Raw genomic sequence first — 144179 nt, forward strand, 5'->3', positions numbered from 1 at the left:
TGGGACTCGGAGTGGACTCGATGGGCCGAATTGCCTTACTTTCGCTCCTATGTCTTATGGTCTTATGGTCTTAACTCAGGGAAATAAAATGGGGAATTACCGGAAATTCGAGCAAATTTAATGAAAGGTAGGTGGTGAAATTAGCCAGGTTGTCAGTGCAGAGAGCCCTCACAAATACAATGTGTGTATTAGTTTGTTCAATACTATAACAGCTGTAGCATTCTATGATTCTGAATTATGATGGATTGTTCCAAATCTCCACTTCCCCTTCAACTTCTGTAACGGGCTGTAATTTCTCTGTTCCTGCAGACACAGTTGGAACTGAAGGAATCTGGGCAATTTCAAAAGGCCACATCATGACAATGTCTCCACCAGGGTGAGGTGTTTCTGGCCAGATTGATAACAATGTTAGCTGCAATTACACAGATGTAGGGTTCTATTGAGCATTTTGGCACAAAGTCAGAGTGAGGTCATGGTGTTCCCAGTGACTCGCTGATGGGAACAGATCAAATAGCACATTGTGGTGCACTGTGTATGGCAGTTTGAGAGGAACCACTCCAGCAGAATGACACATTCCCCGGTGACAGTGTCTCGACCTTGAAAGCCCACAATTATGTGTGAACCCGAGCCAGTGCAAAGGCTGTCCCTTACATTCCAATTGACCTGCCAGTTAATTTCTGTCACTGTTGTACAGGGCACTAAGTGTGTCTCCATCCTGTCCCATTCCCAATGTGGTTCAATGCTATCCGCTTCTCCCTGGGCCGGGGCAGATTCTCTTTGGTTTCTCGGCTTCTGGTTTGGGACATGGAGGTTCCATCTGTGGTCCCAATATGACCTGACCTGCCAAGTATTTCTGAGCCAAGACTGATGTCAGCAACTGCTTATGAATTGGGGCCCTGAAGTACTTGGGGATATGCTGCACTTATTGTGTCGCATACAGACCTGAGCACCGAACTTTCCAAGGGATGTGTGAACGCTGCACATCTTTAAAATAATTGTCCCAGGAATGTGGATATCAGCTATGTTGATAGCTTGGAGAAGCTGGGCACTTCTGTTTCGTTTGGAAGTGATTTTATTTAATAGGTGTCCTCAAAATTGTGGGTCATCTGACCCAATAAAATGGAGTTACGCTAACTCCCTCCCAGAGAGGAGGAAGGCAAACGGACACTCAGATTATTGTCAAAACAGCAAATGGCAGAATGAGATGATTCCAAAACAAAAACATAGAATACTTTGTGTGGAGCTAAAATGATCCGTCTGAGCCTGGTTTGGAACTAGATTATACCAGAACGGTATTGAGTCAGCAACTGGGAAAAGCAAATCCATGCCACGGCACGAGGGTGACAATGAGGGGACCTGAATTTCTCCAACACAGAGATGGGACGGACATGGTACAATGACAGGTCAACTACATTCCTACAAGTAATCTAGGATATGGGAATTATCTGAGACATGGAGAATGACAGCCAATGGTAGAGCTACGGTAGAGGGCTCGCTAATGTCAGGGATTCATACAATAAATGGTCATGACTGACATCACGGAGACAATGTGAGGTACATTCCCTCAACAACAAGCTGCTGGACAAAAATCCAACACAAATTAGAAAGCAAATTTCGATGTTAGCGGGGCCTGAAGGAAGAGGAAAATAGGGTTGATGCAGCAAACAAAATGACATCCATCCACTAGAAAGCAATGTAATCTCTTTATGTGATGGCAGCATTATTACAACAGCAGACTGCCTCTCTGCTCATAGGCGAGAATTACGAGTTTTTCTAATTAACACAGTTTCCAATGATGATTCTTCCCTTGATGAGGTCATCCCTTCCCTGTCACAATCCAATTTCAGTGAGAAACATCTTCTACCAACTGGGAATGATAAAGTTGTCATCATCAGAGCTGCAACACCAATCTCCCAGTGGAGATCACACAGAATATAATGGAAACACGCAGAGAATGTAACACCGCAGAGTTTAATGCTTGCATTTTTATGTGCAGAAATAAAGGATTGCCACTCTCAAGGTATGGTAGGAAGATCGTATGAGGAAAGGCTGAGGCACTTGGGGCTGTTTTCATTGGAGGAAAGAAGGTTTCGGGGTGACTTGATAGAGGAGTACAAGATGATTAGGGGTTTAGATCGGGTTGACCATGAGAACCTTTTTCCACGGATGGAGGCAGCAATTACGAGGGGGCAAAGCTTTAACTTAAGGGGTGGTAGGTATAGGACAGATGTTAGGGGTTGATTCTTTACTCAGCGAGTCGTGAGTTCATGGAATGCCCTGCCAGTAGCAGTGGTGGACTCTCCCTCTTTATGGGCATTTAAGCGGGCATTGGATAGGCATATGGAGGATAGTGGGCTAGTGAAGGTTAGGTGGGCTTGGATCAGCGCAACATCGAGGGCCAAAGGGCCTGTACTGCGCTGTATTTTTCTATGTTTCTATGATCCAAGCCCACCTATATATACTCAATTGTTTTCCCCAGAGTAATAGAGGAAATATAATACATTCCATAGTGATGTAATTGCTCCTTTTTGGTTTGTTTTTATTTACTTTTAATTGAATAACTTCACTTGAGGAAATTCCTCATGTTTTATCATTCTGTCCTCGTGGACATTTATCACTGATTAATATTATGACTTGCTCTCCAATTTTTACTTCTTCTCTGTATCGCTTGAAGCCTGTACATTCTGGAAAATTGACGTACCTATCCCTCTGCTTGCCTTCAGTGACATTAATGACTTCAATCCCTGTCTCTTAACTTGTGATATCAAATCCTTCGTCCTTGTTCTTCAGACCCGTTGCTTGAAAATCTTAACAATTTCAATTCCGCTTCACCGTTACTGGCTTTCTACATATTAGAACCACCTAATGTCTTTCCGGACTGTCTTTTCTCGATCTTACTCTGTATCTCCCCCTGATGACTCACCCCTCGGGATATCTCCCCCCCCCCCTTCAATCTTAGTTTAATCCTGCTCCAACAGAATGAGCAATCATTGCCGGAGGGATTCAGTTCTCATTCTACTTAAGGTGCAACTAGTATGGCTTTGCTATTACCTGACCAACAATTGTCATAATATCCCAGAAAGCAAATGCACCAAGATAAATTTCATGCATGCTTAAAACAAAAGTGTGGTTTGTTCTTATCGAGGTTTGCAAAACAATTTAAGACAAATATAAATAAAATCCATGAGTGGTACAAAGACATCCAAAGGACTTGAGAGATAAGAGGTGCGTCAATGAGAATGATCGGGCAATATTCATCCTCGTAGAGAAGAAACCAACTGTAGAATCCTTAGAAAAAGGATTCTTGAATGAGCATCAGAAAAACCATGACATTCAAGTCAATGGATCACATGCTCAAAAGTGGGAAGAGTTGATAGACCGTAGTTTAGGCAGAGTAGCCTCGATGGTCCAAAGGCCTTATTATTTAGTGGGTGATTCGATGATTATGTGCCTTATGACACGAGGTAAGCCTCCCCCCACCCCTCCGCCCCGCTAACTTAAACGAGCAAGACAGATAAGATTTAATCCATGCGGTAATAAGAAAATTTGAGATGCAAAGAACTATCCCAAAATTCACTATTTAAAGTAAATATTAGCATCTTTGTTTAAAGTCGATCAGGGAATATTAACAAACATCTAATTACAACTCATTTATCTAACCCTATCGATTGCCTTCCCCTCTACAATACTGGATGATAAAACACCTGATTAAAGTTTGCTGAAAAATTCAAATTTCAAAAAACAGCCACTGTTGAATCTTCTCTTGGCATCTTCCTCTGTAGGTTTGCTCTCCGGATCGGTGTCGATCTTCTTTTACTGTGCAACCTCCTTCTCCAGACAGGTAACTCTCAGAGAGTTCTGATGAGCAGCCTACATTTATTATTATTTTGGCAATTCTCTCTCAACTGATCAAGTTTTTTTTCTCCTGGTTTTATACCCCAAAACATTGCATCGCTTCATGGATTTGATATTGTCAAAATACCAAATTCAAATTTGATCAGAATGTGATGTGTTGGGGCCCAATGTAAACTGACTGGTTGAATTTGAATTTGCTTTGTCTCACAGCAACTCAGCCAGTGCTACCTGTTCTGACCAAGCGTTACATTGTAATCTTGTTCTGGGCTCTGTGCCTCTCTATTTTTTGCTAGCTTTCAACTATCTTAAAGTTACAGCACCCCTTACGTCATTAATGATTGCAAAAGAATAAAAATCGTTACAAGTCAATTATTTTTTCAGAAATGTGGAAAACCACAATATTACTCGCTGAAATCACAGAAACCCAAGCTCACACGGACGTTATGTATCATACATCATATTTAATATAGCACATAATTTATTCAACATGTAATACATGTCACACAGTTTACATTACAACATCTTGCAACATCCAGCACACTGGCCAGCATCTTGAAACAGCACACTACGTTTCAGTGATGTTGTGAATAAAATATATCAATTTGCATTTCAGCTTGATGAATCCCCATTAGAACTGGAAAATGATTGAGATGTCTCTTTTTTAATGTGGAAATGGAGGCACGAAGAAACTAGTAGAACAAAGGCAAGAAAAGGGCACAAGGCTCTGGTAGGAAGAATGTTGCTGGTGATTATGTGTGGTGAGGGATGAAAACACAACAGAAATATCTGGACAAAGTAATATTTTCTGGAATAGATAAAATTTGTAGGATTCTTTCCTGGAACTACTAAAGGGTGAAGTGAAGTTTGATACGTCCAGTGATCATCTGTGTCACAGGGGAACTTGTCTCATAAGATTCTTCTTATCGAGAAAATGGCATTGTATACATCATTACATCTGTATCATTAATGCACATCAGAATTGAAGTATGCAGACAGTGTGCCTTATGAGACTTGACAATCCAAAAATCCAGTTTCAAAAACACATTTTTCATAACCTTTGGTTTTTTACAAATACCATGTAGTCACTTGGCAATAATTCCTCTTTGGTCAACATAGAGCTCCGTTTCATCAAAGTTTTCGTCATTTCTTTCCCCCCAAAAATTTGTAAGTTCTGAAACAAAACAACAGATTCATGGCCTTTTTCCACAGGAGAATATAAAGCTTAGAACTTGGGCTGGCATGATGGGTCAGGGGTTAGCATTGCTACGTCACAGTGCCAGGCAGCTGGGTTCAATTCCCGTCTCGGGAGACTATTGGTGTAGAGTTTACACATTCTTCCTGAGCCTGCAAGGGTGTCCTCCCGAAATCCAAAAGATGGGCAGACCAGTTGAATTGTCCATGCTAAATTACCCGTAGTATGAGGTGCATTAGTCAGGATTAAATGAAGGGATATGGGTCTGGGTGGGTTTCTCTTTGGAGGATTGGTGTGGGTTGTTGGGATAAATTGCCTATTTCCACACTAATGTACAAAAATACATGAAGGCCCTTCAGTCCACTGTGTGCGTGCTGTCCATGTCGTCGTAATAAACATACACCATTTGTCTGCACATGGTCCATTTGTCAATTCGTTGGCTTTTCATGCATCTATCTGAATGCTTCTAAGGTGCCTCTATCGTATCCATTTACCCTGGCAGCATACTCCAGGCCCTGTTCACGTGCTGTTTAAAAAGATTTTTGTGTTGCAAATCCCCCTTAAACTCTTTTCTCCCCCCCCCTCCCCCCCAACTTACATCAAGCTCTGCAGCCCATTATGTGACATTTCCACCCCGGGATAAAGGCTCTGACTATCGAACCTATTAATTCATCCCACCATTTTCCAATTCTATCAGGTTTTCCTTTGGCCTCTGAACCCTCTTGAAGTCATTAATCCAAGTACATCCCTCTTCTCCTGATAACTAATGGATTCTGATCCATGAAATATCCAGGTAAACCGCTTTTGCACGCTTTACAATGACTTCATATCCTTTCCTATATTTGCAAACAGAACTGCACGCAATACTCCAATGTGACTCAAATTTAACATGCTTACAATATTACTGGCCAACTATCGCAGTGAAGGATCACACCGATGTCAAAAAAACATAGCATTTTCCTTCTTTACTACCTTATGCACTTGTGTTGTCACTTTCGGGTACAAATGGTATTTATCCCACCTCATACTTCATCCACAATGAAAAAGAAATCTGAAGTAAGTTTGGAAAGCGTCAAATTGAATTCGATAAAATCTACAATTAAGTTTAGATTTAATTTAAATTAAACTAGTTTGATGGATATCATGTAACTATTTAAACCGCTGGAAATAACATCGAGTTTACGATCATGCTTCTTCGAAGGAAATTTGCCTGTCTTACCGGGCGTAGACGACATGTTATTAAAGAGATATGAACAATCCGGTTAATTCTGAAATGGTCTTTGAAGCAGATTCGGAAGCCAGTCATGTGTGTAGATAATTGTGAAGTAAAATAGGTTTTGAATTATCATTGAGAATTAAATTATTCATTTCTCTTGTGTGGTCATGTATACATATCACCTACGCATATAAACATAAAAATCAATGTACTTCTCGGTCACAGTTAACTGTCAGAATCAACATAGTGGGATGATTAACCATCATAGCCCCAACTTATTTTGAATAGTATTACGAGCATTATTGGCTTCGTCGGAATTAATTATTTTCTGACACTTTTGTCGTGTGAAATTCATTTGAAAATGATCACCTCTAATCTGGAGGTTGTGCAGCTCATTAAGCACGCGGACATGGTTGATTAGGGTTCTGAGATGTCACTAATATCGTACAACCTTTGAACATCATTGGTCGAGGTGGACAAATGTGATAATTCCACATTTATTAAGATGTAATGCATCACTTGTTATGGTTGGTCTGAGCACACTGGGCTGAGGAACACCTGAATTGGCAAGGTGTGATAAGTGTACATCCCTATCAAGCATAACAAACTTGTATGATTCCTGCTTTGACAGTCCTGAGACTTCCCGCTGGCTGCAATTGATTTCAGATGCATTTGGATTCTTCGATGTTGTGATTATTCAATAACTTACTCCAGGTCATGGGGAGTTAGCCATAGTATGTGCATTTCCTGATCTCGCTCATCCTTATGAGCCAAATGGAACAGAATTTGTTCCTTTCAGCAAGTTCTGCAGAAATTGAGCATCGTTGAGAGGATGGAACGTAGATCAATTTTGCTGAGACCTCCTATAAATGTTACTAATAGGAAACAATTGGACAAACTGATCTTGTCATGTTCTTTGTCAAGTAATTGTCATCTTTCCCCAACAATGCACTGGTGCAGACTTGGGCAGTAAGCAAGTCACCCTAAACAATACTTTAGACAATGGGATTGATTCAAGTTTCTGCTGTCAGGTCTAAAGCAATTGGAAGATTGACCTCTGTATTAGATGACATGCCTGCACTATTTATAACGTCTGGATTTGCACAAGTTGTTCGGAGGACTGGGTTCGTTAACGGCCATATGTCTGTTGAACATTATCCCATTGTTGGAATTTATACATCACAGATTCATGTCAGGTGGATGTGAAGGTGGTTCAATTTCAGTTTCTTTGCTGAATAGTTTGTATCATTGAAGAACCTCTATTGTTTGGTGAATCATTACAGATTGGGGGATACTCTGGAGTTGAACCTCAAGCACTGGTTGGAGAATGTCTGTTTTTTGGATGATATTACTCAATATATATTAGATTGAGGGACTGGGCATTCAACTTACAATCTGATGTGTTGGGGTCATTTGTGTTAATTATACTCATTTCAAAAGTCGAATCGACTGTATTGTTTGCAACATGTGCTTCTTGGAACTGAAGTTCATTTGAAATGTTTTATTGCCTCGAACCTCCGTCGAATCCCTACACTGTGGAAACGGGTCATTTGGCCCAACACATCTATAACGACCGTCTGGTGGGTATTCCACTCAAACCCATTTCCCGACCCCATTTATCTACATTTCCCCTAAAGCACCTCACCTACACATCCTGAACATTATGGGAAATTAATCTGATCTGCACATCTTTGTATTGTGGTAGGAGATTGGAGCACATAGAGGATATCTATACAAACACAGGGAGAATGTGCAAACTCCACACAGACAGTCTCCCGAGGCTGGAATCGAGTCTGGTCCCTTGAGCTGTGAGGCAGCAGTGCTCACCACTGAGGCTCCATGCTGCACGAGGTAGAGATACTGAATGAGTTGATGTCATAGAAGTAGATTCAGATTTTCATTGAGTGTCTGTTTCAGTGTGTGCATATGGAGAGTGTTTGTTTTGTGTGGTTGCAATTGTCTTGCACAGTTGTGAAAATTGCAGCCTCAGAGGACAAATTGCTGGAATGAACAGAAGTTGACAGGCCTGGAGACAGTGTTTAAATATAGGTTTGTGAAATTGTGAAATAATTCCACCCGTCCACACAAATTGTGAACGCAGGCTGATTGTAAATATATTCATATCAAAGAGGAGATTTAATGTACTTTATAAATCTGAGATATGAAGCAGGCATCAGTAATATTGATGACAATGGTATTATGGAATAAACATCGATTTACAAAACTGCGGATGTTGTGAATCAGAAACAAGAAGCACAGATATTGCTGGAAAGGCTCAGCAGATCTGGCAGCATTTGTGGAGAGAAATCAGGTTTAACATTTCGTGTCGACTGACGCTTCCTCAGAACTGTTGACTCCTCGGTCAGCTTAGATGCAGAAGATAGTCTGAGGGAGGGGGTAAGAGTAAGGGAATATAATCCGAAGGAAGAGAAGGAATGTTCAACAAATTGATATGGCCCAGGAATGTGACTTGCAAATTTACAAACCTGCCTCGCCAGGTCAATCAAGCAATTCTGATAGATGTTGAAAATGTTCTTTGCTTGTGTGATTAATGATCATCAGGTCGTCCATATACACCAGACAACCGAGTAATCCAGAAACAACTTCCTTGGCAAGTCTTTAAATTGTGGCTGATGCAATTTTCATGTCAGATGGTATGTCTTTAGATTGGTATAGTCCGTTATATGCCACAAATGCCAAATTGTCTTCTCTCTTTAAGTTGAAGGTACCTGACAGTACCCACTGGGTATGTCCAGATTGTGTTGCCGATAGAATGAAGAGAGGAAGTATTGCGAATTAAATGTCTTTAGTCATCCAGGATTAAGGAAGATTCAGGCCAAGAAATAGAAGCATTTTATTGTTTTGGATTGTGCTAAGACGCCGTTGAATTTTTCTGTACCTTCATTATGTACCAAGAAAGGCATAGGTAGAAATAAATTCATAGCCTTTGATGTCAATTCCCACATTTCAATAACCTTTAGACGGGTTATAATATATTGTGTACGTCGCCGAACTAAAAACAAAAGTGGGAACCAATATTTTCTAATTGTAATGGGTGTGTCCACCAGGCTTCCAGAGACAATTCCACGATGGAATGTCAGGGCATAAAGATTGTGGCGGAGCTGCTTGCTTTACATAGGAAGATTCAGTCAGACTAAAGGTTCAATTTTACTGCCGAATTATTCAAGGAGGTGATGGACAGTTCAGGCATCAGTCACTTTACGTCCAGTGTGCACCATCCTGAATCTCAGGGAGTATTGTAAAGATGGCAGCAGGCCCTAAAGCTCACTTGAGCACTTACTGCCAGGATTACCAAATGATCCTATTTATATTATTTACTATTAGGGATGCTTCACATGAAGGGACTCCGTTTACACCACTCGAATTGGCATTCAGACAGAAGCAAGAGGGCATTTAAAATTAATTATGGAAAAGTTGGCAGTCCGAGGTCAGATAGCTTGAGGTTGGATTAAATTTCTGAGGTGAGAGAAAGATTCAAAACAGTCGATGAATTAGCTAGACAACATTGGACGGTGGCACAGCACCGAATGAAGCACGAAGCAGATAACAAATCTAAAATCCGAATGTTTGACGTTGAAGATAAATAATTTGTGCTGTTAGCAGTGGTAGGAGATTCTTTCAGAGCAAGATTTAATTATCCCTATCAGATTGAGAAGAATTTAACTCAGATCAATTATCTGGTAAAGATACCAAATAGAAAAATAGACTTTCAAGGATATTGTTTGAGCATGGTGGAATTGCACTATGGTATCAAGGAAGCAGGTATTGTTTCCTGCACTCAATGTGAGTAATCCATTAGTGATGATTTGGATTTTGATGTGCCACCGAAAAAGATTGAAGGATGAAGAAGTCCTGAGGGAATTTGATAGGGTAGAGCTCTATCTGTCCCAGGAGAAGAGAACTATATTGAATGATTTTTGTTACCGTGCTATGGGCACCTATGCAGAAATGGAAGAGGGAGGACTATGGCCATAGTCGATGAGGCTGACAAAGGGAAAAAACAACAACCGTACAGGTTCAATCTTTTGAAATAAACGCAGCTTCAGAAGGAAGTGGAAATTCATTGAGATGAATTAAAGCAAATGTAGTTTGCCAAACCTGTTTACGAAATTTGAAGTTATTGAACTATTCTGCTAAGACTATCTGTAGATCAACGCTATGACTAAATCTGACTCACAATCAATTCCCAAACTGAAGATTTGTGTGGAGAAATCTGGACATGACATCACAAAGTTAGACTTCTTTTGTGATTAGGGTCAAAGTCAGAGAGAACAAAAGATGTTTCTGCTTTTGTGATCCCAAACGGGCTATGTTAATTTAAAGTTTTGAAATTAAAACTGCAACAGCTACTTTTCAAAGTCTTGTGAACAGACCTGTTGTAGAGTTGACCAATTGTGCTGACTTAGTGATATTTAGCCATTCGTTGAAATATCACATTGAAAATTTGGTAGAGTTCTTTGAAAGACTATGGCAGGGACGTTGATCATAAACTTGCAAAACGAGGAATTGTGAAGGTGGAAATGGCATTCTTCGGCACAGCAACGGAAGTGGGTGATAACACTGAGGAACATGAAGGTGAAGGCCATCGAGGAATTCCCAAAACCATCCTCAAAGAAGGAAGTACTACGAGTTTTACAATTGAGCGGATTCTACAGGAAAATTGTTCCAAACATTACTAAACTTTTAGTTCGTAGTTAGGGGGACAACCTCCACTTCATAATAACGTGGATTTCACTCCTGCATACATTACATCATCCGTGACATAGCTACCGTTGAATACAGCTGCAGCATCACTTTCGCGCTCTTATTAACAAAGGCAAGTATACCATTTGCCTTCTTAACGAGGTCACCCACCTGTTCTGATCACAGACTTCTTATGCAGCACCATTCAAAGCAACGACGTTGACAATCTGGTAGCATAAGGGCTGTCTCACGTTGAAACACTACTCTCTACAATTTCCCCACCACGCCATTATCTAAAACTTCCGTTGTTCTCTTGAATTGTTTCCTGTATTCTGATTTGGTCTATCTTTGCTTGCAGTTGGGTTGCTAGTTCATCATCATGCTTTGGTATACATGGTGAACTGTAAACTTATGCTGGACCAGATAGCCTTATATTTATCTGTACAGTAACTGCAGAAGACAAGTTGGATTGATTAATGTGCTAATCCATGTTTGTACTGGTCCAGGTTCTAATTAGCAAAATAGAAGGACTATACGAAATCCTCAGAGAAAGTTGACAATACTTGTTTAATTGACTGCCAAGACTTTATACGTAATATTAAGTAGTTATTTATTTTGCATTTGAAGAAGATAATCTCATTTCAGACACCAAGAATGCAAGCCCTCTTAGAACCACTGTCTCACACACACACGGTGCACATGCACACATGTTTTCACACGTACTCTCACACAAACTTTTTCAAACATTCTCATTATATCAAATGCACTAACTCAAAGTCACACACGCAGTCTCTCTCGTTCTGTCTCACTGTCACACACAAATGTCGTCACATGCGTGCACGATCAGATATGCAGAAACCCGCTCACTCTCTCCCACATACAGTCACTGACGCACATGAGCAATTCCTGCCTCGCATACATGCGCTGGTCTTTATCCAGGAGTTCGTGTTTTCATTTTAATACTTATATTTTGACGGTTCATGAAGACGTCGGTGCAGCTATAGGTCTTTAAATAATTCTTTGCGGTTACAGGCATCTGGTCTGCTCTCTGTGTCGAACGAAATCTATTTGATCAGTGAATTGAGACAATTTGTGCACTCAATGTGCAATTCAATGACAATTTTCTGGAATGCCGGGACTTTCATTTTCAAAGTTTCTCCCTCTGAGGGGTAACGCTACAATACTTTGCTGAGGATTGTGGACTATCGTGGCTGTTCGGGCCATGTGTCCTGTCAGCAGAGTCTTCAAATCTCTACCCTCAATCCTTCACTTCTGGGCTTATTAGTTGAATGGACTTCCGCACAAATTGACAAAATATTTAATTTGTATGTTGATTGCCAGAATTGTGAGGGCCTTGTGGGAAATCATTGCAATTTGAGAAAAAAATGGTATGTCTACGTCATTTGAAATCCAATGAATGCAAATATAACCTGATGCAAAGTAGGTTAACAGGTGAAGCACATAAAGTATATCCTTCACTCTCAGAAGAGTTTTTCGGTGCTGAAAACAGTGCACAATATAATTACTTGTCAGTGAGTGCCTCAATGCATAGAGGAAAATGAGAGAACCAGGGCAAACCTATATCAATTTTAGACAGGTTAAGTAAACGAATTATGACAGGTGAATATTCGAAGCCAATGCAACACCAGAAGCTCTTCGACCTCTGAGAGAGGTTTACACCCTTGATGAAAGTCAAATCTCACCACCTGGAAAAGTATTCAAAGCTGATGCATTTGTAACTGCTTAGCCGGAGAGTAACCCCCTGCTGGTTATGAGTTATTCTCTGAAACTAAATGCTTTAGTTTTATGTCCAGCTCATAAATTGGAAACGAAGCTGGGTACATACAGTGAATGATTGGCAGTTGGCTGAACTGCAATACGAACAAAGGAATATTGTAGTTGGAAACCGGAGTAGGGAATTCATTCCTCTGCCACTCCTCTGCTCGCTCTGCCATTTAATATTTTCAAGGCTGATCTTATCCTGACCTCACCTCCACTATCCTACCAAATGCCTATAGCCCTTTATGATACATTTAATCAGAAACACATCTATTTCTTTCTTGAATCTGTTGATTGATTCTGTCTCCACTTAACTCTGGGGCAGTAAGTTCCATATTAACAAACCCCTGAAAAATTAGTTTCTCCACATCTCAGTGTTGAAGGTGCCTCCTCTAAATCTATCACTATGACCTCATTTTCGAGACTCTATCACAATGGGGAAAATCTGATCAACATATCCAGCTTATAAATGCCCTTTAGTATTTTAAATACCCCAATCAAATCGGCTCAATTTATTCTGAACTGGATGGAGTACAAGCCCGAGCTATTTAAACCCTCATCGTTTCACAGCCCTTCCATCCCTGGGAAATAACCGGATGAACCTCCTCTGAACGGCATCCAATACCACCACATCCTTCCTCAAGCGAGGAAACTCATTTCTGAGTTGATCATTAGTAATGATATCCGAAGGTCCAATATTTGCTTCCACTATTCACTTCCTGTTTATACGCTTATAGAGGCTTTTGGTATCAGTGCTTATGTTTTCTGCTAACTTAGCTTCTCTTAGCTCGATTGATTCTGCTCTGAGTGAATCTTTGCTGACGTTTAGAATACTCCCACTGCTCCAGAGCTTCACTAACCTTCACCAATGAAATGTTTAGTGTTTATGCTCTCATTGACTTCCTGGATGATTTTGAACTATTTTACAATTCATATACTTCAATTGAGATATATTTAGCACCTCCCTCAGCATTTGCCACTGTTCTTCAGCTCTTCCAGAGCTCCATTTTTTCCCCAAGCTACTCCGACCAACTCCTGCCTTAGCCCTGCATAACTGCTTTTTCCCAACACTAAAAGTCTCATATAGGACTCTGTCTTCACTCGAGTATGACGAGGTCACTCCCTCCAAGTGGATTGTAAACGACAAGTTCATTTACCAATGTTTCATCGTTTCACAATATCAAATCAAAAAGTGCCAATTTTCTCGTTGGCTCCGTGACATGTTGCTTTAAGAAATAGCACCTTACACTCTGAACAGGCCGTCGAGGCTCCCCTAACCACGTTAATTAATCCTATCAATACCTATGTTTAAGTCGCTCATAACGGCCATTGCGCCTTTCTCAAAAGCCCTCCTTTTTTTCCTGGTTTATGTCATGCCTTACTTCATACGTACTCTTCAGGATTATGTAAATTATTCCTATCAAGGTGTAGGAGTACCTTGCTTTTTTATTTCCATACAGACAGATCAACCATTTTTGTCCCTCATGTCAATATCAAATCTCAATACAAACTTGATCATATCCTTCATCAATATAGCAACTCCCCCTTGTTTCTTCTTGTCTATCCTTTCAGAATGTTGAATATCCTTGGATATTTAACTGCCAGTCCTGATCATCCTGTCACCATTTTTCAATAATCCCAACGAGGTCGTACCTAGTTGTCTCTATTCGTCTCGTCAGCACAAATGTCTCCTTCTGTGCTGCATAAACAAAGCCCTGGGTAGTTGCCGCTTGGAGTACTGTGATTAGATGTGGTCAGTCCACCTTGGGAAGGACATATCGAACTTGCAGGGAGTACAATATACACGTATCAGTCAAAACTAGCCATCTAACTGTTTAAATCCCGTGTGCTCATCCATTGGCCCACAGTCTTGGCATTGTAAGTGCACATCTGAATACTTCCTCAATGCTGTGTCGTTCAGGCATCTAAGAAGGAGTATAGCATAGACTTATGACGATGTTTCTTAAACTTCATGGATCAAGCTATTTCAGGAAAGCATATCGAAATTTTATCCTTTCCCTGCGAATTTGAAAAGTTATGTTGTGATAGATGTGCTGTAAAGTTTCAAGATATAATACGGAAAAGACTGGGAATTTAGAGATAGAACATCTCCATATGTTGGTGATTCTCGAACTCGGGAGCATGGTCTGAGATTTCGCACCAGACAATTCTGGGGAGACATTAGAAAATGCATTTACAAACAAAAGGTGTTCACAACTCAATTCCACAAATGGAAGGGAATAGAATATAGAACATAGAAAAATACAGTCTAGAACAGGAATTTTGGCCCTTTATGTTGCGTCAACCTGTGAGCAAATCTAAGCCAATCCCCCTACACTATCCCATTATCATCAACATTCGTATCCAAGGACTGTTCAAATGCACCTAATGTCACTGAGTTAGCTGCATTGGTAGGCCGGGAATTCCATGCCCTTATCACATTCTGAGTCAATACCTGCCTCTGCGTCTGTCTTAAATATATCCCCCTTCAATTTGCAGCTATGGCCCCTCGAACAAGCTGACACCATCATCCGAAGAAAAAGACTGTCACTGTCCATCCTATCTCATCCTCTGAGCATCTTGTATGTCTCTTTTAAATCCAATCTAAGCCTTCTTCTCTCCAAAGAGAACAGAACCAATTTCCTCAGCCTTCTCTCATAAAACCTTCCCTCCAGCCCAAGCAACATCCTGGCAAATCTCCTCTGCACCTTTTTCAATGCCTCCACGTCCTTTCTGGAATGGGACGACCAGAACTGTACACAATGTTACAAGTGAGGCCACAATAGCATTTTGTACAGTTGCAGCATTACATCATGGCTCTGGAAGTCAATCCCTCTAACAATCTAACACACCGTATGCCTCTTAACAGCGCTATCAACCTGGGTGGCAATTTTCAGAGATCTATGTATTTGGGCACCAAGATCCTTCTGCACAGCCACACTACCACGAATATTTCCATTGACCCAGTATTCTGCCTTCCTGTTATTCTTCCCAAAGTGAATTCCCAAAGTGAGTCATTTATCTGCATTGAATTTCATATCTACATTGAAATCCATGGCGTTGGAGATTACGGAACTTGATTTTGATTCCTGAAGACGTGAGTCTCCAAGAGGAGTGCTTTGCAGATGTACCAGCACTATGGACTATAGAATTTTGGATAAGTTGTTAATATTAAATCTGAGAGAAGGATTCAAATGTTGTTCAAAGTTTAAAGGGGTCTCAGCCAAAGACACTTGCCATTGGCATATGGAGTTAGAACAAAATGCTGAAGAAACACTTTAGGTATGTCAACACCTCTAGAGAGACAACAGAGTTAACTTTTTGAGTGCAGTGATGCTTCTTCAGAACTGGAAGCAGCTTGGAAAATGAGGAATTTCTGCTGCTGATGCGTCGTTGGCTGCGGGTCTGGTGGGTGGGAAAAGGAGCAATAAGATAAGTAGTGAGGGAGCCGAGAGAGAGAGAGCGAAATCAAACGACAGGTCGGCCAAGGCAATTTTGATGGTAAGCCAGGCAAGAAGACAAGCTGTACTGGTTACAAGAAGCTCTCTGAGTTGGTAACAATGAGTTGGTACCAATGAATGTAACCCATTTCATGATAGTGTGCGTAGTGTTGTTCTAACAAGGAATGGAGAATTAACACTTTGATATTATTGAACTCGATTTTGAATCCTGAAGTCTTTAGGGTCTCCAAGTGGACGGTTGTTTGCAGCTGTACCAGCACTATGGACGATTAAGAAAATTAGCTTTGACAGAAATAGGTTTTATAGAGCGGTTCTCTGATTGTTTCCTGGTTGGTTGACATCTTGTTGGTGTGAAAACTTTGAGGAGAAAGTGAGGTCTGCAGTTGCTGGAGATCAGAGATGGAAATGTGTTGCTGGAAATCTGCTCCCAGGAGGACCAGTTCCAAAAACGCACGTCCCAGATGGCCTCCTTCTTCAAGGACCGCAATTTCCCCCCCGACGTGGTCGACGATGCCCTCCACAGCATCTCTTCCATTTCCCGATCCTCCGCCCTTGAACCCCGCCCCTCCAACCGCCACCAGGACAGAACCCCACTGGTCCTCACCTACCACCCCACCAACCTCCATGGACAGCGCATCATCCGCCGCCATTTCCGCCACCTCCAAACGGACCCCACCACCAAGGATATATTTCCCTCCCCTCCCCTATCAGCATTCCGCAAAGACCACTCCCTCCGTGACTCCCTCGTCAGATCCACACCCCTCACCAACCCAACCTCCACTCCCGGCACCTTCCCCTGCAACCGCAGGAGGTGCAAGACTTGCGCCCACACCTCGCCCCTCACCTCCCTCCAAGGCCACAAAGGAAACTTCCATATCCGCCACAGATTCACCTGTACCTCCACACATATCATCTATTGCATCCTTTGCACCCGATGTGGCCTCCTCTATATTGGGGAGACGGGCCGCCTACTTGCGGAGCGTTTCAGGGAACACCTCTGGGACACCCGGACCAACCAACCCAACCACCCTGTAGCTCAACATTTCAATTCCCCCTCCCACTCCACCAAGGATATGCAGGTCTTTGGACTCCTCCATCGTCAGACCACAGCGAAACGACGGTTGGAGGAAGAACGCCTCATCTTCCGGCTAGGAACCCTCCAACCACAAGGGATGAACTCGGATTTCACCAGTTTCCTCATTTCCCCTCCCCCCAGCCTGTCTCAGTCAAATCCATCAAATTCAGCACCGCCTTCCTAACCTGCAATCTTCTTCCCGACCTCTCCGCCCCCACCCCAGTCTGACCTATCACCCTCACCTTGACCTCTTTCCACCTATCACATTTCCGACGTCCCTCCCCCATGTCCCTCCTCCCTATCTTTTATCTTAGCCTGCTGGACCAACTTTCCTCATTCCTGAAGAAGGGCTAATGCCTGAAACGTCGATTCTCCTGTTCCCTCGATGCTGCCTGACCTGCTGCGTTTTTCCAGCAACACATTTCCATCTTGTTGGTGTGCACGGTGTAGGAAAAGCCTCTTGAAGCAATGAGGTTGCACTAGTCGAGAGCAAATACTGAAGTATTCCCATCCCATATTACACCAATTTTATCCCTGTCCATTGCCGCCATTACTTCAGCTGAAAACTCAATTAAGTTGTCAGATACGACCTGCTCTGAACGAAGCCGTCTCTACTATCTGGTATTAACTTACCATTTTTCCAAGTGGATATTGTTTACCTTGGTATCTCAAGTCACATCTAAATGCTTCTTAAATGTTTAAAGGGTTTCTGCCTCAATTACCCTCACAATCACTGTCATGGTATTACAGAAGTAAGTAGGTCAGACGAGGTCCTTCGACCCAAATCTACTAAACTGACAAGAAATACTTACTACAAATGTAGCCTTTGGGCTACACAAAACTTCATTCTCAAAACAAAATGTGTAAGTCGACACTTGCCCCACTTTCATGCACTAGGCCGATAATTGTGAACTGTGTGACATTTCAAGTCTTCATCTGAAATACTTTTTAAAACGTTTTGTGATTTGCATTCTCAACTACCCTGCCGGACAGTGCATTTCTGACCGCCAAATAACCCTATATATTTTGTAACATCTACTGTCATTCAAGTTCACCTGATGCTCCCTGGTGCAATTTATCTCCACCACTTTCCCAGGTAGTGCATTCCAAATTCTGATAACTCATTGTGTAAAAGCGTTTTGCTATTACGAGGGGGCATAGCTTTAAATTAAGGGGTGGTAGATATCGGATAGATGTTAGGGGTCGGTTCTTTACTCAGCGAGTCCTGAGTTCATGGAATGCCCTGCCAGGAGCAGTGGTGGACTCTCCCTCTTTATGGGCATTTAAGCGGGCATTGGATAGGCATATGGAGGATAGTGGGCGAGTGTAGGCGAGCTGGGCTTGGATCGGCGCAACATCGAGGGCCAAAGGGCCTGTCCTGCGCTGTATTCTTCTATGTTCTATGTTCTATGTTTCTCATCAACTGGCTCTTGCTGACAGACTTCATATTGTTATCAATAAGTTACTAATTATAATTGGAAAACGATATCATTCTTTACACTGTCAAAATTGATCATAGGTTTAAGCATTCCAAACAGGTCACTTATTAATGTTCTCTGCCTCAAGGAGAAAATGACTATTCACTCTATCCTTTCATTGGATCCAGAATTCCTCCATAATTCTTCTAAAACTCCATTTCACTCTCACCTGGGCATTAAGATGTTCCATACTGAAGCTGCCCACAGCTGAATATAAAACTCCAAATGCGTCTTCCAGATAGTTTTTCTAGGTCTGTCACCGCCTCATTGCTTTTATCTTCCACGCCTCGATGTAAAAACCGTAGTATTCTATTCCTTTCTCAATAACTGTTTCACAGTGCCTCACAGCACCAGGTACCCAGGTTCGATTCCAGCCTTGGGCGACTGTCTGTGTGGAGTTGGCACATTCCCCTCCTGTCAACGTGGGTTTCCTCCATGTACCCCGGTTTCCTCTCACAATCTAAAGATTATGTGAATTAGCCATGCTAAAGGGTTCAGGGATGTTTAGATTAGGTGCATTACTCAGGAGTAAATCTAAGATAATGGAGTAATGGGAATGGGTATGAGGGGATTTGTGTTTCGAGGGTCAGTGCAGACTTGTGGGGCTGAAAACCCTGTTTCCAAATTGTAGCGATTTCATGATATTCTATGATGTTTCAACTTCCCTGGCAACCATCTGAAATGCAAGCACATTAACCCTGAAGTCTCTCTGCTCCTCTACGTCCAGCGAAGTTGTACCATTCAGTCTGTATTGCCTCTCTGTTCTGTCTATCAAAAAGCATCGTCACCTGTACCTATTTATTGCAATTTATCTGCCAGGTGTCTGCCGATTCTGCCAACATACGAATATTCATTCGAAGATGATCAGTGTCATCCTCATTACTCACAAACCACCTTATCATTTGCGAATCCATATTCGAGTATTATCCTCTCTGTTGCGTTTGAGATTCTCTTCCTATTTCTGACAGCTATTATTATCGTGGCATGCATCACATGTCATTCATTTCCTTCCTTATTTTCTCATCAGTATCCTTAGTCATCCAGATTCCTACCATTTTGGATGCCTCAAATTTATTTCTGATGGGCATGCAGTAAGCATGCACACTATCCAACTATATTTCAACTATATTTTCCCATTTTTCATGCATTGTTTCTTATCAACGTGCTCCAATTTAGATTTTAGACCCATAACATCGTTCATTTTCCAGATGCAATATTAATCATTGAGTGGTGTTTATATACTTTGAACTGAATATCGAAAATGATTAAGTTGTTATCGCTATTGCCTAACTGCTTCTCCACTCTGATGCTCCGCACTTGGCCTGTCTCAGTTTTGTAGAATCAGATACAGTACTGCCCCGTTCTTTGTAGGACTAGAAATGCTCAGTTCTCGGAAGTTCTCCCGCGCACTTTACAGGATTTCACCCCTTCTGACAGCGCACACTCCTGTAATCTATCAGCCACAAAAACAGCCATCCAATCAGATGGAATGCCGGCTGGCGCCAGTGCATGAACTCGTTGCTCCTCACCCCCGCAGCAAGTTGGTCCACAGCAGAAGACAGTTTATTGATCCTTCACGTCCTCAACATTACGAGCCAAAACACCACCTGCACCAAAACCTAGAGAGACTTCCAGACCGACCACTTGAGAATCCATAATGGTATCTACACTATTTTTGGCCACAAAGCCTACCCATCATTATCCTGACCCAGGAGCTGTTATGTTGTATATGCGGTTCAGTGCCATTTGCATATCATTTCCAGTCTGTCCCTTTACGACGCCACCATATCACAGGAAGCGAAGCCTCACCAATCTTGACCTGGTTCTCTCCATCCTTTCACCCAAATATGCAACCACTCGTTCTAAATAAAAGCTGATCAGCTGGCCTCCACCTTGGAGTAGGTAACCAACGACAAGCTGAATGCCAAAACTGTTGGCATCCCCAATGTGACCCTGCAAAACTGGATGATCCAGGATTATCTGCTGTTCGAGAAAGTGGGCGCATGCACCCTCATCGTTTCCGATTGCTGCACTTTCATACCCAACCCCAGTGAGGACATCAGTAACCCAGCCTGGCATATCCAATGCACTACCGCAGTACTGCTCAGCCAAAAACCAAAATGGGACCTATGGAACTGGGCAAGAACTGTGGCAGTTTTCCTGATGCACAGCCTTGCTACACGGATTCATATTGCTCATTACTATCAGCGTCGAGATCGCACTTCTTGCATGGCTATTAAAATGTGTTTAAATCGCCAGCGCTTGTGCTTCAAGGTGCTACCCACGTCCCCTTACCATGCATCAATGAAGGCCCACTCGAACAATAACTTTGCAACCGACATGGAATAGGCAGTTTTGGACTCGGACTCCAAATATTACCCAACTGATGCTGGCCCGACCGCGTCAGATAACCCCCTGGTTCTTGCGACACACACCCTTCACCTCAAACCCAGTTAGCAGACAAAAACAAAAAAAGGAGGAATTGTCAGAGAAAAAAAACTACTCTGCCTGCCCACTACTTGTTTGCAGAAGCCATGTCAGTTATTAACTAACCACAACATACGCAAAATGCCTCAACTTGACCACAATCAGCTAAGTAACAAAACAGCTAAACAAGCCATTTTCTAAACAGCTTCCAGATTAAATGAATACACTCCTTAGATGATCTGACAAAAGTATTCCTAGCTCACAATAGCATCATCTCTATCGAAGTAATGCAAGGACATCTCCAGTCTCCTCAAGTACTGAACCACACAAAGCCAACCTCGACTGAGTGACACCTGATTCGACGGAAGATTGCACACCACCCTGCATAAGCATTGAAACGAGGATACTGGAGATGGGCACCTGCACCAGACGAGGAACGGACACCCCTGTTACAATTACATTCTTTTTCCATTCAATATAATTTAATTCATATTGTCTTGGCATTAACAATGCACGACTGGAACACGGATGTAACAGTATGCAAACTATTTATATCTACAACACGGGATAGAGAAACCTGGAATTATCTGTGCAGTGTGTCCATGCTGTACCATTCCTAGCAATTTATCCTGCCCATGATATCGTCAGAAATAAACTAGTATTCGTCTATTTCTCAGATCTGTGTGTGACCTCTTTTAGTCATTGACGATTCTCCACCAGTATTGCTTTGCAATACTTAAAATACTCCGTTTACCAGTTTTTCTGTTCAGTGCCAATCAATAGATGAAATTACATATTCGCATTTGTCTGAACTGAATCTCGTCGGGACACTCCCAGTCTACAGTCAGGCAAGCTTAACCTGTTTCCAGGATGTTTTCTGGTTAGACTCTGTTCAATTAAGCCTTATTGTCCTCAACAACCCCACTGCATTTATTCAGTCACTGTGCTGGTGTCAAAGAACACAGACTCATCAAATTTTCTCTGCATTTGTTTTCAACGTGGTTTGACAATAGATTTCATAGCAGACAAGACAATTAATTCCGCACAAAGACAAATACGTTCCTTTGGAACAAACAAGCTCTGAAAATGATTGCTGACAGCCTTTATTATATTGTTGGACATCAGCAGTACATGCAGATTATTGTCTTCTACAAGCTGGAGAATGTATTCACTCTATCATTTACAGTGGCTATATGTATCAATCAGACAATGCCATTGGTTTTATATGAAGCGATAGAAATGTGCAAAAATCGTTATTATTTCACTTTTTAAATTTGCAGCAGACAATTAAAGCAATGTCCTTGAATGAGTCAGCATTAACAGAAGTGATCCGGTTTATTATTCAGCTGGGATTGATGAAGCTCTGTCTTATCAGTTGGCTCGTTACACGACAGGGTACCGCACAAAACTGGCAATTTCACAGTGATTCCCTCTATCCTTGGCAATTTTGATGTACCCGTCTTCACCCCAGTCTGTTCCCCAGCTGGAAAATAAGAAAATCCGTTGGTGTTGGAATCAAAACGCTAATAAACGAGACATGTTTGGAGAAGCATCTGTTTTAACTCTGGTATACAATTGGAATTATTTTAGGGACTGAATTCTGGAATTACTGAGCTAGATAATTAGATGTAAAGAATAAGTTGCATCAGGCTGGAAAGAGTCAATTGTTTTATTTTACATCAATTGCTGACCTGTACAGTCCGTATGGACTCACTACACAATTTAAAATGGCATGAGGTGAGATCCTTATCAGGGATAGGTCTGCAGCTGGAGTAGATATGAAGGGGAAAGTGAATAGGGACGAGTGAGAGCAGTATATATGGCCTCCTGGAGATTTCCTTCTTGCCGTATGGAGGAGGAGATTTTCTCAGAGTTTTTTTTTGCCATCATCGTTCTGAGAGTGCCTGCTACAGGATATAGTCTGTGCAGAGCATGAGTTGATTTGGGCACAGGTTACCCAGTGTCTCCTGAACTGCAACGATACCTCGGCCTTAAAATTTGTTCCATATCCGGTTAACCTGCCCAAATCACATTTCCAGCTTTACCAAACGATTCCAGCACCCATTACACTGTAATACTATCTACCTTATTAAACAACAATGTCTATGCTTTTATAAGCCACCCACATACTTTTTCCTCTGGGAAATCATGCAGAAATGTGTGTATGTGTCAGTGTGTGTGTGTCTGTGTCTGTGTGTGTGTGTCACTGTGTGTGTATATTCACCCGAACCATAGGACTTATTTAATCAAACATTTTGTATCCAATCTCGCCCTGAAGATGTGACTGCTTCTTCCAAGCCTGACTGCCGTGATTGTAATAACGACAGCCAGCGACGCCTCATGGAATAAATCACTGAAAGGAGTCAGACGGTAGTAGTTGATGGAAAATATTCATTCTCGAGTTCAGTTACTAATGAAGTCCTACAAGGATCAGTTTTGGATCCACTGTTTTTAGTCGATGTTTATATAAATGAACTGAATGAGAGCACAGAAGGATGGTGGATTAATATGCGGATGACATGAAGTACATTAGAGTTGTGGATAGTTACTAAGGATGTATGGATTGCAGAGATAAGTAGATAAGCTGAAGAGCTATGACGAAAGGTGGCGAATGCAGTTTAACGCGGAAAAGTGTGAGGTGATTCGGTTTGGAAGGAATCCAATGTAATGGGCGAATAGTCAGATTCGTGCTTGTGCAGATGAGCACAGAGATCTCGGTGTCGAGGTACATCGATGTTTGAATGTTGCCTCCCAGGTTGATAGGGTTATTGAGATGGCATATAGTGTGTTAGCTTTGATTGACAGGGGGATTCAGTTTCGGAAGTAGGAGATCATGCTTCAAGCCGGACTAAACTCTGTTGCAACCACACTCTGGGTAATGTGCACAGTTCTGGTCACCATATTACAGGAAGAATGTGCATGCTTTGGAACGGGTTCAGATGAGATTTACTGGGAAATCGCCAGGTTTGGAGGGAGATATTAAAAGGAAAAGCTGAGGGAGTTAAGGCTGTTTTCGTTGGAAAAAGTTTGAGAGGTGAATTAATTGAGACACAAAAATTAATTAAAATATTTGATAGGTTGGATAGTGAGTGGCTTTTTTCCTTGAATGGCGATAGCTGGCAGGAGGGCTTTAAAATCAACAGTGATAGATATTGGACAAATGTCAGTGGTAGTTTCTTTCCTCAGATTGTTGTAGGAGCTTGGAACTCTGCCTGCAACAGTAGAGGTATTGCCACATTTCAGAGTATTTAACTGGTCATTGGTCAGGCATATGGACGATAATGGAATAGTGTTTGTTACATGGGCTTCAGATTGGTTCCACAGGTCGGCACAACATCGAGTGTTAAAAGGCATGTACTGGGCTGTAAAGTTCTATGTTCTACGTTCCATAATTGGGGCTGTTAATCTGATCCCATCAGTGCTCTAGTGACAAGTGATTCGAGCTTTGTCATTGTTTCCCTGTGAACAGGTTGTACAGTTGGGTTTGGGATCTGACTTTTCCGCCCATTTCCCCAGTAAATTGTCTTTTGTTGTGTATAGCTGTTAATTTTAACCGTATGTTTGTAATTTGTACTGGTAAGTTTAAAAAATGGTTGTGATTCAGGGATAATGACACTCTGATGCCTGCCTCTGTATGAAGCAATCCTTCAGTCAAGAACCGTACACTTGTAAGTGCAGCGTTACTTGGTGATGGGATACCTGCCTCAGACGTGTTTTTAGATATCATCTCAGACAGCACAACCATTAAGCATTCACTTCCAGATAAACACAGTGTTACGTGCTCGCTGAACAGATACACAGTTTGCAGCACAGAGACAGGAAGTTCATTCCGTGTCACTGTCCCTTCTCCATCTATGATCAGGTGTTTATTATTTCATACAGTACGGACCTGTTTTTAACCAGCCAATAGTTCATTCCATCCTCAATTCCAAAACCAACCACCAGCACTTCATTGGTTACATATCCATTGCAATTTTCATCATAGTAAACTCCTGTAAGGAGACACATATTAAATGGTTTATCTGTGAAATATTCAATTCGTGTTAATTTAGCTTTGATTAATGAACACTGACATGTCTGTTTTTACTAACTGTCTTCAAATTGATCGTCCTCACTCCGCACCATTACATCTGTTGACTTTAATCAATGTTTCCCAATGACATTGCCTCTGCCATTCTCACTTCCTCTCGGCACATCCTTCAGAGTCATAGAGTTTTATAGCGTAGAAATGCTGCGATCCTTCGATCGAAATCGTCCATGCTGAGCACATAACCTCAACCAATCTAGTCCTATTTTCCAGCACTTGGCCAATATCCATGTAAACCATTCCTGTTCATGTACCCATCCAGATGCCTTTTCTAATGTTGTATTTGTATCACTCTCCACCACTTCCTCTGGTATTTCATTCCAGACACGTACCATGCTCTGTGTGCAAACATTGCTCCTCAGATAACTTTTAAATCTTTCCTTTCTCACCTTAAACATATGGTCTCTCGTTTTGGACTCTCCTTCTCTTTATTCGTCCCATACCCATTATTGTTTATGAACCTCCACAAGCTCACCCTTCAGTCTCTGTCTTACCAGCGAACAAGGCTGCAGCCTTCTCAGCCTCGGGCAAAAGTGAGGACTGCAGATGCTGGAGGTCAGAGTCCAGATTAGACTTATGCTGGAAATGCCAATGTCCTGTGCAGCTGGAACATGACATCCCAAAGCATATACGCAATGCACTGACGAATGTTGCTTTCACTACCCTGTCTCCGTGTGACTCCAAAATCATGTAACTATGCACGCGGGACCCGAGGTCTTTTTTTAAAAATAACACTCCCTCAGGCCCTGAAACTTACTGCATACATTTCTTTACTTTCTTTAATTGTCTCCATTCCTTTCCTGCTGGCACTGGACCACCATCCCTTTTCTTAATTAATTTCCTTGTTCCACCCAATCACAGACTCTCAGTTTTTCAATTGAAGGTCCGACCTTGATTACAATCTTCCATTTTTTAAATAATTTTTGCTGTTGTTTTTATATCGATGATTGATATAGTATCTTGCTGAGATTACTTTCGATGTAGAAATAATTTACCAGACATTTGCAGAACACACTGACCATGGTATCTGACCGTGTGAAACATCGGTTTGCTGCCATGTGTGTTAACACATTCTGTTAACTTACAAAATCCTACACCTGGAGTAATGAAGGAGCTCCACTCTGCAATCAGTATTTTCCAGTTTGTCTCCAATTGTGGGTTGTACAGTAGAAGTGCTTTGTGATTTGAAATGTTGATGAAGTCAATAGGGAATAGTCCTGCACATGGAGACGACCTGTGTCATAATCACAAGGAAGCTATGCAGGCGTCCACCTCCCTGTTCAGACCACCGTCTTTGCAAGTCATCTCGCGTTGCCACACGAGAGGACATCAAAAACAGAATAGAAACAGCTGCTGAGAGAGGAGGTGGAGCAGAGAGTGAAGGACTCTCAGCAGGACGCGAAGAGATTTCAAGTCGAAGGTCTCGCCCTTCCTCTTAATCCAGATACAGTGAGTGTAGCGTCTTCAGTTTACAATTAATAAAACGCTGACTTGTGCAGACAGTCAGCAACACATCAGGACAGTTACACCTCACTATCAGTTCTCTTAGCTATAGCACAACGTTTTGAGCTATTTGCATCACTCCGAATGGGAGCAGGTCCATTTCTCATTACCATTCATGAGCACAACTTGTAGCATGGTCTAGCTTTAACTCGATGATATCTGACAGAACTGGACGGCATGTAACAGGGGGGAGTGTAGGCAGGAACAAGGCTAAGGTTCATGGTCCATGGTGAACCTTGCATTAATATTAATACCAAAATAGTGACAGTAAATGTGTCTGTAGATGTATGATTTCTAATACCTTTTCTTGAACAGTCGATAATCTGATTCAAAGACATCATCCAGTGCTCTGCGACTTACCTCCTTTATAATGTTGAAAGGATTTCAGACTTGCATTAATCACAACAGACATCGGTCCTATCTCTCTCACTGCTTGTTCCAATGCTGCCTCGCCTCCCCAAACCGATTTGTGGTCAGTGATTTTAGCAGCAATTTTATCTGGCTGGAATTTGCAGTAGCGTCCATGCTATAATTTAAATAAGATGTTCAAAATGAATACTCATTAAGATCATAACAAAACTATTTTTTCTTTGCTTGACACTTTACTGCATTCCGACTTTGGCTGCCAATTTATTTTCCCAAATCTGTGCGATATTTGTTCACTATTTGTTTAGAAAAAGGCACATTTTGCGCGACTTTGCACGAAACAAACCGTTTGTTCCAACTCGTCCACACCAGTCACATATCCTGACGTATTGTCGTCCCATTTTCGACCACTTGGCCCTGAACATTTCCAATCCATATACCCATCGCCGTACCTTTATAATTTTGTAATTGTACCAGCCTCCACCACTTCTTCAGGCAGGTCATTCCATACATACGTGATCCTCGGTGTGAGACAGTTACAACTCAGATCATTTTTAGGGTTTTCTTGAGTCAAACTTAATATTTATTGCTCAATGTATTCGAAACATTCTACAGTGAGACCAAGCAATGGTATTACAAATGACTTGAAATGTGAGAAAATAAAAAAAGTACTTTGTCTTGACAACTCAATATCCCAATCAAGCTCACCATCTAGTTAGCTCATACCGAAACTACATTAGAAAGAGTTGAGCCTCTTCACAGTTTTCAGTCGATTCATCTGAAACTTGTGATCATACAGTTGTGAATTAAATTCTTCACATGCAGATAAACGTTTCCCAAACCGTCAATAATTACACCATTAGAGTCATTGGATTACAACTAATTCGTATTAGTCTCAGTATCTATTCAAATATTTCCCCATTCATCTTCAGGCTCTGCTTTCTAGGTTTGGACTCTGATCCCATGGCTAAAACATTTTGCTCTTCACCCGCTTCATGTATGTCATGATTTTATAAACCTTGATAATGTCACCCCTCAGCATCTGTTCCTCCGCTTGGAGAAAAGCCCCAGACTATTCAGTCTCTCCCGATAACTGAAACCCAATCCCAGCAACATCCTTGTCAATATTTTCTGCATCCTGTGAAAGTTAACAACATCCTCCCTTTAACAGAACAACCAAACGTGTGTACAGTGTACAGTTTTACAAAAGTGGCCTCGCCAATGTCCTGTACAGCTGCAATATGACGTCCCAATACCTGTACCAATGTTTTGAACAATAAAGGTAACTGTGCCAAATTCCTCCTTCACCATCCTATCTGTCCTCGGCTCGACTTCCAAGGAACTATACACCTGCACCCCTCGGCCTTTCTGTAAATTCTTGCATGTTGGAAATGATGGAGTATATTGATTGTCTAAAGTATGGCCTCGATACCCGTGTTTAAACGAAAATTGGAAAATTATAAATGTGGTGACTTTGCTACTCTCTGATGGTCAATAATTTTCAATTACTTCTCACCAATGTTGCAGTTACTTCAGTTTCAGGACACAGGGCAGAACATGACGCTAACTCTGGGGTGAGATTGATACTGGGAGTGATATCGAAATGGGTGGGTGTGTGTAGCAGGAGGAAGTGCCACAAACACCGAGATTTAATTCCAAAATGGATTAAAATGTCGTTGTGGCATTCTGTGTCAGCGTTCATTCAAACTTGGCTTGGAGAAGATGTGATGAGCTGCCTTCCAGAACATTTGCAGAATTTTTGATCGGTACTATTCTGTCGAGAGGGAGTTCAAGGCTTTTGACCCAAAGTCAGTGATGGAATGACAATAAATTTCTGAGCAGGAATGGTGAGTGATTTGAGGTGATGTTGCAGGGAGTGGTGTTAACTGTATCTATTATGGTCCTTGGCAGAAGTGGTCTTCGGTTTGGAAGGTTCTGTCTACAGTCCATCGGTCAACTTCACAGCTGTAGCTCGTGGATTGTATATACTGCTATCACTTTGTGATGATATTGGAGGGAATAGATATTTGTGGATTTGATGCCAGACAAATGCAGTGAATGTCCTGGATGGTGTCAAATCTGCTCAGTGTCAAACATAGAACATTGAACAGTGCAGCACAGTGCAGGCCCTTCGGAACCCAATGTTGTGCCAAACATTTATCTTAATCTAAGATCAACCTCAATGCACACCTCTCAAATTGCTGCCGTGCATGTGCTTGACCAGCAGCCGCTTAAATCTTCTTAATGTCTCTAACTTTACGACCAAAGCTAGCAGTGGAATCCACCCATCAAAAACTCTTTGCGGAAATAACCAACCTTTGATATCTTCCCTTTACTTCCTCCAGTGACCATAAACAAATGACTTCTCCTGGCAGCCTTTTTCCTGGGTAAACGTCTCTGGTTACCTTCCACTTCTTTATCCAACCCAATTATAAAAAAACAACAATCCTTAATCAAAAATATTTATCCAAACAATCCAAAATCATATATCTGCGAACATTTTTTCAGTACCTTGCTGACGACAGACGTAAACCTACCTAGACAATAATTTCCAGGTTTTTTCCCTATTTACTTCCCTGAAGAGAAGTACAATATATGCCTCCCTCCAAACATGAAGAACTACCATGGAGAGGTTGGATTCAAAGATCATTGCCAGAGGTGCAGCAATCTCATTCCGCACTTCTCGTAGGAAATGTGGATATATCTGATCCGGCCCTCGAGATTGAGTCATACTCATGCTTTCCAGAATTTCCACCATATCCACATTCTTAATATGAATCCGCTCAAGCCTATTAAGCTCTTCCCCAGTATTCTCCCTAACATCAAGCTCCCTCTCTCTCATGAATACAATAGCAAAAAACTCATTTTGCTCCTTCTCTATCTCGCCACGCTCAGTGCTTAAGTTTATCCACTGGCTTGGATCCAGCTTACGCTCTCTCAGATCATTCTCTTTTTCCTAATGTACGCGAGCAAAACATTTGGATTTTTCCAAATCCTTTCGCCAAGGCTTTTTCATGCCCCAACCAGCTTTCCTCAATCCATTTTTGAGTTCTTTCCTTTCGACCCTGGAATCTTCAAAATTTGCGCCAGATCCCGCTCTTCTGCTCTTGTCATCCAGGGCTCCTTTCCTTTCCAATTCCACACCGGTCTCATTGGGACAAAGTTATTCAACACAGCAAAAAGATGCTCCACATTTCTGTTGTGCATTTCCGTAAAGCAATTATTCTTAATTTACACTCCACAGGTCCTGTCTAAGAGCAGTAAAACATCCCGTCCCCAGAAATAAATCCCTCTCATCCAGTCAGTTCCTATTCCTCTCCATGACGACCGCAAATTTGAGGCATTTATGCTCTCTGTCACCAAAATGCTTGCCACCGAGATATCTGACACCTGGCCTGGCGAATTGCCTCGCACCAAATCCAATATGGCCTCCCCAGTCGGCATATCTACTTATTGCGTCAGGAATACTTCCTGGAAACACCTAACAAAATCATTTCCATCCAGATAATCTGCACCACGGATGTTCCAATTAATATTGGGGAATTTCAAATCACCCTTATCAGCAATTCTGTTATATCTGCTCGTTTCCAAGATCTACTGCCCAATCTGTCCAATGTTTTTTACAGAGAACCAATAAAATAACTGTTTCTTTCTTTGTTGTCGGAGCTGCAGTCATCCAGGGAAGTGCAAGTATTTCACCATATCCTTGGCTTTTGTTTAGTTGATGGAAAGGCTTCAGAGATGTTGATAGTGTGCGATTCAGTAATGATTAAATTCTCTCCCATGTTGGATTATGTCATTGTCTGGCACTTGTCTGGTGAGAATGTTATTTGTCATTTATCTTCGCAAGTGGAGATATTGTCCACACTTTGCCGCATTGGACACAGGTTTCATCAAAATGTGATGAATTCAAATGGTGCTGACAATCGTGGAGATCTTCCCTCTGCGTACCTTTTGGATAGAAGGCCAGTGACGAATCAGCTGAAGATGGCTGTACCAAGAAGGCTACACTGAGGAACTCCGATCGACATGTCCTGAGCAGAAAGATATCAAATAACTGCAAACACCTTCCAGTGTGTTCGATATAATTACAACTAAAGGAACCTTTTCTTCCAATTCCCATTCACTCCAGATTTTCTTGATGGAAAGGGGTGTCATTCACACTGTAACTCTTGAGATCATTTCGTTTCCCCAACTGTGGACTGTAAATTAGGGACTAAAGGTTTCATGAATCACAAGCCGAGTATTCGTGCTGGACTCCAAACTGAGGCTGCCAAATTGGCAATTTATAATACTGAGCAGTTCTGATCCCAATGCCAATATAATTCATTCAGGGGTGAGTAAGGTGCTCAACATGAGAGGAGAGGACAACGATATGCAAATGTGTTCAGCATTGTTTGTAGATTTAGGGCTCGGGAAATATCAAGTACCAGTTGAGGAAGAATACACCTGCTGATATGTGACCTTACTGCACCACACCCCACCCCAGCCAAACACACCCCTACACAAAGCTGTGTTGTGATCGTCACCTCCCCTCCTCACTCAATCACTTACTGTTGGTCTGTTACCCAAGCTCAATACCAGCCCTCAGATTGTTGTTGTACTGAATGTTACTGCATTCCTGTTGAGCAGGGCCACTGGCCTCTGGCTGGTAATGACCACTCCTTGGGGCTATCATTTGTGCAGAGCCCTTCTCTTGTCCAGCTTCGTGCCCGAGTGACAATACGGACACTGGGGCTTCATGAAAAGAGGAGACTCTGTTCATGTTGACTCGCCAGCCAGTGAGTGAGAGGCCATCACCTCCATAAAACATAGCCAGAGAATAGGTTTAGTTTAGAGTGATGCCCAGTCACCAGATCACGTACGCCTGTCACATGAAGAGAGTGTTTCTTTCATTCAGTTGTCTATTTGGCCAATGAAACGCTGGATTTTGGAGACCAGAGTGGATGGGCAGACAATGAACTTAAACGCTGCGTGGCCTCAGATTACCACAGGAACAAGTAAATAATGTTGACACAAACCCAAAACAAAAGCAACAGCTGTCCTGGATAATAACGCACAAGTCATCTACAATAAGTCCAGACATGAGAGTGTGGAAGAGCTGGGGTAAGGATTTGAAGAATGAACTGAAGAACAAGCTGAAACTGTGTGGCACTGAGACAAAGAGCTGGGATTTGCAAGCAAGAGGCTGATCCCAATCAATACTCGGGGCAATTGTGACGTGTAGAAAGACAACAACAGCTTCTGGAGGAACAGCATCAACCGTAAAGCAACTTACACAAAAAAGTCTCCTGAGTAAAGATTCAAGCCAAGTTTCTTAATTACACACAATATGCCAAATGTCAACCCAGCAAGTTGCACGGTAAATGACATTCCTAAAGAGTAAACACCTCTCTTAACAAAGGACAATATTTACACACAGACCTCCGAACGACATGAGCACATAATTCGAAGATTTCTCATCAAACGTTTATAACTTCTTATAGCTCACACTCCAAACGTAAGTTGTTCCTTTTCAAGTAAAATTGCAACTTATATTAGAGTGACTGACCAGCCCGATGGGGCATATGGGAGAAGCAGACAGACTAAAATAATTATCTTTATTCCTGACTCTTCAGATCTGTCCTTCGCAGTGTTAGTACGTTAACTGTTATAGTGGATGGTGCACGTACCCGTCTGAAGGACAGAACATGCTCAATGTTACGTTCATTCAGCTGAACGTCACATCCACATACTAACTCACAGTATCAGAGAATCCTCAGAGTGTAGAAAGTGCCCATTCGGCCCTACCCTTTCCTAGTAATCCTGCGTCTCCCATGGCTTGCATACCTAACCTATAATTCCCTGCGCACTATGGTTAGCTTAACATAGACAATCCCCTAACCACCACATCTTTGAACTGTGGGAATGGTGAACATTAATTCACAGAAATGGAAGTACTCTTAACTCCTCAGACCGATTGTCTGGGGGTACGAGGTGTTGTGTCAAGATGTAGGAGAGCATTCCAAGATAAGGTTGAGATGACTGGGAGTGCTGAAAGATTATATAGTCCTTGCTAAGTGCTCCATCATGAACATGCTGGTCAGGCATGTGTCCCGTTCTCTCTCACCGTCGGAATGAAAGACGCCCAATCTTTGGCAGCATCTTGACTCCGCTGATGCCTTGGTCACAAAGAGGCCTTGATGGACCTCAGCAAAGTAGATGCCACTGATGCTGCTGGGCATGACATTGGTCCATACTCGATTCTGTTGTTACCACGAGGCTGCTTTAGATATCGCTTACTAATGCAGCCACTGCAGTTGCTGCCGGTTCTTGTACTGGGCAGAAGCTCCATTGCTGTCTCCATGAATCTGTGATGGCGACGTGCACTGACAGGAACCCAAACTCACCTTCCCCCAATCTCCATGAATCTGTGCTTGATACAGATCATGACAGGAACCCGAAAAAAACTTTTCCCCTCTCTCCATGAATCTGCGCTGGATAGCGATACTGACAGAACCCAAACTAATCTTCACTCTGCCTCAATTAATCTATGATGGATGCAGTAATGACAGGAAACCAAACTCACCTTTTCTGCCTCCATGAATCAGAGCTGGATACATCTACTGATAGAAAACAAAACTCACCTCTGCTTTGCCTCCATGAACCTCTGCTGGATACAGACACTGACAGAAAACTGACCCATTTGCACCCTACCTCCATGAATCTGTGCTGGATGCTCATGCTGCCCAAATCCCAGACTCACCTCCACAGCTAATGTTGTGAATCTATGATAGATACAGATATTGTCATGAACAAAAACAGAGCTCATCTGCTGCCTGCACGAAACTGTACTGGATATGGACACTGCCAGGGACCGAGACTCATCACCGCCTGAGCAGCCATGAATTAGCGTCAGGACAGGAGCCATCAGGAACCTAAACTCTCTCGGCTATCTCCGTTGTGAGTTCATGCTGCTCGACACACTCACAGATTTCGCTGCTCTTCACCAAGAGGTAATTAAATTAAAAACCCAAGAAAACTTACAAGCGAACGCAGACAGGAGAGAAGAAATAAAATAAAACGAAATGAGAATGAATCCCGACTCCACCACAACCTTACTAGAAGTCTTGGGGATTTACCTTTTCTATGTAAGGGTAAGTTTCAGCAGAGTTGATGCCTTGAAGTTGAATCACTAGATCAAAGGCTCTCAATGCGGTTGAACCAGAGCATTTAGGAGTTCCGTCTCTACAATCAATCAGATTCTGTTCACTGAGAGAAACCAGTTTTCCATGCCTTTTTGCCCACTGTCCTTCTATGGCACCAGTTGCACTGAAGGCCCAGTCAGAATGACATTGACCCTAGTGTTGACAGAAACATAACCACATGAAATCATATTGATCTAAAAACCATATCCAGTTTGCATCTACATTCATATGGAACACAGTCTCACACTAATGTTCTTAGTCTAAATGTTTGTTCAAGTTTCTCAGAATTACACAGAATCTGTGAATATCGGTGTGCCTAGGTTCGGATTTGATTTGACTTATGCATTGTCACGTGTCGCGAACAACAGTGAAACCCTTTGTTTATGAGCAATATAGGCACGAGGATGCGAGGATGAAGTATGCGAGGATGAAGAGATCAAAAAAGACTTGGAAAATGGTACATTGCAGAGAGTGGGCACAAGGCAAATTCAAAGTAAGCAAGATCAGTATGATTTGAACAAGAGAGTCTCATAACCGTCTAATAACAGCTAGGGAAAAGCTGCTCCTGCACCTGCTGGTGGATGTGTTCAAGCTTCAGTGTCTTCTACCTGACGGAATGCATGTAAGGAGTACATTACCGGGGTGAGTTAGGTCCTTGGTGATGTTGCCTGCCATTTCGTGGCAGCGAGATGTGTAAGTGGAGTTCATTGATAGAGTATTCGATTCCATAATGGCCTGGGCTGTGCACACAACCTTTAGTAGTTTGTTATGATCCTGAGCTTCGCAGTTGCCATACATGGCCTTCCGGACCCAGACAGTATGCGCTCAAAGGTGCAACTGTCGAAGTTAGTGAGGGTCCTTATGCACATGCCAAAATTCCTGAGCTCTCTGAGGAAGAAGGGGCGTTATTGTATATTTTCCAACGACACAAACACATGGTATTTCCCGGAAAGATTGTCCATTATGGTCAGTCTAGGAAATTTGACATTTTCCATTCTCTCAACCTCATTCCCATTGATGTAGATTGAAGCGTGTTGTTCTCCTTTCCTTCTGAAGTCAATTATGTGCTATTTAATTTTACCGAAATTGAGAGAGAGAGAAACGGTATTCTCATTGCACCACGTCAATGATCTCTCTATCTCCCTTCTGTCTTTTCATTCATCATTGTCAAATTTCCCTCCTGTTACAGTGCTGTCGTCAGTGAATGTATAGATGGTGTTCGTTCGGGATTCGTGGGTGTAAAGGGAGTACAGTAACTGGTTGAGCACTCATTATTTGGGGGACGCAAGTGGTGAAGGTTATTCGGGAGAAGGGGCAGATGCCTATCTTCAATGATTGGTATCTGTGGGTCAGACACCTGCGGATCCAGTTGAAGAGGATAAAATCATGACCAATGTCACAGGGTTTTGAGTTCAATGTAGAGAGGATAAGAGTGTTGAAGGCAGAGGGGTAGTCAATGAGCAGGAGTCTGACAAAAGTGTCCTTTTCCAGATGTTCACGGGGTGCAGGGCGAGAGATATTTCACCCACTTTGGACCTGTTACTTTAAAAGGCAAATTTTAAGTGACCGAGGCAGGCTGGGAGAATGGAGTTGATGTGGACCCTCACCAGCTTCTCGAAGCACTTCATGATTATTGTGCTCAGGCCACTGGTCGGTCATCATTAAGGAACAATGCATGAGTTTTGTTTCCTCACTTACGAAGATGATGGTGGTCTTCTTGAAGCAGGTTGGGACTTCAGCTTGTAGAAGAGAGAGTTTGAAGATGTCGGAGAATATCCCGCTAACTGGTCCACACTGGAGCTGAGTTTCTGGCGGGGAGAGTGTTTAGGCCAAGCAGCGTCCTTAGGGTTATTCCCAGGAGGACTGATCTGATTTCTACAGCAGTGACTAACAACTTGAAGCATTGACATGTAAGAGGATTATTTGATGATGTAAAGTCTCCTTACTAGCAAAACTTGTCCCATTATTCAATTTCCCCTCTTGACAAATTCACAAAATGCATTGGCTATCTAGGGAACATGGCATGGCTCTCAGAGAGGGACAGGATGAACGCTGTTTCCGATTGGTTACAAACGACCATGGTGTTCGATCAGACCAAATAGCATCTCAGGGCAAGATGCACAGGCTCCTGTTGTATGGGCCTTGCCCATGAACTTTGGCATCTAGCATTTGTTTGTCCACAGTCCAGGGATCGACCATAGTCTGGTGCGGGGGCGGGGTGGGGGGGGGTGTGGAGGGGGGTGCGGTGGGGAGTTGTCTTTGCGTATGCAATCCAGAGACTTGGTTTCAACTACAAAGTGACCAGTTTGGGGATTGGGAACTGTTGTCACAGGAAGAAGAGTTTGAAATTCTTCACCTCTGAGGGCTGTGCGTTGAGAAGTCTGGGAGATTGCAGTTGTGAGCGAGGATGGGTGATAACACTATATGCAATGGTGAATAAAATGAATCTTGGATGGGAAGGGATTCCATAAAGTTGTTGGATGAGGTGTGACGGTGTTAGCAGCACAGCCTTACCTCTGCAAACCTTGTTCCTCTACCTTCAACATGCGACACCAGGCTCTCAGTACACACATTGATCCGATGTAACCATGTCATTCGGCATCATGGTGCTGTAGTTATATTAAGCCTTCTCTCCACCGAGAGAGAAACAGCCAAGTGGAAGGTCAAGCTGATACCACTTATCGAAAAGGATCAAATAACGTACGAGGTTTGTCACGCTTGCCACGAAACCTCCCTTTCCTTCATTGTTTCAGATTTAATGAATACCGATTACTAGGTTGGGCAGGAAGGATCGGACTCCTTGTTGCTGCCTGTTAGCCCTGCAGTAGTTTGTTCAGTCAGCCTCGCAGCATTTCTGTCTGGCGGGGGTGAGGGAGCTCTGACAATGCTGAGCAGAACTGGGCAGCAGTTTGCAGGTGGAGACTCAGCCACTTCTATGACATCTTGAGTCTGGGTCTTCGGACTGACCTGTGTGTGCTTCCTCCTCCAGCAGGGAACTGTCCCTATTACTTGTGATTAGAAAGTGGCACCTCGACTACAGGCCTGTGAAGCAGTGGGCGATGGGGTACAGCTTTGTGGCCATAGCCAGCAGACGCTAAGGCTGCTGGGTCTGCTTCTCCATGGAAACTGCCAAACTGTCCTTGGAGGTTAGATGATTCATTGTTTGGGATATCTGGGTCCCCACAGTGTATCTGCATCCCTGTCGTCTTTCAAGTGTACATCTCTGTCTGCTGCATCTGCTGTTCCCTGGTAAATGTCGATGTTTGCCGACACCACGGTCTCTTCTGCCCGGACCGGGTCGCTGGCAGCCCTCCGAGTGCTGTGGGAAATGACACAGTGAGGGGCTTACCAAACTGTGCTCCCACACCCTCAATAGCTCACATTCCCAGGGAGCTGAGGGTGTGTGCTGGACGCAGCCTTACTGATATTTCATCTGAGGCCGCAATACTTTCATGCTCAGAGAACGAGGAGGTGTTTTCTTTCCCTGCGGAGCGAGAGTAGATGCTGACGGAACCGACAGAACACTAGAGACAGAAGTTTCTGGGACCAATGCAAAGCGACACTGAAGAATTAATGAGACTGACAGAGCGCTAACAAAGGAGTGATGAGTGGTATTTACTCGCTCAGTGGAATGTGAGTGTATCATGTTTTCTTGTGAGAAACAGGAATCACTCCTCACAGGTTGAGGAATCTGGTGTCAGACATCTCTCCACCAATCGAAGAGCTTTCTGCCCTCCAGTGTTATCTCATCTCCTGGAATGCCAGAAAGGGAAGGATTGGGTGAGAGATTTAAGTTTTGCATGGCTGTTGGTGTTGGTACATGCGGGAGGTATTCCGAGGTAGTGAAGTGGCAAAGCTGATGTGATGTTGGTTTTGAAGATGAGGAAGACATCAGTGACAGCATGAATCTGGGTAGGAGGGGGTGCTGGGGCTGGGATAGAGTGTGTCGGAGGGGGAAGGTGGGTGGTCACAGCGATTCTGACACATAGCATTTTTATGGCAATGTTGGTTGTTTTTCTGTACCATTCTCTGGCATGTTCGAAAGCATTCCTATCTGAGCAGGGCAAGGTTACCATGCTCGTGCTCATGTGGGTTCAAAGCAGCTTTTTCATGATGGCCCAGCTCCCAGGATACCGGGCGCTAATCAGGAATCTATTGAATTGTTCCGGGAAGAATGTGTGGGAAGATTAGACTCGGAGCGGATATGCGGGATGTTATAGCTGCATTGACATAGCTAATGAGATGGCTATGATAACGGTAGTGAGAAATCTCACTGAGCCTCGTGGCGGTATCCCTCCCAAACATTCAATGCAACTGACATTTAGTGAATTACAGTATAATCCGATCTTTTACAACTACCATTTGTACACAATACTTCATATACTTACCAGCAGGCTCTGCTCTCCTGTCGATCAGCCTTGTCCAGTTTGAAAGAATGATTGAGAGAGGTACAAGGCCCAACAGAAGTGAACTGTGAATGTGGTTTTATAAGTTGCGGTATCGAGCATATGATCGAATATTCTTTGAATAACACTGGACATGGTATCACAAGGAAGCTTGGCACTGCAGCCTGCAACATTAACATTGTTGAGTTGTGCCAATTTACATCTGAGCTTATATTTCTTACATCGGAATTGTACCTGTAGACTTCAATTTTACAATTTAATCGAACCATTGAATTTGATTTTGAAGTAAAAATTCTCCAGATATTATGAGTAAAAGCACAAACATTACAATTGATACATATACCATGCTCCCTTGCCTGACCATACCAATACCTGGAAACAAATGCAACAATAAAGCAGGAGAAGCAACTTAGATTAAAAATGATCTACTGAAACGTAGCCTTTCCTAACAATTCCTACAAGCTGATCATAACGCTCAATCCTGTTGAGAAGTTAATGTCTGCACTTAATAAACTTGAGAGCTTTTTCTGATTTTTACCTGGTTTTTCACTGGAGTAACTAATCCTTCTCTCCGCCAGTCAACAGTTGCAGTTCTCAATTCAATGTGACTTTCTTCAGATTCACTACTTTCATCTCTTTTATCAGTTTCAATTTCAGTCATGTTGACAGCTTCGATTCGGAGAGGTCCATTCATGAGCTTATTGAACTCTTCATTGGTCTGAAAATTCAAACACATTGGTGAAATGATTGACTTTTAGTGGTGATTATGTAGGAGAAGTGTCAATAACGTAAGAGAGCTACATTCTACATATTCGCTGACTTTAGCATTAAGTGCGGGGAAAGCAATGAGGGCACTCGCTACTCGTGTTTAAGCTTTGACTGAATAAATGAGTAGCAGGCAAATAGTGGCCATTCATTTCGTCCCAATCCAATATAAAGCTGTGTGAGAAACCTCGAGCAGCTCAAATATCTCTGCTCGATCGTTCAATTACCAAAATGGCAGGGGCTTTATAATGTGTTTCATTTTGCAAGAATCAGTCTTCTCTGATAATTAAAACCTGACAGGTCAATTTCATCATGGAAGGATAGGTTAAGTCACCTCAGATTGGTGGGATTTATTGGTGTTTGAGATGAACCTTCCCAATCAGGAGGATTTCAAATTTCATCACCGGCCTGACCTGATTTCCGGATAACACATTGGCTTGAGTTGGCCTCATGCCCCTTGGACCATTAGATTTAGATGCGAAACTCAGATTGTTCATTTTCATGAAGGTACTGGATTGGAATGGTTAGAAAAGGACCAGAGTTGATGCTATCCATCATCACATAACTTATCATCCGGAACTGTGGCTGTCTGCATATCAATCTGAGATTGCAGACTGGTATGGAATCATCTGGTGTCTCTTTTTGATGGGGAGGGAGGGGCACATGTCTGTTTGAAAGGGGATTGAATATGTCCCATCCTCTGAGTAATAACCTGGGCCCTAGGTACATGCAAAAGTCCGAGTTGTGGCTGCCTTTTTGCAGGCGATATGGAGCACGCCTTGTTCCAGTCCTACTCTGACCCCTGTCAAAGTTCTGTCTCTGATCCATTGATTGTTGCTTCCTACTCTCACCCAGAATTAGAAATAGTAATCAATTTTACTTCGAATTTCAACCCTTGTCCCAACTTCACCTGGAATCTCTGAAAATCTTCCTTTCCTTTCTTGATTTTCATGTTTCCATTTAAGGGCTAGACCATCTACTGTCTCCCACAGTTACGTTGAACTACGTCTCCTCACACCCTGCTCTCTGCAAAGATTCCATTCCATTTTCCAGGCTCTCCACCTGTACTGCATTTTCATTGGTGTCACCACCCACTGGGGTATGTATCCTTACCTAAGGACTCCTCTCAATGTCGTTGACAGGCATTTTAGCTGTCTTACTCAGTTTGCGCAATTGTTTCCTCACCCATAAGAACATAGGAAGTAGCAACATGAGTAGACTGGTGGCCCCCTCCACCTTGCTCCATCATTCCATTATGATTGACTGAAAATTGCCCATGTTCCAGTTCCTTCATTTTCATTGTAACACTTGATTCCCCTACCGCTTAAGAATCTCTCTCAGATTAGGCATACAGAGAGGCCTAGTGTCATAGAGATGTACAGTATGGAAACAGACCCTTCGGTCCAACCTGTCCATGCTTACCAGATATCCCAACCCAATCTCGTCACACCTGCCAGCACCCAACCCGTATCACTCCAAACCCTTCCTATTCATATACACATTGCAAATGCCCTTCAAATGTTGCAATTGTGCCAGCCTCCACCATATGGTCTAGAAGCTTGATCCATCCATGTACCACCCACTGTGTGAAAACGTTGCCCCTTAGGTCTCTTTTTTGTCATTTCCCTCTCACCCTTTACCTATGCCCTCTCGTTCTGGATTCCCGAACCCAGGGAAAAGAAATACTTTGTCTAATTATCCTATGCTCATAATTTTGTAAACCTGCATAAGGTCACTCCTTACCCTCTTACGCTGCAGAGAACACAACCTCAACTTGTTCAGCCTCTTCCTATTGCTCAATTCCTCAGTACTGCCAAAATACTTATAAATCTTTTCTGGACCCTTTCAAGTTTCACAACATCTTTCCGAGTGGATTGAGACCAGACTTGCACGCAATATGCCAACATTGGCCGAACCAATGTCCCCTACAACAGCAACATGATATCCCAACACCTGTATTCAATAACATGACAAATACAGGGGAGCATAAAAAACGCTTTCTTCACTATCCTATCTTCCTGCAAAGACATTCAGGCCTCAGGGAGAAGGCATTCCTCCACACCTCGATTCAAAACGCTGTTATTGTGATTCGATGATGTCAATTCCTAGCCTCTCTCATTCGCGTCAACATCATCTGTGCACTCACCCTGTCAAACCCAGTAAGAACATATAAATTTCAAAGGGATCACCTGTCATTCTTATAAACCCCATTCAGGAAAGTCCCAACCTGATTAGTCTTTACTCGCGAGACAATCTTTGGTGCAGTTTCTCCCCTCCATCCCAGAAGAAAAATAGGATTATTTCTGTCTTCACTTTCTACCATCCCATTCTCTGTTTCTTTTTTTAGCGAACAAATCCTCTACCAATGCCAATATGTTACGCACTAAACCATAAGTTGTTATTTTGTTTACCAACAGCTAAGGTGGCACTGCATGACATGTCTTTTAAAATTGCTCCTGCACACAATATATCGGCTTTCCTGTGGTAAAAAAAAAGTTTTGTCTCTTTGTTCACTTATTAACATTTGTGTGCACATAGGTCCAGCAAGTTATTAAAGAGGCAAAATAAATATTTGTCTTCAATGCATTGCAAAGACAGTATCAAACTGGGGAAGTCTTGTTGCGATTGGAGAAACACAGAAGGCACTGTGATGAGCATTGATTTCACTCGTTACGGAGGAATATTTGGAAGGAAATTTGAAGCAGGTTAATCAAAACTATTCCTACGAAGAAGAGGGTTATCCCAAGAGAAACATTTTGACAGACTGGGCCCACTCCACAATAAATTTGAGGAGAATAAGTGCTGATCATACTGAAACAAATAAGATTCGAGGTGGATTGACAGGGCTAATGGTGAGAGGATAATTTTCTTGATGGGAAAGGTGAGTACAGAACCAAGGCCTGACGTAGTCATTGTCGCTATTATTTACTTATCTATGCGAATTAACTCTGTGATCTGCCTGTATTGTTCACAAGACAATTCTTTTCACTGTGCCTCAGTACATGTCATATTAATTTCAATTCGATTCAATTCAATTCAATTCAGTTCCGTTCAGTTCAGTTCAGCTCAGTTCAATTCAATCCAATTCAATTCAATTAATGTATTTTCAATTCATGGAAAGCTGGTGTAATGTTGATGTCATTAGTCACATTTGTTTGAGATGCTAAGATTAGGGAAAATGACCAATTGTCATTAGATTACTTACAATGTGGAAACAGGCCCTTCGGCCCAACAAGTCCACACCCACCCACCGAAGCGTAACCCACCCAGACCCATTCTCCTACATTTACCCCTTCACCTAACACTACGGGCAATTTAGCATGACCAATTCACCTAACCTGCACATTTTTTTTTTGGACTGTGGGAGGAAACCGGAGCACCCGGAGGAAACCCACGCAGACACGGGGAGAATGTGCAAACTCCACACAGAGAGTCGCCTGAGGCGGGAATTGAACCCGGCGCTGAACCCGTCTCTGGCGCTGTGAGGCAGCAGTGCTAACTGCTGTGCCACCGTGCCGCCCACAGAGTCATGAGGAGCAATAATACAGAGAGCAGGATCATGTACTTCAACTTGATTGGAATGCAGACTAGTTTAACTGCTGTGAGATAAAGTTTAGTCAGCGACAGGTAGGGCGGAGCCAGAGATTCAGCAGACTCAAGAAGAATATTGTTGCCGAAGGGAGCAGCTTCCACAGTACAGAATGCAACTCCGGCTTCCAGACGTCATAATGGACAGTATCTGTGAAGACTTAACAACATCGAGGTGTATCCATAGTGTGACTGCCGTCCATAGAGGGATCTCAAGCCAGCCAGTGTTGTTTAATGCAATTTAGTTGTACAGAATCTGATCGTGCAAGTGAGCAGAAATGATCGAATCAGGGGATTGTTAGTCATTTGAGTTCTCTTCCGCAGAGAGAAATGGAGACTTGAGTCATTGAATATACACAAATTTGAGAGAGATGTTTTTGATTTCCAGAGGAGTTACGGGTTATGGAAGCCTGGAATGAGAAGGAAGGAATCAACAATTTGGAGTAAAGTGAGATCAGTCATTGAGTGTACTGAATGAGTGAGTCAGCTTGGAGGACCAAATGTCCAATTGCTGCTTCTGTAGCTGAATATAACTTCACAATTATATAGCTTCACAATTTCACAATGACCAGCATCAAATAGATCCCAGCCGATACATCCTGTACACACCAGAGCTGCAAATTTGTTCATTCCCACTTTAGATGTGCGTTTTCCCAATGAGTGTTCGATGTTGTGTTGTTCGATGTATCTCATATTGTCCTCCCATATCATTCTCCTGTCACTCTCCTCATCCTGAATAAAGAGATTAATATAATCAGGCTGCAGCATCTTTCATTTATAAAATTATACAGAAGCATTAAAATCCGCTTGTGAAACCTGAAATAACATTTTGCTGTCAGGGTCCATCCTCCCACACAGATCTGAAAATTATTAATCAGGTTCTCCTCACCCCACTCAAAATAACGCACTCATAGCAAAACCTGTCGAGCTGCCAGTCTGAGAGATTCATGCTGAAAGTGAATTAAGAATAAAATAGCTGAACAAGAGGATGGTTTAATCGACCGTCATGAATGACGTTGACAATGGATATGTTCTCTCGACTACCAGCTGTCCCTGTCTGAAGTAAGGTTAAGCCAGTGGCAGGCAGGGAATTCAATAAGCCACGTCCTTGCGAAAATGCCGAGGCCAATACATGGCCAATTACTGTGCATCTATATACCTTCTTAACCTGTTTTGTGATAGACCTGCCTAAGCTGCCAGCAGAGTAAAGTCGGTGTCGGCAAAGAGACACTTCATTGAATGGGCCGGTTGAGATGATCAGACGGCTTCCCCATTCCTCTGTCTCCAAGTTGCCCACTTACAATTGCCTCTTCAACACCAAGAATGGATCTTAATCTTCTCGAGGCAGGTTTGTGGTCTTTGTAGTAAATCCAACAGAACTGCAGCGGGATCCTAGTAAATTAAGATACACCAAGTCGCTACTGATTCACTTTGTGTTTGATCAGTTCTCTCATGAAGTTAGAAACTTGGAGAATACCCATTGAATTTCAAGATCAATATTTTCTCAATGTCACTTCACTCAACAGATACCTCTCATTGACTGCAACTACATATTCTCAATCTCTGCCAATTGTGTGCAGACCATTCCTATTCTGAGTGAGATTAACATTACAGACTCTCCTTTTACCTTGGTGTACTGGTTCCCATGTTGTGATTTCCAATTTTTCCAGTCTTCATCCAATTTCGAATCAAATGTGCCTGTTGAGGCTACAGCCAGAATAGATACCGCCACACTGCCCAGAAAGAGCCAGAAGTTCATGATGGACATCCTAATAGGCAAAACCAATGGGCTTTAGATAGGGAGTGGGTAATTTTCAAGTTAGCTGTTTCGTTATTCTGAGAAGGAACAAAATAAATTGTACAAATAATACAAACAGTAAAATTCCAACAATTCATCCGATGCTGAAAGTTTAATGTAATTCACCTTCATGAGGCATCGTCAGTGGATTGGAATCTTCCAGCACTAGACTGATCAACTTAATTACGTTTCAAATTTAAAACCAATTATTGGAAAGAACACGGTAAAATGAAATCATACTTTTCCATAAATTGCCTTCTTGTGATGAAAGTTATTTGACTCACGGTCCACAGATTTAATCAGTCAACAGCTCATGTCGTAATGATTACATTGCATTCAACCTTACATTGAGCAATGAATCCTCAGAAGGTATGACTGTAGGATTAGCAACAGGAAATAAAGAACAGGTGGACATATTTTATATCGTTATCTTCTGTCACTTTAGACAATGCAAAAAAAAATCTGAAGACGACATGTAAATCGCGAGTTGAAAAGGTAGGAAGAAATTGAACCAATGCAATCAAAATGGAAAGATACAGGAAAAAAAAAAATCAAACTGAAAAAACTCTTATGTCCTCAGTAAAAAGATAGAATTAATGATAGAATTCCGAAATTGAATGTGTGCAGCATTTTTAAAATGTTGATGTAAAAAGTCACAGAACAATGGCTATGACATGAAAGTTGTTTCAGAGGAGTGGTTCCAAAATGGTCACGGAAGGGACCATTCAACTGAGTATTCAAGAATCCTTCCTGTTTAAGAAGTAAATGAACAAGGCAGAGGGAATTTGGCCAGCTCGTTTGATAAGCTTCAATGTGAAAAGGGAAAGTTGAAACGAGAGGCAAACATTTGTGGGTTTTTTTTACACAGAGGCTGGTACATGCCTTGAAAATGCTGCCAGTTGAGGTGCTAGAAGTAGATGCAATGTCGAAGTTAAGAGAAATGTAGACAGACACATGAACAGGCAGGATATGGAGGGTCACAGAACATGTGAAATCAGATCAGATTAAATTAGAAAAGCATCATGGTCGGCGCAACCATGGTGGTCTGAAGGGCTATTTTTTTGGCTGCACAGTTTCATGTTTAAAACCATCGGACATCAGTGAAATAATTAGAAATGGTTTTCTGGATGACTATGTATGGTGATGAGAAAGGAAAATAAGTCTCTGCTGGGTCTTATTCCTGTATTTCATAAGAGCGTAGATGGAGAGCTCAAACCAAGGAATAGTGGGATTTTGTAAGAAAGGTATCGAAGAAGTCATTACAATTTTAAATTTCACGTTGATTGGATGAATCAAATTGACAAATACAGCCTTGTGGTTGAATTCATGGGGTGTCATTGTAAGAGTCTTTCGAAGAATACGTGATAGAATCAATTGGAGAACAAGCTATTTTCGTCCTGGAATGTATGAAACGAGACAGGATCATCAATAATAATCCAGTAAATGATTCGTTCAACAAAAGTAGTCACAGCTTTCCGGAATTTCAGATGCAATGTAAAATAGAAAATCTTGGATATCAAGCGAGTGTCTGAAACTGAAAGAAGATCAAGCACAAGAAGATGATGTCAGCGTTTACCTCAGTGGGAGATGGAAAAAAAAGGTGAGGTAAGAGACTGGATAAACAGTGGGATACAGTTAAGGTAATATTTAGGTATTCTTATCAAGGAACTATTCAATGGTGTAGATTGTCAGAGAATATTAATGGTTAAATATCAAATTCACGTCTAGTCTAAAGAAATTGATCATCATCTGTGCAAACATCGATTAAGAGATTAAAAAAAAGAAACTGACAAATGACAAATTTTGGTGAAGAGAACAAAAATAAGAATGTTAACGACAAATAAAAAATAGGAAGTGAAAGAAAGGACTTTAATACTTATTTAAAGGAAGACGCTAGCTGAAATATTGATTATTTCGATGGTGAGATTTGCCCATGAATAATGGAAAAGACGAAAGTGGCAGGGAGTTTGAACCAACATCCAGTTTCATGTTAAAAACAACAAAACAAAAAGATTCAGAATCAAGAAGTAAAGGGAGGGAATTACCTTGATCACTGAAGGAACAATTACTCAGAAAGCAAATGAGATTAAAGTCTGACATTCACTTGGATCTGACTGATTAGATCTGAACTTTTTAATTATAGTTACTGCAGTGATAATGGGTACAGTAGTGGCAATATCATGGCGGTTCAGGAATTGATTTCGCTGATGGAAATCTGCAAATAGGGCAATTCACAAAAAGGAGAAGAATAGAAATTTGGAAGATTTATGCAAGTTAGGAAATATGATGTCATTGCCTAAAATAGAACAAAGAGTAACGACTGTTATCGCACAACAACAGGCCTATCGGCCCTACAAGCTTTTGTAGACATATATTGTCCGTCACCAATGAATTGTCTTCACTTCGAGGAACCATGACCCTCAACCTCCGATCCTATTCTTGTTTTCGACCAGGTACGTCTTGAATACTGCCATTGCGTCCGCTTCCACCAACTCTTTCAGAAAGCGCTCTCGGCACTCATCACTTTGTGTGAAATGTTTGCCTCTTTTAAAATGCACGCCCACTACGCATGTTTCCCTTAGTACTGACTCCTCCACCCTGGGAAAAAGGTCTCCTACTCACTATTCGATCCATGCCATTCATGTTCTATTATCTGACAGGTCACCCCAAAAAGCAAACCCAGTCTCCGTGATAATGAACATAACACATAGAAAATTACAGCATAGCACGGACCCTTCGGCCCTCGTTGCACTGACCTCCGGAACAAAAGTAAAGCTCATCTCCATTACACAATAACAAATTCATCCGTACGTTTTCCAAATGACCATTTAAATGCCCTTAACCCTGGTGGGTCAGCTGCTGTTGCATGTAGTGCGTTCCACAGCCTTTCTACTCTCTCAGGAAAAAAAAAAACACCTCTCACATTCGTCCTATATCTATAGCTCCACAATTTAAAGATGTCCCGTCGTGCGAGCCATTTGAGGAATAAAGGCTGTCAGTCTCCACCCTGTCTACCTCTCTGATCATCTCTTATGTCTCAATTAAGTCACCTCTCAACCTTCTTTTCTCTGACCAAAACAGAATCAAGTGCCTCAAACTTTCCTAATAATACTTTCCATCCATAATGTAACCTATTCTAATCTAAAAACCAGGTAACATTCACGTAAATCATGACTGAACCCTCTCCAAAGCTTAAACATTTTTCCTCCAATTCGGTGAGTAGAACTGTACGCAATATTCGAAATGTGGCCACACCACAGTTTTGTACAGCTGCTATATTACCTCGTGGCTCCGAAAGTCAATCCATCTGCCAATAAAACATAACACAGCCGTATGCCGTATAAAGAAATTTCTTAACCTGGATAGCTATTTTCACGGATCTCTGTACATGGACACCGAGATCTCTCTGCTCATCTACACTAGCAAGAATCTTACCATTCGCCGAGTAACATTTATTCCTGTTGCCCCCTCCAAAGTGCGCGTTACTTTTGCACGTTAACCTACACTTGGCACCGCAGCCCAGCTCTGCAGATTATCTTTCTCCCGCTGTACCTTGTAACATGCATGAGCACTATCCACAACTCCACCGACCATAATGTCAACCGCAAATTTACTATCATATGCTTGTCCGCCCTCATCCATATTATGTATAAAAATAACAAACAGCAGTGGCCCTAAAACAGAGCCTTGCATTACACCATTACTATATGAATCCCGTATACACATTTCCCGTCAACCGGCTCCCTCTGTCTTCTTTTAGCGAGCCAATCTCTGATCTAAACCACGAAATCATTCTGAATCCCATGCCTTCTTACTTTGTGGAATATTCGAAGAGAAAGTGAGGTCTGCAGATGCTGGAGATCAAAGTTCAAACTTTATTGCTGGAACAGCACAGCAGGTCAAGCAGCATCCAGGGAACAGGAGATTCGACGTTTCGGGCACAGGCCCTTCTTCAGGAATCAGAATTCAGGATTCCTGAAGAAGGGCCTGTGCCCGAAACGTCGAATCTCCTGTTCCCTGGATGCTGCCTGACCTGCTGTGCTGTTCCAGCAATAAAGTTTCTACTTTGTGGAATAACCTACCATGGGGAACCTTATCAAAAGCCTTACTGAAATCCATGTACACCGCATAATCTCTTTTACCTCATCCAACTCGTTGGTCACCATCTTATAGAACTCAATAACGATTGTGCGGAATGGGCCTCCCCTGCGCAAAACCGTGTTGACTATCCCTAATCAACGGATTCTTCTCCAGATGATCATAAACGCTGTCGCTTATACCCTGTCCCAACACTTCACTCACAACCAAGGTAAGGTTCACCGGTCTATAATTATCAGAGTTGTCTCTAGTCACATTTTGAACAAGGCGAGAACATTTGCTATCCTTCAGTCTTCTGGCACTATTCCCGTAGCCAATGTCAACATAACGAAAAAAGCCAAAGTGTCTGAAATCTCCTCCTTGTTTCCCAGGAAATCCGAAGATAAATCCCATCCAGTCCATGGAGACGTATTTATTTTCAGACTTTCCAGAATTGCGACATCTCCTACGTGTGAACCTCAGTCCTGTCTAGTCTCTTAACTTGCATTTCAGTCTTCTCGACAGCCTATCGCCAGAGCCAAAATGTCCCCCATACCAGGCAACATGATGGTAAGCCTTTTCTGTACACTCTCTATGGCATTGACATACTTCTGGTAGTGTGGCGAACAGAACTGTGAACAATATGCTGAGTATGGCCTTAAATAGAGTTCGGTAAAGCTGAAGCATAGTCTCTCCACCCTTACATTTTCTGCAATTTCAATGAAGCCAAGCATGCGAAACGCATTTCTTTCATTCCCTATCTACCTACGCTGCTGCCTTCCATGAACTGCGGATCCAGAAACCCAGATCTCTCTCCATACTAACTCTCCTTATGATTCTTCCATTCACCATATAATTTTCATCTGTACTTGACCTTCCTTTAATGCATCAACTGACTTTCTTTCGAGCTCAACTCCACCTGCCATTTTTCTGCCCATGCAGTGACTAATTTATATCCTGCTATCTCCTCCGAAGGTCATCCTCACTGTCCACAAAACCAACAATCCTTGTCGTCCATAAACTTACTAATTTGCCCAGCCATGTTTTCCTCCAAATCAGTTATGTAGATCACAAACGACAGATGTCAAACCACTGAATCCTGTGGAATTTCAATTGTCAGAACCCACCATTTTGAAGTAAATTGTGAATCATCCACAAAAACCCTCGTTCTTCTACGACGAAGCAAGGTCTGTTTCTGTCTTACCAGTTCACCCCTGAGACAGTGTAACTTTACCTTTTGTACCAATCTGCCTTGAGGGACCTTATCAAAGCTTTTACTGAAGTCCATGTCGACAGCATCATCTTTTCTTCCCTTGTCTATGATCTTTCTCACCCCCGAATAAAAACGATCAATTTCGTGAAGTGTGACCTTTCCTACATAAACATGTTGAGTCTATCCCTCAGAAGTCCATTTGCTTCTAAATGCCTAGATATTGTCTCTGAGACTCTTTTCCCATCGTTTCTCGACAACCAGTGTGAGGCTCACAGGCCTGTAATTTCTATACAAATAGCTGTGGCCTTCCTTAAACAATGGGATAACAATGGCTACTCTCAACTCCGTTAGATCCTCACCTGTGGCTTCCCCTGGTGGAATCCATTACAGCACAAATATTAAGTAAGGTCACAAAATGCCTGAGGACCATGGGTTTCCTCTCTCTCAGTGGACACAGACGGTATGTCATGGTTAACCATAGGGGTCACCATACCTCAGGAATAGGCAGTGGTCGAGAATGTCGGACTTTCAAGGTAACCGTGTGCGATATGGAAAATAAAGAATAACAGCACCTTTAAATATTACACGATAAGCAAGGTCGATCAACATCGTTTTCTGAAAGGAAATTGCATTAGTTCAAACGATTTTAAGGATATAACTACAGATTAGACCTCGTAGGAAGAAGGATAGTATTGTGTTTAGGTATCTAAAAATGTTCAAAATTGTGAGAGATGAAAGACACAAGAGCTCACACTGATGGAGTTGCATATCAGCGGAAATAGAGAGCTAGAGAACTAATAGGAAATAGGGAGTTGGGATGAACATATAACTTCTAAGTTGGCAAGTTTCAATGCGTGGAATGCTGCAGCGATTGAACATGGAACATTATCTGTCTATCAGCTATCGCGGTGACATAATGAATGAAGAGAGCCTTTTTCAGTCAAATCTACGGATATATTGATTATTAGATTACATTACAATGTGGAAACAGGCACTTCAGCCCAACAAGTCCATACCGACCCGCCGAAGCGCAACCCATCCATACATTTACCCCTTACATTTAGCATGGCCAATTCACCTGATCTGCACATCTTTGTGACTGTGGGAGGAAACCGGAGCACCCGGAGGAAACCCACACAGACACGTGGAGAACGTGCAAACTCCACACAGTCAGTCGCCTGAGGCGGGAATTGAACCCTGGTCTCCAGCGCTGTGAGGCAGCAGGGCTAACCACTGTGCCAACGTGCCGCCCACAATTGAACCCGGGTCTCCGGCGCTGTGAGGGCAGCAGTGCTAACCACTCTGCCACCGTGCCACCCACAATATTGTTTGCAATATAAATTGGGAAGAGGACACAAACTGCTTTCAAAGGCATGGAGAGAATTTCGCGGGAGGCAGATATTTAGCAGGTGGAATAAAATATGGCAAAGTGGTTGATTCTCCATTTCGTTGGGTAAGCAGGAAAGCAGAATGTTATTAAATGGAGAGTAGAATGTAGTTGGACTAAGCGATGTAGGACAGCCCCAAATAAATTCTGCAGAAACTCAAAAAGTCTGACAGAATCCATGGAGTGAGAAACAGAGTTAATGTTTTGAGTCTGGTTTGACATTTTCAGAACTGAAAAGGGCTGGATCTCCATGCCATGCAACAAAACATGCAGTCACAGAATTATGTGTATTGAACTTAATTTGATAATTGTTTGTCCATTTTCCACATTTTGTTTAAAAAGTTCACCTAATTTACTGTTGCATACTTCGAAGCTGTCCTCAAATTTAGAAGTTGAGCTTTTAATTCCATAGTACAATCTGTTAAAACAAAACTTGAGTGAAATGGCAATGACTTTTATTCGTATGTCCTGAAGAAGCTCTTCATTTCAGGCACAGATCTCTGAATCAATAATTCTGCAGAATATATTTTCAATCAGAGCTTATTATCACTGTACAAGACTGTGGTGGAAGTCTTAGTCATGCCCCTTTCCGTCTCACTTTTTCTGCTTCCTCGTATTTTCAGAGACACAGAGAGCAGGGGTATATACAATGTGTGCGTGAAGTGTTCTGGTGGCATTTGATGCGGGGCTAGAGAGGGACGTCAGGTGGAAGCTGGGTTTGACGAATTGGCTCGCTGATGGGTTAGAGTTCGGTGGGGATGGCTAAGAGTAAAGCGTGTTAAGGGTCGAAAGTCAGTCTGAAAATGACGAGAAAAGCTGGGAACTGCAGCATTTGGTGGTTATTGAGGGATTAGGATTGTGACTTCAGGGGTCAGTTGCCTCACAGGGAGGCGTTGTGTCAGTGTTAGAGATGGGGTGGGTGGTGCTGCGATTAGCTGCAGGAAGGATCGTTCTGTTGGGTTGGGTGGTTTTCTAACTTGGTAGATGTATGCCCGCCTGCATTCACTGGATAATGCATGAAGGTGAAATGCCTCGCTGATGTGTATAGAATTATGAAAGGACTCAGGATGCAATGATGATGTTTCCTCTGGCCTGGGAGTCCACAGAAAGTGGCCAGGGTCTCAGGATACACACGGGACACCATTTCCGACTGGGATGCTGAGAAATGTCTTCACTCAGGCAATGGTGACCATCTGGAGACGTTCTCCACAAAGGGGTCTGGAGGCAAAGTCATTGTGTGTTTTTCTAAAGAAAGAAACATGTAGATTTCCAGAATCTAAAAGTGTCAGTGGGTCTGAGAAAAAAAAAAACAGGTAATGGACTTCGTGATAAAGGGTCAGCCAGGATCATATCGGAAGGTGGAGCAGCTTTGATGGGAAGGTCACCCTTTCTCCCATCGCCCATTCTCTCCCATTCTTAGCATTTATTATCACATATTCAGCTTCTGATCTGCCCGCCCATTTCATATACTATGGAACAGTCCAAACTCTCTAAAAACTATCAAGGACATAGCCTAGACCCTAACCTGAGTGATCGGTGTTGCATTGTAGATGTGGTTCGATTGGGCAATCTACTCGGATTTAAGCAAAAGACACTTCATTCTTACCCCACAGTTAGAAAACACGGAAAACAATCAAGGTTGGATTGGAACAGTTACTTATTAGTAGTTACTGTATCGGATCTGTTAAAGTGTTCCATAGTTGGTTTATTTTAAATTTCGCTTTCTTTAGTTCGTGTTTCAATTGTAGTGTTTAATTAACTTCTGTTCTACTTAAAGCCGCATGGTTTGACCAATTGCATTAAACCGGGAATATCCACTTTACATCTGCCTTTAAAATAGGAAGAAGTTAGAGTCTCGGCTACCTTCTTAAAACATTTTGAGGGGTTCTGGCCCAGACCCATAACAAAAAAAAAGCTACGTACTCTGCTTCTTCTTGAGAACACATCTCTTTGAAGAGAAACAGAACAGAACCAATCCCTCTTAAAGGCGCATGTTATCACACACAGCTCTCTCTCTCTCTCTCTCTCTCTCTTTCTCTCTGCTCCATCTCCACCTATCCGCTCAACTCTAACCTTCCCCCACACCACACTCTAAATACTCCTTATTCTCTGCTGCTATCAGTTGTGATGAAGGGGAAACAGACTCAAAGCATTAAATCTGGTTTCTTCGCACAGTTGCTGCCAGTGATTCGCGGTTCACCATATTTATTTCAAAGACAGTTAGGGATGGATAATGGTGGTTGTTCTAGCCAGTGAATACACCAGCGTGTGAAAGCTGAGGTTTTTCCACTGCGAACTCGGAGGTTCGAAAACTGCACTCCCCTGCAGACACCGTACTGTCTCTGAGCACAGATACTTCCAAACTGCAAATCAAGCTTAGGTTTATGCCTCCTGGAACACAATTTTCAGATAATCACCCCCTCAATTATACAGAAGAATGAACAAATTTCAGGCTCCATTACATTAGCACTGAGCTGTTGTTCCTTGACCTGCAGGCATTTATCTGTGTGATGTTGGTATGGCTCACGCAGGTATGTACCAACCTACCCACAGTTTCGCTGGAAAATATCATTTACCATCCATCCAAATAATATTGTTATTGAAGAATTAGAATTCATCGGATTAAGCAGGACCAGGGGTGGCACAGTGTTTCAGTGGTTAGCACTGCTGCCTCAGCACCAGGGACCCAAGTTCCATTCGAACCTCGGGCGACTGTCTGTGTGGAGTTTGCACGTTCCTCCGGGTGCTCCGGTTTCCTCTCACACTTCAAAGATATGCAGGTAATGTGAATTGGCCATACTAAATTGACCATAGTGTCAGAAACATTAGTCAGAGTAAATGTGGGAAATGTATGTGGGTGTGTCACTCTTCAGAGGGTCGGTGTGGACTTGTTGGGCCGAAGGGCTTGTTTCCACACTGTAGGGAACCTCGTCCAATCATTACCTTGTGAAATCTGGTATTTGTAAATATACCGTTCTGACTTTAACTACATGTTTCAGACAGAGAGAGACAAGCTGACAAAAAAACAGTGTGTGAGAGAAAAACAGACGCATAGAGAAACAGTGAGAGAAGGAGACGCAGAGAAAACGAGACAGTTTGTGTGTGTGTGAGAGAGAGAGGCAAGGAGTTACACAGAGAGTAAGAGACAGAGAGAGACAATCAGACGTGCAGAGTGGGATAGAGTGAGAAAGGAGGACAGACAGAGGTGACAGTGACAGAGAGAAAACGACAGAGAGTGAGAGGCAGAGAGGGAAAGAGCGAGAATGTGATGGAGAGTGAGGCAGCAGGGAGACACAGAGACACACATAGGGAAGATCAAGAAAGAAAGACAGAGAGAGAACGGCAGTGAGAGATCGAAAGTGACAGAGAGATGGTGCGAGAGAAAGACACTGTGAAGGACACGGACAGACAGTGAATGAGGGAGAGTCAGAGACAGTAGAAACAGAGACATACACAAAGAGAGCGAGATCGATGGAGACAGAGACATGGAGGGGGGAAGATCAAAAAGAGGAAAAGAAACAGTCAGTGAGAAAGAAAGTTACTGTGTGTGTGAACAAGAGACACTGCGGGGGAGTGAGGAAAACAGTGAGATACACTGAAAGAGAGAGAGTGGGAGACAGTGGGAGAGGAAGGCTCAAAGGGACAGAGGTGCTGAGACAGAACTAGTGAGAGGGAAAGACAGTGAGAGATGTAGGGAGATGTATAAAGAAAGGAGACTGGGATAGAGGGAGAATGAGACAGACAATGGGAAACAGGAATAGAGGAGACATTGAGAGAGAAAGGGAGAGTTACAGAGAAAGAAAGACAGAGTGACAGAGAATGTGTGTGCACGTGAGAGGGAGAAACAGACATACCATTAAGGACAGCGATCGAAAGAGATAGAGTGAGAGAAAGAGCAAGTCAGAGACAGAATATAAACAGAGAGATGCACGAGGAGAGATAGAGAAAGTGAGAAAGACATGGGGAGCAAGAAAGAGGAACAGAACAAGTCAGTGAGAGAAAGAGAGGCAACATGTCTGTGAAAGAGAGATACTGTGAGTGAGAAAGCAAGGCAGAGGGGGTTGACAGATACAGTGAGATGTACAGAAAGAGAGAAAGTGGGAGACAGAGAGAGATAGTGGGAGAGAGAGATACAGTGGGGTGTGGAGAAAGAAGGACAGACATAATGAGAGTGTGAGTCAGTTAGACCGAGAGAGGGGGAGGTACTGTGACAGAAAGAGAGAGAGGGAGAGACAGTGACAGAGAGCGCGAGAGAGAGAGACAGAAAGAACGAAAGAGAGAGAGAGACTATAAGAGAGACATAGGGAAAGATTGAGAAAGATGGACAGAGAGAGATCGATAGTGAGAGAGGGCCGGTTTGAGAGAGTGAGACGAGATACAAAGATACTGAGAAGGATAGAGAGAGAAAAAGTCAGAGAGAGAGGAATTCAGAAACAGAGGAGACACACAGAGACACAAGGAAGGGATGGGAAAGAGAGAGAGATAAACATGAGTGGGGGGAACGAGCAAGAAAAAGGAACAGGGAGAGTCATTGAGCGAGAGAGTTGTTGAGGGAGACAACAAGACAGTGAGAAAGAAAAGAATAATGACACAGACAGTGGAAGAGAAAAAGAGAGAGTGCGATAGAGGGAGAATCAGGGAGAGAGAAAGAGACAGAAGGAGAGAGACACTGAAATGAGAAAGTGGGAGACAGTGAGTTACAGAGGGGGAGAGAGAGAGAGAGAGATTGAACCAAATGAAGACAAACAGAGAGAGGCATAAAAAAGAATCACCAACCTGAATCACCTCTTCTCTGAACCAGTTAAAGAGTCTGCCCTTCAGCCCTCAATTTATGTCACTGTCCCTGTTGGGCCACTCCTTCTTTTCATTCAGACATTTACATCTTGCAAAACGTACTCTTGGCCAAACGAACCACAGCCCGTCCATCCAGGTTAACAGGGATAGAATGTAAAGTGTAAAAACAATTTGATGTCATTTGCATGTTCCTTTGCTTCAAACCAATTTAATGCCAATACTCCGGTGGCTGTTTTCAAACTCTCCTCAAGGTGAGACATTTATTCAGCAACCAACAATTCAATGTGTGTGTTTAATTACATCACTCTACAAAAGTATTGCATGTAATAAATACTGTCGGAAGCAAGTACTTCATCTGAAGAAATACTGTTATATTGAACTCTCCACTGAAACTTACCCTTCCCTCATAAAATCAGCGGCAATGTGCAATTTACTTAAACAAGCTGACATCTGGCAAGTGGACAACCTTACAGTGAAGCATTGCCTCACCACTGCTCCTGATAATGCGTCAGTCTGTATACTCTGTAGTTTAGTTTGCATCCATTTAAATCAAAGATTTTAAATATTTCATCGTTTGTAACAAATTTGAGTTCCAATCATGAGCAAAAGCTCAACACGATTTCATCATTGAATCCAGGGGAAGGAAAAGATTGTTGTCAATTAAAGGAAGCGGTGCGTAAAGCTGACGTTGGGTGGGAGGGGCATCATGTAGTTCAGTCGGAATGAGCAGGTTTCTTTAAAACATGCTGATGTTAAACCCCAGGCCTGGGGATTCAGAACAACTTTTTGAATTCAGGACAGTAGGACTAAAAAAAAATGAATTAAGAGAGAAAACAACATGAAATTAAACCAGTGAGAGAGATGAAAGTGTTTGAAAAAGCTTTCTACAGATAAAGCGAAAGCTGATTAGAAAAGACAAATATGTACCAGAGTGGCAGCGAACGATCATGATCACTGCAACCAATATTCTGAGTATTTCGAAAGTTGATCTTCAGATGTTGGGATTGTATTAATTTTCAGTACGACTTCTGTTCACTAATGACCAATTCATGGATCTGCTCATTTTCACTAGGACATTGCTTCTGTTTTATTATTGAGAAGTGGAGTGAATGTCCCTCTCTGAAGACAGACACAAAATATCATTTTTTTCTCAGATTTTCACAACGTCCCAATTGCAAGTTTTCCTGCCTCTGCCAGTTGTCGGTGCATAACTGTCTTTTCTGATTACCTTTTGCTTTATCTCGAGAAACCTATTTCAAACACTTGTTTAGGTCTCACGCCAGTTTAATTTCATATTGTTTTCGCTTACTGCATTATTTTGTTAATCCTGAATTACTGAATACAAACGTGTTCCTAAGCACCAGGCGCAGGGCGTAACGTCTGCTTTATATATATATTCTTTTAAAAAATAACTTTTTTGAAAAAATAAACCTGTTCTGAGATGTTAATGCACAGCTCTGGAGCATGTGTAGGGACACTACCACTGTACTACAAGATACCTCTTCCACCCAACATCAGCTTTACGCTCGTCTTCATTTAATTAACAACAATCTTTACCTTCCCATGGATTCCATGATCAGATCCTGTTGAGCTTTTGCTCATGATTGAAACTCAAATTTCTTACAAATGATGAAACCGTTAGAACCTTTGATTTAAATGCAAGTGAACCAAACTACAGACTATCACATTATCAGGAGCAGTGGGGAGTCAAGGCTTAACTGTCAGGTTGTCCACTTGACAGATGTCAGCTGGGTTGTGTCTTTGAGCAAAGTGCACATTATCGCTGATTTTGTGAGGGAAGGTTATGCTTCCAGTGGAGAGATCAGTATAAAAGTATTTCTTCAGATGAAGTACTCGATTCCGACAGTAGAATTGGACCCAAAACCCTATTTTCCTCATTAAAAGAAAAGTAGTGTTTATTTAATTACACAGACAGGAGTGTTCCCTCCCAGTTGGGGAATACTTCAGCGGTCCAGGACATTCGACCTCAGACATTTGGATGACCATCCTCCAAGGCGGATTTCGGGACAGGCAACAGCGAATAGTAGCCGAACAGAGGCTGACAGCTGAGTTCAGTACCCACAGTGAGGGCCTCAACCGGGAACTTGTGTTCATGGCACACTACAGATGTCCACCATTGCACTATACACACACACACGCACTCCCATATACGCACACATAGACAAGGACGCACGTGGGAAGCTAGGGAAGTAATTTCTAGGCCAGTTGCTGAGATATTCATATCATCGATAGCAACAGGTGAGGTGCCGGAAGACTGGGGTTTGGTTAACATGGATGGGAAAGATGGGAAGGAAAACCCAAGGAACTATAGACTGGTGAGTCTGACATCAGGGGTGGGACGGTTGTTGGAGTGAATCCTGATGTAAAGCATTTCCATCTATTTGGAAAAGCAAGGAATGATTCGGGATATGCAATATGGTTTTGTGCATGGGAATTTGTGTCAACATTGACTTGATGTTTTGAAGAATTGTTGAAGATGATTGATAGGAAGGCATTTGGCATGCTTTCCTTCATTGGCCAAAGCATGTAGTATTGGAGTTACGAGAACATATTGCGGCTGTTCAGGACTTTGCTTAGGCCGCTTTTGGAATATTATGTGCAATTCTGGTCTCCCTCCTATTGGAAGGATGTTCGGAAACTTGAAAGCATTCAGAAAAGATTTACAAGGATGTTGCCAGGGTTGGAGGATTTGAGCTACAGGGAGAGGCTGAATCGGCTGGGGCGGTTTTCCCTGGAGTGTCAGAGGCTGGGGGGTGACCTTGTCGAACTTTATATAATCATGAGCAGAATAGATAGGATATATAGACAAGGTCTTTTCCCTGGGGTGGGAGAGACCAGAACTAGAGAGGATAGGAAATGCGAGAAGGAAGGTATAAAAGTGACCGAAGGGGCAACTTTTTCTCGCAGAGGGTGGTGTGTGTATGGAATGAGAGTCCAGAGTAAGTGGTGGATGCTGGTACAATTACAGAATTTAAAAGGCATCTGGATTGGTACATGACTAGAAAGGGTTTGCAGGGATATGGGTTGGGTGCTAGCAGGTGGGACGAGATTAGGTTGGGATATCTGGTCGGCATGGACGGGTTGGACCGAAGGGTCTGTTTCCATGCTATACATCTACATGACTCTATGAAAGAAAAGCATTGGACATGATCTATATGGAATTCAGTGAGGCACTTGAAAAGGTTCCTCATGGTAAACTGTTTAGCAAAGTAAGATCATGTGGAATATCGGGAGAACTAGCCATTTCACTGTAGAATTGGCTCAAAGGGAGGAGACAGAGGGTGTTGGTGGATGGTTATTTTTCTGTCTGGAGGCCTACGACCAGTGGTGTCGCACAAGGATCGGTGCTGGGTCCACAGTGTTCAATCAGTTACATAAATGACTTGGATGCGAAGATAAGAGGCATAGTTCCTAAATGGAAGATGGTTAAAGTTGGACGTGCAGTCGACAGCGAAGATGCTTACCTCAGAGTACAACAGGATCTTGATCAGATGGGCCTCTGGGCTGAGGAGTGGGAGATGGATTTTAATTTAGATAAATGTGAAGTGCTGCATTTTGGGAAGGCAAATTAGGGCACGGCTTGTACACTTTATGGAATGGTCCCTTGGAGAGTTGCTGAACAAAGGGACTTTGGAGTGCAGGTTCATAGTTCCTTGATAGTGGAGTTGCAGGTAGACAGCATAGTGAAGAAGGCATTTGGTATACTTTCCTGTCTTGGTCAGAACATTGAGTATAGGAGTTGGAAGGTCATGTTTTGGCTGCACAGGACATTGGTTAGGCCACCTTTAGAATGCTGTGTTCACTTCTGGTCTTCCTGATGAAGGAACGATGCTGTGAAATTTGAAAGGGTTCTGAAAAGATTTATAAGGATGTTGCCAGTGTTGGAGGGTTTGAGCTATTGGGAGAGGCTGAATCGACTGGGGCTATTTCCCCTGGAGCATCAGAGGCTGAGGGGTGAAGTTACAGAAATGTTTAAGATTGAGAGGGGCACGGAGAGGGTGAAGAGCTATAGAGTTTTCCCCTGTGTGGGGGATTCCAGAACTGGAGGGCATAGGTTTAAGGAGAGGGAAAAGATTTGGGAGAGATCTAAGGGGGAAATTGTTCATGCAGATGGTGGTGTTTGTATGAAATGCGCTGCCAGAGGAAGTGGTGGATGTGTGTACTGTTACATTTAAAAGGCACGAGGATGGATATTTCAATAGGAAGCGTTTGGAAGGAAATGGGGGAAATGCGAGCAAATGGAACTGGACTAATTGAGGATATTTGGTCTTCATAGACGAGTGGGACCGAAGGGTACTGATCAGCTCCATGACTCCTTGATTCTACTTGGAGACTTGCATAGCATCGAGGCAGGCCCATCCTTCACAACACCGGGAACTGGTAGAACCTCAGTACGGAGTGACACTTGGTGTTTGTGCACCGAGGGTCTATGCAGAGCTTGATGCAACAACACACAAAGGGGTGGGGGGACATCATGTTGAGGGCGATGTTGGGTATGTTCGCATACTACATTCGCTTGGCGCCTGCCCCATCCATTGTGCCATCGCCACGTTGTGACCACTTCCGAAAACCCAAAGCTTGATTCTGCACCAATTCACACGCAGCCGCCCTCACACGCTCCTGAACACTTTCCCCAATTCGAAACACTTCACCCCTCTCCACACCCACCAGAGGACTACCGTTGGAATGATAATAAGAACACATCCTGCAGTTAGAAACAAGGGGCTCTCGTGTTTGAGACACTGTTACCACCACCTTTGTGTGGCATTGTATCTGTCTTTCTGTTCCTGTCTCTGTTTCTCTTTCCCCGACCCCCACACCCTACCTCTCTCTTTAGTGGGTGTTAGTGGATCGTTCTGGAGGCTTATAAACAGTGGTGTCCCACAAGGATCGGTGCTGTGCCAACTGTGATTTCTCAGTTACATAAATTACTTGGATGTGAACATAGGAGGCACAGTACCTAAGTGGCAGATTTCACTAAAATTGGAGGTGCAGTGGATAGCGAAGAAGCTTCCCTAGAGTTAGGGGGGATATGGGTGAAATGCAAGCAAATGGGACTGTATTAATTGAGGATACTTGGTCTTAATGGTGAGTTGGACCGAAGGGTCTATTTCTGCACTGAACAGCTCCATGTCTCTGTGACTCTATTTGGAGCGTTGCAAGGCTACGAGGCCAGTCCCATCCTTCCCAGCACCGGGGAGAGATAGAACCATCAATACAGAGTGACACTTGGTGTTTGTGTGCACACAGCCTGATGCAGCCGCACACAAAGGGGGGCCATCAGGGTGAGGGCGGTGTTGGGTATGTTCATCCCCCCCTTATCTACGGTTTTGTACTTGGACTCCCTGCAGACACAGGCTATCTTAGGCTGCCAGATCAAGTGGATGTTGCCTCGGGTGACTGAAACAGTGCAGTTTTGGGGATGGGCCAGATCAGCGCCATGTCCAAGAACAGAGAGTGCATCACACCTGGTAACCAGGTTTTTACTCATAAATGGGGCGGGAGTAGTACTCCTAAAAGACCAGTGTCTGCTTCACTTTGGCCGTGCACTCCTCCCTAAATTTTATGCACACCCCAACCCCTCTGAGCTATTTTCCCAGCACCTTTGGGCAATGTGTCCTGACTGTTTAGGGAATGAAGGATCAGTCAGCCGAGTTCCCACAGAACATGGCCTCACTCTTGCCTCAATTTCCCTTGGTTCCCAAAGTCAGTTGGAACTGATCCCAGATGCTCATGAGTCTGTGCACTGACAGCGGGTCCCAGCAGAAAACGGCGTCAAAATCCGTGTACAGGGAGGCGTTGACCAGCAGGCATCTACTGCTGGAATAGTCTCCCTTGTCTGGGTCACATCCATCCTGATGGACTCAGCAAAGGGCTCTATACAACACACAAACAAGGCCGGTGAAAGTGGGCAGCCCTGCCTCACCCTGGATCTGACGGGGAAGCTTCCAGATCCCACCCGTTTATTGAGACTGCGCGAACGATGTTGTTGTGGTGCAGTCGGATCCAATTGCAGACTCCCTCCCCAAAGCCAATTTTGGAGAGTAGGTCCCACATGGAGGTGTGTGTGATATTCTGTCAAAAGCCTTCTCCTGGCCCAGGCTGATGAATTCAGTTTATTGAGGACATGACAAAGATGGTTAGTGAGACAAAAGTGGACGATATTGATTTCAGTCCTCCTCATGACAGACTGGTACAAAAGCTTGCTATCAGGGATGAGATGGCAAGATGTATACAGAACTGGAGTAGTAGGAAGACAGAGGGGGCAGTGAATGAATGGTTTAAGGAATGGAGACTTGTGATTATTGATGTTCTGCAGGGATCAGTGCTGGGAGCTCTGCTGTTTATGGTCGATTTGGAGGAAAACGTGGTTGGTTATTTAATAGGTTTGCATATTATACAAATATTGTTGGAATTTCAGATAGTGAGGAAGATTGTCAGAGGATACAGCAGTTGGAGTTGAGATTACATATAGTGTGGAAACAGGCCATTTGGCCCAACAAGTCCACACCGCCCCGCCGAAGCGCAACCCACCCATACCCCTACATTTACCCCTTAGATAACACTACGGGCAATTTAGCACGGGGAGAACGTTCAAACTCCACACAGTCAGTCGCCTGAGGCGGGAATTGAACCCTGGTCTCCGGCGCTGTCAGGCAGCAGTGCTAACGACTGTGACATCGTGCCGCCCAACAAAAGGGAGGTGATCCATTTTCAAAGGTCAAGTGTAGATTTAATAGTAAATGGTAGAACCCTTAGAAGTATTAACTTGCAGAGCGCTGTGGGTGTGCAGGTTTACTGATCATTAAAGGTGGCAGCTCAGGCTTTTAAGGGAGTGAAAAATGCCTATAGCATGCTTGCCTTCACTGGAAGGGGCATTGAGGATATGGATAGATGAGTTACGCTGGAGCATCATAGAACTTTAATGAGGCCACACTTGCGATACTCTGTGCAGTTCTGGTCACCAGAAGGATGTGGATGCTTTGGAGATGGTACAAAAAAGGTTTACCCGGATGTTGTCTGGTGTGGAGAAGTTTAGCTGTGAAGAAAGGTTGGATAGACTGGGGCTGTTCTCAATCGAATGCAGGAGGTTGAGGGAGCTGATCGAGGATTATAAGATTGTCAATGGAGTGGACAGAGTGGACAGTATGAGGTTTTTTTCACAGGGTTGAAGGGGTTACAGGGACCACAGGTTCAGGGTGCGAGAGAGGGAGGAAGGGAGAAGTTTAAAAGAGATGTGAGTGACAAGTTTTTCACAGAAAGGCTGCTGAGTGCCTGCATTGTGCTGCCAGAGGAAGTGGTGGAAACAGACACGACAGCAGCTTTCAAGAAACACCTGGACGAAGACATGACTAGGAAGGGAAGAGAGGAATAGGAATCCTGTAAGTGAAGACAGTTGTAGAAAGTAAGGACAAAATGACTTGTCACAGGCTTGGAGGGCCGAAGGGCCTGTCGCTGTGCTGCGTTGTTCTTAGTTCTCTTCTTCTCTGTGTTCTACGATCTAAGACCTGAGCAAGCCGCAGCTCCATGAGAGCTATTTGAGATTGTGAAACAGCACGAATTTTAGTTTCTGGCATTACAGCAAATAATCAAGACTTGACCAGCATTGCAGAGTAGAAAGGAATCATGATTTAGCTACTGCTACATTGCTCTATATGGGACCTTGCTGTGCATCAATTGTCATCATGCCATCTTTGCACGCAGTGAGATTTCTCATCAGCCAACTCCTAGGTTTGGAAAGCTTTCAAAAACGTCTGGCCTGAAAATCAACTTTCGGCTGACATATTTTATGTTTGATGTTGGTGAGAGAGACAATCCCTGGGATCTTGCTCTGCCATCTCTAAAAAAAAAATCCCTGACTTTTAATTGATCCCGTTTCTTTTATCCCAGGGAATTACTATTCGCTTGGAAAATCCAAAGAGAGAGTGTGAGAGTTTGGGCAAGGTGAACATTGAAAAGGGCATCCTCCAAGAGGGGAACACAATCCTGAGGCCTATTCCACAGGCCGCACTCCGTGGCGCCCCACTTCAGTTGTGTCCCTTTATTTTCCCAAAGACTGGTTTCATCTGTTGGACCCTAGTTTTTTTAACAGTCCTCTGGTTAATTGGGTCCTGTCAGATTATGGGCCTATCATTTTAAAACAGGTTTGAAGCCTGGGGTTAAAGTAACCAAGGTCTTCAAATTTGACACAAAGCTTTTAACTCCCACGTCCCCACCCACAGCGAGTGTCTGAATGACAGAACTTCCCAAAGAGGAAAGTAAAATCCTAAATGTCAAACTGTCTCTTAAAGACTTGTTATAATGTCAGAGTAATAATGTGCGAATGTTCACATTGAGAGTGAGAGAGAGACTTGTAAATGGGAGAGAGGCAGGAGAAAGACAGACAGGGTGGGTGGGTGGGAGGGAGAGACATTTGAGATTGTGAAGTAGCAGTTATGTCAATGCCTGTAGTTGCAACAAATACTGAACATTTAAGCAGCCCCCATCAGAAATATGGAACTAATCTTGCTGCTGACAGGTTTCTGCCTGTGAGATCATGCTGTGCTCTGACAGCCTGCGGCAATGCGATCGAAGCAACGAGCGTTTTAATAAACCAATAGCTTTAATGCTGCCAGGTGGGTCTATAATTCAAATCCCTGAACTTTTTCCCAATTTGATCGTACTCGGGTTTGCTGAGAAATGTTTTGTGTGAAGGAATAACCTCTTGCTGTATAATGTGTTTGAAAACCAAGCCGCCTCTCCAGTTCCAATAACCTTTTTCTCTCCCACTTTATCCGTCCACCCCTTGCAGGAATTCCTATTTTGAAACTACGACAGGACAAGAAATCCTTCCCTTGCATAGACCTTTCCTTCAGAGGGGAGTGGCGGACATCAGCCTGAGGCCTATTCGACAGGCTGCACCCCATGGGGCCCGTGTGAGTTGTGTCTATTTTTTAGCCTGAGGTTTGATTTCCTCTGGGATGCCCTCGATTTTTAAAGGTCTCTGGCTAACTGAGATTGATTGTGGCTCTGTCATTTTAATGCAAGTTTGAAGCCTGTGGTGAAAATAAACAGGGCCTTGGGATTTGACACAAGCATGTTAAGTATCTGACACACAGAACTCCAAAAAGAGGAAATTAAAACCCTGAATGTGAAACTTTCCTTAAAAATTTGGTATAATGTCAGAGTAATGTGTGGTGTGTGGGGCAGGATGGACGAGACAGGATAAAGACAGAGTGAAAGAGCGCGGGGGAGAGAGAGAGCGTTACAGCTGCCAGTCACACTGACATCAGGAAAATCCCAGAGGGAACCTCAGCAAATATCCCCACGGTCCGGCCAGTTCTTCGAGGCTACTGAGGGTCATTGTTTAATGTTTTCAAACTGCACAGCTAACCTTTAGAAAGCATACAAATGCTTAAACTGTTTAAAAGGAAAGGAGGAATGATCAAGCTGTTCTGTGCTAGAGTTAACATGACAATGTTCACTGAGATCCAACGAAGTTGAAGTTCTGACATTAATGTCTCAACAGGACAGGCAGCTCTCTGGGAGGGGATTGAGAGACATTGCAATGTGTCTGACACTCTGGGGTGGAGACAGTAAACCCCTCAGGGACTAAAAATCTGCAGAAGAATATGTCAAATTAATTCTGATGTTTTTTCTCTATCTGTTGAGAGATAGAGCAGCTCCTACTGTCTGGTAGAGATTGTCTGTGGTGGGGGGTTGGGGGGAGAGAGAGCGGGACAGACAGATTGATGTACATGTGTGTGTCGAGGGAGAGGGATAGACAGAGATAGATTATTTGGTATCTGCAGCAACAGTTGTCACTGAAACAGCTTCACACAGGAGAAAAGAATTAGATTCTCGGGCCGGCTGCTGCTGTAGTGCTGCGCTGGGAACAATGTCAGCTGAGTTGTATCTTTGAGTAAAGTGCACATTATCGCTGATCTTATTGAGGGAAGGATATGCTTCAGTGGAGAGATCAACATAAAAGTAGTTCTTCAGGTGAAGTACCCGTTTCTGACAGTAGCATTGGTCACAAAACCCTGTTTACCTCATTAAAAAAAGAGCAGAGTTTATTTAATTAAACATACGCACATTGAATTGTTGGATGCTGAATAAATGTCTCGCCACGAGGACAGTCTGGAAGCATCCACGGGAATGTAGTCATCAAATGGGTCCGAAGCATAGCGATATGCAAATGGAATCAAATTGTATTTGCACTTTGCATTTACCACTGTTGACCTAAGAGATGGGTGAATGTGCTGTGGTTCGTTTGGCCATGAGATTATTTTGCAAGTCGTACTAAATTGGAGGAAGGCAAATTTTGACGGTACTTGCCAAAAACATTCAATATCGGATTGGCAGCAGATACTCGCATTTAAGGTGGAATACAGGGCGGGTAGATGTAAGGTGGAGTAAACATTCACATTAGACACCCTGGACTAAAACCCTCTGAAATTGGGTCATGAGATGGGGAATTCATATTTAAACTAAGAGTCAGTGAGCTCTCTGGCTGAGACAGACGAGGCAATATGCAAGCTCAGGGGCAGCTGTCTGGAACAGGGGTAAGATGAAGGGAGGCCCCACAAATGCCTCAGCTAAAAGACAGTGAAGGAGCAAGTGAGGGCTGCAGAAGCTGGCGATCAGAGTGGAAAAGTGTGGCGCTGGAAAAGCACAGCAGGTCAGGCAACATCCGAGAAGCAGGAGAGTCAGCATTTCGGCCATCAGTCCATCATCAGGAATGTGGGGCGGGGGGAAGGGAACTGAAAGATAAACTGGGGGTTAGTTGATGGTGGGGCATGGGGGAAGAGAGCTGGGAAGGTGATGGGTAAATGTAGGTGGGGAGAGGGTGATAGGTCGGAGGGGAGTGTGGAGCAGATTGTTGGGCAGAAAGGTGGACAGATAGGACATATCACCTGGGCGTTGCTGAATTGGAGGTTTGTTTCTGGGATGAGGTGGGGGTAGGGGAGATGAGGAAACTGGTGAAGTTGATGTTAATTTCGCGTGGTCGGAGTGTCCCAAGGTGGAAGATGATGCGTTCCTCCTTCAGGTATTGGGTGGCTTGGACTTGGCGTGGTGGCGTCCCAGCTCTTGCTTGTCTTTGGGACTGTCAGAGTGGGAGTTGAAGTGTTCAGCCACAGGGTTTGTTTGGTGCCTGTGTCCCAGAGATGTTTCCTGAAACAATCCACATGACGGTGTCCTGTCTCCAAATGTAGAAGAGACCATTTCGTGTGCAACCGTCACAATAGATGAGGTGTTAGGATGCACAGAGAAATATCTGCCAGATGTGGAAGGATACTTGGGGCCTTTGTCAGAGGAAATGGGGGAGGTGTGGATGCAGGTTTTACACAGCTTGCTGCGATAAGGAAGGTGTCGAAGTGGAGGGTGGTTTGGTGGGGTGTGTGGGACTAACCAGGCAATTACTTTTGGAATACTTTCTGTGGACTGCTTCCACATTCACTCCGTGACTCGCTGGTGAGGTCCACGCACCCCCCACCAACCGACCCGTCACTCCCTGCACCTTCACCTGCCACCGCATGAAGTGTAAAACCTGCATTCAAACACCTTCCTGCTCACCCCTGTCCAAGGCCCCAAAGGATCCTTCCACATCTGGCAACGATTTTTTTTGTGCATTCAAACACCTCATCTACTGTGCCTTTTGCTCTTGGTGGTGTCTCCTACACATTGGGGATACAGGACGACAACCGATTCGGGATAGGCAATATGGCTTTGAGCATTCGAATTCGTGTCTAAATGACTTGATGTTTTGAAGAGGTTTGATGAGAAGGCGTTTGGTATGCATTTCATCATTGGACAGAGTATTTAGCATAGGAGTTGGGAGAGTATATTGCAACTGTACAGGACATTGGTTAGGCCGCTCTTGGCATATTATGTGCAATTCTGGTCTCCCCTCTATTGGAAGGATGTTGAGAAACTTGAAAGGGTTCAGAACAGATTTACAAGCATGGTGCCAGGGTTGGAAGATTTGAGATGCAGGGAGATGCTGAATAGTCTGCTGCTGTTTTCACTGGTGTGTCAGAGGCTGAAGGGTGACCGTGTAGAATTTTATAAAATCATGATGAGAATGAATAGGAGAAATAGACAAGGTATTTTCCCTGGGGTGGGGGAGTCCGGAACGAGAGGGGATAGGTTTATGGTGAGAGGAGAAAGATATAAAAGTGACCGAAGGGGCAACGTTTTTCTCGCAGACGGTGGTGTGTGTATGGAATGAGCGGCCAGAGTAAGTGGTGGATGCTGTTAAATTACAGCATTTGAAAGGCATCTGGATGGGAACATGAATAGGAGTGGTTTGGAGGGATATGGGCCGGATGCTGGCAGGTGGGACTCGATTGGGTTGGGATATTTGGCCGGGATGGACGGGTTGGACCGAAAGTCTGTTTCCATGCTGTACATCTCTATGACTCTGTGAAAGCAGAGTGGTGGACGTGATCTATATGGACTTCAGTGAGGCACTTGAAAAGGTTCCTCATGGTAAATTGTTTAGCAAATTAAGACCATGTGCAATATCGGGAGAACTAGCCATTTCACTGTAGAATTGGCTCAAAGGGAGAAGACAAAGGGTTTCGGTAGATGGTTATTTTTCTGTCTGGAGGACTATGACCAGCGGTGTCGCACAAGGATTGGTGCTGAGTCCACAGTGTTCTGTCAGTTACATAAATGACTTGGATGTGAATATAAGAGGCATAGTTTCCAACTGGAAGATGGTAACAAAGTTGGAGGTGCAGTCGACAGCGAAGAAGCTATACTGAGAGTACAACAGGATCTTGATCAGATGGGCCACTGAGCTGAGGAATGGCAGATGGATTTTAATTTAGATAAATGCGAAGTGCTGCATTTTGGGAGGGCAAATTAGGGCAGGACTTGTACACTGTATGGAGTGGTCCTATGGTGTGTTGCTGAACAAAGGGAGTTTGGAGTGCAGGTTCACAGTTACTTCATAGTGGAGTTGCAGGTAGACAGGAAAGTGAAGAAGGCATTTGGCATACTTTCCTGTCTTGGTCAGAACATTGAGTATAGGAGTTGGAAGGTAATGCTTTGGCTGCGCAGGACATTGGTTAGGCCACGTTTAGAATGCTGTGTTCACTTCTGGTCTTCCTGATGTCGGAACGATGCTGTGAAATTTGAAAGTGTTCTGAAAAGATTTATAAGGATGTTGCCAGTGTTGGAGGGTTTGAGCTGTAGGGAGAGGCTGAATTGACTGGGGCTATTTCCCCTGGAGCATCGGAGGCTGAGGGGTAACATTACAGAAGTTTTTAAAAAGAAGAGGGGTATGGAGAGGGTGAAGAGCTATAGTCTTTTCCCCTGTTTGGGGGATTCCAGAACTGGAGGGCATTGGTTTAAGGAGAGGGGAAAGATTTGGAAGAGATCTACTGGGTAAAATGTTCACGCAGATTCTGGTGTGTGTATGAAATGCGCTGCCAGGGGAATTGGTGGACGTGTGTCCTGTTACTTTTAAAAGGCACCAGAATGGATATTTCAATCGGAAGAGATTGGAAGGAAATGGGGGAAATGCGAGCAAATGGAACTGGATTAATTGAGGATATTTGGTCTTAATAGACGAGTGGGACCGAAGGGTACTGATCAGCCCCATGGTTCTGTGAGACTATTTGGAATGTTGCATGGCAACGTGGCCAGTCGCATCCTTCCCAACGCCGGGAACTGGTAGAATCTCAGTACGCAGTGACAATTGGTGTTTGTGTACTGAGGGTCTATGCACAGCTTGATGCAGCTCAACACAAAGGGGGTGGGGGGAACATCAGTTTGAGGGCGATGTTGGGTATAATCGCATTCTACATTCGCTTGGCGCCTGCCCCATCCATTGTGCCGTCGCCACGTTGTGGCCACTTCTAAAAACCCAAAACTTGATTCTGCACCAATTCACACGCAGCCGCCCTCACACGCTCCTGAACACTTTCCCCAATTCGAAACACTCCACCCCACCCCACCCCCACCCAGAGGACGACCGATGGAATGATAATAAGAATACATCCTGCAGTTAGAAACCAGAGGCTCTAGAGTTTGAGACACTGTTACCGCTACCTTTGTGTGGCACTATAACTGTCTTTCTGTTCCTGTCTCTGTTTCTCTTCACCGACCCCCACACCCTACCTCTCTCTTTCGTGGGTGTTAGTGGATCGTTCTGGAGGCTTATAAACAGTGGTGTCCCACAAGGATCGGTGCTGGGCCAACTGTGTTTTCTCAGTTACATAAATTACTTGGATGTGAACATAGGAGGCACAGTACCTAAGTGGCAGATTTCACTAAAATTGGAAGTGCAGTGGATAGCGAAGAAGCTTCCCTAGAGTTAGGGGGGATATGTTTGAAATGCAAGCAAATGGGACTGTATTAATTGAGGATACTTGGTCTTAATGGTGAGTTGGACCGAAGGGTCTGTTTCCGTCCTGAACACCCACATGACTCTGACTCTATTTGGAGCGTTGCAAGGCAACGAGGCCAATCCCATCCTTCCCAGCACCGGGGAGAGATAGAACCATCACGACGGAGTGACACTTGGTATTTGTGTGCACACAGTTTGATGCAGCCACACACAAAGGGGGACATCAGGATGAGGGCAGTGTTGGGTATGTTCATCCCCCCTTACCTACGGTTTTGTACTTGGACTCCCTGCAGACACAGTCTATCTTAGGCTGCCGGATGAAGTGGAAGTTGCCTCGGGTGACTGAAACAGTGCAGTTTTGGGGATGGGCCAGATCAGCGCCATGTCCAAGAACAGAGAGTGCATCACACCTGGTATCCAGGTTTTTACCCATAAATGGGGAGGGAGTGGTGCTCCTAAAAGACCAGTGTCTGCTTCACTTTGGCCGTGCACTCCTCGTTATATTTTATGCACACATCAACCCCTCCGAGCTATATTCCCAGCACCTTTAGGTAATCTGTCCTGCTTGTTTAGGGAATGAAGGATCAGTCAGCTGAGTTCCCACAGAACATGGCCTCACTCTTGCCTCAATTTCCCTTGGTTCCCAAAGCCAGTTGGAACTGATCCCAAATGGTCATGAGTCTGAGCACTGACAGCGGGTCCCAGCGGAAAATGGTGACAAAATCCTTGTACGGGGAGGCGTTGACCTGCAGGCCTCTACTGCCTGGAATAGTTACCCTTCTCAGGATCACATCCATCCTGATGGACTCAGCAAAGGTCTCTATACAACACACAAACACGCCGGTGAAAGTGGGCAGCCCTGCCTCACCTTGGATCTGACGGGGAAGCTTCCAGATCCCACCCGTTTATTGAGACTGCGCGAACGATGTTGTTGTGGAGCAGTCGGATCCAGTTGCTGACTCCGTCCCCAAAGCCAATTTTGGAGAGTAGGTCCCACATGGAGGTGTGTGTGATATTCTGTCAAAAGCCTTCTCCTGGCCCAGGCTAATGAGGCAGGTGTCCACCCCTGACCTGTATGTAGGTGATCATATCCTTCAGGAGTACAAGGCGCTCAGAGAGATTGTCCTGCCCAGTACAACACAGATTTGGTTGGAATGGATCACCGATCCCAGAGCAGACCAGACTCAGTTGGTGATGACCTTAAGACAGTATTTTGTAGTCTACACGCAGCAATGATATTGGCTTCAATTTCTAATTTCCTCCCTCCTCCCCCTTCCGCTTGTGGATGAGCGTGATGATACCTTTCTGATGTATTTGCTCATGGTTCCTGCCAGAAACAAACTGTCATACACCTCGTGCAGGTCCTGGCCAGTCAAATACCACCGAGCCGAATACATCTCGATAGAAAGTATGGTTTTGTGTAGAAGACGCCATGCCTCGGTTAATGAATTAAGTTGATTGAGGACATGACGAAGATGACTGGTGACAGAAAAGTCGACGATATTGACTTCAGTCTTCCTCATGACAGACTGGTACAAAAGCTTGATATCAGGGGTGAGATGGCAAGATGTATACAGAACTGGGGTAGTAGGAAGACTGAGGGGGCAGTGAATGGATGGTTTAAGGAATGGAGAGTTGTTATTATTGGTGTTCTGCAGGGATCAGTGCTGGGAGCTCTGCTGTTTATGGTAGATTTAGAGGAAATCGTGGTTGGTTATTTAATAGGTTTGCATATTATTGTGGAATTGCAGATAGTGAAGAAGATTGTCAGAGGATACAGAAGTTCGAGTTTAATCCGGAAAAATGGGAGTTGATCCATTTTCAAAGGTCAAGTGTAGATTTAATAGTGAATGGTAGAACCCTTAGGAGTATTAACATGCAGAGCGCTGTGTGTGTGCAGGTTTACAGATCATTGAAGGTGGCAGCTCAGGCCTTTAAGGTAGTGAAAAAGGCCTATGGCATGCTTGCCTTCACTGGAAGGGGCATTGAGGATATGGATAGATGAGTTACGCTGGAGCATCATAGAACTTTAGTGAGGCCACACTTGCGATACTGTGTGCAGTTCTGGTTCACAGAAGGATGTGAATGCTTTGGAGCGGGTACAGAAAACGTTTACCCGGATGTTGCCTGGTATGGGGGAAGTTTAGCTGTGAAGAATCGTTGGATAGACTGGGGCTGTTCTCAATAGAATGCAGGAGGTTGAGGGAGCTGATCGATGTTTATAAGATTTTTACTGGCGTGGACAGAGTGGACAGTAAGAGGCTTTTTTTCCCAGGGTTGAAGTGGTACAGGGGCGACAGGTCCAAGGTGCGAGTGACGGAGGAAGGGAGCAGTTTAAAAGAGATGTGAAAGACACGTTTTTCACAAAAAGGCTGCTGAGTGCCTGCAATGTGCTGCCAGAGGAAGTGGTGGAAACAGACACGACAGCAGCTTTCAAGAAACACCTGGACGAATACATGAATAGGAAGGGAAGAGAGGAATAGGAATCCTGTAAGTGAAGACAGTTTTGGAAAGTAAGGACAAAATGACTTGGCGCAGCATTGGTGGGCCGAATGGCCTGTCACTGTGCTGCGTTGTTCTTAGTTCTCTTCTTCTCTGTGTTCTAAGATCCAAGACCTGAGCAAGCTGCAGCTCCACGAGATTGTTCCCATACATATTCCACAGAGCGTGTGTCAATACCCCTTCCACAGGAGGAGAGAGTGGGGGAGCTATTTGAGATGGTGAAACAGCAGTAATTTCAGTTGCTGGCATTACAGCAAATAATCAAGACTTGACCAGCATTGCAGAGTAGAAAGGAATCATGATTTAGCTACTGCTGCATTCCTCTACATGGGATCTTGCTGTGCATCAATTGTCATCATTGCATCTTTGCTCGCAGTGAGTTTTGTCATCAGCCAACTCCTCATTTTGGAAAGGTTTCAAAAAAGTCTGACCTGAAAAACAACTTCTAGCTGACATGTTTAATGCTTAGATGTTGGTGAGAGAGAGAGAGAGAGAGAGAGACAATCCCTGGGATCTTGCTGTGCCACCTCTAAAAATATTTTCCCTGTCTTTTAATTGATCCCGTTTCTTTTATCCCAGGGAATTTTATTCGCTTGGAAAATCCAAAGAGAGAGAGAGAGAGTTTGGGCAAGGTGAACTTTAAAAAGAGCATCCTCCAAGAGGAGAACACAATCCTGAGGCCTATTCCACAGGCCGCACTCCTTGGGGCCCCACTTCAGTTGTGTCCCTTTATTTTCCCAAAGACTGGTTTCATCTGTTGGACCCTAGTTTTTTAACAGTCCTCTGGTTAATTGGGTCCTGTCAGATTATGGGCCTGTCATTTTAAAACAGGTTTGAAGCCTGGGGTTAAAGTAACCAAGGTCTTCAAATTTGACACAAAGTTGTTAACCCCCAAGTCCCCACACACAGCGAGTGTCTGACTGACAGAACTTCCCAAAGAGGAAAGTAAAATCCTAAATGTCAAACTGTCTCTTAAAGATTGTTATAATGTCAGAGTAATAATGTGCGAATCTTTACATTGAGAGTGAGAGAGAGACTTGTAAATGGGAGAGAGGCAGGAGAAAGACAGAGAAGGTGGGTGTGAGGGAGAGACATTTGAGATTGTGAAGTCGCAGTTTTGTCAGTGCCTGTAGTTGCAACAAATATTAAACATTTAAGCAGCCCCCATCAGAAATATCGAGCTGATCTTGCTGCTGACATGTTTCTGCCTGTGAGATCTTGCTGTGCTCTGACAACCTGCGGCAATGCGATCGAAGCAACGAGCGTTTCAATTAACCAATAGATTGAATGCTGCCCGGTGGGTCTGTAATTGAAATCCCTGATCTTTTTTTCCCAATTTGATCGTAATTGGGTTTGCTGAGAAATGTTTTGTGTGAAGGAAAACCTTTTGCTGTGTAATATGTTTGAAAACCAAGCCGCCTTTCCAGTTCCAGTAACCTTTTTCACTCCCTCTCTCTCCACACACCCCTTGCAGGAATTGTTATTTGAAACTATGACAGTACAAGAAATCCTTCCCTTGGATAGACCTATGCTCCAGAGGGGAGTGGCGGACATCAGCCTGAGGCCTATTCGACAGGCTGCACCCCATGGGGCCCGTGTGAGTTGTGTCTATTTGTTAGCCTGAGGTTGATTTCCTCTGGGATGCCCTCGATGTTTAAAGGTCTCTGGTTAACTGAGATTGATTGTGGCTCTGTCATTTTAATGCAAGTTTGAAGCCTGTGGTGAAAATAATCAGGGCCTTGGGATTTGACACAAGCATGTTAAGTGTCTGACACACAGAACTCCAAAAAGAGGAAATTAAAACCCTGAATGTGAAACTCTCCTTAAAAACTTGGTATAATGTCAGAGTAATGTGTGGTGTGTGGGGCAGGATGGACGAGACAGGATAAAGACAGAGTGAAAGAGCACGTGGGAGAGAGAGAGCGTTACAGCTGGCAGTCACACTGACATCAGGAAAATCCCAGAGGGACCCTCAACAAATATCCCCACGGTCCGGCCAGTTCTTCGAGGCTCCTGAGGGGTCATTGTTTAATGTTTTCAAATTGCGCAACTCACCTTCAGAAAGCATACAAATGCTTAAAATGTTTAAAAGGAAAGGAGGAATGATCAAGTTTTTCTGTGCTAGAGTTAACATGACAATATTCACTGAGATCGAACGAAGTTGAAGTTCTGACATTAATGTCTCAACAGGACAGGCAACTCTCTTGGAGGGGATTGAGAGACATTGCAAAGTGTCTGACACTCTGGGGTGGAGACAGTAAACACCTCAGGGACAATAAATCTGCAGAAGAATATGTCAAATTAATTCTCAAGTTATTTCTCTCTCTGTCGAGAGATAGAGCAGCTCCATCTGTCTGGTAGAGATTGTCTGTTGTGGGGGGTGTTCCGGGTTTGGGGGGAGAGAGAGAGGGACAGACAGATTGATGTACATGTGTGTGTCGAGAGAGAGGGATAGACAGAGAGAGATTATTTGGTATCTGCAGCAACAGTTGACACTGAAACAGCTTCACACAGGAGAAAGGAATCAGATTCTCGGGCCGGCTGCTGCTGTCGTGCTGGGCAGGGAACAATGTCAGCTGGGTTGTGTTTTTGAGTAAAGTGCACACGATCGCTGATCTTATGAGGGAAGGATATGCTTCCAGTGGAGAGATCAACATAAAAGTAGTTCTTCAGGTGAAGTGCTCGCTTCTGACAGTAGCATTGGACACAAAACCCTGTTTACCTCATTAAAAAAAGTGCAGAGTTTATTTAATTAAACATACGCACATTGAATTGTTGGATGCTGAATAAAGATCTCGCCACGACGAGAGTCTGGAAGCATCCACGAGAATGTAGTCATCAAATGGGTCCGAAGCAAAGCGACATGCAAATGGAATCAAATTTAATTTGCGTTTTGCATTTACCCCTGTTGACCTAAGAGATGGGTGAATGTGCTGTGGTTCGTTTGGCCATGAGATTGTTTTGCAAGTTGTACTAAATTGGAGGATGGCAAATTTTGACGGTACTTGCCAAGAACATTTAATAGCTTATTGGCAGCAGATACCAGCAGGTAAAGGAACAGCTAAAAAATGGGAAGCCGTCAAAAATGAGATAATCAGAGTACAGAAGTAATGTGGAATACAGGGCGGGTAGATGTAAGGTGGAGTAAACATTCACATTAGACACCCTGGACAAAAACCCTCTGAACTTGGATCATGAGATGGGGAATTCATATTTAAACTAAGAGTCAGTGAGCTCTCTGGCTGAGACAGACGAGGCAATATGCAAGCTCAGGGGCAGCAGTCTGGAACAGGGGTAAGATAAAGGAAGGCCCCCACAAATGCCTCAGATAAAAGACAGAGAGGAGCAAGTGAGGGCTGCAGAAGCTGGCGATCTGAGTGGAAAAGTGTGGCGCTGGAAAAGCACAGCAAGTCAGGCAACATCCGAGAAGCAGAAGAGTCAGCATTTCGGCCATCCGCCCACCATCAGGAATCTGGGACGGGGGGAAGGGAACTGAAAGATAACCTGGGGGTTAGTTGGTGGTGGGGCTGGGGGGAAGAGAGCTGGGAAGGTGATGGGTAAATGCAGGTCGGGAGAGGGTGATAGGTCGGAGGGGAGTGTGGAGCAGATTGTTGGGAAGGAAGATGGACAGATAGGACATGTCACGTGAGTGTTGCTGAATTGGAGGTTTGTTTCTGGGATGAGGTGGTGGTAGGGGAGAGAGGAAACTGGTGAAGTCGATGTTAATTTCGCGTGGTTGGAGGGTCCTAAGGTGGAAGATGAGGCGTTCCTCCTTCAGGTATTGGGTGGCTTGGACTTGGCAGTGGTCTTGCATGTCTTTAGGACTGTCAGAGTGGGGGTTGAAGTTTTCAACCACTGGGTAGTCGGGTTTGTTTGGTGCCTGTGTCTCAGAGATGTTTCCTGAAACAATCCACAAGACGGTGTCCTGTCTCCAAATGTAGAAGAGACCATTTCGTGTGCAACCGACACAACAGATGAGGTGTTAGGATGCACAGAGAAATATCTGCCAGATGAGGAAGGATCCTTGGGGTCTTTGGCAGAGGAAATGGGGGAGGTGTGGATGCAGGTTTTACACAGCTTGCTGCGATAAGGGAAGGTGTCGAAGTGGAGGGTGGTTTGGTGAGGTGTGTGGAACTAACCAGGCAATTACTTTTGGAATACTCTCTGTGGACTGCTTCCACATTCACTCCGTGACTCCCTGGTGAGGTCCACGCCCCTCCACCAACCGACCCGTCACTCCCTGCACCTTCACCTGCCACCGCATGAAGTGTAAAACCTGCATTCAAACACCTTCCTGCTCACCCCTGTCCAAGGCCCCAAAGGATCCTTCCACATATGGCAACGATTTATTTGTGCATTCAAACACCTCATCTACTGTGCCTTTTGCTCTTGGTGGTGTCTCCTCCACATTGGGGATACAGGACGACAACCGATTCGGGACAGGCAATATGTCTATGAGCATTCGAATTTGTGTCTGAATGACTTGATGTTTTGAAGAGGTTTGATGAGAAGGCGTTTGGTATGCATTTCATCATTGGACAGAATATTAAGCATAGGAGTTGGGAGAGTATATTGCAACTGTACAGGACATTGGTTAGGCCGCTTTTGGCATATTATGTGCAATTCTGGTCTCCCTTCTATTGGAAGGATGTTGAGAAACTTGAAAGGGTTCAGAACAGATTTACCAGCATGGTGCCAGGGTTGGAAGATTTGAGCGACAGGGAGAGGCTGAAAAGTCTGCTGATGTTTTCACTGGTGTGTCAGAGGCTGAGGGGTGACCGTGTAGAATTTTATAAAATCATGAGGAGAATGGATAGGATAAATAGACAAGGTATTTTCCCTGGGGTGGGGGAGCCCGGAACGAGAGGGGTAGGTTTACGGTGAGAGGAGAAAGATATAAAAGTGACAGAACGGGCAACTTTTTGCTCGCAGAGGGTGGTGTGTGTATGGAATGAGCGGCCAGAGTAAGTGGTGGATGCTGTGAAATGACAGCATTTGAAAGGCATCTGGATGAGTACATGAATAGGAGTGGTTTGGAGGGATATGGGCCGGATGCTGGCAGGAGGGACTCGATTGGGTTGGGATATTTGGCCGGGATGGACGGGTTGGACTGAAGAGTCTCTTTCCATGCTGTACATCTCTATGACTCTGTGAAAGCAGAGTGGTGGACGTGATCTGTATGGACGTCAGTGAGGCACTTGAAAAGGTTCCTCATGGTAAATTGTTTAGCAAATTAAGACCATGTGGAATATCGGGAGACCTAGCCATTTCACTGTAGAATTGGCTCAAAGGGAGAAGACAGAGGGTTTTGTTGGATGGTTCTTTTTCTGTCTGGAGGACTATGACCAGCGGTGTCGCACAAGGATTGGTGCTGGGTCCACAGTGTTCTGTCAGTTACATAAATGACTTGGATGTGAATATAAGAGGCATAGTTTCTAACTGGAAGATGGTAATAAAGTTGGAGGTGCAGTCGACAGCGAAGAAGCTAACCTCAGAGTACAACAGGATCTTGATCAGATGGGCCACTGAGCTGAGGAATGGCAGATGGATTTTAATTTAGATAAATGTGAAGTGCTGCATTTTGGGAGGGCAAATTAGAGCAGGACTTGTACACTTTATGGAGTGGTCCTATGGTGTGTTGCTGAACAAAGGGAGTTTGGAGTACAGGTTCATAGTTACTTCATAGTGGAGTTGCAGGTAGACAGGATAGTGAAGAAGGCATTTGGTATGCTTTCCTGTCTTGGTCAGAACATTAAGAATAGGAGTTGGTAGGTAATGTTTTGGCTGCGCAGGAATTTGGTTAGGCCACGTTTGGAATGCTGTGTTCACTTCTGGTCTTCCTGATGTAGGAACGATGCTGTGAAATTTGAAAGTGTTCTGAGAAGAATTATGAGGATGTTGCCAGTGTTGGAGGGTTTGAGCTGTAGGGAGAGGCTGAATTGACTGGGGCTATTTCCCCTGGAGCATCGGAGGCTGAGGGGTAACCTTACAGAACTTTTTTAAAATTAAGAGGGGCATGGAAAGGGTGAAGAGCTGTGGACTTTTCCCCTGTGTGTTGGATTCCAGAACTGGAGGGCATAGGTTTAAGGAGAGGTGAAAGATTTGGAAGAGATCTAATGGACAAAATGTTCACGCAGATTCTGGTGTGTGTGTGAAATGCGCTGCCAGGGGAATTGGTGGATGTGTGTACTGTTACTTTTAAAAGGCAGTAGGATGGATATTTCAATTGGAAGAGTTTGGAAGGAAATGGGGGAAATGCGAGCAAATGGAACTGGATTAATTGAGGATATTTGGTCTTAATAGACGAGTGGGACCGAAGGGTACTGATCAGCCCCATGATTCTGTGACACGATTTGGAATGTTGCATGGCAACGTGGCCAGTCGCATCCTTCCCAACACCGGGAACAGGTAGAATCTCAGTGCGCAGTGACACTTGGTGTTTGTGTACTGAGCGTCTATGCACAGCTTGATGTAGCTCCATACAAAGGTGGTGGTGGGGGGAACATAAGGTTGAGGGCGATGTTGGGTATATTCGCATTCGACATTCGTTTGGCTCCTTCCCCATCCATTGTGCCGTCGCCACGTTGTGGCCACTTCTGAAAACCCAAAACTAGATCCTGCACCAATTCACACGCAGCCGCCCTCACATGCTCCTGAACACTTTCCCCAATTCGAAACACTCCACCCCACCCCCACCCCCACCCAGAGGACTACCGTTGTAATGATAATAAGAATACATCCTGCAGTTAGAAACCAGAGGCTCTCGAGTTTGAGACACTGTTACCGCCACCTTTGTGTGGCACTGTATCTGTCTCTCTGTTCCTGTCTCTGGTTCTCTTTCCCTGACCCCCACACCCTACCTCTCGCTTTAGTGGGTGTTAGTGGATCGTTCTGGAGGCTTATAAACAGCGGTGTCCCACAAGGATCGGTGCTGGGTCCACTGTGTTTTTCAGTTACATAAATTGTAACATAGGATGTGAACATAGGAGGCACAGTACCTAAGTGGCAGATTTCACTAAAATTGGAGGTACAGTGGATAGCGAAGAAGCTTCCCTAGAGTTAGGGGGGATATGGGTGAAATGCAAGCAAATGGGACTGTATTAATTGAGGATACTTGGTCTTAATGGTGAGTTGGACCTAAGGGTCAGTTTCCGTGCTGAACACCCACATGACTCTGTGACTCTATTTGGAGCGTTGCAAGGCAACGAGGCCAGTCCCATCCTTCCCAGCATCGGGGACAGGTAGAACCATCAATACAGAGTGACACTTGGTGTTTGTGTGCACACAGCTTGATGCAGCCGCAAACAAAGGAGCCATCAGGGTGAGGGCGGTGTTGGGTATGTTCATTCACCCCCACCCCCCACCCCCCCCCCCCGCCCACCTAATCGACGGTTTTGTACTTGGACTCCCTGCAGACACAGTCTATCTTAGGCTGCCAGATGAAGTGGAAGTTGCCTCGGGTGACTGAAACAGTGCAGTTTTGGGTGATGGGCCAGATCAGCGCCATGCCCAATAACAGAGAGTGCATCACACCTAGTAGCCAGGTTTTTACCCATAAATGGGGAGGGAGTGGTGCTCCTAAAAGAACTGTCTCTGCTTCACTTTGGCCGTGCACTCCTCGCTATATTTTATGCACACATCAACCCCTCCGAGCTATATTCCCAGTACCTTTCGGTAATCTGTCCTCCTTGTTTAGGGAATGAAGGATCAGTCAGCCTAGTTCCCACAGAACATGGCCTCACTCTTGCCTCAATTTCCCTTGGTTCCCAAAGCTGGTTTGAACTGATCCCAGATGGTCATGAGTCTGAGCACTGACAGCGGGTCCCAGCAGAAAACGGCAACAAAATCCGTGTCCAGGGACGCGTTGACCTGCAGGCCTCCACTGCGTGGAATAATCTCCCTTGTCAGGGTCACATCCATCCTGATGGACTCAGCAAAGGGCTCTATACAACACACAAACAAGGCCGGTGGAAGTGGGCAGCCCTGCCTAACCCTGGATCTGACGGAGATGCTTCCAGATCCCACCCGTTTATTGCGACTGCGCGAACAATGTTGTTCAGGAGCAGTCGGATCCAATTGCAGACTCCCTCCCCAAAGCCAATTTTGGAGAGTAGGTCCCACATGGAGGTGTGTGTGATATTCTGTCAAAAACCTTCTCCTGGCCCAGGCTAATGAGGCAGGTGTCCACCCCCCTGACCTGTATGTAGGTGATCGTATCCCTCAGGAGCATAAGACTCTCAGAGAGATTGTCCTGCCCAGTACAACACAGGTTTGGTTGGAATGGGTCACCGATCCCAGAGAAGACCTGACTCCGTTGGTGATGACCTTAAGACAGTATTTTGTAGTCTATGTGCAGCAATATTATTGGCTCCAATTTCTAATTTTCTCCCACCAACCCCTTCCGCTTGTGGATGAGCGTGATGAAAACTTTCCTTATGGATTTGCTCATGGATCCAGCCAGAAAGAAACTGTCATACATCTCCTGCAGGTCCTGGCCAGTCAAATCCCACCGAGTCGAATACAGCTCGAAAGAAAACATGGTTTTGTGTCGAAGAGGCCATGCCTCAGTTAATGAATTCGGTTTATTGAGGACATGACAATGATGATTGGTGAGACAAAAGTGGACGATATTGACTTCAGTATTCCTCATGACAGACTGGAACAAAAGCTTGCTATCAGGGGTGAGATGGCGAGATGTATACAGAACTGGAGTAGTAGGAAGACAGAGTGGGCAGTGAATGGATGGTTGAAGGGAGGTGAGTTGTGAATATTGGTGTTCTGCATGGATCAGTGCTGGTAGCTCTGCTGTTTATAGTCGAATTGGAGGAAAACGTTGTTGGTTATTTAATAGGTTTGCATATTATACAAATGTTGGTGGAATTTCAGGTGGTGAGTAAGATTGTCAGAGGATACATCAGGATATAGATCATTGAGAGACATGGGCCGAAAAAATGCCAGTTGGAGTTTAATCCGGACAAATGTGAGGTCATCCATTTTCAAAGGTAAAATGTAGATTTAATAGTGAATGTTGGAACCCTTAGGAGTATAAACATGCAGAGCGCTGTGGGTGTGCAGGTTTACAGATCATTGAAAGTGGCAGCTCAGGTTTTTGAGGTTGTGAAAAAGGCCTATGTCATGCTTGCCTTCACTGGAAGGGACATTGAGGATATGGATAGATGAGTTCCGCTGGAGCATCATAGAACTTAAGTGTGGCCAAACTTGCGATACTGTGTGCAGTTCTGGTCACCAGAAGGACGTGGATGCTTTGGAGAGGGTACAGAAAATGTTAACCCGGATGTTGCCTGGGATGGGGAAGTTTAGCTGTAAAGAAAGGTTGGACAGACTGGGGCTGTTCACAATAGAATGCAGGAGGTTGAGGGAGCTGATCGAGGTTTATAAGATTTTTACTGGCGTGGACAGACTGGACAGTATGAGGCGTTTTCCCTGGGTTGAAGGGGTACAGAGGCCACAGGTTCAAGTTGCGAGTGACCGAGGAAGGGAGCAGTTTAAAAGAGATGTGAGAAACACGTTTTTCACAGAAAGGCTGCTGAGTGGCTGCAATGTGCTGCCAGAGGAAGTGGTGGAAACAGACACGACAGCAGCTTTCAAGAAACACCTGGGCGAATACATGAATAGGAAGGGAAGAGAGGAATAGGAATCCTGTAAGTGAAGACAGTTTTAGAAAGTAAGGATAAAATGATTTGTCACAGGTTTGGCGGGCCGAACGGCCTGTCGCTGTGCTGCGTTGTTCTTAGTTCTCTTCCTCTCTGTGTTCTAAGATCCAAGACGTGAGCAAGCTGCAGCTCCACGAGTTTGTTCCCACACCCTTTCCACAGAGCGAGTGTCAATACCCCTTCCACAGGAGGAGAGAGAGCTATTTGAGACTGTGAAACAGCAGTAATTTTAGTTTCTGGCATTACAGCAAATAATCAACACTTGACCAGCATTGCAGAGTAGAAAGGAATCATGAATTAGCTACTTATACATTGCTCTATATGGGATCGTGCTGTGTATCAATTGTCATCATGCCATCTTTGCACACAGTGAGTTTTCTCATCAGCTTACTCCTCATTTTGGAAAGTTTTCCAAAAGATCTGGCCTGAAAATCAACTTCTGGCTGATATGTTTAATATTTAGATGTTGGTGAGGGAGACAATCCCTGGGATCTTGCTGTGCCATCTCTAAAAATATTTTCACTGTCTTTTAATTGATCCCGTTTCTTTTATCCCAGGGAATTATTATTCATTTGGAAAATCCAAACAGAGAGAGAGAGAATTTGGGCAAGGTGAACTTTAAAAAGAGCATCCTTTCAGAAGAGAACACAGTCCTGAGGCTTATTCCACAGGCCGCACTCCGTGGGGCCCCACTTCAGTTGTGTCCCTGTATTTCCACAAAGACTGGTTTCATCTGTTGGACCCTAGTTTTTTAGCAATCCTCTGGTTAATTGGGTCCTGTCAGATTATGGGCCTGTCATTTTAAAACAGGTTTGAAGCCTGGGGTTAAAGTAACCAGGTCTTCAGATTTGACACAAAGTTGTTAAACTCCTCGTCCTCAAACGCAGCGAGTGTCTGACTGACAGAACTTCCCAAAGAGGAAGTAAAATCCTCAATGTCAAACTGTCTCTTAAGGACTTGTTGTAATGTCAGAGTAATAATGTGTGAATCTTTACATTGAGAGTGAGAGAGAGACTTAAAATGGGAGAGAGGCAGTAGAAAGACAGACAGGTTGGGTGTGAGGGAGAGACATTTGAGATTGTGAAGTAGCAGATTTGTCAGTGCCTGTAGTTGCAACAAATGTTGAACATTTAAGCAGCCCCCATCAGAAATATCGAGCTGATCTTGCTGCTGACATGTTGCTGCCTGTGAGATCTTGCTGTGCTCTGACAGCCTGCGGCAATGCGATCGAAGAAACGAGCGTATCAATAAACCAATAGCTTTAATGCTGCCTGGTGGGTCTGTAATTATAATCTCTGAACTTGTTTTTCCCAATTTGATCGGACTTGGGTTCACTGAGGAATGTTTTGTGTGAAGGAAAAGCACTTGCTGTCTAATTTGTTTGAAAACCAAGCCGCCTTTCCAGTTCCAACAACCTTTTTCGCTCCCACTCTCTCCACCCACCCCTTGCAGGAATTGCTATTTTGAAACTATGACAGGACTAGAAATCCTTCCCTTGGATAGAAGCTTCCTCCAGAGGGAAATGCCGGACATCAGCCTGAGGCCTATTCGACAGGCCGCACCCCATGGGGTCCGTGTAAGTTGTGTCTATTTGTTAGCCTGAGGTTTGATTTCCCCTGGGATGCCCTCGATTTTAAAGGTCTCTGGTTAACTGAGATTGATTGTGGCTCTGTCATTTTAATGCAAGTTTGAAGCCTGTGGTGAAAATAAACAGGGCCTTGGGATTTGACACGAGCATGTTCTGTGTCTGACACACAGAACTCCAAAAAGAGGAAATTAAAATCCTGAATGTGAAACTCTCCTTAAAAACTTGGTATAATGTCAGAATAACGTGTGGTGTGTGGGCAGCATGGACGAGACAGGATAAAGACAGGGAGAGAGAGAGAGAGAGCGCGCGGGAGAGAGAGAGAGTTGCAGCTGGCAGTCACACTGACGTCAGGAAAATCCCAAGAGGGAACCTCAGCAAATATCCCCACGGTCCGACCAGTTCTTCGAGGCTACTGAGGTGTCATTGTTTACTGTTTTCAAACTGTACAGCTAACCATTAGAAAGCATAAAAATGTTTAAATGTTTAAAAGGAAAGAAGGAATGATCAAGCTGTTCTGTGCTAGAGTTAACATGACAATGTTCACGGAGATCCAACGAAGTTTAATCCTGACATTAACATCTCAACATGACAGGCAGCTCTCTGGGAGAGGGTTGAGAGACACTGCAATGTGTCTGACACTCTGGGGTGGAGACAGTAAACCCCTCATGGAGAATAAATCTGCAGAATAATATGTCAAATTAATTCTCATGTTATTTTCTCTCTGTCGAGAGAGAGCAGCTCCCTCTGCCTGGTAGAGATTGTCTGTGGTGGGGGTGTGTGCCCGGGTGGGGGTGGGACAGAGAGGGACAGATAGATTGATGTACATGTGTGTGGAGAGAGAGGGGGATACACAGAGAGAGACTTTTGAGATTATTTGGTATCTGCAGCAACAGTTGACTCTGAAACAGCTTAACACAGGAGAAAGGAATCAGATTCTCGGGCCGGCTGCTGCGGTAGTGCTGGGCAGGGAACAATGTCAGCTAGGTTGTGTCTTTGAGTAAAGTGCACATTATCGCTGATCTTATGAGGGAAGGATATGTTTCCAGTGGAGAGATCAACATAAAAGTATTTCTTCAGATGAAGTACTCGCTTCTGACAGTAGTATTGGACACAAAACACTGTTTACCTCATTAAAAAAAAGAGCAGAGTTTATTTAATTCAACATACGCACATTGAATTGTTGGATGCTGAATAAATGTCTCGCCACGAGGAGAGTCTGGAAGCATCCACGAGAATGTAGTCATCAAATGGGTCCGAAGCAAAGGACATGCAAATGGAATCAAATTGTATTTGCACTTTGCATTTACCACTGTTGACCTAAGAGATGGGTGAATGTGCTGTGGTTCCTTTGGCCATGAGATTGTTTTGCAAGTTGTACTAAATTGGAGGAAGTCAAATTTTGATGGGTACTTGCCAAGAACATTTAATAGCTGATTGGCAGCAGATACTCGCAGGTAAAGGAACAGCTAAAAAAATGGGAAGCCGTCAAAAATGAGATAATCAGAGTACAGAACTAAGGTGGAATACAGGGCGGGTAGGTGTAAGGTGGAGTAAACATTCACATTAGACACCCTGGACTAAAACCCTCATGAGATGGGGAATTCACATTTAAACTAAGAGTCAGTGAACTCTCTGGCTGAGACAGACGAGGCAATATGCAAGCTCAGGGACAGCAGTCTGGAACAGGGGTAAGATAAAGGAAGGCCCCCACAAATGCCTCAGATAAAAGACAGTGAGGATCAAGTGAGGGCTGTAGATGCTGGCGATCTGAGTGGAAAAGTGTGGCGCTGGAAAAGCACAGCAGGTCAGGCAACATCCGAGAAGCAGGAGAGTCAGCATTTCGGCCATCAGTCCATCATCAGAAATGTGGGGCGGGGGGAAGGGAGCTGAAAGATAAACTGGGGGGGTTGATGGTGGGGCTGGGGAAGGTAGCTGGGAAGGTGATGGGTAAATGCAGGTGGGGAGAGGATGATAGGTCGGAGGGGAGTGTGGAGCAGATTGTTGGGAAGGATGATGGACAGTTAGGACACGTCAAGTGGCTGTTGCTGAGTTGGAGGTTTGGTTCTGGGATGAGGTGCGGATGGGGGAGATGAGGAAACTGGTGAAGTCGATGTTAATTTCGCGAGGTCGGAGGGTCCCAAGGTGGAAGATGAGGCGTTCCTCCTCCAGGCATTGGGTGGCTTGGATTTGGCAGTGGTGGCGTCCCAGCCCTTGCATGCCCTTGGGACTGTCAGAGTGAGAGTTGAAGTGTTCAGCCACAGGGTTGTTTGGTGCCTGTGTCCCAGAGTTGTTTCCTGAAACAATCCACAAGACGGTGACATGTCTCCAAATGTAGAAGAGACCACTTCGGGTTCAACGGACACAATAGATGAGTTGTTAGGATGCACAGAAATATCTCTGCCAGATGTGGAAGGATCCTTTGGGGCCTTTGTCAGAGGTAAGGGGGGAGGTGTGGATGCAGGTTTTACACAGCTTGCAGCGATAAGGGAAGATGTCGAAGTGGAAGGTGGGTTGGTGAGGTGTGTGGAACTCACCAGGCAATTACTTTTGGAATAATCTCTGTGGACTGCTTCCACATTCACTCCGTGACTTCCTGGTGAGGTCCACGCCCCCCCACCAACCGACCTGTCACTCCCTGCACCTTCATCTGCCACCGCATGAAGTGTAAAACTTGCACCCACACCTTCCTGCTCACCCCTGTCCATGGACCCAAAGGATCCTTCCACATCTGGCAACGATTGTTTTGTGCATCTAAACACCTCATCTGCTGTGTCTTTTGCTCTTGGTGGTGTATCCTGCACATTGGGGATACAGGACGACAACCGATTCGGGACAGAAAATATGGCTTTGTGCATGCGATTTCGTATCTGACTGACTTGATGTTTTGTAGAGGATTGATGAGAAGGCGTTTGGTATGCTTTCCTTCATTGGACAGAGTATTAAGTATAGGAGTGGGGGATCATATTGCAGCTGTACAGGACATTAGTTAGCCCACTCTTGGAATACTTTGTGCAATTCTGGTCTCCCTTCTATTGGAAGGATGTTCAGAAACCTGAAAGGGATCAGAAACGTTTTACAAGGATGTTGCCAGGGTTGGAAGATTTGAGCAACAGGGATAGGCTGAATAAGCTGTGGCTGTTTTCCTTGGAGTGTCAGAGGCTGAGGGGTGACCGCGTAGAATTTTATAAAATGATGAGGAGAATGGATAGGAGAAATAGACAAGGTATTTTCCTTGGTGTGGGGGAGCCCAGAACTGGAGGGGAAAGGTTTAGGCTGAGAGGAGAAAGATATAAAAGTGACCGAAGGGGCAACTTTTTCTCACAGAGGGTGGTGTGCGTTTGGAATGAGCGGCCAGAGTAAGTGTGGATGCTGTTAAACTTACAGCATTTAAAAGGCATCTGGATGGGTACATGAATAGGAGTGGGGGTTTGGAGGGATATGGGCCGGGTGCTGGCAGGGGGAACTAGATTGGGTTGGGATATCTGGTCGGCAGGGACGGGTTGGACCGAAGAGTCTGTTAGCATGCTGTACATCTCTATGACTCTATGAAAGCAGAGCAGTGGACGGGATCTATATGGACTTCAGTGAGGCACTTGACAAGGTTCCTCATGGTAAACTGTTTAGCAAATTAAGATCATGTTTAATATCGGGAGGACTAGCCATTTCACTGTAGAAGTGTCTCAAAGAGGGTGGATGGTTATTTTTCAGTCTGGAGGCCTATGACCAGCGGTATCGCACAAGGATCGGTGCTGGGTCCACTGTGTTCTGTCAGTTACATAAATGACTTGGATGTGAATATAAGAGGCATAGTTCCTAACTGGAAGATGGTAATAAAGTTGGAGGTGCAGTCGACAGCGAAGAAGCTAACCTCAGAGTACAACAGTATCTTGATCTGATGGGCCACTGGGCTGAGGAGTGGCAGACGGATTTTAATTTAGATAAATGTGAATTGCTGTAATTTGGGAAGGCAAATTAGGGCAGGACTTGTACACTTTATGGAATGGTCCCGTGGAGTGTTGCTGAACAAAGAGACTTTGGAGTTCAGGTTCATAGTCCTTGCTAATGGAATTGTAGGTAGACAGGATAGTGAAGAAGGCATTTGGTATACTTTCCTGTATTGATCAGAAGGTCATGTTTTGGCTGCACAGGACATTGGTTAGGCCACGTTTAGAATGCTGTTTTCACTTCTGGTCTTCCTGCTGTCGGAACGATGCTGTGAGATTTGAAAGGGTTCTGAAAAGATTTATAAAGATGTTGCCAGTGTTGGAGGGTTTGAGCTGTAGATAGAGGCTGAATCGACTGGGGCTATTTCCCCTGGAGCATCGGAGGCTGAGGGGTGACCTTACAGAAATTTATAAAATTATGAGGGGCATGGATAGGATGAAGATATAAAGACTTTTCCCCTATACTGGAGGGTATAGGTTTAAGGAGAGGGGAAAGAATTGGAAGAGATCTAAGGGGCAAACTATTTTCGCAGATGGTGGTGTGTGTATGAAATGCGCTGCCAGAAAAAGTGGTGGATGTGTGTATTGTAACACTTAAAAGGCACCTGGATGGGTATTTCAATAGGAAGAGTTTGGGAGCAAATTAGCGAAATGCGAGCAAATGGAACTGGATTAATTGGGGATATTTGGTCTTAATAGACGAGTGGGACTGAAAGGTCTGTTTCTGTACTGAACGGCTCCGTGACTCTGTGAGTCTATTTGGTGCGTTTAACCCTCTCTCTCTACACGCACGTATAATTCCATTTACCTCTATCTGTATCTCTCTCTCTCTGTCTGCATCTCTCTCTCTCTCTGTCTCCCCCCACACAGATAATCTCAACCAGAGCCAGCTGCTGTATCTGACGACAGGGCGAGAATTTACATGCTTTGAGAATTACTTTGTCATATTCTCCTGAAGATTTATTCTCCGTGAGGGGTTCACTGTCTCCACCCCAGTGTGCAGGATACATTGCAATGTCTCTCAGTCCCCTCCCACAAAGCTGTCTGTCCCATTGAGATGTTAGTGTCAGGACATGAACTTCGTTGGATTTCCCTCAACATTGTCATGTTAATTCTAGCACAGGAAAGCTTGATCATTCCCTGTTTCCTTTTCAGGCTTTTTAAAGCTTTGTAATGTATTTCAGTGCAGTTTGAAAATATTAACCATTGACCCCTCAGGAGCCTCGAAGATTCTCTGTCCCTAAATCTACCACCAAACACAAAACTGGCCGAACCGTGGGGATAGCTGCTGAGGTTCCCTCTTGGGATTTTCCTGGAGTCAGTGTGACTCCCAGATATAACTCTCTCTCTCTCTCTCTATCCCTCTCTCTCTCTGTCTTTATCCGTATCTCGTCCATCCCGGCCCACACATCACATATTATTCTGACATTACACCAAGCCTTTGAGGAGAATTTCACATTCAGGGTTTTAATTTCCTCCTGTGTGTCAGACACTTAACATGGTTGTGTCAAATCCCAAGGCCCTGGTTATTTTAACCTCAGGCTTAAAACTTGCTTTAAAATGGCAGAGCCACAATCAATCTCAGTTAACCAGAGACCCTTAAAAATCCAGGGATCCCAGAAGAAATCAAACCTTGGGGTAACAAATAGACACAACTCACACGGCACCATGGGGTTTAGCCTGTCGAATAGGCCTCAGGCTGATGTCCGCCCCTCCCCTCTCGAGGAAGCTTCTAGCGAAGGGAAGGATTTCCTGTCCTGTCATAGTCTCAAAATAGCAATTCCTGCAAAGGGTGCGTGGAGAGAGTGAGAGAGAAAAAGATTATAGTAACTGGAAAAGCGGAGGGGGGGGGGGGTGGTGATTTTCAAACAAATGACACAGCAAGATGTCATTCCTTCACATAAAAAACCCCTCAGCAAACCCAAGTATGATCAAATTGGGAGAAAAGTTTGGGGATTTCAATCCAAGAACCATCGGGCAGCCTTAAAATGTTTAGTTTATCAAAACAGTATCAGAGCACAGCAGGATCTCACAGGCAGCTACATGTTAGCAGCAAGATTAGCTCGATATTTCTGATAGGGGCTGCTTAAAAGTTCAATATTTTTTGCATAACACGCACTGATATAACTGTTATTTCACAATTTCAAATGCCTCTCCCTCCTTCCCTCTCTCTCTTTCTCCTTCCTCTCTCTCGTTCAGAAGTCTCTTTCTCACTTCCACTGTCAATTTGAACATTCACACATCATTACTTTAGAAAAAGTCTTTAAGAGACAGTTTGAAATTTAGGGTTTTAATTTCCTCTTTGGGAAGTTCTGTCTCTCAGACACCCGCTGCGGGTGGGGACATGGGGGTTAACAAGTTTGTGTCAAATCCGAAGACCTTGGTTACTTTAACCCCAGGCTTCAAACCTGTTTTAAAATGACAGGCATCAATCTGACAGGACCCAGGTAACCAGAGGCCTGTTAAAAAAAACAGGGTCCAGCAGATTAAACCAGTCTTTGGGGAATAAAAAGACACAACTGAGGTGGGGTCACACAGAGTGCGGCCTGTGGAATAGGCCTCAGGACTGTGTGCCAAACTTGCAGGATGCTCTTGTTCAAAGTTCACCTTGTCCCAAACTATCTCTCTCTCTTTGGATGTTCCAAGCGAATAATAATTCCCTGGGATAAAAGAGACAGGGTCAATTAAAGGACGGAGAAAAAAACGCTCAGAGAGATGGCACAGGAAGATTCCATGCGTATTCCTCTCCTAGTAACATCCAAACGTTAAACATGTCAGATGAAAGTTGAATTTTCAGACCAGACAATTTTGAATTCTTTACACTATGAAGTTTTAGCTGATGAGAAGACTCACTGCCTCTAAAGGTAGCCTGGTGTCAGTTGATGCACAGCAAGATCCCAGATGGAAGCATGTAGCAGTAGCCACATCATCTGATTCTTTTCTCCTCTGCAATGCTGATCAAGTGTTAATTATTTACTCTAATGCCAGAATCTAACATTACTGCTGTTTCACAATCTCAAATAGCTCTCCCTCTCTCTCCTACTGTGGAAGGGATATTGACATTCACACTGTGGACAAATTATGGAGCAAACTCATGGAGCTGCAGATTGCTCAGGCCTTGGATTCGAGAACACAGAACAACACAGCACAGGAACTGGCACTTCCACCCTCCAAGCCTGCGCCGACTCTTTCTGTCATTATTTTCTAAAAGTATCTTCTAAAACTGTTTTTTTTTCCTCCAGACATCGGGTGGCTTGGATTTGGTCGTGGAGGTGGCCGAGTACTTGCATGTCTTTGGCGGAGTGTTGGGGGAATTGATGTGCTCAGCTGCAGGGCGTTGGGGTTGTTTGGTGCGTGTGTCCAAGAGATGTTCACTGAAACATTCCTCAAGTTAGCGTCCTGCGTCCACAATGTAGAGGAGACACCAGCAAGAGCAACAGACAGTAGATGAGGTGGTTGGATGTGCAGGAAAATCTCTGCCAGATGGGAAAGGATCCTTTGGGGCCTTGAACATGGAGGTGTGGGTGCAGGTTTTACACTTTGTTCGGTGACAGGGCAAGGTGCCAGAGTGGAGGAGGGGATTGGTGGGGACGTGGACCTCACCAGGGAGTCATGGAGAGAATGTGGAAGCAGTCTGCAGAGACTGTTCCCTCCGTGACTCACTGATTTTAAGTCCACACTCCCCTCCAACACATACTCCTCTCCTGGTACCTTCCCCGCCTCCGCAAGAGGTTAAAGCCTGCGCCCACACCTCCCGCTCACGTCCGACCAAGGCCTCAAAGGATCGTTCCACATCCGGCTGAGATTTTTCTGCGCATCCAAACACCTCATCTATTGTGTCCGTTCCACCCGATGTGGTTCCTGCTACATTCAGAGAATGGACACCGTCTCGCAGATTGTTTCAGGGAACATCTCTGGGACACACGCAGCAAACAAACCCAACTGACCTGTGGCTGAACACTTCACCTCCCCCTCCCACTCTCCCAAGGACAAACAGGCCGATTCCGCCCATCCCCTCTGGAGGAAAGGTTTGTCCAAGGGAAGGATTTCTTATCCTGTCGTAGCTTCAAAACAGCAATTCCTGAAAGGGGTGGGTGCAGAGAGTGGGAGAGAAAGAGATGATTGGAACTGGAAATGGGAGGAGATTTTCAAATAAATTACACAGCAAGCGGTCATTCCTTCATACATAACATCCCTCAGCAAACCCAAGTTCGATCAAATTGTGAAAAAAGTTCGGGAATTTCAATCCCAGATCCATCGGGCAGACTTAAAGCTATGGGTTTATCAGAACAGTTGTTGCTTCGATCGCATTGCCACAGGCTGTCAGAGCACAGCAGGATCTCACAGGCAGCAACATGTCAGCAGCAAGATCAGCTCCATTTTTCTGATGGCAGCTGTTTAAAAGTTCAATATTTGTTGCAAATACAGGCACTGACATAACTGCTATTTCACAATCTCAAATGCCTCTCCCTCCCTTTCTCCCGCCTCTCTCACGTTTACAAGTCTCTCTCTCTCACACTCCCAATGTCAATGTGAACATTCACACATTATTACTCAGACATTATAAGTCTTTCAGAGACAAGTCGACATTTAGGGTTTCAATTTCCTCTTTGGAATGTCCTGTCTCTCAGACACTTGCTGGGGAGGGGGACTTGGGGTGTTTACAAGGTTGTGTCAAATTCAAAGCCCTTTTTCCTTTAACCCCAGGCTTCAAAACTGTATTAAAATGACAAGGCCACAATCTTACAGGACCCAGTTAACCAGAGGCCTGTTAAAAAAAAGGGTCCAACAGAGGCACCCACTCTTTGGGGAAATAAAGAGACCCAACTGAGGTGGGGCCCCACGGAGTTCGGACTATGGAATAGGCCTCAGGACTGTGTGCCCTCTTGGAGGATGCTCTTGTTCAAGTTGACCTTGCCCCAAACTCTCTCTATCTTTGGATTTTCATAGTGAATATTAATTCCCTGGGATAACAGAGATGGATCAATTAAAAGAAAGAGCAAGACATTTTTAGAAATGGCACAGCAAGATCCCACAGATTGTCTCTCTCTCTCTCTCAGCAAGATGCAAACATTAAACATGTCAGCTGGAAGTTGATTTTCAGACCAGACATTTTAGAAACCTTTCCATAATGAGGAGTTCTGGAATTCCCCCAACACCGGGGAAAAGTCTTTAGCTCTTCACCCTATCCACTCCCCCCATAATTTTATAAACTTCTGTAAGGTCATCCCTCAGCCTCCGATACTCCAGGGAAAAAAGCCCCAGACAATTCTGCCTCTCCCAATAGCTCAAACACTCCAACCCTGGAAACGTCCTTGGAAATCTTTTCTGAATGCTTTCAAGTTGCATGACATCCCTCCTACAGCAGGAAGACCAGAAATGAACACAGTATTCCAAACATAGTCTAACCTATGTCCGATACAGCCGCAGCACAACGCCCACCTCCCTTACTCAATTTTCTGGCCAACAAAGGAAGGCATACCAATGGCTTCTTCATTATCCCGAGTACCTGCAACGCCACTATTAAGGAACTATGAATTTGCACTCCAAAGTCTCTATGCTCAGTAACACCTCCCAGGACCTTACCCTACAGTGTCTAAATCCTGCTTTGATTTGCCTTCCCAAAGTGCAGCACCTTACATTTTCCTAAATTAAACTCCATCTGCCACTCCTCAGCTTATTGGTCCATCTGAGCAAGCTCCTGTTGTAATCTGAGGTAAGCTTCTTCGCTATCCACTGCACCTCCAATTTTGGTGAAATCTGCGACTTAGTAACTGTGCCTCCTATGTTCACATCCAAGTCATTTATATAACTGAGAAAGCACATTGGACCCATAACCGATCCTTGTGGGACACCGCTGTTTATAGACCTCCAGACCGATCCACTAACACCCTCTGTCTCTTCTCGTTCAGCCAATTCTACATCAAAGTGACTAGTTCACCCATTATTTCACGTTATCCAACCTTGTTAAACAATCTACCATGAGGAACCTTGTCAAGTGCCTTATTGAAGTCCATATAGTTCACGACCACCACTCTGCTTTCTTCAATCCTCTTCAAAAATTCTTCAAAAGACCAAGTCAGTGCGACACGAATTCCCATGCACAGCGCCATATTGCCTATCCCGAACCAGTCCTTGCGTTTCCCAATGCATGTAAGTGCTGTCCATCAGGATTCACTCCAATAACCTTTCCACTACTGATATCAGACTCAGTGGTTTATAGTTCCCCTTGGTTTTCCTTCCAGTCTTTCCCATCCACGTTAGCCAACCTCCAGTCTTCCGCCACCTCATCTATGGCTATCAACAATACAAATATCTCAGCAAATTGCCCAGAAATTACTTCACAGCTTCCCATAGAGTTCTAGGGTACACCTGATCACGTCCCGGGTTTTCATCATCGTTTCCGTGATTTAAAACATCCAGTACCGTCTCCATCTGTCATGTGGACATTATTCAAGATGTCGCAATTTATTTTTCTAAATCTCTAGTTTTTCATATCCTTTTCCAAAGTGAACACTGAGGCAAAATATTCATTTATTATCTCCCCACCTCCTGCAATTCTACACATAGACTGATCTTAGAGTGGCCCTATTCTCTCTCTCATTACCTCTATCTTCTCAATGTATTTGTAAAATTCCTTTGCATTCTCTTAAACCCTATTGCCAAAGTTATCCCATGTCCCCTTTTGGCCCTCCAGAATTCCCTCTAAAATGTACTTGTACTGCCTTTATACTCTCAACGGATACACACAATCCCTGCTGTCTATTCCTGACGTATGTTGCCTTCTTTAACATGACTAAAACCTTACCTTCTCCAGTCCCCCAGCACTCCCTGCACCTATGCAGGGAGAGAGGGTCAGTTTATTATCCAGTAGCTCCTTGGTTCTGACACTGGGCTTATGTGCTGAGATGTGGTGTGGTGAAAAACACAGGAGGGAGATGCTTCAGAGGCAGAGGGAAACTCCGATTGTATTAAAACATTGACAAGAAAATAAATATTCAGAACAACCAGTGCGAGGCATCAAGTGAATTGAGACTTGTCTCACAGCTGTTAACTCCCAAGTTCACCCTTAAGGCTCTAACTTGGTACAGTGGATTTTGACTTACAGAGAGCTGTTAATTACTGGGTGACAGGGGAAAGGAGAGAGAGAGAATAAACACGAATCCTGGGGTCCTCTCGGGTTTCCTTTCCCTGGGCCCTGCCCTACACCGTCAGCCCTGAAGCCCACCATTTCTCCCCTCTTATACTGAGCTGGGACAGAGGGTCTCGATTACCTTCTTCCCATCCCCAGAGTGGTTTCTGTTGGTTTGGAGAGTGGTGGATGTCCCTGGCACTACCCCCAGTTGGTCTCTCGGATCTCCAGTCACATCTCACCATTACATTGAGGGTTGTGGATGTGAAGATTGCTCGCTCTCCTTTTCCTGAGTCTGTGACTGGCTGTAGCCAATTTCCATGATGCTGGTCAGACCACTTACTCAACAAACCCCAGAGATCAGGGTTCCCCAGTTATACTGGCTGGAGGTTTCCCCAATCTCCCGCCAAATCTGGATTGGATCATTGAGCTATTGTCACTCCTCTCGGAGCTGAATGAGCTTCCTGAGTATTCGATGAGTGTGAATGGTTCTCCAATTAAAGTCAGTGGGTGGACCATAGTTTTAAATGTCCATTATTTCTCTTCGATGTGTGTATGTTAAGATGTTGCGGATAGTTTGATGGCCTTCCCATTTAAGACAAACAGATTTGCATGTCGTACAAAAGCGTGGAGTACTCAGTATCTCTGCATCCAAGCAAATTATTAAAAGTTGAATGATTGTGTAATTTTGCAAGCTGCAGAATGTCTCTGTTGTTTGCTCTTCAGGCTGGTGCTTATTGTCTTGAAGAGTGTGGTGCTGGGAAGGCACAGCAAGTCAGGCAGCATCCGAAGAGTCGATATTTCAGGCATATTCCCTTCATCAGGAATAGGGGGCTGGGGGAAGGGTGCTGAGAGATAAATAGGAGGGTGAGAGTGGGGTTGTGTGAAGGTAGCTGGAAAGGTGATTGGTAGATAATGGCGGGGTGATGATGGTGATAGGTCGGAGCAAAGGGTGGAGTGAAAGGTGGGAAGAAAGATGAACATGTAGGACAGTTCAGGAGGGTGGTGCTGAGTTGAAGGGTTGGATCAGGGATGATGTGGGGTGGAGGGCAAATGAGGAAACTAGTGAAGTTGATGTTGATGCCATGTGGTTGGAGGGTCGTAAGGTAGAAGATGAAGTGTTCTGCTTCCAGACGTCGGGGTCTTGGATTTAGCAGTGGAGGAGGACCAGGACTTGGCCACAGGGCAGTGGGGTTGTTTGGTGCGTGTGTCCCAGGGATTTTCCCTGAAGCTTTCCTCAAGTTAGTGTCCTGTCTCCTCAATGGAGAAAGGATACCATCAAGAGCAACAGACACAGTATATTAGGTGGTTGGATGTGCAGGAAAATCTCTGCCAGATGTGGTAGGTTGCTTTGGGGCCTTGGCCAGAGGTGAGCAGGGAAGTGTGGGTGCATGTTTTACACTTCGTGCGGTGGCAGGGGAAGCTGCAGGGTGATGGTGGGGTGTGGGGGGGTGGCGTGGCGTGGATATCACCAGAGAGTCACAGAGCGGATTTGGAAGCAGATATTGTTCCCTCTGTGACTCCATGGTTAAGTCCACACTTCCCACCAATCCACACTATACTCCCGGCACGTTTCCTTCTGACCGCAAGAGGTGTAAAACCTGCACCCACACCTCTCCCTCACCTCTGACCAAGGTCCGAAAGGATCCTTCCATATCTGACCGAGATTTTCCTGCGCATCTGAACAACTCATCTATTGTGTCCGTTGCACCTGATGTGGTCTCCTCGACATTGGGAGATAGGACACTAACACGCAGATCATTTCAGGGAACATCGCTGGTACACACGCACGAAACAAACCCAATGCCCTGTGACTGAACACTTCAACTGCCCCTCCCACTCCGCTATGAACATGCAGGTCTTGAGTCTCCTCCACTACCAAATCCAAGTGTCTCAACGTCTGGAAGAAGAACGCCTTATCTTCCAACTTAGGACCCTCCGACCACATGGCATCAACATTGAATTCACCAGTCTCCTCATCGCCCTTCCACCCAACCTCACCCCAGAACCAACCCTACAACTTGGAACCGTCTTCTTGAGGTGTCCTATCTGTCCATCTTCCTTCCCAACTATGCACTGCACCCTCCACTCCGACCTAACACCCTCTCCTCCACCTGCATCTACCTATCACCTTCCCAGATACCACCCCCAGCCTCGCCACCAAACACCCCGTTTATTTTTCAGCTCCCTTCCCGCCGTCCCATATTCCTGATGATGGGCATATGGCCGAAACTTCGACTCTCCTGTTTCTCGGATCTTGCCTGAACTGCTGTGCTTTTCCAGCACCTAACATTTCGACTCTGATCGCAAGGATCTGCAGCCCTCACTTGTTCCTTCACTGTCTTTTAGCTGAGACATTTGTGGAGGCCTTCCTTTATCTTACCCTTGTTCCAGACTGCTGCCCCTCGGCTTGCTTATTGCCTACTCTGTCTTAGCCAGAGAACTCAGTGACTCTTCGTTTAAATGTGAATTCCACAAACCCATGTCCAAGTCTGGAGTGTTTTAGTCCAAGGTGTCTAATGGGAATTTGTACCCCACCTAACACCTACCAGCCCTGTATTTCATCTTGGTTCTGTATTCTGATTATCTCATGTTTGGCAGCTTCCCATTTTTAGCTGTTCCTTCACCTGCGAGTAACTGCTACCAATCAACTTTTGAATATTCTTGCCAAATACCATCAAAATTTGCCTTCCTCCAATTTAGTACAACTTGCAAAACACTCTCTTGGCCAAATGAACCACAGCACATTCATCCATCTCTTCAGTCAATAGGGACAGTATGCAAAGTGTAAAAGCAATTAGATTCTATTTGCATGTTCCGTTGCTTCGGACCCATTTGATGACGACATTCTCGTGACTGGTTCCAGACTCTTCTCGAGGCGAGACATTTATGCAGCATCCAACAATTCAATGTGAGTGTTTCATTAAATAAAGTCTACTCTTTTATTTAATGACGGAAATAGGGTTTTGTGTGCAATGCTGCTGTCAGAAGCATGGACTTCATCTGAGGAAATACTTTCATGCTGATCACTCCAGTGGAAGCATTACCTTCCCTCACAATATCAGCGATAAGGTGCACTTTACTCAAAGACAAAAAGCAGCTGACATCTTGCAAGTGGACAAGCTGACAGTGAAGCATTTCCTCCCCACTGCTCCTGATAATGTGACAGTCTGTATACTCTGTCGTCTGGTTTGCTTGCATTTAAATCAAAGACTTTAACTGTTGCATCATTTGTAACAAACTTAAGTTCCAGTCATGAGCAATAGCTCAACACGATCTGATCATGGAATCCAGGGGAAGGTAAAAATTGTTGTTAATTAAAGGAAGACGTGTATAAAGCTGATGTTGGGTGGGAGGAGCGAATTGTGGTACAGTGGAAGTGTCCCAACCCGTGCTCCAGAGGTGTGTGTTAACATCTCCGAAGAGGTTGATTAGAAAAAAAGGTTAGTTTTTCTAAAAAGCTGACGTTAAACCCTGCTTCTGGGGATTCAGAACACTTTCGAATTCAGTAAAGCACGTTTAATCAAAATAATGCATTAAGAGGAGAGAAACAACATGAAAATAAGCTAGTGAGAGACAAAAACAAGTGTTTTAACAGCTTTCTCAAGATAAACTAAAAGGTAATCATAAAAGACAGATATGCACCGACAACTGGCAGAGGCAAGGAAACCTGCAATTGTGACGGTATGAATAACAGAGAAATAAGGATGATATTTTGGGTCTGTCTTCAGAGAGGAACAATCACTCCACTTCTCAAGAAAAGAAGAGAAGCAATGTCTTAGTGAAAATGAGCAGATCGATGAATTGTTCATTAGTGAACAGAAGTAGTACTGGGAAATTAATATAATCCTAGAATCTGAAGATCAACATTCGGAATACTCATCATTTTGGTTGCAGTGATCATGATCTTTCGCTGCCACACTGGTACATATTTGTCTTTTCTGATCAGCTTTTGCTTTTTCTGTAGAAAGCTTTTTCAAACAATTTCATCTCTATCACTGGTTTAATTTCATGTTGTTTTCTTTCTTAATGAATTTTTATCGTCCAACTGTACTGAATTTAAAAATGTGTTCTGAATCCCCAGGCCTGGGGTTTAACACCAGCATTTATAAACCAACCTGTTCATTCCCACTGCACCACAAGACACCCATCCCACCCAACATCAGCTTTATACACTACTTTCATTAATTATCAACAATCTTTACCTTCCCCTGGATTGCATGATTAAATTTTGTTGAGCTTTTGCTCATGATTGGAACTTAAATTTGTTTCAAATGATGAAACAGTTACAATCTTTGATTTAATTGCTAACGAAGCAGACTACAGATTCCCCCACCTTACCCCAGTTCCAACCTTCCAGCTCAGCAGTGTCCTCATGACCTGTCCTACCTGTCAATCTCCCTTCCCACCTATCCGCTCCACACTCCCCTCTGACCTATCGCCTCCATTCCCACCCCATTCACCTATTGCACTCTTTGCTACCTTACCCCACCTTCCTCTCTGACCTATCGCCTTCATCCCCACCCCCATTCACCTATTGTACTCTTTTCTACCTTCTCCCCAGCCTCCCCCCCCCCCCCCCCCCCCACTTTATCGCTCCACCTTGGAGGCTTCCTGCCTCTATTCCTGATGAAGGGATTTTGTCCGAAACGTCGATTTTCATGCTCATTGGATGCTGCCTGACCTGCTGTGCTTTTCCAGCACCAGTCTGATCTAAAGACTACAGAGGATGAAGACTGTCACTTTTTCAGCAGCAGTGGGGAGGCAATGCTTCACTGTCAGGTTGTCCACTTACCAGATGTCAGCTGAGTTGTGTCTTTGAGTAAAGTGCTCATTATCGCTGAGTTTATGAGGGAAGGGTATGCTGTCAGTGGAGAGATCAACAGAAAAGTATTTCCTCAGATGAAGTGCTGCTTGTGACAGTAAGTATTGCATGCAAAACTATTTACCTCGTTAAAAACACAAGTGGAAGTAATTTCATTAAACACACACATTGAGTTGATGTTTGCTGAATAAATGTCTCACCGTGAGCAGAGTTTGGAACAAGACACTGGTGCATTGGCATTAAATTAATTTCAAGCAAAGGAACATGCAAATGGAATCAAATTGTTTTTACACTTTGCATTCTATCCCTGTTGACCTAAGAGATGGATGGACATGTTGCGGTTCATTTTGCCACAATGATTGTTTTGTAAGATGTAAATGCTTGGCTGTATCAAAAGGAGAGGCCCAACAGGGACAGTGACATAAGTTGAGGACTCAAGGGCAGAGTCATTAACTGGTTCAGAGTAGAGATGGTTCAGGTTGGTGACTCTTTTTTATGCTTCTATCTGTCTGTTTAACTTCATTTGCTGAGGGATGGACTAGAACTTGCTGCCACGATGCAGTGGGGAAGACCACTATCTCAGGTCTTCCTGCTGAAGGGAAATTGGGGTTCGCTCAGTTATCAGACCCTCCCAGTGATTCCCGTAGGTATAATTTTGTGCGTGTAAGAGAGCGTTTTTGGTTTTTGATTCAAGTCATTTCCAATGTTTTGTTTGTTTACTTGAACAGAATATTCTTTGTTGTAAAATCCTTTACTGTCACAGAGAGAATAGGGCCCCTCAAAGATCAGCAAAGCGGCCTTTGTGTGGAGCCACAGAAAATGGAGGAGATACTAAATGAATATTTTGCCTCAGTATTTATTGTGGAAAAGGATATGGAAGATGGAGACTGTAGGGAAATAAATGGTGACATTTGCAGAATGTCCATATTAAACAGGAGGAAGTGCTGGATGTCTTTAAATGGGTAAATGTGGATAACTCTCCAGGACCTGATCAGGTGTACCTTAGAACTCGGTGGGAAGCAAGGGAAGTGATTGCTGGCCTCTTGCTGAGATATTTGTATCATCGTTAGCCACAGGTGAGGTGCCGGAAGACTGGAGGTTGGCTAACATGGTGCCACTGTTTAAGAAGAGTGGTAAGGACAAGCCAGGGAACTATAGACCAGTAAGCCAGACGTTGGTGTTGGTAAGATGTTGGAGAGAATCCTGAGGGACATCATGTCCATATATTTGGAAAGGCAAGGACTGCTTAGGGATAGTCAACATGGCCTTATGTGTGGGAAATCATGCCTCACAAGTTTGATTGAGTTTTTTGAGGAAGTAACAAAGAGGATTGAAGAGGGCAGTGCGATAGATGTGATCTATGTGGACTTCAGTTAGGCGTTCGACAAGGTTCCCCATGGGAGATTGATTAGCAAGGTTAGATCTCAAAGAAAACAGGGAGAACGAGCCATTTGGATACAGAACTGGCTCAAAAGTAGAAGACAGAGGGTGGTGGTGGAGGGTTGTTTTTCAGACTAGAGCCCTGCGACCAGTGGAGTGCCACAAGGATCAGTGCTAGGTCCTCTACTTTTTATCATTTCAAGAAGGCGTTTGGTATGCTTTCCCTTATTGGTCAGAGTGTTGAGTACAGGGGTTGGGAGGTCATGTTGCGGCTGTACAGGACATTGGTTGGGCCACTGTTGGAATATTGTGTGCAATTCTGGTCTCCTTCCTATCGGGTAGATGTTGTGTAACTTGAAAGGGTTCAAAAAAGATTTACAAGGATGTTGCCAGGGTTGGAGGATTTGAGGTATAGGGAGAGGCTGAATAGGCTGGGGCTGTTTTCCTTGGAGCGTCGGAGGGTGAGGGATGACCTTATAGAGGTTTACAAAATTATAAGGGGCATGGATAGTTTAAATAGGCAAAGTCTTTTTCCCTGTGGTCGGGGAGTCCAGAACTAGAGGGCATAGGTTTAGGGTGAGAGGGGAAAGATATAAAAGAGACCTACATGGCAACCTTTTCACACAGAGGGTGGTACGTGTCTGGAATGAGCTTCCAGGGGAAGTGGTAAAGGTCGATACAATTGCAACATTTCAGAGGCATTTGGATGGTGATATGAATAGGAATGGTTTGAGGCATGTGGGTCGGGTGCTGGCAGGTGGGACTCGATTACGTTGGAATATCTGGTCGGCATGTATGGGTTGGATCAAAGGGTCTTTTTTCCATGCTGTACATCTCTATGACTTATGACAGGCTCTGAATGAGACTGTTTGCAGTGACAGTATGGTCACTGGGGGGTGTGTAGATATGCACAGGCTCTCTATGAGACTGTTTGCTGTGACTGCATGGTTACTGGGAGTTGGGAGCAGGGTCAGTGTGAGATTGTTTGCTGTCATCACGGAGTTGCTGGATGGTCTATAGATCAGGTCAGAGTCACTGTGAGACTGTTTACAATCGCGGTATATTAACTGGCGGGTGTGTCGATGAGGCCACGGTCACTGACAGACCGTTTACATTAACCGTACAGTTACTGAGAATGTGTAGTTGAGGCCAGACTCACTGTGAGACTGCTTACAGTGATATCATACTTTCTGGGAGGTGTGTCAATGAGGTCACGCTCAGTGTCAGACTGTTGAGGGTTCCCTTGTGGGGATGAGTCCAGCACATTCTGTGTTTTGACTGGAGAGTTGCAGAATAGCATGTGCCCTGATTGAACATCCTAGGATTCTGTGAGGATGAGAAAGGGGTGATGCTGAGAGGCTGTGTCCCCAGTGGGAGAAACAAGAACCAGGGGGCACACTTCAGAGTAAGGAGTCTCCCATCAAAGACTGGGAAGAGTGAAAATTCATAAAATATTCTAGCGCAGTTCAGGCCCGATATCCCTCGATGTTGCACTGACCTGTGAAAATGGTGCAGAGCCCATCTATCCTACACTATTGTATTTTCATCCATATGTTTATCCAAAGACCAGTTAAATGCCCTTAAAATTGGCAAGTCTACTACTGTTGCAGGCAGTGCACACCACGCCCATGCTACTCCCTGAGCAAAGAAACTACCTCTGGCATCTGTCTTACATCTATCATCCCTCAGTTTAGAGCTACATCCACTCGTGCTGGCCATCACCTTCTGAGAGAAAGGCTCCCCTTGTCCATCCCATCTAACCTTCTGATTATCGTAAATGCCTCAATTAAGTCACCTCTCGATATTCTTCTCTCTAACAAAAACCTCAATTTCATCAGCCATTCCTTATAACGCCTGCCCTGCATACCTGGCAACATGCCAGTAAATCTCTGCAAACTTTCCAAAGCTTCCACATCCTTCCGATAATGCAGTGATTAGATCTGTCCACAATACTCCCAAATGCGGCCGCACCAGAGTTTCGTACCGCTGCAGCATGACCTTGTGGCTCTGAAACTCGATCCCTCTACCAACAAAAGCGAACACACCGTTTGTCATCTTAACAACCCTATCAATCTGTGTGGCAACTTTCAGGGGTCTATGTTCATGGAGACCGAGATCTTTCTGTTCTTCTACGCTACCTAGATTGTCACCATTAGCCCAGTACTCTTTATTTCTGTTACTCCTTCCAAAGTGAATCACTTCACACTTTTCCACATTAAACCCCATTTCCCACCTCTCAGCCCAATTCTGCATCTTATCTATGTCTCTCTGTAACCATCAAGTTCCTTCAGGAGTGTCCACAGCTCCAATAATAACCTTAGTCTCACCGGCAAATTTACTAACCCAACCTCCGCGCTCATCAAGGGAATTTTTAAAAAATGGCAAACAACAGTGGCCCCAAAACAGATCCTTGCAGAACCCCACTAGTAACTCAACTCCAGGATGAAGATTTCCCCTCAACCACCATCTTCTTTCAACTCGCCAATTTCTGATCCTATCCATTAAACCACCCTCAATCCCATGCCTCCGTCTTTTGTGCAATAGCCTACCGTAGGGAACCTTATCAAACGCCTTACTGAAATCCATATTCACCACATTAACCGCTTTGCCCTCATCCACCTGTCTGGTCACCACCTCATCGAACTCAATAAGATTTGTGAGGCATGACCTACCCTTCACAATATCATGTTGACTATCCCTAAACAATGTATTTCTCTGTCAATTATTATAAATCCTATCTCTTCTCCAAAATTTTACCCACAGACGACGTAAGGCTCAATGGTCTTCAATTACCAGGGTTGTCTCAACTCTCCATCTTGAACAAGGGAGCAACATTAGCCATTCTGCAGTCTTCTGGCACTATTCCTGTAGACGATGACGACATAAAGATCAAAGCCATGGACTCGGCAGTCTCCTCCCAGGCTTCCCAGAGAATCCTCGGATAAATCACAGCCGACCGAGACTTATCCATTTTCACACACTCCAGAATTGCAAAGGCATCCTCCTTGTGAACCTCAATCCTGTCTAGTCTCGCCTCAGTATTCTCCTCGACACCATTGTCTTTTTCCAGTGTGATTACTGACAAAAAATATTCATTTAGCGCTTCCCTTATCTCCTCGGACTTCATGCACAACTTCCCACGACTATGCACCGAATCGTTCTCTGGTCATTCTTTCATTCCTGATATACCTATAGAAGGTCTTAAGGATTCCTTTGATCCGAGCTGCCAACGACTTCTCTTGTTCCTTCCTGGCCCTTCTTAGCTCTCTCTTCAGTTCATTCCTGCCTAATTTGTCATTCTGAAGTGCCCCAACTGAGCCATCACGTCTCATCCAAAACATAAGCCTTCTCCTTCCTCTTGAAAAGAGATTCAATTTCTCTTTTAATCCACGGATCCCTCACTCAACTACTTCCTCCCTGTCTGACAGGTGCATACTTATCAAGGGCACGCAATAGCTGTTCCTTGAATAAGCTACACATTTCAATTGTGACCATCCTCTACAGTTTCCTTTCCCATCCTATGCATCCTAACTGTTACCTAATTACATCATCATTGCCTTTTACCCAGCAATTTCTCTTGCCCTGCGTTATATACCTATCCCTTTCCATTGCTAAACCAAACATAGCCAAATTGTGGTCACTATCAACAAAGTGCTCACCTACCGCCAAATCTAACACCTGGTCTGGTTCATTACCTAGTACCAAAGCCAATATGGCTTTGCCCCTTGTTGGTTTCTCTATATACTGTATCAGGAAACCATCCTGCATGCATTGGACAAAAACTGACCCATCTAAAGTACTCGAACTATTGTATTTCCAGTCAATATTTGGAAAGTTAAAGTCACCCATAAAAACTACCCTATTACTCTTGCTCCTATCCAGAATCATCTTTGCTGTCCTTTCCTCTACATTTCTGGAACTATTTGGAGGGCTATAGAAAACTCCCAGCTGGGTGACCTCTCCTTTCCTGTTCGAACCTCAGCCCATACTACCTCAATTCCTTCCCATGCAGGGTTGTGGGGCTGTGGAATTCTCTTACCAAGAGAGCAGGGAAGAATGGGTCACTGAAGGTATTCCCAGCTAAGTGGCTTAGGGGCCATCGGGAAGGTGAAGTTAATGCTGCTATGAAGTGTCTAAAATGATCTTTTTAAAAATTATAGATAATAAAAATCTGACCTGTGTTGGGATGGACATTGCCCTAAAGGAGAATGTGAATAACTAGGGACCACGACAGGGCTGGAGTCTTGCCTGGAGGGAAACCATGTGACTTGTTCTAAATCTCGGTCTCTAACAGCAAGAAGAGAGGGTTTTTCTGGAACGTTCCAACCCAGGGAAGGACAGATGGGTTATTTTGCGCAGCCTTTGGTATGAGCCAACACAGGAAGATTCAGACCGTGTGTTTCCAGAGAGTGTGACCTTTCTCCCTCAGAGGAGAGACTCTCAGCAGCTCATGTACAGCACGCAGGCTGGGATTCAGGGAAGTGAGCGGTTCAGTAGAAAAGCAGAATGATCAGTTCTGCTCATTTTCGAGGTGGGAGTTTAATTATTCATCTTTTATTTTTAAGAAGTGTGTTTTATCTTGACTTCTCTTCATGCTCCTGAACAATCTCCCAGTCTGTATTATCTTAGGCACATTACTTTTTCTGCACCTACACTGCTGGTTTACAAAAAGGAGGTATTTTCCAGAAACTCCCTTGTGTCTCTCCCCGTGCACAGACAGAATGATATTACAAGGCAGGAGCTGGTGTGGAATGCACTTCCTCACAGTATGTGGTGGGATAACCAGCTGCAGGTTCACAGAGGGCTGGGGAATAATTGTTCCCATTGTATCTCTTTAAACAGTCGATTTAGCAGATTCAAACTCAGCTGCTTCTCCAGGAAAGACACCGAGGTCTCCATCTCAGTGCCTGCACATCGACAAAACCGTTTGTGAAATATCCAACATTCTCAAATCGAGAGGCTGCCACATTGCATCTGAGGATTGGAGGATGGACAGGTGAGCCGGAGTCACAGCTTTCCAGAGAAATCCCTTGGGATTTCCAGAGAAATGTCTGAGCTGCTCAGTTATTGACTGGACCGAGGAGGGCCCAGCAGTTTAACTTCTCCAATCATTGGAGCTGCACAATGGGTGGTTTTCGTTTAATTCATCACATTCAAATGATAACCGTGACTTTTAGAATAACCTTTCCCTGTCTGATATGAATACCCTGTGACACAGCCCGTTGAGAGCATTTACAAATTGCATGCTCCTCATATTTACAAATTTTCCTTATCATTTGGGTAGCCATTGCTCGAAAAGGGATTTATTGAGAACCTGTTTATTTGGATGCAGAGGAATTGTGAGCTGTGCTGCATTAATGTTTCCCCCAGTGTTGTTTTATGGTCCCATTTTCTACTCCACCCTCCTTCATCCACTCACCTTCCTTTTAATTTGTCGAACGCCTGTTAGATTTTGAACATTTCTGCGGTCTGGTGGAATCACGCAGGCCTGAAATATTTCTCCCAGAAGTTAGCAGCACTTTCAGATACAAGTACGAAGATGAGACAGTGAGGTTATATCAGTGTGTGTAGCAAACAGTGAACTGACATTGTCCCAGCAATCCTACTTAGAAATTATTGTCTGTTTGCCAGATCAAGAAAAACTGAGCTCAGATTAGGTCACCATTTTCTAAGCCATTTCTTCAACGCTTATTTTCACAGAATCTCTATGGTGTGGAAGCACGTCATTTGGTCGATCCCAGTTCACACTGACCCTCCGAAAAGGATCCCACCCAGACCCATTCCCCCCAGCATTTCCCGGTAATCCTGATTTCCCGTGGTTAATCCAGCTCGCCTGCTCATCCCTGGACACGATGGACAATTTAGCATGGCTGATTCACCTAAGCTGCAAATCTTTGTATTGTGGGAGGAAATCGGTGGACCCAGAGGAAACCTACACAAACACGGGGAGAACGTGCGAACTCCACACAGTCACCTGAGGCTGGAATTGAACCCGGGTCCCGAACACTGTGAGGCAGGAGGTGCTGACAACTGAGATACTGTGCCACGCTGAACAGCAGCAGAATCTAGTTTCCAACTCCAGGGAGAGGTGAGAGGTTAAAGTGTCTCAGAGTTCTCGACATATTGTACGCTTTGTTAATCAGGCTGTTTGATGACTGAATAGGAGAAGGTGAGGACTGCAGATGTTGGAGCTCAGAGTGGAGAGCGTGGTGTTGGAAAAGTACAGCAGATCAGGCAGCATCCGAGGAGCAGGCGAATCGATGTTTCAGACCTCATGAAGGTCTTAGGCTTGAAACGTCGACTCTCCTGCTCCTCGGATGCTGCCTGACCTGCTGTACTTTTCCAGCACCACACTCTCGAGTTTGATAATTGACTGAAAGTAAATGACACAACAACAAAGTGAATGCAGCATTAGGGAGACTTGACTGGATTAGTTCAATTCTCAGAGAATGTAAGGCCGAGTTGAAAACGTTTGTTATGAACCAGATGAAACCCCCTCAAAACATTTCAAGGAGTCAGTCTCTGGATATGTCAGATACTGCGTCCCGGATGTGATTTGATTGGTTAAACTACTGGGCTGTAAACTTATACTTATACTGCAGTTCAAATGCAAACAAAGGAGCATTCGCAAAATAACGTGTGATTTAACTGCTATTCAGACTGTTCCAGTGTAACATCATCCCAGAAATACACCCTTTGTAAAGGCCAATTCAGCAAAACTCATTTCCTTCACTTGTTCGAACAAAACATGAAACAGGTAGGATAGGTCAAATACATACAATTAGCTGTATAATTGCATAAAATACTGATTACAGCCCATTCAGGGGAATTTTAATTCTTTCCCGGTTATGAGGAAAGACACCACGATCCATGAGGAGGTTAGAGAACACATTGATGAGAACGGTTTCAGGCATTTGGGAATTCAGGGAATGTCAGGGTGCTCTGTTTAGAATAGAGAAAGATTTACTGGCAGAATTCAAACACCTAAAGAAGAGCAAAAGTTTACACAGTGACCTCTTGTCACCCATCAAGCACTGCAAGAGAGGGAAGTGGAAACAGGTCCAATAGCAACTTCCTGAAAACAATTGGATTTAGGAACAAAACCATAAAATGAGGAGAACTGGAAAACTCCTCCAAAGCCCAGCCCAGTCACGATAAGGTGGAATGCCCCCTCTCCTGTATGGATCATTCTATGATTGTGAGATGGACTGAGTTATCTCCAATTCCCCCGTAAAGTAGCATGATTCCAACCATGATGGCAATGCAGCAGCTCAGCTTCTCCTCGAGGAGCTCCTTATCCTGGGTCAAAGAGCAATCTCCACTCAGCAGCACCTCGTCACTCACCCTTACTGATCTACAAACGGTACCCTTGATTAAAACCGAAATGATACAGCTCAGGAAATGAAGAATAAATGTCTAGCTGTAAGATAGAGCTTGAAAAAAGTCTGAATATGCTGTCCCAATGATCTCTTTCTCACAGAGTCTTCCTTTGAGCTGGGATACGTATCCTGATCTTCAGAAGTCACTTATGGCAGTGGGAGAAAGTGAGGACTGCAATTGCCGAAGACTCAGAGTCAAAATATATGGCGTTGGTAAAGCACAGCAGCACAGGCAACAGCCGAGGAGAAGGGGAGTCAATATTTCGGACATAGGCCTTTCATCAGGAATCTGGAGGGGAAGGGATCTGAGAGATAAATAGAGGGGGTAGGGAGTGGGGTGGGGGAAGGTGGTTGGGAAGGTGGATGCAAGTGGGGGGTGAAGGTGGTGGGTCGGTAGGGAGGGTGGAGCAGATAGGTGGGAAGGAAGATAAACCGGCCAAGAGGGCGGTTCCGAGTTGGAGGGTTTGATCTGGGATGAGGTGGGGAGGGGTGAGTAATTCGAAACTAGTGAAGTCGATGTTGATGCTGGGTGGGTGAAGTGTCCCAAGGCAGAAGATGAGGTATTCTTCCTCCAGTTCTCGGGTGGCTTTGATTTGGTGGTGGAGGAGGCCCAGAACTTGCATTTCCTTGGGGGAGTGGGAGGGGGAGTTAAAGTGGTTGCCTACATGGCGGTGGGGTTGTTTGCTGCGTGTGTCCCAGAGATGTTCCCTGAAATGCTCTGCGAGTTAGCGTCCTGTCTCCCCGATATAGAGGACACCACATCGAGAGCATTGGACACAATGGATGAGGTGGGTGGATGGGGTTCAAAGGCAGAGATGCAGGAAGTGAAGGCGATATGCTGGAGGGCATTGTTGATCACATGGTAGGGGACGCAATTTCCCTCCTCTCTTGAAACTCATCCTTCCAACTGCAGCAAGGATAGAACCCCACTGGTCCTCAGCTTCCATCCCAGTAATCTCCGGTTACGGAGGATTATCCTCTGCCATTTCCACCATCTATAATCAGACCCTATAATCAAACATATATTTCCCTCCCTATCCCTATCTGCGTTCCGCAGAGTCTGTCCCTTCCATGACTCCGTCGTTAAGTCCATGCTACCCATCAACCCACCCTCCACTCCTGGCACCTTGCCATGTCGTAGCAAGAGGTGTAAAACCTGCGCCCACATCTCCACTCTCACCTCACATCCAAGACACCAAAAGATCTTTTCACATTGGCACAGATTTTCCTGCACACCTCACCTACTGTGTCAGTTGCTCTCAATGTGATCTCCTCTCTATCTTGGAGACAGGATGCCAACACGTGGAACGTTTCACGGAACATCTTTGGGACAAATGCACCACACAACACCACCGCCATGTCGCCGAACAGTTCAATTCCCCCTCCCATTCTGCCAAGGACATGCAAGTTCTGGGCCTCCTCCACCGCCAAATCAAAGCCACCCAAGAACTGGAGGAAGAACACCTCATCTTTGCGCCTTGGGACCTTCCAGCCACACAGCATCAACAGTGACTTCAGTCGTCTCCAAATCTCTCCTCGCCCACTCCTAATCCTAGATCAAATTTTATAACTCGGCACCGCCCACTTGACATAGTCATACCTCTTCATCTTCCTTCCCTCCTATCCGCTGCACCATCTCCATTTACCGATCAGAATTACCTCCAACCTGCACACACCTGTCAACTTCATCCCAGATCCAACCTTTATTTATCTCTCAGGTCCCTTCCATCTCCACATTTCTTTTGCCAGAAATGTCGACTCTCCTTTTTCCCGGATGTTTTCTGACCTGCTGTGCTTTTCCAGTGCTGCATTACATATGGAAGTGGTCCGAGAAGTGTTGGATGAATTTGTGGACATCTTTCAAGACTGTCGACTCTCAAACAGTTCCCATGGATTGCCGGGCAGCTATGGCATCCTACTGCTTTAGAAACTGAAGCAAGGAGTGAACAGAATGACAAACCGGCTAGTATGACATCAGAAGTGGGAAAAACACTGGAATCGATCATATAAGTTTTAATAGCAGAACAATTGGAACACAGTGCGAGAACTGGACACTGTCAGCATGGATTTACAAAAGGGAAATCATGCTTGACAAGACTACTGCAATACCCTGGGATTTCTCACATTGAACTGGTCGGGGAGCGAGTGGATGTGGTTTACTTGGATTTACAGAAGGCTAATGAGGAACCATGTCAGAGTTTAGAAAGGAAAATTAAAGCAGATGAAATTGGTGTAGTGTACTGACACGGAGAGAGAACTGGTTGTCAACCAGGAAACAAAGTGTAGGAAGGAACGAGTCTTTTTCTGAATGGCAGCCAGTGGGTATCAGTGCTTGGGCCCCAGCTATTCACAATATATGTTCACGATTTAAGAGGAAGGAATTAGATGTAAAAACCTCCAAATTGGCAGGTGCCACAACGCGGAGTGGGAGGGTGAGCTATGAAGAACGGACAGAGATGCTTCAGTCTGACTGGGACTAGTTGTGTGAGTGGGTAAATGCATGGCAGGTGATGTAGAGAGGAGGTAAATATCAGTTTGTCCACTTTGGGAGCAAGAACAGGAAAGTGCATTATTCACAGAATGGTGAGAGATTGAGAAATGGTGAGGCACAAAAAGACCCGGGTGTCCTCGTGCACCAGTCAGGGAAAGTAAGCATGAAGGAGCAGCAGGGACTGAAGACGTGGTTAAATGTGTGTCCCCTTTGGGAAGGCAGTTTATTGATTGAATGATGCTCGACTGGGAACAGGAGGGTGTTTCAGTCAGAGCTGACTGTCCTTGTACACCATTCGGTGAATGTCAAAGACAGGGGCAGCGGGCGGTGAAGAAGGCAAACGGTATGTTCGCCGGCATAGCGAGAGGATTCAGGTACAGGAGCAGGGAAGGCTTGCTGTTGTTGTACAGGGCATTGGTGAGACCACCCCCGTGGAGTAGTATTATGTGCAGTGTTGTTTCCCTTTATCTGGGAAAGTATGCTCTGGCTACTGAGGGAGCATAACGGTTTACCAGATTGATGCCTGGGATGGCACGGATGGTTATGAAGAGAGATTATATTGGTGAGGACGATATTCACTGCTGTTGAGAAGAATGAAGTTGGATCTCATAACCTGCAAAATTCCAAACTGACCAGAGAGTGCAAACACAGGAAGGATGTTCCTGATGACCAGGCAGCCCAGAAGCAGAGATCACAGTCTAAGGATACAGGCTGGATCAATTCGGATTCAGATGAGGAGAAATCTCTTCACCCAGTGAGCACTGAGCGTTTGGTATTCACTGGCACAGAACATTGATGAGGCCATATCACTGAAAGCTTTCAGAACGGAGACAGATACAATTCTTGGGGTGAAACGGATGTTGTAAAAGTAGAACAGGGGACTGAGTTGGATGATCAGCCATGATCACATGAAATGGCTTAGCAGGCATTGTGGGGCTGAATGGCCAACTCCTGCTTCTGTTTTCTTTAATCCTCGTGGGCTGCCACATATGTTCAATGAGCCAAAATGATTTAATGACACATTTATCATGATCTGAGTTTGAAATAAATCTAGGAAAATCACAGACTAACTGTTGGGTACACTCTGCAAATCTGGCTGCATCTGTGCAGATAAAACCAGTGAACATTTCATTTGTTTCTAACTCTTCAAGCCTGGGGTTGGGTGTGGCTTTTTAAACAATATTCATGCTGTAAAACCCTTTGAGAATCAAGGCACTTTTGTCATACTTGTTCTCACTTGTATCAGCACAGGTAGCGAGGATGATGCAGATGAAATTGGTTGTGTATATTGCATGTCCGTAATCTTAGCTCCAGGACAACTCTGCTATTTTAACTGTCTGCTCTTCCAAATGAGTTCACGCTTTTCAGGCAGTGGATTTTTTGAATTTCTCCAAAATAATTAATTCTCCAAGGGCATCATAGGTTTGCTTTATTTTTAAAGCTCTAATCCATCTCTTGAAATTAGTCTGTTTCATCCTTTCAAACTCAGTATAGGTTTGTCCAGAGATATTCCTTAGATTCCTGAAACGTTGTCTATCGGCTTCTGGTGCTACTTTAAAAGGCCTTTTCCACCTGCTCACACTCGGCAGATGCATCGTGTGATTGCAATGTGAAGACATCATTAACACGATCTGCATGTGTTGTTTGGATGAACAAAGCCCACGTGGTCACTATCCACTGCATTGTTTCGCCATTCTTTCAAATAAGTTAACATAGGTCTCGGCATCCTTCCCATCAAATTTACGCAGTGATTGAACACACAGAAACAGTTTCCCATCAGATTTTCGGCCACCATGGATTTGCTGAGCCCCGCTCTCTTCCTCACTAGAGTTGCCTTTAATCTTCTTCTCAATATTTTGAAGCGCATTTTCCTTTCGAAGCGTCAGATTTGAAGTTCAAAGTATCTCTCTTTTTCTTTCTCTTCTGTGAAAGCTGTTTGTTGTTTTTTCTTTCTTTTCTGCTTTTCACCTTCACTTAAACGGGTTGTTTTCTGCGGCCGTTTCCTTCTTTCTCGTCTCTAACTCAAACTACTTTATTTGCAGTTGAATTATTGTAATCTCTACATTTTCTGATTGTGTTTGAAGCAAAATTAAACGCTGAGCTACTGCTGAAACCATCTCATCATTCCTCACATTAGGTTTTAAACAGATAAAATTTTATTCACAAAATTACGGAATGAAACATAAAGAACCGTTTAAAGAACAGTTTCTTTCCAAACTCGACTGTATTATGCTCTTCCTGAAATATACAACAGTCCAAAAAACAAACCCCCTTAAACACAAAGTCAAAATGAAGCAAAGACTTCCAGTCAAAGTTAGAAAGGGAGAAGGAGACTGCGAGTCTCCCAGCGTGTATTCACACAGCTCCATTGCTGAACTAACTCAAACAAGACTTCAGCTTTTCGGACTGACCACTCCCCTTTCATTGTACAGTTCAGTCATAGGGCATGAAAGCTTTGGCCAAAAGTTTCATCCGTTCACATATAAACAAAAAGGCAACTCAGTAAACCCTTCCATCTCTGTTTCAAATCAGTTGTTTCGAAGCCCGAAATTTATAAAGGACACCAGGAAAAACATCGAGGACACTGTTTCTGTCAGAAAGGGAACAGCTTTTAGAAAAAAAGGACCAGCTTTGTTACAATGAACCGAAAAGGTTAGAGAAATGGGAGGGAGTTGGGGTGTAGGGGCTCGAGGTTTCAGAGAACGGGAGGGGTGTAGAGGTTCGAGGTTACAGAGATAAAGAGGGGGTGCAGGGGCTGAAGGGGGTTACAGAGATAGGGAGCACTGTAGGAGCTGGAGGAAGTTATTGGGATAGGGCGGGGGTGTGGGGCTGGAGGGAGTTATAGAGATGGGTGGTGTGGTGGCTGCAAGGTGTTGCAGAGATAGAGAGGGGTGTGGGGGCTTGAGGGGGTTATAGAGATAGCTAGGTAGTGGAGAGACTGGAGGGGGATGCGAGATAGCGATGATGCTTAGGGGCTGGAGGAGCTTAAAGAGAGAGGGAGTGATTGACGGTGCTGGAGGGCGTTACAGAGATTGGTCGGGAGTTTAGGGGCTGGAGGGGGTTAGTGAAAGGGATGGTGTGTCGGAGTTGAAAGGGTTTCCAGAGATAAGGAGAGGATGTAAAGTCTGGCGGAGTTTACGGAGATAGGGAGAAGGTGTAGTGGATGGAGGGGTTATGGAGGAAGGGAAAGGCTGTAACGGTCGGAGGTGGTTACAAAGAAAAGGAGGCGTGTAGGGAATAGAGTTCCCTGAGTTAAAAAGGGGGATGTGCTGGCTGGAAGAGATGACAATGATCCAGTGGGAGTATACGGGCGAGATGTTAAACGGTGAGGGAATTGCGGAGGGGCTGGAAACGCAGACAGAGACAGGGAGGAAATGAGAGAGGTATGGAGTGTTTTATGGGCTGGAAAAGTGACAGAGGTGGCATGGAGGTGAGAGAGATAGGGAGTAGTGTAGGTGCTGGAAAAGCTGAAAGAGATAGGGAGGAGGTGAGAGAGATAGGTATGAGTGTAGGGACTTGTAAAGGTGACAGAAATGGATAGGGATTGGTGTAGTAGCTGAAGGAAGTCACACCGGCAGGCAGGCTTTTAGGACCTGGTGGAGATCAGCCTTGAAGGAGTTTGTGCATCGTGAGGGTCATATTGGCTGGCAGAAATCACAGAGATAAGGAGGGTTGTGGAGCTTCTAAGAGGTGACAGAGATAGGGAGAAATGGAAGGGCAGGAAAGAGTTTAATGAGATAGCGATGGGTGCAGAGGCTGGAGGATGTGACTTAAATAGGGAGAGGTTTAGGGTCTGGAAGATGTGGCAGAGATTGGGAGAGATGTAGGGCCTGAGGTTTGTTAGAAAGGGAGGGAAGGCGAAAGGGGCCTGAGGGTGTCAGAGAGTTGTAAGTGGTAAAGCGATTGGAGGAAGTTAGAAAGAATTGAAAGAGTGCAACACCAGGGTGGTGGGAGGAGATTTAGGGAAGAGTGTAAATTTGGAGGATTTTCGGTGATCGATAGGTCTTGGATAGACGATGAATATTGTGGAGGTAAGTTGGGTTGCAGAGATAGAGATGGATATAACCGCAGGTGGCATTGGCAATCAAAGATGCAGATGGCCAGGTAGGCAGCTTGAAAACAGAATTCCACAATGACTCAACGAAGAAGAAATTGTAGGAATCTATTCAACAGACAAGGGACTGTACGTAACTGAAAGAGGGTCCAATCACAAGAGTCATAGAGTCAATGTCACACAGCACAGGCGAGGCCATTCAGTTAAAGTAAAAAGTAAAAAGCCGTTTCGACACCGCAAAGCCCTCCTTCCTAATGACTGTGTGCTCGGGCCAGAATTGGGAGAGCTACCCCACAGACTGTTCAAGCAACAGTGTGACATAAGTAAGCCTTAATGTGTTAGATCAAATGCATACATGGAAACCTCCTCCTGACTCCTCTCACTAGCCTCATGGTGTCAGTCAAACACTGACCCGGAAACCTCTTGGTGACCCCTCTCCCTCAGCCTCATGGTGACAGATTAAACACTGACACAAAAACCTCCAGCTGACTCCCTTCCCTCAGCATCTTGACGTCAGATCCTGACACGGAAACCTCTTGGTAACCCCTCTCCCTCAGTACCATGGTGTCAGATCAAACACTGACACGGAGACCTCCTGCCGCCTCGCCTCCCTCAGCCTCATGGTGTCAGATCAAACACTGACACGGAAACCTCCTGATGACTCCCCTCCCTGAGCCTCATGGTGCCAGATCAAACATCCACACGGGAACTACTGCTCATTTGTCTCATTTAGCCACAAGGGGTCAAATCAAACACTGACACAGAAACCTGCTGCTCACTCCCTTTCGTCAGCCTCACGATGTCAGTTCAAACACTGACGTGGGAACCTCCTGTTGACTCGCCTCCCTCAGTCTCACGGTGTCAGATCAAACACTGACAGGGAAACCTCCTGCTGTCTCCCATCCCTGAGCCTCACGGTGCCAGATCAAACACCGACACGGGAACCTACTGCTGATTTGCCTCCCTTAGCCTAACGGGGTCAAATCAAACACTGACACGGAAACCTGCTGCTCACTCCCTTCTGTCAGCCTCACGATGTTAGATCAAACACTGACATGGGAACCTCCTGTTGACTCCCCTCCCTCAGCCTCACGTTGTCAGATCAAACACTGACACATAAATCTCCTGCTGACTCCCCTCACTCAGCTTCAAGGTTTCAGATCAAGCAGCGACACAGAAGCTCTTGCTGACTCCCCTCCCTCAACTGAAGGATCAGTATTCCTCCATATTGAAAAACACTTATAGGAAGCACTGAGAGAGTAGCGAAAGTGAAAACTGTATGCTGGGTTGGCCATTTCAAAACCACCACCAAGAGTTGCTCAGCAGCAGTATTGCTCATCGAAATGGTCGGTCCAAAGGACACAGCTGTTAGATTGGGTCTGCACTGGATGGGGAGGTTCTAGATTAGAGTGGTGCTGGAAAAGCACAGCAGTTCAGGCAGCACCCAAGGAGCAATAAAATCGACGTTTCGGGGAAAAGCCCTTTATCGTTTGCCCAATACGTTGATTGTACTGCTCCTTGGATGCTGCCTGAACTGCTGTGCACTTCCAGCACCACTCTAATCTCGAATCTGGTTTCCAGCATCTGCAGTCATTGTTTTTACCTGCTGGATGGGGAGAGAGCGACAAAGGTGGGTGGGGGGGGGGGGGGGGGGGGCGGACATCTTTGACCTCAATCTACCAGCTGCAGACAAATTGTTCAGTGATCTTATTGATAACAGTGACTACCGCATACAGCATTTGTAGAGACAAAGTCCCACTTTGACATTGTAAATACCCTCTGTCATTGTGTGACACTTTCACTGTGCTGAACGGGGCAGATTTCGAATAGATCTAGTAACTCAACTCTTGGCTGTATGTGATGATTCGGGACAGTACCACCAGCAGCAGATTTGGGCTCCAGCACAATTTTGACCATCACTGCCTGGCATATGCTGCACTTTACACTGACCGTTTAGCGAGTGCATTAACCCTTGCTCAATGGAGAATACAGGAGCGCCTGACAAGAGCAGTACCAGGTACACCTAAAAATGAGGTGAATTTTCCAAACAGGACCACATACTCACCAAATCGCGTAAACTGCAAGTGATACAAAGATTTAGCCAATGAATCACACCGAATGTCTGCAATCCTGTCACATGCAGTCAGGTGAACAGTAGCAGACAATCAAACAACTCATTCGTGGAAGTGGATCCACAAATATTGCCTTCCTCAATGGTGGAAGAGACCAGCACAACATTAGAAAACAAAATACTGAAACATTCACAAAAATGTTCAGACAGAAGTGTCGATGCAATTACCTATATTAGTCTCCTGCAGATGACAGTCTTCAGCTGAATCGATTCCTTTTTGCATGGTATCTGCAAGCGGTTGGAGAGATTGGAGAATGCAAAAGCACTGGGCCCTCAAAACATTCCATTGAAGCTGCTCGAATTCAGCACTGGCACCTTCGTGACAATGTTGGGAAACTGGACACACAGAGACAGAACATCAGACAATCAATGATTGCACCATTGGTTTAGAACAAATAACATAGAGCAATACAGTACAGAACACGCCCTTCGGCCCTCGATATTGCGCCGATCTGTGAACTATTCTCAGCTCACTCCCCCTCCACTCTATCCAAAAATCATCCATGTGCTTATATAAGGATTGTTTAAATCACCCTAATGTGGCTGAGTTGACTACATTAGCAGGTAGGGCATTCTACGGCTTTACCACTCTCTGCGTATAGAACCTGCCTCTGACATCTGTCTTAAATCTATCACCCCTCAATTTGTAGTTATGCCGTCTCGTACAACCTGACGTCATCATCCTAGGAAAAATCCTTTCACTGTCTCCCTTATCTAATCCTCTGATCATCTTGTATGTCTCGGTCAAATCCCCACTTAGCCTTATTCTTTCCAATGAGAATAGACCCAAGTCTCTCAGCCTTTCCTCATAAGACCTTCCCTCCAGACCAGACAACATCTTGGTAAATCTCCTCTGCACCTTTTCCAATGCTTTCACATCCTTAATGTAATGGGACAACCAGAACCGTACACAATATTCCAAGTGTGGCCGCACCAACGTTTTGTCCAGTTGCAGCGTGATATTGCGGTTCCGGAACTCAATCCCTCTACCAATGAAACCCAACATAACATATGCCTTCTTAACAGCACTATCCACCTGGGTGGCAACTTTCAAGGATCTATTCACATGGACTCCAAGATCCCTCTGCACATTCACACTTCCAAGAATCTTTCCATTGACTCAGTAATCTGCCTTCCTGTTATTCTTCCCAAAGTGCATCACCTCACATTTAGCTTCATTGAACTCGATTTGCCACCTCTCAGCTCAATTCTGCAGTTGATCCAACTCCCCCTGCAACCTATAACATTCTTCCAAACTGTCCACTACTCCACCGACTTTAGTGTCGTCTGCTAATTTACTAATCCGTCCACCTCTGCCTGCGTCTAAACAAATTTATAAAAATGACAAGCAGCAGTGGTCCCAAAACAGATCCTTGTGGCTCACCATGAGTAACTGGACTACAGACCGAATATTTTCCATCAACCACCACTTACTGCCTTCTTTCAGAAAGCCAGTTTCTAATCCAAACTGCTAAATTACCCTCAATTCCATGTCCCTGCATTTTCTACAACAGCATACCATGTATACCACGTCAACTGCCCTATCCTCATCCACATTCATAAACTGATGGAAGATGTCATCTACAGTGGCGTCATCAGCAACTCCTCATCACTAACCTACTTACTGAAGCGCAGCGTGTGTTCTGCCAGGGCCACTCATCCTGTGACCCCATTGAAGCCTTGATTTAAAGACAGACAACAAGAAAACACACAGCTGCATTCTAGAGGTGAGGCAAGAGTCACTGCACTTAACATCATCATACTTGCATTTGACCAACTGTGGCATCAAGGATTAAGAGCAAATGGGAATCCAGAGAAAACTCTGCACTGGTTGAATATATACGTTGTACAAAAGAATGTGTTAGGATTTGGTGGGTATGTGAAATGGAAAAGTAAGGCACCATACTCTTCAGTGTTGATAGGATTTTTCTTTCGTTTGACAGAGACCTCTGGTGGTAGTTTAACTGGATAGTCGTCATGCTTCAAGTAAGGGAAAGGTTATTTCGGACTTTCCTTAAAGTTATCTCAGTTAATGTTGCAATTGAACTCACACTCTTGGCATTAACCTGTAAGATAAACTAGACATCCACCTGATTGAGCTAACCAAGTCCCCACTCAGCTCCTTCGGGTAGATATTTGAATATTAATCTTTTCAGTAATGCTATTACACAGCTTTGGAGCAGTCTGAACATGAAGCAAGCACGGTGGCACAGTGGTTAGCACTGCCGCCACACAGCACCAGGGAACCGGGTTCGCTCCCAGCCTCGGACGACTGTCTGTGTGGAGTTTGCACATTCTCCCCGTTTCTACGTGGGTTTCCTCTGGGTGCTCCAGTTTCCTCCCACAGTCCAAAGAGGTGCAGGTTAGATGTATTGGCCATGCTAAGCTGCCCATAGTGTTAGATGCATTAGACAGAAGGAAATGAGTCTGGATGGGTTACTCTTCGGAGGGTCAGTGTGGACTTGTTGGGCCAAAGGGCCTATTTCCACACTGTAGGGAATCGAAAAAAAAGGCTTCCCAGGTTTGATGGAGGGACACTATCAGTGAGATATAAGAGTGCCCTATGTCCTTGGCCCAGCAGTTTTCAAGTGCTTCATAAATAGCCATCCATCTACCATAAACTCACAAGTGTGGGTGTTCGCCAATGATTGCACAATGATCACGATTTGACAATGTTCGCGATTATGCATGTACGCAAAACGTGCAAGCGTGTGCACAAAAGTGACAAGTGACATCTGCATTACACACGATACAGAACTGAACCATCATCCACTACCAATACCCCGGGGATTAATGTTAACCAGAACTGGACTGACTAGATGAACTAATTCCCCATGTCTATGAAGGGTTTAGCTCTGAAACGTCGACTCTCCTGCACCTTGGATGCTGTCTGACCTGCTGTGCTTTTCCATCGCGCCACATTTTGACCTATATACATATATTGATAACAACAAAATGTCAGGAGCTAGGAATTCGGCCGGAATAACTTGCATCATGATTTTCAAAAGCCTGCCCACCATCTATAAGACACAAGTTGAATATAAACAATTCCCCTATTTGCCTGGCTGAATGCAGGTTCACCCCTCATCCACTGACACACAGTAGCAGCAGTGCCTGACATCTCCGTGGTAATCTGCAGAAATTTAACAAGGCTCCTTACAAAGTCCCTCTGAAACCACGACCATCATAATTGGACAAGGGCAACAGATATATAGAAGTTCCATTCCAATCCACCCAACACCCTGATTTGGAAATACATTGCTGTTCTTTCAACTTCACTCACTCATGACCGACAACACATGCAGCGGCTCAACGTGTCAGCTCAACCCCACTTTCTCAGGGGCAACAAGGGACAGGTAGTAAATACTGGGCCAATGACCTTCCATGAATAAATCAGAATGGAAAATGTTGCCTAAACATGATCAATACTGGACACTGAGTTTTGTTTTTGGTGAGTGGAGGATGGTTTGTTCCAGTCAGTGTCTTGCCTGTTGTGAATTGCTATCGTGATATTCTGTTTGAAACAATCTGTCAATTGTTCAGAGGCATGGCTTGCATACTAAGAATCACACAGACACTGACATTCACATGTCATATTGACTGACATAGTGACTCAGTGGTGAGCACTGCTGCCTCACAGCACCAGTGTCCCAGGTTCAATTCCTGCCTTGGGGACTGTTTGTGTGGACTTTGCACATTCGTCCTGTGTCTGCGTGGGTTTCCTCCCAAAGTCCAAAGATGTGCAGGTCAGGCGAATTGGCAATGCTAAATGCCCATCGTGTTTGTTCATTGGTCAGAGGGAGATGGGTCTGGCTGGGTTGCTCTTCGGACAGTCGGTGTGGACTCTTTGGACTAAAGGGCTTGTTTCCACACTATAGGTAATCTAATCTAACATTACTGAGTTGTGAAATGGATAGAATCGTTTGAAAATGTATTCGTATGCGACTGTAGAATGTTCAAACACACGGTGGTGCTGTTCTGTGGATATGTTTGTGTGACTATTAACACACAATATTAGTACAAGCAAAATGTTCGTATATTTTCAAAGTCCTTGCACTTAAGAATAATTTACTCTTAGGTATGATAACGAGACCCATCATTTGAAAGGCCCTTACTGTGATTTATGTTCATAAAACGTATTGAGGGATTGTGTGAATAACTGTCCAGTTCCAGTTTGAAAGAGGTTTGGACAGATTTTGTAGATGGTCACATAGAAGTCGTGGCACTGTGTCTTAATTGATGCTCTCATCAATGCCATTTTCAACAGCTTTGCTGACTGCAAGATGATGTGTTCACTGATCTGAACATGAATCAGCTGTTTAGTCCAGTCACTGAGTTGGGTAATAGTAGGAATTGTGTCATAGCTAGCTGTGTATTCTGGTAACTTAATTATTGTACAATTCAACCAATTTTGTCCAAAAACAATGATGTTTGATTTTTTAAAAAAATACATAAGAAATAATGTGATATTAGCTCTTCATTGTAAAAAGTGTAAAAGTGACCTGCCATATATTTCCCACAGACCAATCAAACAACAGTCAGACATTGTCTGTAATGCAGGATTCTGTGAGCAGGAGTATTTACCAGACAACATCACCACCATCTCTGGTCGGGTTTGTCCCACTGACAAGACGCAGCCAGGCAGATGGAGGCAGCTCTTTGATACATAGTCAACAAAGTGCTCAGCATTGATGTTGGATCTTGTGGCTGCTGGACTGCTCTGAGGCAGGTTATGGGGGAGTCAGTAAAAGGAAAACATATATTTGACCTCATCATAACCAAATGGAATGCTGTAGGTACAACTCTCCATTTAATATATCGCCAAGACTAGCCACTGTATAGACCTTGTGGGTAGGAAGGTCCACCTTCACATTTTTTCGATCCTCCCCACCATGCCATGTAGCAACGTATGTGCTGAATGGACAGACTTTAACCAGATCGGGCAACTAATGACGAGACGTCCATGAGGTGCAAGTGCGTTTTTGGCAGCAGCTAAATCGTGCTCTGCACAACTCATACAGTCTGCAAGCTCACGGCTCAGCATACCGCCCGCTCTGCGGCAACCGTTAAGGCAGTGTGTTCCACTGTGGGTCAGTGAAGAATTCAGAATGACATGCCGGGAGCAGCGCCAGCCAGACCTTGAGACGTGGGGTAAAACTGGAGAAACTCTTATTGTCTTCACTTACAAAATAGGCCGACATGCATGCATAAAAAGCATAAGCAGCAAGTGTTGGGAAGAGCTCAATGATCCCACATACAATGGTTCAGATCTGTGTTCCTGCCTCATGTAGTCATAAAATATAATGGACCTTGGAGGAGGAGGCTTCTCTCCAACAATGGAATCTCCGCTTATAGGGGGACGTCAGGGAACAAATAAAATTGTTGCATTTACAACATGGGGCGGTGATGACCTCGCGGTATTATCATCCAGAGACTATTCATCCAGAGGACCCACGAATGTTCTGGGGATGCAGTTTTGAATCCCACCTGGGCAGGTGGTGGACTTTGAATTCAATAAGAATCTGGCATTAAGAGTCTAAAATGGACCATTGTCTATTGTCAGAAAAATACCATCTGGGCCACGAATGTCCTTTAGGGAAGGAAATTGCCATCCCTCCCTGTTCGGCCTACATGTGACCCCAGGCACACAGCAAGGTGGTTGACTCTTATTCTGGGCAATTAGCGATGGGCAAGAAACGCTGCCTAGCCATGAATGAAAGAAAAAACTCAATCGTCAGCCAGAAGGACTGAGCAGGTAATCCATTTCTGCCTCATTCAGTAGGACCCAGCGTCAGAGACCCCAATCCTCAGACAAATCCGTTCACTCCATTCGAAATCAAGAAATGACTCGAGACACTGGAAACTGTGACTGAATTCCAGAGATTGCCATATCTCTAGCCAAGCTGTTCCATTCCATCAATAACACTAACACCTACCAACAGTTTGATAAACCGCCCAACTATGTCCTGTAAATAAAAGCAGGACGCCTTGCATTGCAGCCAGTCACTGACACATCGGTGTATGATCGACCATGTAAATGTGAAGCAAGGTGTGAGCAGTAATGTAATCAATCATCAATACCCTACTCAGGGGAGTTCAGTTAGTGTCCCGCCAAGCTCACATAGCTACTGACCACATTGCCAGCTCAGTTCGCAAAAGAGGAATTACAAACCAGCAGTGGGAATAATTACTCTTAACATGGAGGAACCATTTAACAGTGTGTGACAGTAGTATCCCGAATAAAATTTTAATGATTTGGAATGTAGGGGAGGTACTGTCCTGTTTGGAATTATCACCAGAAAAAATATGATTTTTGTCAGTGTCTGTAATTGGAACTCCAGGAGAACTCTGCAACTATTTCTCAGGATCGAGAATGTTCAACGCTCAATCTTTTCCAGGTGCTGCAATGGCCTTCATTCAATCATCAGGTCAGACGTGTGAATGTTCACTGAAAAAAACCATTCCTGAAAGAGTCCATATTCAAATACAACAAGGACATTTGTCAGCAGTAATGTAATCAGCAATAACCTATTAAGGGATGTGTCCTGTCAACCTCACACAGCTTCTGATCACATTGCCAGCTCAGTCTTACAAATGGCAAGTAATGTTCACGCCACATAAATATTCGACAAATAAGACTGAAGGATTAAAACATCCTTCTTTGATTTTAAATAGCATGACTGTCAGGATGTCCCAGCACGGTGTTCATCAGCAGCCGTGGTGCTCTCGTTGACCAAACATTTCCCTGGTCAGAGAGATTAGTCAGAGAGACAGTAGTTCAGGAAAGGCTGAGCTCTCTCTCTCCCTCTCTCTCTCTCTCGGTGCTTTCACACAATCCGACTCCCCCGTGAATGACAGAAATTTCTCCTGTGGTTTGGCTCACCCTGGAACTGTTTCAGTGAAGGGGGTGGCATAACGTTGTATCCTGGATTTGAGATTCCAGCCGTACCTACACGGCCTCTCTCACACACAGAGACTCAGAGACGGAAACAGCCAGAATACTTCTGATACTCAGTGCTTAGCTCCATCCGCACGTCAAAATGAAGTACAGCTACCAAGGCCTGGTTTATAAACACCCAGGTATGTCGCTCCAACCATTATCTCCTCCTAAGTCCCGATTCATCCGGTCAGTTCCCAGCTTTTTCTATCTGGAACACACATCCTCGATGTACGGAGCAAACCAAGAGGCTTCTATGTGACAGAGTTCAACAATGGTAGGGAGTGGCCAGTTCTCTAAGTTCATGTCTTTTCTCGTTTGGTTTCGTTTTAGCAAAGGCAGTTATGAGATTCTGCAGTCGAGAGGATGCAATCAAGCTTCAGCAAATGGTTCCTGTATGGATTGGTCTCTGAAATCTTTCCTGCTTGTGTCGTGAAAATTAAATTGAGTCGACTCAAAGGCTATCAAAGGAAAAGAAAACGTTTATTCGGATTCTGCAGAATCGACGCAAAACATTTGCCAAAATGCATCATTTAAGGGGTGCCTGAATAGCTTTCACATTTTCCCTTTATACTAAACTTCGCTTACTCTTATCACATCTGGGAACATTCGAGCTCCTTTCCACACATTGAGTTGTTTTTCTCACTCCTTGACTGTTGATAAGATAGTTGACTGTCCTTCTGAGACGACTGTGAGTCTGGTTTAACTTTTACATTTTTCCTGACTTTGCTTTTCTGCCTGCCTGCAAAACTTTGCAAAGTATTCTTTCTCAGATTTCAAATAAATGTTAATTTTCCATTAAGTTTCCCCTCTTTTTTATCACTTTATGACAACAATGACAGACACAAAATAAAATGTGCACAGCCAGATGGCTATAGATCACATTGCTGAGGGAGCACCAGGCCTTTCCTCAGAAACTACCGATCTGTAACACAGCTTTGTGGTAGTATCATCACTTGCTCTGGTGTGCCCTGTACATTGCCCATTTTCACACGTCACACACTTCAAAGTCAAAGTATGATGGAGTCCTCACACTCCAATCTTTCTGCTGTGGGGCCACTGATCGTTTTACCATTTGGTATCCAAATGCACTCATAAGCAAATGGTATACGTAGTTACACAAGCCGAATCCTTCACAAAGCACAATGATTATGATCATTCCTATAACTTGTAGAACATTTAGGATCCAATGCCCCTATTCTCCCCAGATGGAGGTGAGCCATCGGAACCAGGAATCATCTGTTGAGGGAGGCGGTCGTATCGCCGCCTTCTTATGATTTATTACACTAGTGTTATTCTGGGACTCATCAGGAATATTAAAACAGCATGAGGTACCTAACATTTTGCATATGCCCGCCATTATGGTCTGATTATTGATAAAGGAACACGTAATGTTGATGATCGTACCATTCACTTTAGTTGCTGAGCAAGAGTCATTGTTCAAGTGCTGCGTCATAGTACACTGCGAGATGCCCAAATGTAGTTTCCCCTGATTTATGCAAATGCAGATTTCTCCCCTGCCTTCGACTATTTGGAAAGCTGTGGTCGGCAGTCCACCGTTGGGCTATGTGCAAGCATATTCAACAAGTGTGGCCGACGTCTAATCTCTGGTATTGTATTAGGGAAAAAAACACATGCTCTGTTCTCTTCACATCTAGCAATGGCCCTCCACACTTTGCAATCTATTGCCGTTACGACATTTATCTCCTGGAGGGCCAATTCCACAACCGCGTTAGACTCGCTATTATGCCTCGGTCAACTCCCTCCGCGTTCGTGTAAGACATTAATGCCCTCCACCCTGCTTGGATTCAGGTCCTTGATTAGGTTTGATAGGTTGAGATGCCCTCGTGCAACGATCTTCTGTAGGACCTTCTGCACTGCATCTCGGGGAGGCGACTGTATTACTATATTCACCTGTCTATAGATGTCGGAGAACGATCTATGCCAGACGCCCTCATCGCTCTTCTGAGTCTTTGATATTGCCACCCGTGCTCTGGCACCTCCAACCTTGATGATAGAATATCTATTTCCCGTGTCAGTTGTCCCTTTGGCCGTGGTGGCTACTTCTAAGTGCCAGTCACCGGAGCCACAAGTATCCCTTCGTAAATATTTATTATCCCATTTATAGTCGTCCTGGTTTCTAAACCGCCATGTGTCGCATGTGAAGGTCCCCTTAGTTCCCTCAGTTAAGATTACTCTGTGCAGCTGCATCACAGATGTCCCTACCGTTATGAATAGTCCTACCAGGGCGCTTGCTAAAAGTTTGAGCTGGGGCATCCCCATATTTGTATGAGGCTTCTGTTCACTACTTGCACTTAATTGGTTATGGTGCTGTCCCACGTCTACTCAGGTCCAGCTACACGCTTGCAATGACTGGCGTGTATCCACGTGGCTCTTTCTGCGATCTTAACTGCTGTCTGTGTTGCAAGGAGCACTTGAAACGGTCCAAGCCACGTCTTCGCCTTCCAGGTTTTCCTCCTGAAGTCTTTCACCACTATCCAGTCTCCTGGTTCTAGATCGTGCAGCTTCCCTTCCGTTAACCCGGTTGGGGTAACGCTGCTTTCATTTGATTCTGTATTTGAGATAAAAGTGTAGATACTTTTATACAGTAACAAAACATCTTATCCTCACAATGGCCTGTTATCTGTCTTACCTTAGGTCTTGTGGCCATTTCCTGTGTTGGGCAGTCCAACAAACAAAATCTCAAACGGGCTAAGATTAGCTTTTCCTCTTCTCCTAGATCTCAGATACATTAACACAATCAGAAGTGCATTTGTCCATGTTACCCCTAGTCCCTCACGAGATTTTGTCAATTTATTTTTTTGGGTAGCATCTTCTCTGTCCACTGCCCCACCACTCGTTGGGTGGTAGGCACAGTGTTGTCTCAGGTTTATTCCCAAGTAATCACTGATCTGGTTTAAGGCATTATTGACAAATGCATCCCATTGTCGCGACTAAGCCATTCAGGGTTGCCCCATCTAGGAATTATCTCAGTTAGCAAAGCTTTGGCTATTGCAGTGGCATCCTGATTAGACGTGGGGAATGCTTCCATCCATTTGGAAAATATATCAACTATTATCAGACAATACCTTTTCCCTTCACTGGGTGTTAGTTCAATAAAATCCGCCTGTAAATGTTCAAAAGGGTTTTGGGGTGTGGGGTGTGCTGCCTGACTTATCTGAATTCCCCTCCCCACATTATTAGTTGCACAGATAACACAACGCTCACAATATTTCTTGGAGTAATGAGTAAAACCCTTAGTGCAACAATAAGCCGAAATATTGTCATACATCACCCCCTTTGACACATGGTCCTTACCGTGTGTCAGTTTGGCATAGAACGGAAATTATGATCCTGGTGGACAGGGTTTACCATTGTGGCCACACCATATCCCTTCCCTCACACTGCATCCTGCTTTCATCCACTCACGCTTTTCTTCCAGTGTGGCCTGTAACTGTAACTCCCGGACGTCTGCTGTTGGGATACAAATGTTTGTCATACATCTGTCAATCTGCTCACTTATTAGCTGCTCGGCTGCTGTTTTTGCTGCTGAATCTGCCCTTGCATTGCCTTCAGAAATAAAATCACTATTTTATGTGTGGGCTTCACACTTACACACAGCCCCTGTGTTTCCACAGGGTTCCAAAATCATGTACAACCCCCAATGCATATCTGCTATCGGTGGAAATATTCACTGTCTTTCCCTCAGCCAATTTACAGGCCTCAGTCAAGGCAATCACTCCACTGCTTCCACTGACAGATGAGAAGGGAGTGATCCCGCTTTCAGAATCTCCTGGGTAGTCACTACAGCATACCAGACACAATTCTGGCATGTGTCCTTGCTCGCGAACGCTGACACATCCAGAAAAATCTCCATATCGGCCTTCTGAACTGGTGAATCCGGCAAATCTGGTCTGGGGCTGCAAATCTCATTAGTTAACAGCGACACAATCATGTGGGTATCCGCCTCCTTCTGTGGGGAGAAGGCTAGCAGTGTTAAGGCCGTTACATCGCTTTATTGTAATGTTAGGCATCTCCAAGAACACAGTATTCTATCTGAGCCAAAGTGCTGCTGAAATGTGTGTGGTCCTTTGCTCGGAAAGCAAGAAGGATACTGCATGTGGGACCAGACGGATTAATTCACAATAGCCAATTATATCCCTGGACACTACAACAGCTTTTTCATCTGCAGCCACGCCGTCCAGGCATTTCGGCAATCCTGTCGCTACGGGGTCTAGTTTAGCTAAAAAAATACGCTACCGCCCTCAATCTTCCCTCATGATCCTGCAACAGCACATATACCATGCAGCCACGCTTCTCATCTACTGTTTGTACAAAAGACTTGTTTGGAATCGGAATCCCCAGCGGATGTGTAGTTCGGAGTGCGTTTTGAATTCAGCAAAGGCACTCTCGTCCTTTGGGGTGCACTGCAATGGACACTGGTTCTGCAAACTTTTGCGATGGACTGTGTCACGAAGGGAAGCCTCAAGGGTTGCGTAATGTGAGATAAACGTTCTACAGTAGGAGCACATGCCCAAAAGGGTTAGTAATTGTTTCTTCGTGTGAGGTTTTTGAATTTGCTGGGTTGCTTGAACTCTGTCTTGACCAATAGCCTTCCCGTGTTGAGATATTACATGACCTAAAAACTTCACCTGTTGTTGTGCAAATTGTAGCTTTGTGAGTCTGCCTTTGTGCCTTCCCTTGCTAGATGGCAGAGCAGTGCAACGGTATCATTCTCATATTGTTCCTTTGTTAGTGCCGCTATCAAGTAATTATCTACATACTGCAAAGGCGCTGACTCAGGGGTTAGAGCAAGACTCTCCAGACTCCTGCGTAGACCCTCATTATATATGGTGGGGGATACACAGTAACCTTGACAAAGTCGCGTGAAGGTATATGGTTTAACTTTGAATGAAACCGCGAACCAGAATTGACTATCTGGGTGCACCAGTACATTAAAGAAGGCATTTGCTAAATCCACAACAGAGAACCATTTACTGTCCGGTGGAAGTTGAGCCAATATAGTATGGGGGTTAGGAACTATTGGGGCGCGCGGCAGAACAGCGCTATTGATTGCCTGCACGTCTTGAACAAACATCCATTCCTCCGGTTCACCAGGAATGTTTGCCTTCTTCACCGGAAAAATGGGGGTTTCTCACCAGTGAGTTTTCACAGGGGATTATCACTCCAACCTTCAGGCGGGTTTCAAAGACTCGAGTAATTCCTTCTATGGCTTCGGGTTTTAACGGGTATTGTGCTCTGCAAGGACGTTATTCAGACTTCGGAGTTACCCTTCTGGGCTCACAGACCCGTCAAAGCCACATATCATGTTTGCCCTTTGCCCACAACTCAATAGGGGCCATTTTTAATCTTAGGTCTGAGGCTTCTATCTTAGGCTATACCCTAAGGCTTTTCAGGGCTAGTTGGGGTTACCTGGATGGTCCTATCTGCCTGAGTTAGCCAATTAACTTTCTTCTCATATGTCCGCATATCTGCATTGAACCAGACACCCACATCGTCCATGAAGACCCACCCTTTCGTTCTTTGTGCCCTTAGCACCCATGGACCCAAATCCTGCCACCTGTCACCAGGTGATATGTTCAGGAACCTTTCACTCATCTTTATTTGTGTCGATTGTCTAAACTGGCTTAATTTAAGAAATGAATATGTTGCCCCTTTATCTTCCAAAAAGGTATCTGATGTACAATCAACATATAACATAGAGTTGGGCATTGACTTATACGCATCATTGTGATATTGGACAAACTGTCCACACTTCTCAATCTCAGCGCTGAAAGTAGAGGTGTGACATGTCTCATTGCCTGGAAGGTTAGTAGAAGAGATTAGCATAAGCGAGTCTTCTTGCCAACCATAAAGGAAAGAGGCTTACTGTACTTTGTGAGCTTCCGACTTCCACCTCAGCCTTCCACTGTCAATCATCCTGCTGTCCAGCCTCCAGGGCCGATTGAGGCTGTCTGTGTGGGCACTATCTCGCCCAGTGGTCCATTGCTCCACACACAAAGCACCCGCCAGATTTATCTCTGCCGGCCCCTCTTCTGCGACAACTTCCACGACCTCCTTCTCTTCCACGACATCCACCTCTGCCTCTGTCTCTTCCTGCAGCACCTCTCTCCAACGGCTGCGTGACCATTTGCATCATAGGTAGCTGAGCTTTATGTGCATGCAGTTCCATCTTTAGCTTCCGCTTATCCTTCTCTTGGCTAAGCAATTTTTCAGCATGTATCGCATGTTGTTCTATCAAATTCAGCTTTCTCATGTCCCAGGTAATACATGAGTCTTTTATCTTTTTCGCTATTTCGTTCTTCATTCTATTGATGAAGCTGTTCCTCTGGTGTGCCTCATACGGCGTGATTTCTCTGCTGTTCTCTCAGTCATCTTTGGTGTTCTGTTGCAAAGATGTTTCAGGTGAAAAAGTAAATTTGACAGAGAATATGCTGAGTAGCAGTACTTGAAATGGGTGGTATTACTTATTCAGCCTAACTGTCCAGAATACATGCGTTTTATAACTCAATAATCGGATCTTTCATTCATTCAATGTTGTCAAAAGTATGAAATTCAAATGAATTTGGATTTAGTAACTCAAGGCATAATGTCAGCTGATTGGTTAAATTTGAACCGCTGTGAAATCAATTGAGGTATCTCGGTGACATCCAAAGTTTACATATTAATGTTACATCTTTAAATTGTCCAGTGCAATCTGCCTGCGAGTCACTCACATGGCAGGTGCTTGAAGGTTTCACTTTATGTTAACGGTACATTACATGTCGTCAACTTCATTACACGTCCGCCTTATGGGAAGAGAAGAACCATAATTTTTTCTCGATTTATTTTTAAACCCAATTATCATGAAATACATAGAGCATTAATCTAAGTTCATATGAACACATATATATATATATATATATATATATGTTAATATGAACTTAGATTAATGCTCTATGTATGTCATGATAATTGGGTTTAAAAATAAATCGAGAAAAAAATATGGTTATATATATTTTATATTATAAAAATTATATATATGTGTGTGTGTATGAGTTTATGTGCATGTATCTAGCTATGTATATATACACATACATACACACATAAACATATAAAGTGTGCATGCGTATTTACAAGCTAATATGACATTGGTATCTGTTCGATGTTATCCATCTGCTAACACATTCCTATGAACACCAAGATGTATGATTTGCAAATTAAAACTCTGTAGCGTAAGACTCAAATGAAATAGTCTCATATTCATGTCTTTAGATTGTTCCAAGGATATAACAATATTGTGAATCTTGTGCACACCCGTCTCCATCACATTGTTAATGACATAAACATTAAATGTTGTAAAGCCAGTACAAAACGGAATCATTCTTTTTCGATGTCAGAGTATTTTCTCTGGGTGGTATTGATTTTCTTTGAAAAGTAACCAATTAGCAGTTGAATTCCATCATCATCTTCCTGTCGCAGTACAGTTCCAACACTGATATCATTAGAATTGATTGCAGTTTCGAAGGTTTCAAAACGCTTGGTGTAGCTAAAAGTGGTGCGGTTGTTAAGATTGCTTTTAAGTAGTCAAGTGCCTTTGGCAATGTTCTGTCCAGCGAAATGTTGTGTTGTTCTTCAGTGAAAGTGTTAATGGTGCCACTACACTGCTTAGGTTTAGAAGAAATGTGCTGTTGATTCTGCTTCATCACAAAAAATCGATGTACCTCTTTCTTCGAAGTTGGTCGTGGAAATTCCTTCGTGGCTTTTGGCTTTGCGTTCCATGGTGTTGATATTCCCATCAGGTTTGGGAAACACAGAACTTTCTTTCGCTTTCTTTGATAAATGGACCTGACAATAACGATGCAGTAAGTCCAACTTAGTGATATAATTGGCTTGTCCAACTTTCTCCATGCTGTACTCTAATCTAGGTTTTGGGTATACGTCACAATTTGTTATGGCGTTGAACTTCCGATAGTCCACAAAAAATCATTGAGTCCCGCCAGGATTGGGAAACAACAGGATAGGCAAACTCCACTCTATCTGACATAGTTCGATGATATCTTCATTGAGCATCGCATCCACGTTCTTGGGGATGTGTGTGGCTTTGCAAGGATTCAGACTGTTATTTTATCTGAACACCATTCCCTACGTCTGGGTGATGGACAATATCGTAAGTCCTCCCATCTTATTCCTACATGTGTCCTCATATTGCCGTTTAAAATAATCTTCCAGCTGTGTTCTTTGCTTCTAAGACAGATAGTTTAAACTTAAGCCACTTCTTGAAGACTTCAATATGAACGTATTTGAAGGCACATCAAACTCCACATCATCGGGATTTTATTCTCACTCTGTTAGGAAGTAATTAACACCTGTTTTCAAGTGAATTCTCTCGATTATAATCAGCTTCAACATATTCACTTGACATTCACGATACGGTTTTTTTCTTCTATGTGGCATCTTTACCACATAGCTCATCTGTCCCCACTTTGTCTCACTTTGATAGGACCACAAAACCTGACTTGAACGGATCTCCTTCGCCTGGTAACAATACTAATACGTCAGCCCCCAAGGAAGACGTCGGAATTTCAGTTTTTATGTGCCCCCTGCTTCATTATAAGCTGTGTCTTTCGTAGATGCCGTTTAGCTAACTCGCCTATCCGATTTAATCTCTCCCTTACCTCTGGTACATCATCCAAGAATCAAATCTCTGAGTTATATTCCTATCAATGTCGCATTAATTAATTCAAATGGCCTCTAACTTCATGCCAGAATGTTAACTGGAAGGCGGTGAACTAAGTAGATCCATTTGGGGTATATCGAACAGCAAACAATACCGATGGTGCACCTTTATTGCAACCATTTGGATAATCCAGATAGCATGATGTTAGCATGGTCTTCAGGGTCTGATGGCAGCTTTCTAAAGCTCCTTGGGATTCACAACGGAATACAATTAATTTAAATTGTTGTATACCTAAACTATCCAGGGCTTCCTTGAAATGATTATTAGTACAATTCGTCACTTGGTCTGATGGAATTTCTCTGGGAAGCCCATACCGTGTGAAGAAAATGGCTAACTCCTCGAACATCCTTTTTGCCTTTATACTACCTCATTGCATTGCCTTTGAAAATCTGGTAAGCAATTCCATTATGATAGACAAGTACACTTTCCCATGTTTACATTTTTGGAGGCGACCTACTCAGTCAATGACAACCCTCGTGGAAGGTTATTTCAGTACAGGAATTGGCAACAAAGCTGTTGATTTTAGTACTGACTGTGGCTTATATACTATTTGACATGCGTGACATGCATGGCAAAATCTTACCACATCCTAGTGAATTCCAGGCAATAATTCTTTTTTGTACCTTAGCCTGAGTCTTGCGTACCCCTAGGTGACATCATGCAGGTCGTTTATGTGGTACCCGTAAAACCTCCTGCCTGTATGCTACTGGAAACATAATCAATTGCCCTTCAGTCCATTTCTCCTCTGCATTAACCTGCTGTTTTCTCCATTTTCTTCTTAGGATTCTATCTTTCAGGCAATAGCCCTCAGGAATGTTCTCTGAGTCCTTTTCTGAGTATGCATCATTTTTTAAAAATTGTCTCTTCTGTCTATTGTAAGCCCAAGAGCCTTTCAGCACTGAGCACTTCTGCCTGACCCTCTGCCTGTTTAGATTTTCCCTGCAGCATTATGCCAACCAGGATGTACGCCAACTGAACGTCTACTCCATCATTTCTCTCCTTTTCGTTTGCTTCGGACTTTGCCTTATGGTGGTTGAATTTGGTTACTACACAGTCTGGGAAAATTTCAGGGTATTTTTGTTTTACCTCCTCAGTTTCCTGGTCGTCACGGAGCTCCTCCAAAACAAGTGGTGTCACTCCCACCTTGGATTCTGCGTAACTATTACCAAGAACAAGCTGAATTCCTGGAACTGACAATCTGACAATCACTCCCACGTTACTTCTCCGGTCTTGAGTGGGCACTCCAACCTGACCTTACATAGGTTACGCCGAATTTCTGCCCATCTATCCCAGAAATTGCCACTCTATCACGTACCAGGTCAGGAAGAATGCAAATACGTTCAACTCGTACTATTTGAAACTGGTTAGATTCTGTATCTCTCAAAATTATAACTTACTTTCCTTCTCCCTCTGTTGCTTCTGAACAAAACTTACGCTTTGAGATGAATTCTTGATAGAGATCAGTCACGAGCCCCATACCAAGCCCCTTTCTGGGCTCTGCACTCTCCCACAGCTTCTCGTCGTTTCTTGGGGTTTCTTTTACTGCATTCACTAATACTACTAGCTTAGCCTCTTTTACCACATCTTTTCACACAGTGCCTTTCTTTAACGAACAGTGCTGTAACTTTACCACAGAAAGAAAAAAAAATCTGAAGCCTTTCATCACCTTTCCCCACCCTTGGGGTTCTCTTTTTTTAACCAGTGGTAAACAATTACTAGTTTTCTCTGCTCTTTTTTTCGTAGTAGAGGATCTGCCCTTCTCCCAATTTCTATCGCTTACAGGATGAAAGTCTTCCAGAAGCTAAACTTTACACTATGCAGCAACCTGCCACCTCTGCGACATTTCTCACTTCTTGAACTTTCTGTTCATCCACATGAATTCTTACTGTCTCTGCACCTGAATTTTTAAACACTTCCAGCAGAAGGTATGTCTCTGACAACCTCATTGGTCTTATCTATTTTAAGTCCCGCACCCATGTATCAAGATTATTATGTTTAATTGTTTCCAATTCAAAATAAGTCTGACCTGGTTTCTTCATTATGTTTCTGAACCGCTGTCTACACACTTCTGGTACCAATGTATCCAGCACTCAAATCAACCAATTTGGCCTCTTCATAATCTCTTGACCCCTCAGCTGACAGCGTAGCAAATACCTCACTGGTTCTGCCTCCGAGTTTACACGGAACCAGCATGACCCACAATTCCACTGACCACTCTATTTGCCTTGCCAATGTTTGAAATGAAATAAAGAAAGCTTCGACAACTTTGTCATCAAAATGTGATAGTGTTTAAATGTTTGTTTCTATCACGACTTTGTCTCTTCATCTCCATCCTGTTAACTTAACTTTCTTGACTGAATTGCAATTTCTGAATTTCAACTTCTCTCACCTTTTGCCTTTCTTCTCTCTCACTTTGTCCGCACCTTTCTTCTCTCTCACTTTGTACGCACCTTTCTTCTCCCTCACTTTGTCCTCACCTTTATTCTCTCTCTGTTCCGTTAAGAACCTTCTGTATCTTTTATTTTCACTCTCTCTCTTTATTTATCTTCTAAATCCATTTTCCTCAATTGTAAGTTGTGTTTTCTAACTTTACTGCACTTGTGTGTTTCTCTGAAACATCTAAGTGCTTGATTCACTCCCTTACCATTTCAGAGTTACTTTCATCCTTGATTAAAGCAATTTCTACGCTCTTCACTGATTCTAAAAGCGTGCTCTTTCCTTTCTAAATATTCTTGGCAAATTTGGGAAGCATCTTCAAACCCCAGAAATCCTTCAGCAACTTTAAGACCCATTTCTCTCATTTTTAATTTAATTAACCACAAGTAACTGAAATTTGAGAAATTATCTCACCTCTGTTTCATTTAAAGAACTAGCACACTAATTGGCAAATGTTCAAATCTGCTAGGATCTTTCCGACCAACAATCTGTTAAAATCTGTCAAAATATCTGACAGGGTCTGTGTACCTCTGTCCAGTTCATGTAAGCCCCTAAACTGTCGTAGCACAGTAGTAAACCCTTCTGCTAATTAAAGCAAAGACACAGAAAAACTCACTCCGCCTCATAATCTGCTAAAGTATCAAAGACAGAAAATATCGATTTTATTCTTTAACACTAAAAGTGAATATTAAACAACAACTATTTACAAATATATGTTTCTTTTCTCTTAAAGATTTGTTAAAGACTTCCCAAGCTGTAACAATATACTTTTCCTATAAAACCACGATTAAATTTATCGAAATTCAATGTTCAAAACCAGACAATGGCAGTCATTTCCACTATCCATCTTCCTCTGTTCGTATATCTTCCTGGGGCGCCTTCGATCATGTGCTGCATAGATGTTTCATATGAGGAAATGTTATCTTTGTCAGCGAGTGTGGTGATAGCAGTCTTTCAAGTGATAGCTAGTGCTCTTACTGGCTGACTGTCCAACAAAACATGCTTTATATAACCCAAATATTGGATCGTATCATTGGTTCGATATTGTCAAAGCAGTAAAATTCAATTCGATTGGGTTTCTGCATATTGAGCCATAATTTAGACTGATTGGCACAATTCGAAATGCTGTGAAAACAATTCAGGCTTGTAGGTTACAGGCAAAAGTTCCATCTTAACGTTGAATGTTTCCATTGGCAGTCACATGACAAATGCTTGCCAGCTTTCCTTCTCTCTTAAAGTTACACCTTCAACTTCATAACAACAAGGTCCCTCTCTCTATTCAAAACACTCCTTTCGGGCTTCCGCTACCTGTTCAGACTCCAGGCAAACGTTCCCTCCAGAATCACTGATTGGTCTATTCTATCACTGATCATTGTCTTATTCCTCATGTATGTGTCGTATGATTTTGCCTTTTAGCTAATCCTTCCCACCAAGGCTTTTTATTACCCACTCCATTTCTCCTCAGTCCATTTTTGAGTTCTTTCCAAACCACCGTGTAATTTCTAGAGCTGTGCCAGATCCGTGCTTCCTCAAATATAAGTAGGCTTCCTTCTTCTTTTTGACGAAAATCTCCTCTGCTGTTATCATCCATTGTTTCCTCAAGTTAATATTCTATGCCTGGCTCAGTGGGATAAAGATATCTCACTCTCGCAACAAATTATCCATAAACAGCCTCCACATTTCTGTTGTACCTTTCTGGTCGAGCAACTGTTCCCAATGTACCCTCCACAGGTCTTGTTTGATAGCAATATAATGACCCTCCCACAATTAAATACCTTGGTCTACTATCTGCTCCTATCCCTCTCCATGGCTCTGGTAGTTGTAGTCACTGTCACTGAAATGCTCGCCCACTGAGAGAGCTGACACCTGGCTTGGCTCCTTGCCGAGCACGAAATCCAAGATGGCCTCCACCGCAGTCGGCCTATCTGTGTACTGAGTCAACAATTCCGCCTTGTCGCATTTGACAAATCGACTCCATTTAGGCCATCTGCACGAGGGTGGTTCTAATCAATATTGGGGAAACTGAAGTCAACGACAACATCAACTCTGTTAAATTTGTACCTTTAAAGATCTGCTGTCGAATCTGTTATTCCATTCTTCTCCTGTTATTTGGGCGTCTATAGAAAACAAAAAATAAAGTGATTGCTCCTTTCCTGTTCCAGGCTTCGATCCATTCGACAAGCCTTCCTCAGCAGCCTCATTTTCTGCAACTGTGATGCACTCTCTATTTATGAGGATGTTGCTGAAGACATTTATCAGGGTATTGCCTGCTTTGGAGATATTTAGTCATTAAGTAAGATGGGACAGACTGGCGTTGTTTACTGCATAGCAGATGGCGGTGGTGGTGGGGGCATGATTCGGATATGATAAAGATACGAGGGCCATAGATAGGGCAGATTGACTTCCGCGAAGGAGGGCAGTGAACATGGGATATTGATGAAAGTTCAGTGTGAGGATGTTTAGAGGAGAGGGGATGCAAAATTCATCCATCCAGATGATGGTAAGGAACTGGAAGGCACTGCCTTTAAGTGTTAGAGGCAGAAATCCTTCAGGTTTTAACAAGTATTAATGGACAAGTGCAAGACATGCAGCACAGTGGCTCAGTACAGGAAAATGCGATTCATATAATTTGCTGGTTGTCTATGATCATGATAGAGGTTGGGCACTAACCGACTTTTTTTTCTGTATTGCATATCCTTCTGATACTAATTCCAATCTGCTGGACAAAGCTCGGATTATTTTAGAAAGCTCCCGCAACCGTTGGCATCAGCTCTTCTGCAATTGAGCCTCCATTCCTTGAATTAGCTGCTGTTCAGACAACAGTTACAATGAGTGCGAGCTTACTTATTTATTAAATGTATCTTCAACAATCTTTGGTCTTTAAAATTAGTTCGTTTTCTCCCGATTCCTATATATGAGTTAAAATACAGAATAATGTACACTTAAAAAAATACATTGTGCATCTGCCCTCCCACACTCGTGTTTTTTAAACCAGAGGGTAATACACCTGCAAGTTTTAGAATTCATTTTCATCAGAGTATTTCAGCTACATTAAAATAAAAATACATCTGGTTTGAAATAAATTAATTTGAATCATTTGCCCATTGAGGGGAAACGCGATGAACAATTCTATTAACACAGCTCAGGTGTTCATGATGACTCGATGATAACTCAGAAAAAAAACATGTCCCTGAGGAATTGTTCTTTCTGCTCTATTTAAAGATTCCCCTTTACTAGCACGAGCGTGTACTGGCTGCATTAAACATAATTACCTTTGCACCGTTGACGGGAGAGGCATCATGAATGTAGCGATTATAATTTCAATATATGAGGAGAGAGCTATCATACAACGCATATTGAAGAAGATCGAGAGGATATACTTCCCGGTACTTGCTGCTGTCAGTGTCCCTCGTAAGTGATATCCTCTGATATCAATTCTCCAAATTGTGCTCCACTCATTTCTGATTCTCTTGAATTGTTTCCCTTCTTGTGACAGCACGGTGGCTCAGTGGTTAGCAATGCTTCCTTCGAGAGCTTGGGATAAATTCAAGTCCCAGGCCTTTGTGGGGAGTTTGCATATTCTCCCCGTGTCAGGTGAATTTCCTTTGGGTGCTCCTGTTCCTCCCACAATCCAAGACTGTGCAAGTGAGATGATTTGGCCATGTCAAATTGCCCATCGCGTTCAAGAATACGAAGGTTAGGTAAATTAGTAAGGATAAATTCGAGCTATAGGGTCAGGGAATAGATCTGGGTGGATTACTCTTCAGACAGTTAATGTGGAGTTGTTGGGCCAAAATGGCCTATTTCCACACTACCGAATTTCTAATTTCTGCGCTCTAAAAATCTCCATCTTGTCTTGTGCATGAATTGCTGTATCCTGTTCACTCCTTCAGTGCGCATGGTGGATGTTAACCACATATTCGACAATTCTGAACTGCATCTAGCGGAGATGATTGGAATTATATCACAGTGATTGGTATCTCGTTTCATGTTATTGTGAAGATGGACTGCGTGAAATATGCTGCATTGGTTTCATGCTTTCTTTTATTAATTAATATATGAAGCTCAGTAACTTTGGACACTGTATTTCAGACATTTTACATACTCAGATATACAGTCATACGCTCACCCAAAATACTCACTCTCCCTAAAAGACTCTCTGTCGAACACACCCACAAACACGGTGGGCAGCACGGTGGCACAGTGGTTCGCACTGCTGCCTCACAGCGCCAGAGACCCGGGTTCAATTCCCGCCTCAGGCGACTGACTGTGTGGAGTTTGCACGTTCTCCCCGTGTCTGCGTGGGTTTCCTCCGGGTGCTCCGGTTTCCTCCCACCATCCAAAGATGTGCAGGTGAATTGGCCATACTAAATTGCCCGTAGTGTTAGGTAAGGGGAAAATGTAGGGGTATGGGTGGGTTTCGCTTCGGCGGGTCGGTGTGGACTTGTTGGGCCGAAGGGCCTGTTTCCACACTGTAATCTAATCTAATCTAATCTAATCTAAACACGATCTCTTATTCTCTTACATTCTCTCTCAGACGCACTAAGTCGCTCACAGCCTCATACACACTCACTCTCTCTCTCTCATAAACTGTCACACATGAACCCCGTCTCAAAGACAAATGCTCGCACACAGTCAATCTCCCTCTCATGTATAGCTTTTCTGATACACTCATTCTCTCACGCATCCACGATTTATCCCACTCACACACCCATCTTGAATTCAATTGACACACACACTCTCTCTTCCAGATTCTCTGTCTCTTTCATGGACAATTTCGCTGACACACTCTCTCGCTCACCATTACACATTCACACATTCACAGACCCTTCTCTCTCTCACATACACACACATTCACCAAGTCACCGAAATTCACATTTGTATACATTGTCTCTCGAACACTTGCATTCATACACTCACTCTCAAACTTGTGCTTCTGCATGTTCACACACACAGAAACCCTCAAATAAATTCTCATGTTACAAATGCACACTCACTCATGTACACAAGCATAAACACACACTCTTCCCACACTTATTAATTCACTCGCTCTCTTGACTATGTTGCCTCAGACACGTACACACGTTCACTTATCTCCTCTGATTATGCAGCATTTATCATCTGTCAGTAACTGCAGCAGACAAAGTATTGATGAGGTTCCTTCTTTCCCTGGTGCAATCCCTTTGGTGTAGGGGCCCCGATCGTGACATTTGGAATGGGGTACTTGGGTTTTGATTTTGATTTGATACTGCATGGTTCATTGGGGAGCATTGCAGGTGTTTGGATTCCCTTTATCCTCAGCATCTTTCCTTGAAGGTAATGGTGGAGATGGTTTGAAATTTCTGCTTGGAGGAGGCTACAGTGTAACTTACAGATGATGTACAATGCTGTTACAGGGATAAATGCTGAATTGTGGGGTTACCACCACCGTGCATGTTGTTGCATTAAAAAACATCTTATTTCGCTCAGTTAATTTAGTGACCATTGTGATCCTGTCCCGTGGAAACTGTGGACTCTCTACGTCTGTGACTCGGTACCTCGTGGCTATGGCAACAGCAGATCTACTGGTGGTGATCCTCGACTTGATATGGAGACATATACCTGTTCTTTATCCAGAAGAATTTATTTTCCTGGATTATATAGATGTGTGTAACATTCACGCTGTCCTTCTTTATGCAGTCACTGACTGTTCTGTCTGGTTCACCGTGGCATTCACGTTCGATCGATTTGTGGCTATTGCTTGCCAGAAGCTGAAAACGAAGTATTGCAGAGAGAAAACAGTGACTTTGGTCCTTGGAGCAGTGACGTTGCTGAGCTGTTTAATTAACCTGACCTGGTATTTTATGTATAACGAGAGGTATAGACTTGGCAATTATCCTATGTTTTGTGGAATGTCTGTCTCTGATACGAATTTAATGCTGTGGGTTGCAATTGAAGTTGTTCATTATATTTTCACACCCTGCATCCCATTTGCACTGATTCTGCTCCTCAACATTTTCACCGTAAGACACATTTTAGTGAGCAGCAGGGCCCGCAGGAGACTCCGGGCTCACATGAATGGGGAAAGACCCAGAGACACTGAGATGGAGAGCCGAAGAAAATCCATAATTTTACTTTTTGCTATTTCTGTCAATTTCATTCTGCTGTGGGCAGTGTTCACTGTGAATGCTTTAGTTAAGCGGATACGTGACCTGAGTAGTACTTTTCCTCTGCTTCCTCACTTCCAAGAAATTGGCTTCATTCTCCAGATGCTGAGTTGCTGCACAAACACTGGGATCTACGCCGTGACCCAGGCTAGGTTCAGAGATCAATTCAAGAATATGATGATGTTTCCTTTCATTTTAATGTTTAACCTACTGGGAAAATTCAAGCACTAAACATTACTAAGCATTGAATCTGAATGTTATGTTCAATTCTTCTCGCGCACTGTCCAAGAATTTTTTTTTAAATATCCATCCAATGAGTGGCAGTATTTACACTCACTTTGACATACAGCAGAATTTTTTTTCAGTACCGGGAGCCCAAGGAGTGCAGTCATCGAGTTGTTGCCTCATAAAGATAGGGTCATACAGCACGTAAACAGACCCGTCAATCCTACTCGGCCTCGCTGACAGCATATGCTTAACTGATCTCGTACACTTTGCCAGCAACTTGTCCATATCTTTGTAAATCGTTCTTGTTCATCTAGATGCTTTTTAAATGTTTTAATTGTACCCCACCCGTGAAACATTCTTTGGCAGCTTGTCCCATATACATGCCATCCTCTACGTAAAACGTTTTAGATCTTTCTACTCTCACCTTGAACCTCTGCTCTCTTGTTTCTGTTTCCCCTACACTTATAAAAACATACCTTGGCTGATCGCTTTAATCAGGCCCTGCATGACTTTGTTAATATCTGTAAACGACCCCTCAGCCTCTGATGCTCAGGGGAAAATAGCTCATAACCGATTCGAACTCATCCTGAAGCTCAAACTCTCGAAACTTGGACAAAATTCTTCAAATCATTTCTCAACCCTTTTCAGATTAACAGTAGGGTGACTCACAACTCTGCGGCAATGCCAGTGGAGGAATACTTGAATCAAGCTTGTTTCTCAGTTGGGGTGTTTGTTGATATAAGACCATAAGACATAGGAGTGGAAGTAAGGCCATTCGGCCCATCGAGTCCACTCCACCATTCAATCATGGCTGATGCGCATTTCAGCTCCACTTACCAGCGTTCTCCCGGTAGCCCTTAATTCCTCTAGACAACAAGAATCTATCAATCTCGGCCTTGAAGACATTTAGCGTCCCGGCTTCCACTGCACTCCGTGGCAATGAATTCCACAGGCCCACCACTCTCTGGCTGAAGAAATGTCTCCGCATTTCTGTTCTGAAATGACCCCCTCTAATTCTAAGGCTGTGTCCACGGGTCCTAGTCTCCTCGTCTAACGGAAACAATTTCCTAGCATCCACCTTTTCCAAGCCATGTATTATTTTGTACGTCTCTATTAAGTCTCCCCTTAATCTTCTAAACTCCAACGAATACAATCCCAGTATCCTCAGCCGTTCCTCATATGTTAGACCTGTCATTCCAGGGATCATCCGTGTGAATCTCCGCTGGACACGTTCCAGTGCCAGTATGTCCTTCCTGAGGTGTGGGGACCAAAACTGGACACAGTACTCCAAATGGGGCCTAACCAGAGCTTTATAAAGTCTTAGTAGTACATCTCTGCTTTTATCTTCCAACCCTCTTGAGATAAGAGACAACATTGCATTCGCTTTCTTAATCACGGACTCAACCTGCATGTTTCCCTTTAGAGAATCCTCGACTAGCACTCCCAGATCCCTTTGTGCTTTGGCTTTATTAGTTTTCTCACCATTTAGAAAGTAGTCTATGCTTTTATTCTTTTTGCCAAAGTGCAAGACCTCGCACTTGCTCACGTTAAATTCCATCAGCCATTTCCTGGACCACTCTCCCAACCTGTCTAGATCCTTCTGTAGCCTCCCCACTTCCTCAGTACTACCTGCCTGTCCACTTAACTTCGTATCATCGGCAAACTTCGCTAGAATGCCCCCGGTTCCCTCATCCAAATCATTCATATATAATGCGAACAGCTGTGGCCCCAGCACCGAACCCTGCGGGACACCGCTCGTCACCGGCTGCCATTCTGAAAAAGAACCTTTTATCCCAACTCTCCGCCTTCTGTGAGACAGCCAATCCTCAATCCATCCCAGCAGCTCACCTCGAACACCATGGGCCCTCACCTTGC

The 144179-nt window shown here is 44.1% G+C and overlaps 2 protein-coding genes and 1 long non-coding RNA gene across 4 annotated transcripts; 2 read left to right on the forward strand and 1 right to left on the reverse strand.

The window, feature by feature from the left end:
- Positions 1-22272: 22272 nt before the first annotated feature.
- LOC122546573 (procathepsin L-like) lies at positions 22273-44883 on the reverse strand. The gene is made up of 7 exons (XM_087985315.1): positions 44717-44883; positions 43699-43821; positions 39275-39454; positions 34265-34483; positions 27138-27303; positions 25077-25179; positions 22273-22670 (listed from the first exon to the last, which is right to left on the reverse strand). The coding sequence occupies exons 1-7, from the start codon at positions 44855-44857 to the stop codon at positions 22571-22573; spliced, it is 1032 nt and encodes a 343-aa protein (XP_087841441.1). The 5' UTR covers positions 44858-44883; the 3' UTR covers positions 22273-22570.
- A 20205-nt stretch (positions 44884-65088) lies between these two features.
- Positions 65089-107622, forward strand: LOC148134913 (uncharacterized). 2 transcript variants are annotated; one of them, XR_015755653.1, is made up of 3 exons: positions 65089-65294; positions 74694-74816; positions 107463-107622. It is a non-coding gene; the product is annotated as an uncharacterized LOC148134913 (long non-coding RNA). The 2 variants fall into 2 exon arrangements; XR_015755654.1 differs by lacking the exon at positions 107463-107622 and adding an exon at positions 104526-104866.
- Positions 107623-141476: 33854 nt separating this feature from the next.
- Positions 141477-142307, forward strand: LOC148134914 (neuropeptides capa receptor-like). The gene has a single exon (XM_087985409.1). It carries the CDS (start codon positions 141477-141479, stop codon positions 142305-142307), a length of 831 nt encoding a protein of 276 aa, XP_087841535.1.
- The last annotated feature ends 1872 nt before the right edge of the window (positions 142308-144179 follow it).

This window comes from Chiloscyllium plagiosum, unplaced genomic scaffold (genome assembly GCF_037043375.1).
Source record: "Chiloscyllium plagiosum isolate Xiang-an unplaced genomic scaffold, Cpla_swu_hap1 HiC_scaffold_52, whole genome shotgun sequence".
Classification (NCBI taxonomy): Eukaryota; Metazoa; Chordata; class Chondrichthyes; order Orectolobiformes; family Hemiscylliidae; genus Chiloscyllium; species Chiloscyllium plagiosum.

Excerpts from the sequence above, each read along its gene's own strand:
- LOC122546573 (XM_087985315.1), bottom strand. The coding sequence starts at position 44,857 with ATGTCCATCATGAACTTCTGGCTCTTTCTGGGCAGTGTGGCGGTATCT. Across the intron at positions 27,304-34,264 it reads CTTACCCTTACATAGAAAAG|CATGGACGCTACTGCAAATT; the intron begins GTAAATCCCCAA and ends TTTAAATTATAG. Across the intron at positions 25,180-27,137 it reads CTTTCAACATTATAAAGGAG|GAGTTTACTATGATGAAAAT; the intron begins GTAAGTCGCAGA and ends GTCTCCTTACAG.
- LOC148134914 (XM_087985409.1), top strand. The coding sequence starts at position 141,477 with ATGGCAACAGCAGATCTACTGGTGGTGATCCTCGACTTGATATGGAGA.